Here is a 136,671-nt window from a genome sequence, read left to right as displayed (position 1 = left end):
CTTTTGTGCTTCCTACTTGTCATTATCATTTCCACCCAAAAAGTCCCCTTTAGGAGCACCTGGGTAACTCAGTCAGTTAAGTGTCTGACTTGATGTCAGCTCAGCTCAGCACTTTCTCTCAAAGTCATGAGTTCAGGCTCCACAATGGACTCCACACTGGGTGTGGAAGCTACTTAAAAAGTCCCCATAATATTTCTTGTAAGGCTGGTTTAGTGTTCATTAATACCTTTAAATTTTTTTTTAAATTTTTTATTTTTTATAAACATATATTTTTATCCCCAGGGGTACAGGTCTGTCAGTCGCCATGTTTACACACTTCACAGCACTCACCATAGCACATACCCACACCCCAATGTCCATAACCCCACCCCTTTCTCCCAACCCCCCTCCCCCAGCAGCCCTCAGTTTGTATTGTGAGATTAAGGGTCACTTATGGTTTGTCTCCCTCCCAATCCCATCTTCTTTCATTTATTCTTCTCCTACCCCCTTAACCGCCCTCCCCAATGTGGCGTCTCCACTTCCTCATATCAGGGGGATCATATGATAGTTGTCTTTCTCTGATTGACTTATTTCGCTAAGCATGATACCCTCTAGTTCCACCCACGTCGTCACAAATGGCAAGATTTCATTTCTTTTGATGGCTGCATAGCATTCCATTGTGTATATATACCACATCTTCTTTATCCATTCATCTGTTGATGGACATCTAGGTTCTTTCCATAGTTTGGCTATTGTAAACATTGCTGCTATAAACATTCGGGTGCATATACCCCTTCGGATCACCACGTTTGTATCTTTAGGGTAAATACCCAGTAGTGCAATTGCTGGGTCATAGGGTAGTTCTATTTTCAACATTTTGAGGAACCCCCATGCTGTTTTCCAGAGTGGAAATGCACTGGCGTCCATTCCCACCAACAGTGTAGGAGGGTTCCCCTTTCTCCGCATCCTCGCCAGCATCTGTCATTTCCTGACTTGTTGATTTTAGCCATTCTGACTGGTGTGAGGTGATATCTCATTGTGGTTTTGATTTGTATTTCCCTGATGCCGAGTGATGTGGAGCACTTTTTCATGTGTCTGTTGGCCACCTGGATGTCTTCTTTGCAGAAATATCTGTTCATGTCCTCTGCCCATTTCTTGATTGGATTATTTGTTCTTTGGGTGCTGAGTTTGCTAAGTTCTTTATAGATTTTGGACACTAGCCCTTTATCTGATATGTCGTTTGCAAATATCTTCTCCCATTCTGTCAGTTGTCTTTTGGTTTTGTTAACTGTTTCCTTTGCTGTGCAAAAGCTTTTGATCTTGATAAAATCCCAATAGTTCATTTTTGCCCTTGCTTCCCTTGCCTTTGGCGATGTTCCTAGGAAGATGTTGCTGCGGCTGAGGTCAAAGAGGTTGCTGCCTGTGTTCTCCTCAAGGATTTTGATGGATTCCTTTCTCACATTGAGGTCCTTCATCCATTTTGAGTCTATTTTTGTGTGTGGTGTAAGGAAATGGTCCAATTTCATTTTTCTGCATGTGGCTGTCCAATTTTCCCAACACCATTTATTGAAGAGGCTGTCTTTTTTCCATTGGACATTCTTTCCTGCTTTGTTAAAGATTAGTTGACCATAGAGTTGAGGGTCTATTTTTAGGCTCTCTATTCTGTTCCATTGATCTATGTGTCTGTTTTTGTGCCAGTACCATGCTGTCTTGATGATGACAGCTTTGTAATAGAGCTTGAGGTCCAGAATTGTGATGCCACCATCTTTGGCTTTCTTTTTCAATATTCCTTTGGCTATTCGAGGTCTTTTCTGGTTCCATATAAATTTTAGGATTATTTGTTCCATTTCTTTGAAAAAGATGGATGGTACTTTGATAGGAATTGCACTAAATGTGTAGATTGCTTTAGGTAGCACAGACATTTTCACAATATTTGTTCTTCCAATCCAGGAGGATGGAACGTTTTTCCATTTCTTTGTGTCTTCCTCAATTTCTTTCATGAGTACTTTATAGTTTTCTGAGTATAGATTCTTTGCCTCTTTGGTTAGGTTTATACCTAGGTATCTTATAGTTTAGGGTCCCATTGTAAATGGGATTGACTCTTTAATTTCTCTGTCTTCTGTCTTGTTGGTGGTGTTGAGAAATGCAACTGATTTTTGTGCATTGATTTTATATCCTGACACTTCACTGAATTCCTGTACAAGTTCTAGCAGTTTTGGAGTGGAGTCTTTTGGGTTTTCCACATATAGTATCATATTATCTGCGAAGAGTGATAGTTTGACTTCTTCTTTGCCAATTTGGATGCCTTTAATTTCCTTTTGTTGTCTGATTGCTGAGGCTAGGACTTCTAGTACTATGTTGAATAGCAGTGGTGATAATGGACATCCCTGCCGTGTTCCTGACCTTAGCGGAAAAGCTTTCAGTTCTTCTCCATTGAGAATGATATTTGCGGTGGGTTTTTCATAGATGGTTTTGATGATATTGAGGTATGTGCCCTCTATCCCTACACTTTGAAGAGTTTTGATCAGGAAGGGATGCTGTACTTTGTCAAATGCTTTTTCAGCATCTATGGAGAGTATCATATGGTTCTTGTTCTTTCTCTTATTAATGTGTTGTATCACATTGATTGATTTGCAGATGTTGAACCAAGCTTGCAGCCCAGGAATAAATCCCACTTGCTCGTGGTGAATAATCCTTCTAATGTACTGTTGAATCCTGTTGGCTAGTATTTTGGTGAGAATTTTCACATCTGTGTTCATCAAGGTTATTGGTCTGTAGTTCTCTTTTTTGAAGGGATCCTTGTCTGGTTTTGGATCAAAGTGATGCTGGCCTCATAAAAGGAGTTTGGAAGTTTTCCTTCCATTTCTATTTTTTGGAAAAGTTTCAGGAGAATTGGGATTAGTTCTTCTTTAAATGTTTGGTAGAATTCCCCTGGGAAGCTGTCTGTTTGTTTGGAGATTTTGTTTGTTTGGAGATTTTTGATGACTGTTTCAATCTCCTTAGTGGTTATAGGTCTATTCAGGTTTTCTATTTCTTCCTGGTTACGTTTTCCTTTCTTCTGGGGTGTCTCTAGGAATGCATCCATATTTTCCAGATTCTCAAATTTGTTGGCGTAGAGTTGCTCATAGTATGTTCTTATAATTGTCTGTATTTCTTTGGTGATAGTTGTGATCTTTCCTCTTTCATTCATGATTTTATTTATTTGGGTCCTTTCTCTTTTTTTTTTGATAAGTGTGGCCAGGGGTTTATCAGTCTTATTAATTCTTTCAAAGAACCAGCTCCTAGTTTTGTTGATTTGTTCTATTATTTTTTTGGTTTCTATTTCATTGATTTCTGCTCTGATCTTTATGATTTCTCTTCTTCTGCTGGGTTTAGGGTTTCTTTCTTGTCTTTTCTCCAGCTCCTTTAGGTGTAGGGTTAGGTTGTGTACTTGAGACCTTTCTTGTTTCTTGAGAAAGTCTTGTACCGCTATATATTTCCCTCTTAGGACTGCCTTTGTTGTGTCCCACAGATTTTGAACTGTTGTGTTTTCATTATCATTTGTTTCCATGATTTTTTTCAATTCTTCTTTAATTTCCTGGTTCACCCATTCATTCTTTAGAAGGATGCTGTTTAGTCTCCATGTATTTGGGTTCTATCCAAATTTCCTCTTGTGAATGAGTTCTAGCTTCAGAGCATTGTGGTCTGAAAATATGCAGGGAATGATCCCAATCTTTTGATACCAGTTGAGACCTGATTTAGGACCCAGGATATTATTTATTCTGGAGAATGTTCCATGTGCACCCGAGAAGAATGTGTATTCTGTTGCTTTGGGATGAAATGGTCTGAATATATCTATGATGTCCATCTGGTCCAGTTGTCATTTAAGGCCTTTATATCCTTGTTGATCTTTTGCTCGGATGATCTGTCCATTTCAGTGAGGGGAGTGTTAAAGTCCCCTACTATTATTGTTTTATTGTTGATGTGTTTGATTTTGTTATTAATTGCTTTATATAGTTGGCTGCTCCCACATTAGGGGCATAGATATTTAAAATTGTTAGATCTTTTTGTTGGACAGACCCTTTGAGTATGATATAGTGTCTTTCCTCATCTTTTATTAAAGTCTTTGGCTTAAAATCTAATTGATCTGATAAGGATTGCCGCCCCAGCTTTCTTCTGATGTCCATTAGCATGGTAAATTGTTTTCCACCCTTTCACTTTAAATCTGGAGGTTTCTTCGGGTCTAAAATGAGTTTCTTGTAGGCAACATATTGATGTGTTTTGGTTTTTTTATCCATTCTGATACCCTGTATCTTTTGATTGGGGCATTTAGCCCATTCACATTCTGGATAACTATTGAGAGATATGAATTTAGTGCCATTGTATTGCCTATAAGGTGACTGTTACTGTATATTGTCTCTGTTCCTTTCTGATCTACTGCTTTTAGGCTCTTCTTTGCTTAGAGGACCCCTTTCAATATTTCCTGTAGAGCTGGTTTGGTGTTTGCAAATTCTTTCAGTTTTTGTTTGTCCCAGAAGCTTTTTATCTCTCCTTCTATTTTCAATGATAGTCTAGCTGGATATAGTATTCCTGGCTGCATGTTTTTCTCTTTTAGTGCTCTGAATATATCATGCCAGCTCTTTCTGGCCTGCCAGGTCTCTGTGGATAAGTCTGCTGCCATTCTAATGTTTTTACCATTGTATGTTATAAATTTCTTTTCCCGGGCTGCTTTCAGGATTTTCTCTTTGTCACTGAGACCTGTAAATTTTATTATTAGATGACGGGGTGTGGACCTATTCTTGTTGATTTTGAGAGGGGTTCTCTGCACCTCCTGGATTTTGATGCTTGTTCCCTTTGCCATATTGGGGAAATTCTCTCCAATAATTCTCTGCAGTATACCTTCTGCTCCCCTCTCTCTTCTTCTTCTTCTGGAATCCCAATTATTCTAATGTTGTTTCATCTTATGGTGTCACTTATCTCTCGAATTCTCCCCTCATGGTCCAGTAGCTGTTTGTCCCTCTTTTGCTCAGCTTCTTTATTCTCTGTCATTCAGTCTTCTATATCACTAATTCTTTCTTCTGCCTCATTTATCCTAGCAGTGAGAGCCTCCATTTTTGACTGCACCTCATTAATAGCTTTTTTTAAAATTTTAACTTGGTTAGATTTTAGTTCTTTTATTTCTCCAGAGAGGGCTTTTATATCTCCCAAGAGGGTTTCTCTAATATCTTCCATGCCTTTTTTGAGCTTGGCTAGAACCTTGAGAATCGTCATTCTGAGCTATAGATCTGACATATTACCAGTGTCTGTACTGATTTGTCCCTAGCCTTGGGTACTGCCTCTTGTTCTTTTTTTTGTGGTGAATTTTTCTACCTTGTCATTTTGTCCAGATAAGAGTATATGAAGGAGCAAGTAAAATACTAATAGGAGGGTAAAGACCCCAGGAAAATACCCTTTAACCAAATCAGAAGAGACCCCAAATTTTGGGGTGGAGAAGGGATAAAAAGAGGTTCAGCAAAAAAAAGAAACAATTAAAAAAAGAAAACAAATAAAGAAAAAATATAAAAAAGAATATATATATATACATATATATATGTATATATATATATTAGATAATCTAGTTAAAAAACGTTAAAAAAGAAAAGGGTAGAAGTTAAAAAAATTTAGAAGAAAAAAAATTGAAAAAAATTAAATTAATTCCAAGACTAAAGAATCATGGGCAGAAAGACATGAGTTTCATGCTTTGCTTTCTCCTCCTCTGGAATTCCGCTGCTCTCCTTGGTATTGAAACTGCACTCCTTGGTAGGTCAACTTGGTCCTGGCTGGATTTGTTGTTGATCTTCTGGGGGAGGGGTCTGTGTAGTGATTTTCAAGTGTCTTTGCCCCAGGCAGAATTGCACCACCCTTACCAGAGGCCGGGCTGAGTAATCTGCTCAGGTTTGCTTTCAGGAGCTTTTGTTCCCTGAATGCTTTCCATTGAGTTCCGGAGGATGGGAATGAAAATGGCGGCTTCCCAGTCTCTGGCCCAGAGGAGCCAAGAGCTTGGGGCCCACTCCTCAGTGTGCCCTCAGAGAATAGCGCCCAATCACTCCCGTCTCCCTGGCCTCCGGCCACGCTCCGAGCTCACCGAGACTGCAACCAGTTCAAGGTAATCCCAAGCTGAAATCTCACTCCTAGGCTCTGTCTCTGTAGTCGGATTCCCCATTCTAATACCTGCAAGCTCTGCAACACTCAGTCACCCCCGATCCTTCTGTGACCCTGTGGGACCTGGGGCCACGCTGACCCTGGGTGGGCTTCACCCCAGTTTAGCCTCTGTAGCGATGTCCCTCAGTGGAACAGACTTTTAAAAGTCCTGATTTAGTGCTCTGTTGCTCTGCCGCTTGCCGGGAACCAGCCCCTCCCCCTGCGGTCTATCTTCCTGTCGCTTTGGATTCACTTCTCTGCCAGTCCTACCTTTCATAAAGTGGTTGATTTTCTGTTTCTAGAATTGCTGTTCTTCTCTTTGATCTCCCATTGGATTTGTAGGTGTTTGCAATCTTTAGATAAGCTATCTAGCTGATCTCCTGCTACCTGATGTAGTCTCAGCCTGCTACTTCTCCACCATCTTGACTCCTCCCTTTGCATATCTCTTTTAAAACTGTTCACCAGTAGCTCAAAATCTTATATACTGCTTTGTCTCCAAAAACATATCCTTTTGTGAACACAGTCTCTTTATTTCTATTAATTTCTCAAATGGAAACTACTTTTAAAAAGCATAATTTAATAAACAATTTGTGTGCTGGTACCTATTACTTTTAAAGTACTTTTCTTAAACAGAGGAATCTAATGTTTCAAAAGTCAGAAGATGTACACCAAAATATTGAAAATAAAATGGGATTTCTGTTTGTTCATCTAATTTTTTTTTTTTAACCTAGAGGCACATGCCAGTTCTTTTGTCAATTCTAAACCTTTCCTTATGAAGTATAGCTTAGTTCCATTATATTTATATTTGATGTAGCAAAAGTCTGTGAGGCTTAATAAGACTACTGAAATAATAGAATTTAAAATAAACATATAATTTCTAAGATCAGTGAAGGACAGAAAGAACAAACTGGAAGGATTTTTTAAAAGATTTTATTTATTTATTTGACAGAGAGAGACACAGAGAGAGAGGGAATACAAGCAAGGGGAGTGGGAGAAGGAAAAGCAGGCTTCCCACAGAGCAATTAGCCCAATGTGGGGCTCGATCCCAGGACTTGGGATCATGACCTGAGCCGAAGGCAGACACCTAATAATTGAGCCACCCAGGCGCCCTCAAATTGGAAGGATTTTAACTAAAAATGCCCTTATAGATAATTGTATTAATGAAAATCTCTTTTTACTTTCAGCTGATTAAATAAGATATAGTTCAAAAATGATTAGTTGAACTTAAAAGTAAATAAATACTTACAAATAAAAAATTTATTTATTTAGACTTTTAATTTTATACTGAAGTTATTTATATAAACTATAGACTTTGTGGCCTCTATTTTACCACATTTATTTAATTCAATATTTTTTTCCATCTAGAAAATGTTTATTCTATCATTAAAAAATTCTTAAATTTTTTTAAAAAGGAGTTTATTTATATATTTAAGAAAGAGAGAGAGACAGAGCACAAGCAGAAGGAGGACAGGGGGAGGGCAGAGGGAGAGGGAAAAGCAGATACTCCACTGAGCAAGAAGCCCCACACAGGGCTCAATCCCAGGACCCAGGAACATGACTCAAACCAAAGTCAGATGCTTAAACTACTGAGCTACACAGGTGCCCTGAAAAATTCTTAGATTTAAAACTGAAACTTAATATGTAAAAACACAAACATTTAAAGATCCTCAAGAGTGATCCAATATTGCCACTGATTTAAGTCTGGCTTTGAATAAATCATTTAACCATTTAGGAGATAAAATTTCTTATGAATATAATTACTATAATTAATGCAGTTGCCAAGAAACTAAAATATCATTCTGTCTTGTAAACATAGGAAATGCTGCATAGTTTTAAAAACATTCTGACAACAAATAATGCTTGTAATTATTTGGAGATTTAATCTCTAGGGGAAAAAAGCACTAAAAAGATTCAGTGAATAGAAGCAAACAAGTACAGTACCATGGGAGAAACACTGATTTATATTGGAAGAATTGAATTCCTAAAACAGATGCTACACTTAACTACCTTAAGGACTCTGAGTGCTGGTGCTTTTATCTTGAAAATCACAATTGGCCTAAAAAATGTCTATAGGAATTTTAAGTTCTAACATCTATGACTTAATTCATCAGAGGTATAGAATAATACAAAATGATGAAATACTACTATCATTGCTTTAGAGAGATGGGATGCTTTAAATAGTAGACAAAATCTAAATGGCAAGTCTCTCCAAACCTTACTAGAAAGATCAGTTGTTTAGTAGTATGTGTTTTCCTACAGTGTTAATAAAGTCTCATTTATCAGATTTCTCTACTCACCTAGTGGGGCCAAGGATCTAAAACTGAAGACAGGTTCACACCTATTAGATTGAGGCCTTCACAAATTTGGGATTTCTAGACTCACTTGGTCCTCAGTGCTCCCTATCAGTCATTTCAATTGACCTTGATGAACTCCTGCTTCCCTTGTCCTCAACGCATGTTACTCAAGCCCCCACTCCCACTTAATAAATGTATGCATACACAGCCTTAATACATACATACATGAGTTAGTTGACTCAATATGTGATCCTGTGATATCCTACTCATTTCCTACCCCAACTTTATAATCAGAATGAAAATCATCAACTGAAAACTCTCAATTCCCTGAATACATAATCATCATATATGTCCTTCTCCACAGCCTCGAAGAAGTCCATCTTACTCAAGGATAATTCCTCTCCATGCTTTTTTTCCTGATCTTTTAGAAACTTCTTTATGAAGTATCTTTTCTTCCCCATCTCTTAACTTTCCATTTGGATTTCAAACTCTTATGAAAAATACAAGATGAGGAATACTTCCAAGCTTATTTTATAAGGCCAGGATTACCTAATACTAAAACCTGACAGGACACTACAAGAAAAGAAAATTATAGGCCCTGATGAATATGTATGCAAAAATCTTCAACAAAATATATTAGCAAATTATATTCATTAAAGGAATCATACACTATGATCATGTGGGATTTATCCCAAGATGGAAGAATGATTCAACATTTGCAAACCAGCCAATATGACACACATTAACAAAATGAAGGATACAACTGATATCATTTCAATAGATGCAGGAAAAGCATTTGACAAAATTCAATATTCAACTATGATATATACTCTCAATAAATTTGGTATAGAGGGAATATACGGCAATATGGAAAGGCCAGATATGACAAACATACAGCTAATACTTGACAGTATTGACTATTACTCAATACTAATCTTCTAAGATTAGGAACTAGATAAGGATGCCACTCTCACCAATTTTATTCAACATCATATTGGAAGTCCTAGCCAAAGCAATTAGGCAAGAAAAAGAAACAGAAGTCATTCAAATTGGAAAGAAAGAAGTAAATGCTCTCTATTTGCAGATGGCATGATAGTATATAAATAGAAAACCCAAAGACTTCCTCTCCCAAAAATTGTTAGAAATAATATATATGTAATATATATATATACTATATATATATATATAATACATATATAATATATGTATAATAAAATATGTTTTATCAATGTATAAAAGTCAGTTATGTCTCTAAAGGATAACAATGAACTATGAGAAAGAGAAATTTAAATAGCACTTACAATTGCATCAAAAAGGATAAAGTACATGGGGTACCTGGCTGGTTCAGTTAGTAGAGCATAACTACAACTCTCGATCCTGGGGTGGTTAAGTTCAAGCCCCACATCAGGTGTAGAGATTACCTAAAAATAAAACCTTTAAAAAGAAAAAAATAATTTTAACCAATGAGGTAAGAAAATTGTACACTGAAAAGTATAAGACATCAATGAAAAAGTTGAAAATAACACAAATAAATGGAGAGCTATCATGCTCATGGATTGAAAGAATTAGTATTATTAAAATATTCATATTATCCAAAGCAGTCTATAGATCCAATGCAATCCCTAACAAAATTACTATGGCATTTTTTTATAGAAACAGAAAAAAAACAATTCTGAAATTTGTGTGGTACCACAAAGAACCCTGAATAACCAAAACAATCTTGAGAAAGAACAAAGTTGGAAGAATCACACATCCTAATTTCATACTATGTTACAAAGCTATAGTAATCAACACAGTGTGGTAGTGGCATAAAAACCAGAAACACAGATCAATGGATCAGAATAAAAAGCCTAGAAATAAACTCATATGAATATAGCTAATTGATTGATGACAGTGGAGCCAAAAATATACAGTGGGGAAAGATAATTTCTTCAATAAACGGTGCTGGGAAAACTTCACAGCCACAGGCCAAAGAATGAAACTACATCCCTGTCTTACATCATGTAAAAAATCAATTAAAGACTTAATTTTAAGATCTGAAAACGTAATTTGATGGATTTGATTCCAGCAAAGGCAATAAAAGCAAAAATCAACAAGTACAACTACATCAAAATTAAAAGTTTATGAACAGAAAGGAAACCATCAACAAAATGAAGAGGCAACCTACAAAATGGGAGGAAATATTTGCTAATTATATATCTGGTAAGAGTTTAATATCCAAAATGTATAAAGAACTGGTACAAGTCAACAACAAAAACCCAAACAATCCAATTAAAAGTTGGGCAGAACTGAATAGGCATTTTCCTAAAGAAGACATACAAATGTCCCACAGGTATGTGGAAATGTGCTAAACATCTCTACTCATCAGGGAAATACAAATCAAAACCATACTGAAATACCACCTCACTTTTCTGAGGTATTATAAAAAAGACAAGAGATAATAAATGTTGATGAGAATGTGGGGGAAAAGGGAAAACTAGTGCATTGTGGATGGAAATGTAAATTGGTACAACTATGGAAAACAGTATGGAGGTCCTCAAATTATTAAAAATAGAAATTCCACATGATCAGCAATTTCACTTCAGTGTGTATATCCAAAGAAAATAAAAATAAGATATTGAAGAGATAACTGCACTCTCATGTTCAACATTACTCACAATAGCCAAAGTGCAAAAACAACCTAAGTATCTGTCATTCTACTTATGCATACATACAAATGTGTGTATGGTAAAATGATATAAAATTTCAGCTGCAAGATGAATAAGGTCTGAGGATCCAATGTAAAACATGGTTGATTGATAATACTGTATTGTATAATGAAATTTGCAAAGAAAGTAGAACTTAAATGTTCTCACCAGAAGGAGTAAGAGAAAGAAGGATAGGGGAGGAGGAGGCACAGCAGGAAAGGAGAAGAGAAGGAAGAGAGGGGAAGGATGAGGAAAAAAAGAAAAAGAAAAATGTAAGGTGATGGTTGTATTAACTGGGTGAGAACAATTCTGTCACAATGTGTAAATATATCAAATGTCCACAATGTACATTTTAAATATCTTACAATTTTAAAATTATACTTTAATAAAGCTTAAATTAAAAATATTTTTAAATAAAAATGCTTATTGAATTAGAGGGAAAAATGATCCTCTGTACCCACCCCCTTCCCAATACAATTTTATAATCAAAATGCTAGTTGTCGGGGCGCCTGGGTGGCTCAGTGGGTTAAGCCGCTGCCTTTGACTCAGGTCATGATCTCAGGGTCCTGGGATCGAGTCCCGCGTCGGGCTCTCTGCTCAGCAGGGAGCCTGCTTCCTTCTCTCTCTCTCTCTGCCTGCCTCTCAGTGTACTTGTAATTTCTCTCTGTCAAATAAATAAATAAAATCTTTAAAAAAAAAATGCTAGTTGTCAAGTGAAAACACTCAACCTCCCCCCTGACAACATAACAATCACATATACCCTTCTCCTCAGTCTCAGAGCATGAGTCTATACTAATCAAGAATAATCCCTCTCAATGTCCTTCTTCCTGCCCTTTTAGAAATTCCTCTATGAATTACTCTTTTTTCTCTATCTTTATTATATTTTTAAAGATTTTATTTATTTATTTGACAGAGATCACAGTAGGCAGAGAGGTAGGCAGAGAGAGAGAGGAGGAATCAGGCTAATTGAGGTTATGTGCCTTCCTCTGAAATAATCACAGTAGATGGGAATTTGATGCTTTGATTGGCCAAGTTTTAATCAGTTCCTCAATCCCTGGAGTCCTCAGCATATAAACAAAGAATAGTGAAAAGGTGCTTTCCCAAAGGAAATTCTACGACCTTTATATGTTACGATCTATTTTTTAATGTTGTAGACTTTTTTCTACCAAACGTTATTTTATGCTCCTTTTTACAGTAGGAGATTTTCTGTAAAAATAATCCTCCTTAATTCTAAAAACTTTATGAAACTTGTGCTATGTCTTAGGCTTTACACTAAATCCTAGAGGTATAGCATAGAAACAAGAGATACATAGCCCTTACTATAAAAGATTTTATTGTATATAACTGTAGTTCATTATTTTTTGCTCATGTACTTCCAAAAACAATTTTGAAAAAACATGAATGCCTGAATATAATTTAAATTGACATCAACACTTTTTGTTGTAAGTTTGAATAATTACATGATTTAATTCCAGAATATTATCAGTGGTGTTTTAAGGAAAAAACCTGTATAACTTTTAAATAAAACTAATGGAGTTTATTTTATTTTATTTTATTTTTAAATTTTGGGCTTCTTTTTTTTATTTTTTAAGATTTTATTTATTTATTCATTTATTTGACAGATCACAAGTAGGCAGAGAGGCAGGCAGAGAGAAAGAGGAGGAAGCAGGCTCCCCACTGAGCAGAGAGCCCCATGTGTGGCTCGATCCCAGGACCCTAGGATCATGACCAGAGCTGAAGGCAGAGGCTTTCACCCCCTGAGCCACCCAGGCACCCCAAAAACTAATGAATTTAAATCACTAATTGTTTGATATATACCATCTTCATTCTAAAACAATTTGTAAAACTTTTTCTTAGACATTCAAAATTTTATGTATTTCCTTTTACTCCCTCACTTTGTATTTTCCTTTTTTCCCAAAAACATTTGTATTCTTTTTTATTGATTACACTTATATCATCTTATGTAACCAAAATCTTTATAAAAATTAAAATATAGACTGTATTCATTTTCTATTTTATACAAAATTTCCACATGCAAGGAGGAAAGAAAATGTCAGAGAAGAGGATACAGAGTTCACCCTCTCCCACAAACACAGTGAGATAACAGCTACATCTATACCACTAACTCTGAAAATAACCTGAAGACTGGCAGAACAGACCTTTCACAGTTAATCATAGAGAGAAGCCCACATTTAACCAAAAAACAAAACAACAATAAAAAAAAAAAAAAGTATGAAGGCAGCGATGTGGCTGAAAACTAAACTCCTGGCAGGAATAACCACAAAAGGGAGGAACACCACATGCATGAGGAATAAGAGGATCAGACCCCAATCAGGCATCCCAGCACTGAGGACTTACACAGAGATGAGAAGTTCTCATATCACTTTGAAACCAGTGGGGTTACATTTGAGAACCCTAAAAACCAACAGACCTAACACTAGGAGAGCCAGAGGGTGATATGAAACTAAATTCCCACCTTAAAGACCCAACATCATAATTCAGCCTAAGACACAGCACTGAAGCACCAGTTTGAAAAGCATCTGGAGTATAAATGAAGGAGATTTACTGGCTAACCGTAGACTACATGCTGGTGGGGCAAAGATCTTTAGGAGACTTCTCTGGGAACAAAAGTAATGGTGGATGCCATTTCTCTTCACTCCCTCAGCCTAGATAGCCAGATATTTATGGGAGCCAGCACTAACACTTTTACCTAGCTTACTATTACCATGTATCCCACCTCAGAGCTCCCCTAAGAACCCACCCCATACAACACCTGCTTCAGCAGGTGTTCCTCCAAAGCAACTCCTGCCCTGCTATACCCACCAGGCAGCTGCTGAAGGGACCAGCACCATTCCAAGGTGACTTCTGCTCTAGGGTGGGTGGAGACATACACCATTGCACCTGCAGTTCCAGCATCCCAGTATTTTAGCTAGCTGTGCAGGAACCTGCCTTTTGGTGTGCCTGAAGCTGTGGCAGAGAGGATAATTGCACACACCAAGGCTGATTTGATGTCCACCAATAAACCTACTATGGTCTTTGGCCTCTCAACAGCATGAAGACAAAACCGTGTCCACTGTACCCATAGCAGGTAAAGCAGGTCACTGCATCTAGCTGGACTGAAGACAACATGGCTCAACTACACAGTAGGAACTTCAGCTCATACAGGAGATGCTCCTGGAGATCCTGATCCTAAAGACCAGAGAGGATTGTGCTACAGAACACCACAGGACCTCTTCTACACAAAACCATTACTTTTAAGACCAGGAGACATGTGGACCTACCTGATATATAGAAAGAAATACAGACATCTAGACAAAATGAAGAGGCAGGAAAGTGTGTCCCAAATAAAATATCAAAATCACAGTAAAAGAGTTAAATGAAATGGAGATAAGCGAAGTACTTGATGAAGAATTCAAAGTAATACTCATAAAAATACTCACTGGACTAGAGAAGAGTAGATGATCTCAGTGAGATCTTTAACAAAGAGATAGAAAATATTAAAAAGAACTATTTACAGTTGAAGAATTCAATAACAAATGAAAAATATAGTAGAGGACTCAACAGCAGATTAGAGAATGCAAAAGAATGGTTTAGTGATATGGATAAGATTATGGATAATGGAAAGCAACCAAGCTGAAAGGAGAAAAAAGAGTACAAAATTAAAATCTGTGAAGGGATCTCTGATATTCTCAAGTGTAATATATTCACATTATAAGGGGCCCAGAAGAAGTGAGAGAGAAAAGGGGAGAACATTTATTTGAAGAAATAGTAGCTAAAATCTTCCCTAAATTGGGGAATGAAACTGACATCTCAATCCATGAAGCACAGAGCACCCCTAACAAAATGATTGAAAGGAGGTCCACAATATGACACATGATAATTAAATTAAAATAATAAGTAAAAATAATAATGAAAGAAATTTAAAAGCAGAAGGAGAAAAGAAAACAGTTATGTACAAGAGGAACTCCATAAGGCTATCAAGTAATTTTTCAGCAGAAACTTTGCAGGCCAAAAGGGAGTGACATGATACAGTCAAAGTGATGAAAGAAAAAAACCCAGCACCAATATTACTCTACCCAGAAAGATTGTCATTGAGAATAGATGTAATGATAAAATTTCTGAGACAAACAAAAATTAAAGGCGTTCATCCCCACTAAACCATTCTACAAGAAAGGTAAAGGGAAATTTTAAAGTTCAAAGGCCATAGCTAGAAGTAAGAAAATTATGAAAAAAATCTGTTAATAGAAGATCTATATTAAAAGCAGTAGATTAATTACTTGGAAAGCCAGAATGGAGGGCTAAAACCCCAAAGTAAAATCATTTATAATCATTTATAATGTATAAAAATTAGTCAAAGAACATACAAAATAGAAAACTATAAAATATATCATATGCATAAAATGTGGAAGAGTGAGTAAAAATTTACTGCTTTTAAAATGTCTTTGAATTAAGTGACCATCAATTTAATACAGACTTCTATACACATCAGATGTTGTATGTGAACCCAATGGTAACCCCAAACAAAAACTTCTGATACACAAAAAATAAAGAGAAAGGAATATAAGCATGACACTAAAACCAACCATCAAATGACAAGAACACAATAGAAGAAAGAATAGAGAAGAACTACAAAAACAAGCAGAAAACAATTAACAAAGTGGCAATAGGGACATGCCTATCAATATTTACTTTAAATATAAATGAACTAAATGCTCCAATCAAAAGAATATGGTGATTGAATGGATTGAAAAACAAGACCCATCTATATGCTGCTTACAAGAGACTCACTTTAGACCTAAAGATGCATATAGACTGAAAGTGAAGGAATGGAAAAACATACCATGCAAATGGAAGCAAAACAAACAAACAAACAAAAACCAAAAAATGAAACAAAAGAAGAAAGGAGAAAAAAAAGTCAGTGTAGCAATATTTATATTGGACAAAACAGACTTTAAAACAAAGATTATAACAATAGACAAAGAAGGGCATTACATAATGATAAAGGCTCAATCCAACAGGAGGATATAGCAATTATAAATATCTATACCCCCAAATTTGGACCATCTGAATATATAAAGTAAATATTAGCAGACATAAAGAAGGAAATGGACAGTAATATAATAATAATAGGACTTTAACACCCCACTTACATCAATGGATAGATCATCCAGACAGAAAATCAAGAAACAGTGGCTTTGAATGATATACTAGACCAGATCCACCTAACAGATATATACAGAACATTCCATCCAAAAAGAGCAGAATACAAATTCAAGTGCATATGGAATATTCTCCTGGCTAGACCATATATTAGCACACAAAACAAGTGTTAATAAATTTAAGAAGACTAAAATGATCTTAAGCATTTTTTTTCTTACCACAGTGGTAAAAGTGAGAAATCAGTTACAAGGAAAAATCTGGAAAGAACACAAGCACCATGCTACGAAACTACCAATGGGTCAATCATGAAATCATAAGGAAGTGGGACACCCTAATGGCTCATTTGGTTAAATGTCTGCCCTTGGCTCAGGTCATAATTCCAGCATCCTGGGACTGAGTCACACATTGGGTTCCTTGCTCAGTGGGGATCCTGCTCCTCCCTTGGCCTGCCACTCCCCTGCTTGTGCTCTCTCTTTCTCTCTGAAAATAAATAAAATCTTAAAAAAAAAAATCCAGAGGAAACAAACAAACAAACAAACAAAAAGCCCCCAAACCAAAAAACATGGAGACAATGAAAATAAAAAGACCATGGTCAAAATTTTTAGGATGCAACAAAAGCAGTTCTAAGAGAGAAGTTTCTAGAAATATAGTCCTATCTCAAAAAAACAAGAAAAATCTCAAATAACCTTACATATAAAGGTGTTGAAAACAAAACAAAAATCTCAAATAAAAAACCTTATATATAAAGGTGTTGAAACAAAAAAAAAAAAAAAGAAAAGAAAAAAGAAACAAACAATGCCCAAAGCTAGAAAAAATAAGTAATAAAAATTAGAGCACAAATAAATAAAATGGAGACTTAAACACAATAGGAAAGATCAATGAAAACATGAGATACTTGTTTGAAAAGAAAAACAAAATTGACAAAGCCTTTAGCCAGACTCATCAAGAAAACAAGAAGGACTCAAGCACAATAAGAAATGACAAAGGAGAATAATGACTGACACCTGAGAAATGTAAAAGATTATAAGAGAATATTATGAAAAAGTATATAGCAACAAACTGGACAACAGAGAAGTGGTAAATTCTTAGAAACATACAATTTCCCAAAACTGAATCAGAAATAAATAGAATATTGGAACAGACCTATTACTAGTAATGCGATTTAATCAGTTAAAAATAAATAAATAAAAATAAATTTAAAAAACCCTTACAGATTTGGCTCAGTCAGTTAAGAGTCTGACTCTCAGTTTCTGGTTGGGACATGATCTCAGGGTTGTGGGATTAAAATGTGTCAGTCTCTGTGCTCAGCACAGTCTGCTTGTCTCTCTCCCTCTTCTCCTCCCCTTGTTCTCTCTCTCTATTAAATTAATAAAATATTGGGGTGCCTGGGTGGCTTAGTGGGTTAAGCCTCTGCCTTCAGGTCAGGTCATGATCCCAGGGTGCTGGGAGCAAGCCCCACATTGAGCTCTCTGCTCAGCAGGTAGCCTGCTTCTTCCTCTCTCTCTCTCTCTCTCTCTGCCTGCCTCTCTGCCAACTTGTAATCTCTGTCAAATAAATAAAATCTTTAAAAATTAAATAAATTAATTAATTAAATCAATATTTAAAAAATTAAAGAAAACTTCCAACAAACAAAAGTCCAGGACTAGATGGCTTCACATGTGCACTCTAACAAATACTTAGAGAAGAATTAATACCTACTTTCTTGAAACCATTGAAAAAAATAGAATGGAAGGAAAACTTCCAAATACTTTCTATGAGCATTACTCTAATACTAAACCACAAAAATATACTACAAAAAAAAGAAAACTATAGGCCAATATTTCTAATGGACATGGATATAAAAATCCTCAATAAAATATTAACAAACAAAATTAATAATAAATTTAAAATATCATTTGCTGGGGACTTCCAGGGAAAATGGCAGAGTAGGAGGGTCTTATCTCTTCCTTTGAATACACCTAGATAACACCCATATCAGTGTAAATAACCCAGAAAATTACTCCTAACTGGCAGAACAGACTCACCACAGCTTAATGTAGGGAAGAAGCCATATCAAAGAGGGTGGGAAGAGTAGGTATGTGTTTGGTAGTTAAACAGCCCCATTGGGCTGTCCATGGGAGAGAGGAATATAGGCACAGAGAAGGAAGAGAAATAGACCCTCAAACTAAGCATCCCAGGAATGAGGAACTCCCACAAGGAAGACAAATACCCATAACATGTGAGTTTGAATACCAAAGGGGCCTAATTTGTAGAGTTCTTATAATTAGTAGGACCGAACACCTGGAACTTTAAAATTAGCAGGATCAGTGTTAGGAATGCTGGAGAGTGAGAGGAAACTGAGTCCCTACCCTTAAACAGACACCACAACAGACAGTCCCACATAGATACAGAATTGAAATATCAGTTTAAAAAATGCCTGGGGTTGTAGGGGAAGATTTATTTACTAATCTCAGAGCATATGATAGATAAGTAGAAATCCTTTGGAGATTTCACCAGGAACAATGGAGCTGGCAGGCGCCATTTCCCAACCTTGTTCCCCAGCCCCCCACACACTGACATTGCAAGAACCAGCACAGTGCCAACACTCTCCATCTAACTTGCTAACAGTGCACCCTTCCTTCACATTCTTTTGTGGACATGCCCCTTCCAACCAAGACTCAGCTCCAGGTGTCATCCCACAGCAGACTTCTGCAAACTTTGCTAACACGTGCCCTCACCCTCACATTCTTCTGTGGATCTGCCCTCTCCAGGCTTGCTGCAGTTTTCTAAAACAGCTCCAGTTCTCTTCCCAAAATAGACCTGCAAAACGTTGCTAACACACAGGCCTCATCCCAACATTCTCCTACAGACATCACTTTCCAATATACCCTCGCAGGAACCCAAGTAGAATTATAAGCCTGTCAGTGTGCAAGCAGCCATAACAAGGACCTACACCACTTCTGGGGAGAGGGGAAATAATAACACATACCAGCACAACTGGCCCCAGGAGGGGGCTGGAGCAGATACCTAATCTGACTGCAGGTCCTGAATGCCAATGAAAGCTTCTCAGGAGACAACATAAGGAAAGTGCCCAGAAGTTTAGTACTACTCTATCTCTGACAAATGCCTTGTCTGACTCAACTGAGGTCCAAGGTGGCCTCAGATTGGCCCACTAACAACACAGGAAAATCCTGCCCACAATAGGCAAAGAGAGCCATTACAGATGACTGGACTAAAGGTAAACACAGCTCTACAACAGTAGGGTGAACACAATACACAGAAAAGACATCCCTGACACACCATGAAACACACAAAAAAGACACAGAGAGTTAGACTAAATGAGGAGACCGAGAAACATGTCCCAAAGGAACAACTAGAATAAAATCATAGAAAGAGAGCTAAACAAAACAGGGATAAGTAATATAACTGGTAGAATATTTAAAGTAATGATGGTCAGGACCTCTGTGAGAACAAGGTTATCATGGACAATAGGAAAAATAAAGAGTTCCCAGACAAACAAAAGTTAAAGGAATTAAGGGCGAGGAGTCAAGATGGTGGAGAAATGGCAGGCTGAGACTACATAGGCAGCAGGAGATCAGCTAGATAGCTTATCTAAACATTGCAAACACCTACAAATCCAATGGGAGATTGAAGAGAAGAAGAACAGCAATTCTAGAAACAGAAAATCAACCACTTTCTGAAAGGTAGGACTGGTGGAGAAGTGAATCCAAAGTGACAGGAAGATAGACCGCAGGGGGAGGGGCCATCTCCCAGAAAGCGGCAGAGCAATGGAGCACTAAATCAGGACTTTTAAAAGTCTGTTCCACTGAGGGACATCACTTCAGAGGTTAAACCGGGATGAAGTTCACACAGGGTCAGCATGGCCCCAGGTCCCACAGGGTCACAGAAGGATTGGGGGTATCTGAGTGTCACAGAGCTTGCAGGTATTAGAACGGGGAAGCTGGCTACAGAGACAGAGCTGAGGAGTGAGCTCTGGCTCGGGGTTACCTTGAACCGTTGCAGGCTGGGGGAGCTCAGAGCATTGCCAGAGGCCAGGGAGACGGGAGTGATTGGGCACTATTCTCTGAGGGCGCACTGAGGAGTGGCAGCCCTGAGCCCTCGGCTCCTCCGTCCTGGAGACTGGGAGGCCGCCATTTTCATTCTCATCCTTCAGAACTCTATGGAAAGTGTTCAGGGGACAAAAGCTTCCAAAAGCAAATCTGAGTGGATTACTCAGCCCGGCCCCTGGTAAGGGTGGTGCAATTCCACCTGGGGCAAAGACACTTGAGAATCACTACAACAGGCCCCTCCCCCAGAAGATCAACAAGAAATCCAGCCAGGACCAAGTTCACCTACCAAGGAGTGCGGTTTCAAACCAAGGACAGCAGCAGAATGCCAGAGGAGGAGAAAGCAAAGCACAGAACTTGTGACTTACTCCCCATGATTCTTTAGTCTTGCAGTTAATTTAAATTTTTTTTCAATTTTTTTTCTTCTTCTGATAATTTTTTTTAACTTTTACCCTTTTCTTTTTTAATGTTTTTTAACTAGTTTATCTAAAATATATATTTTCTTTTTTTATTTTTTCTTTACTTGTTTTCATTTTTTAATTGTTTTTTTCTTTCCTTCTTTCTTTTTTTTCCTGGACCTTTTTGGAATTTTTCTGAACCTCTTGGAATTCTACCAAACATTTAAAGAAGAACTAATCCCAATTCTCCTGAAACATTTCCAAAAAATAGAAATGGAAGGAAAACTTCCAAACTCCTTTTATGAGGCCAGCATCACTTTGATCCAAAACCAGACAAGGATCCCTTCAAAAAAGAGAACTACAGACCAATAACCTTGATGAACACAGATGTGAAAATTCTCACCAAAATACTAGCCAACAGGATTCAACAGTACATTAGAAGGATTATTCACCACGAGCAAGTGGGATTTATTCCTGGGCTGCAAGCTTGGTTCAACATCCGCAAATCAATCAATGTGATACAACACATTAATAAGAGAAAGAACAAGAACCATATGATACTCTCCATAGATGCTGAAAAAGCATTTGACAAAGTACAGCATCCCTTCCTGATCAAAACTCTTCAAAGTGTAGGGATAGAGGGCACATACCTCAATATCATCAAAGCCATCTATGAAAAACCCACCGCAAATATCATTCTCAATGGAGAAGAACTGAAAGCTTTTCCGCTAAGGTCAGGAACACGGCAGGGATGTCCATTATCACCACTGCTATTCAACATAGTACTAGAAGTCCTAGCCTCAGCAATCAGACAACAAAAGGAAATTAAAGGCATCCAAATTGGCAAAGAAGAAGTCAAACTATCACTCTTCGCAGATAATATGATACTATATGTGGAAAACCCAAAAGACTCCACTCCAAAACTGCTAGAACTTGTACAGGAATTCAGTGAAGTGTCAGGATATAAAATCAATGCACAAAAATCAGTTGCATTTCTCAACACCACCAACAAGACAGAAGACAGAGAAATTAAAGAGTCAATCCCATTTACAATGGGACCCCAAACTATAAGATACCTAGGAATAAACCTAACCAAAGAGGCAAAGAATCTATACTCAGAAAACTATAAAGTACTCATGAAAGAAATTGAGGAAGACACAAAGAAATGGAAAAACGTTCCATCCTCCTGGATTGGAAGAACAAATATTGTGAAAATGTCTGTGCTACCTAAAGCAATCTACACATTTAGTGCAATTCCTATCAAAGTACCATCCATCTTTTTCAAAGAAATGGAACAAATAATCCTAAAATTTATATGGAACCAGAAAAGACCTCGAATAGCCAAAGGAATATTGAAAAAGAAAGCCAAAGATGGTGGCATCACAATTCTGGACCTCAAGCTCTATTACAAAGCTGTCATCATCAAGACAGCATGGTACTGGCACAAAAACAGACACATAGATCAATGGAACAGAATAGAGAGCCTAAAAATAGACCCTCAACTCTATGGTCAACTAATCTTTAACAAAGCAGGAAAGAATGTCCAATGGAAAAAAGACAGCCTCTTCAATAAATGGTGTTGGGAAAATTGGACAGCCACATGCAGAAAAATGAAATTGGACCATTTCCTTACACCACACACAAAAATAGACTCAAAATGGATGAAGGACCTCAATGTGAGAAAGGAATCCATCAAAATCCTTGAGGAGAACACAGGCAGCAACCTCTTTGACCTCAGCCGCAGCAACATCTTCCTAGGAACATCGCCAAAGGCAAGGGAAGCAAGGGCAAAAATGAACTATTGGGATTTTATCAAGATCAAAAGCTTTTGCACAGCAAAGGAAACAGTTAACAAAACCAAAAGACAACTGACAGAATGGGAGAAGATATTTGCAAACGACATATCAGATAAAGGGCTAGTGTCCAAAATCTATAAAGAACTTAGCAAACTCAGCACCCAAAGAACAAATAATCCAATCAAGAAATGGGCAGAGGACATGAACAGACATTTCTGCAAAGAAGACATCCAAGTGGCCAACAGACACATGAAAAAGTGCTCCACATCACTCGGCATCAGGGAAATACAAATCAAAACCACAATGAGATATCACCTCACACCAGTCAGAATGGCTAAAATCAACAAGTCAGGAAATGACAGATGCTGGCGAGGATGCGGAGAAAGGGGAACCCTCCTACACTGTTGGTGGGAATGGACGCCGGTGCAACCACTCTGGAAAACAGCATGGGGGTTCCTCAAAATGTTGAAAATAGAACTACCCTATGACCCAGCAATTGCACTACTGGGTATTTACCCTAAAGATACAAACGTGGTGATCCGAAGGGGTATATGCACCCAAATGTTTATAGCAGCAATGTCTACAATAGCCAAACTATGGAAAGAACCTAGATGTCCATCAACAGATGAATGGATAAAGAAGATGTGGTATATATACACAATGGAATGCTATGCAACCATCAAAAGAAATGAAATCTTGCCATTTGCGACGATGTGGGTGGAACTAGAGGGTATCATGCTTAGCGAAATAAGTCAATCAGAGAAAGACAACTATCATATGATCTCCCTGATATGAGGAAGTGGAGACGCCACATGGGGGAGGGCAGTTAAGGGGGTAGGAGAAGAATAAATGAAAGAAGATGAGATTGGGAGGGAGACAAACCATAAGTGACTCTTAATCTCACAATACAAACTGAGGGCTGCTGGGGGAGGGGGGTTGGGAGAAAGTGGTGGGGTTATGGACATTGGGGAGGGTTGTGCTATGGTGAGTGCTGTGAAGTGTGTAAACCTGGTGATTCACAGACCTGTACCCATGGGGATAAAAATACATTATATGTTTATTAAATAAATAAATAGATAGATAGATAAATAAAAATTTTTAAAAAGAGATATGCATTTGTTCTTACTTTAGTAAGTGATTTCTCCTAACATTATCATGGATATATCAAGTATTAGACTTGGCATCAGTAAATCATGGTTGTTATAATAATCACAACTGCCAAAATAACTTCACAGTCAAGTTAATTCCAAACTGGAAAACATTTTTTTTACTGAACCTAATATTATCTTTCCCAGTTGTTAAATAAATGGCTGAAAATCATCCATCATAGATTTTTGAGTTAATATGTATTGTGTTCAAATCTTTTTTATTATCACTACACAACTAAAATGTGTGATATGTAGGATATGGCAAACTTCCTGATGTATCTACAGTTAGGTAAAGGTATAGATACACATGTGATAAAAGTAGCAATACTCCAAGTACTTACCCTCCTAGAATGTTAAAATGAAATTTATATTAAGACATAAATATAATAGACAATAAAACTTCTGTGTTTGACTGGTAGGCATTCCCCAAGAGTTATATGAATAAATCTGAACCCCAGAGTTAAAGTAGGATTTTAGCACTGAATGATTTCCTATGATAAAATAGATTTCCTGAGATTTAACTTGAGAATAAATGAACTTTTCTAGCATCTTCATTATAGCAATAAGACAACTTTAAGACAGCACTTCTTGAAATTATAATCATGTTTGTGAATTTCAGATAAAGCTCAAGTTGAAAATGCCTCAAGGTCATGATTATATCTTTTCCTTTAAAGTAGTTTTAAAGATTGAATGAAAACCTAAGAGTCTGTAATCTGAATGCTGTTTTGGTGCCATAATATATATTTTAAGATATAATACCCTGGGAAAAAACAAAATGCTGAGTAGGACAACTCCAAAGTTTCCAAACACTTTATAAATCAGATCACTAATAATATCAACAAAGTACTGCAATTTGTCAATAACTGTAAGAAATATACAGTTACTAGTTCTTCTTACTGGTTTGAAAACTATGGAGTAACTAATGTTGTGAAATGCTTATTACAAACTTGACAGTTATACAGATATGTATTAAGAACTGGCACAAAAATTATAAACTGAACCATAGAAAAGACATTTTGAAGTAATTACTAATCAGGAAAAGATTCTAATAAATCAATCAGCATTAAGGTTGCTCTTCATCAGCTAGATTCATGGTATTGCAAATTATTTACATTTTTAACTGGCTCACCTGGCTTAGCAATGATATTCAAATGATTTCCATAATGTCTCCTGACAAGGACATCTTAGAAAATTGCTTATTTAACTCTGAGTTTTTAAGGGAACAAGGAGAGTATGAAGAAAAAATGAAAGAAGGCAAAAACCCTACTAAACCAAATGAAAGGAAAATACAAAGAAAAAAATGCCAAATATTAATGAATAGAATTTTAAGTATCAACAAATATAGATTCAGCCTATCTCCCTAGAATGTAGGTGTAGGTATAGAATTGTATAATTTCTCTATGAGAATATATCTGTAAGTAATTTATATCACTACAGAGTAAACACTGGTGGTCTAAGCCCTTTTTCATATACTTGGTACAAACCACGTAGTACATAGACCTGTTTGTAATTTGTGGCCTTTCTGATTAGGATTTATTTAAATTTCAAAGCCAAACAATAGAAGTAACAAAGCAGCATTAACATTACTCCCTTCCCCCCCCCCCCCAAAATAGTAACTTTTCTATGTTCTTGAAAAGCCTCTAAGGTGAAACTGTGTCTGACGTTATATAGTAAGTTCCACGGAGCATTCAAAGTTTTCCCTGTGGTGGAATTTCATTACATTATACACCTTGCCAGAAATTACTTTCCAAATTACTCTCTGTGCTAAATTGAAGAAAGATTGCATAAGCAAAGAAAGACAAATCCTTCAAGGAAAGAGAGCAAAGAAAGGGGTAAAGTTCTTGAGCGAATACTCCTATTATTTTCTTCTGTGGGGCTCTTAGAAGCATATGAAATTTGACTCAATTTCAGCTCTTAATGGGACACAATTTATTTGGACAGAGGACCAATAGAAGAGATAAAAATAAAAATCTCTTCCAACTCTCTATAGATGATCTTATCCACTCTTATTGCTTAAACTGTTACATAAAGTGTATGGCCAAAAGACTTCCGGGATATTATCTCAACTCCTACCTCTTTTCTGTGCTTCATATATGCTTTTACAACCTAAATGGGTATTTTGACAGTTCTTTTAACTAATGGTATAGAACCACACTACAAGAGCTAATTCTTTACCTACTTTGTTAATATAAATAATAGCATAACACTCTGATTATTAACTCTTCCTTTTCCTTTACATCCTTTCATTTAATTGGTTCCCCAACCCATCTCTGAAAATTGTTCCAAATTCTTTCCATTTCCACTGCCTAAGTTCACACACAGCATGATCTTTGGCCTATACTGTTCCAAGAGTTTTCCCAGTTGATCTCAATTACTCCAGGCTCTCTTCACGGCATCTGTCCCTATCCTTCCTACCAGTATCTAATGCAAATCTAACCACATAGAACCCCTTTGGAAATTATTTTTAATTTAAAAAATAATTTATTGAAATATAGTTGACACATAATGTTATATCGGTTTTAAATGTACAGCACAGTGATTCTACAGTTCTGTATGTTATGATAGTCTCACCACAAGTGCAGGTACTGTTTGCCACCATATGACCTATTATAATACTATTAACTATACTCCCTAGGCTGTATTTATAGCTCCATGACTTCCTCATTCCATGACTAGAACCCAGTATTTCCCACTTCTGTCACCTATTTTGGCCATCCCCTTCTCCTCTGGCACAATCAGTTCTCTGTATTTATCTGTTTCTGCATTTTTTATTTATTCCTTTTTTTGTTGTTAGATTCCATATAAAAGTAAAATCATATGGTATTTGTCTTTCTCTGTATGGCTAATTTCACTTAGCATAATACCCCCTAGGTCCAACCATGTTGACACAAATGTGTCTTTTTTTTATGTCTGAGAAATATTCCAGAGTGTATGTTTATCTTCTTTATTCATTCATCCCTCTGTGGATACTTGTGTTCCTTCAATATTATTATAATATAAATAATGCTGCATTAAACATAGGGGTACATATATCTTCTCATAAAAGTGTTTGTATGTCCTTTGATTAAATATCCAGTAGCGGAATTACTGGTTCATATTTTTCTATGTTTATTTTTCGGGGACACCTCCATACTGTTTTCCATAGTGCCCACACCAGTTTTCATTCCCACCAGCAAGGCATGAGGATTCTTTTCTCTCCAGATCTTCACCAACACTTGTTGATACTAGCCAGTGCAGGTACTGTTTGCCACCATATGACCTATTATAATACTATTAACTATACTCCCTAGGCTGTATTTATAGCTCCATGACCTCCTCATTCCATGACTAGAACCCAGTATTTCCCACTTCTGTCACCTATTTTGGCCATCCCCTTCTCCTCTGGCACAATCAGTTCTCTGTATTTATCTGTTTCTGCATTTTTTATTTATTCCTTTTTTTGTTGTTAGATTCCATATAAAAGTAAAATCATATGGTATTTGTCTTTCTCTGTATGGCTAATTTCACTTAGCATAATACCCCCTAGGTCCAACCATGTTGACACAAATGTGTCTTTTTTTTATGTCTGAGAAATATTCCAGAGTGTATGTTTATCTTCTTTATTCATTCATCCCTCTGTGGATACTTGTGTTCCTTCAATATTATTATAATATAAATAATGCTGCATTAAACATAGGGGTACATATATCTTCTCATAAAAGTGTTTGTATGTCCTTTGATTAAATATCCAGTAGCGGAATTACTGGTTCATATTTTTCTATGTTTATTTTTCGGGGACACCTCCATACTGTTTTCCATAGTGCCCACACCAGTTTTCATTCCCACCAGCAAGGCATGAGGATTCTTTTCTCTCCAGATCTTCACCAACACTTGTTGATACTAGCCAGTGCAGGTACTGTTTGCCACCATATGACCTATTATAATACTATTAACTATACTCCCTAGGCTGTATTTATAGCTCCATGACCTCCTCATTCCATGACTAGAACCCAGTATTTCCCACTTCTGTCACCTATTTTGGCCATCCCCTTCTCCTCTGGCACAATCAGTTCTCTGTCTTTTTGATACTAGCCATTCTGATAAGTATAAGATGATATCTCACTGTGGTTTTGATTTGCATTTCCCTGATGATTAGTGATGTCGACATCTTTTTATGTCTGTTGGCCAACTGTGTCTTCTGAAGAAAAGTGTCTTTTCATGTCTCTGCTTTTTCCTCAATTATTTGGTTTTTTTTTTTTTTTTTTTTTTTTTTGGTTTTTTAGTTTGAGTTGTAGGGGTTGTTTATACATTTTGGATATTAATCCCTTATCACATATGTCATTTACAGATATCTTCTTCATTCAGCAGGTGGTCTTTTCATTTTGTTAATGGTTTCCTTTAGTAATAAAAGCTTTTTATTTTGGCATAGTCTTAATAGTTTTAGTTTTTATTTCCATTGCCTAAGGAAGACATCTAGAAAAATGTTGCTAAGGCTGATGTCAGAGAGATTACTATCTGTATTTTCCCTTAGGAATTTTATGGTTTCAGTTTTCACATTTAGTCTTTAATCCACTTTGAGTTTATTTTTATGATGGTATAAGTGGTCCAGTTTCATTCTTTTCATGTTGCTGTCCAGTTTTTCCAGCACTATTTGTTCAAAAGACTGTCTTTTACCCATCATATATTGTTGCTTATTTGTTGTAACTGACAATATATGCATCAGTTTTTTGAGCTCTTCATTCTTTTCTATTGATCTATGAGTCTGTTTTTGTGTATCACACCGTTTTGATTCCTATAGCTTTGTAGCATATCTTGAATTCTGAAATTGTGATACCAGCTTTGTTCTTTTCAAGATTACTTTGGCTATTTGAAGACTTTTGTGGTTTTATACATATTTTGGGGTTAATTTTTCTGGTTTTGTGCAAAGATGCCATTGGGGTGGTGCCTGGATGGCTCAATCACTTGGGTAGCCAACTCGTGATTTTAGCTCAGGTCATGATCTCAGGACATTGGGCTCCACGAGGGCATGAAGCCTGCTTGGGTTTCTTTCTCCCTCCCTTTTCCCCTCCCCGCTATGCACATGCTCTCTCTCTCTTTAAAAAAAATGCTGTTGGCAGGGCACCTGGGTGGCTCAGTTGGTTAAGTAGCTGCCTTCAGCTCAGCTGATGATCCTGGAGTCCTGGGATCTGGCCGTATTGGGCTCCCTGCTCAGTGGGAGGCCTGCTTCTCCCTCTCCCACTCCCCTGCTTGAGTTCCTTTGCTCGCTGTCTCTCTCTTTCTTTGTCAAATAAATAAATAAATAATCTTTTTAAAAAAATGCTGTTGGTATTTTGAATGGGATTGCATTGAATCTGTAGATCGCTTTGGGTGATGTGTACATTTTAATAATATGAATACTTCCAAGAGCATGGTATATCCTTTGATTTGTTAGTGTTTTTAATTTCTTTCATCAGAGTTTTATAATTTTCAGAATACAGGTCTCTCACCTTCTTGGTTAAGTTTATTCCTAGATATTTTATTCTTCTCGGTGCAATTGTAAATGAGATTGTTTTCTGAGTTTTTCCATATGTTACTTTGTTGTTAGTGTATAGAAAAACATTTCTGAATATTAATTTTATATCTGGCAAATATACTGAATTTAATTATTCTATCAAGTTTTTTGATGCAGTCTTTGGGGCTTTCTATGTATATTAACATGTCATCTACTTATAGTGACAGTTTTACTTTTTCCTTGTCAAGTTTAATGATATTTATTTTTCTTTTCTGACTGTTGTGGCTAGGACTTCAAGTACTATGTAGGATAAAAGTGGTGGGAGTGGACATCCTTGTCTTGTTCCTGATCTTTGAAATGCTTTTTCTGCATCTATTGAGATGATCATCTCATTTTTAATACTTAATTTTATTTAATGTGTTCTGTTGATTGATGTACAATTATTGAACTGTCCTTGCATCTTCAGAATAAATCCCACTTGGTTGTGCTGAATGATCTTTTTAATGTATTGTTGAATTTGGTTTGTTTATATTTTGTTGCCAATCTCAGAATCTGTTTATCAGGGATCATGGCCTGTAATTTTCTTTTTTTGTAGTATCTTCCTCTGGGCTTGGTATTAGGGTAATTCTGTCCTTGTAGAATATATATATATGGAAATTTTCCTTCCTCTTCAGTTTTTTGACTTTTTGTTTTGTTTTGTTTTGATTGTTTGAATACTTTAGTGAGAGTAAGTCTTAACTCTTCTTTAAATATTTGTTAGAATTCACTTGTGAAGCTACCTGGTCCTGGAATTTTGTTTTTTGTGGATTATTTTATTACTTATTCAATTCTGTTACTAGTAATCATTCTGCTCGATTTTCTATTTCTTCTTGATTCAGTTTTGGAGACTTGTATGTTCCTAGAAATTTATCCATTTCTTTTAGGTTGTCCAATTAGTTAGCATACAATTTTTCATAGTAATGTCTTATATTCCTTTGTATTTCTGGTGTCGATTTTTACTTCTCCTCTTCCCTTTTTGATTTTATTTATGTTCTTTTTTTTTTCTGGCTATGATATGTCTGGCTAAAGTTTTATCAACCTTCCCCCCGCATTCCTCCCAAGAGAACCAGATCTCGGCTTCATTAATCTTTTCTATCTTTCTATTCTCTACATCATTTATTTCTGCCTTAATATTCACTATTTCCTTCTTTATATTAACTTTGGGATGTCTTTGTTTTCTTTTTCTAGTGTCTTTTATCAAGATTTTTCTTGTTTCTTGAGATAGGACTGTATTGCTATAAATTTCCCTCTTAGAACTAATTTTGCTGGGTCCCAAGATTTTGGACCTTTGTGCTTCATTTTCATTTGTCTCCCATGGAATTTTTCTATTTTTTCTTTGATTTATTGCTTGATCCACTGGTTGTTTAGCAACATATTGTTTAGCATGTTGTGTGTTTTTTCCATTTTTTTCCCTTATAATTGATTTCTAGGTTTGTATCATTGTGGTCAAAAAGATATTTGAAATGGTTTCTATCTTAAATTTGTTGAGATTGTGTTTGCAGTGTGGCTTAACATGTGATTTATCCTGGAGAATGTCCCATTTACACTTGATAATAACATGTATTCTGTTGTTTTTGGATGGAATGTTCTGTATATTTCTCTTAGATCCACTTGTCCAGTGCATCATTCAAAGATACTATTTCCTTATTGATTTTTTGCCTGGATGATTTATCCATTGATATATAAGTGGGGTGTTAATACTATTAATACTATTCTCCATTTCTCCACTTATCTGTTAAATTTGCTTTATGTATTTAGGTGCTTCAGAGTTGGGTGCATACATATAAATAGTTCTTTTATCTTGTTGCAGTGATCCCTTTATCATTTTGTAGTGCCATTCTTTGTGTCTTTTTACAGTCTTTGTTTTAAAGTCTATTTTGTCTGACACAAGTAACTCTGGCTCTTTTTGTTTGTTTCTATTTACATAGACTATCTTTTTCTGTCTCTTCAGTTTTAGTCTGTACGTGTCTTTTTTTTTCAAATTCAATTAATTAACATATAATGTATTATTGTTTTCAGAGGTGGAGGTCAGTGATTCATCAGTCTTATATAATGCACAGTGTTCATTATATCTTGTACCCATTACCCAGTTATCCCAATCCCCTACCTCCCTCCAGCAACCTTCAGGTTTTTTTCCTATGATTAAGAGTCTTTTCTGGTTTGTAACCCTCTCTGATTTTATGTTTCTCTCTCGTACCCTATGGCCCTCTGTTTTGTTTCTTAAATTCCACATATGAGTGAAATACTATAACTGTCTTTCTGACTAACTTATTTCACTTAGCATTACAAATGATGAGATTTTTTTTTTTGATGGCTAGTAATATCCTATTGTATATAAATATCACATCTTCTTTGTCTATTCATCTGTTGATGGACATCTGGGCTCTATCCATAGTGTGGCTATTGTGGACATTGCTGCTATAAACACTGGGGTGTAGATGCCCCTTCATATTACTACATTTATATCTTTGGTGTAAATACCCCATAGTGAAAATGCTGGATCACAGGGTAGCTCTATTTCTAACTTTTTGAGGAACTTCTATGCCATTTCCAGAGTGGCTGCACCAGCTTGCATTTCCACCAACAGTGAGAGGGTTCCCTTCTCTCTGTATCCTCACCAGCATCTGTCATTTCCTGACTTGTTAATTTTAGCCCTTCTGACTGGTGTGAGATGGTATCTGATTGTATGTTTCCCTGAGGCCAAGGGATGCAGAGCATTTTTTCATGGGTCTGTTGGCCATTTGTATGTCTTCTTTGGAGAAATGTCTGTTTATGTTTTCTTCCTATTTCTTGATTAGATTAGTTGTTCTTTGGGTGTTGAGTTTGTTAAGTTCTTTATATATTTTGGATACTAGCCCATTATCTGACCTGGTGGCCTCACAGTTCCAGACTTCAAGCTCTATTACAAACCTGTAATCATCAAGACAGTATAGTACTGGCATAAAAACAGACACATAGTTCAATGAAACAGAATAGAGAACCCAGAAATGGACCCTCAACTCTATGGTCAACTAATCTTCAACAAGGCAGGAAAGAATGTCCGATGGAAAAAAGATAGTCTTCAATAACTGGTGCTGGGAAAATTGGATAGTCACATAAAGAAGAATGAAACTGGACCATTTCCTTACATCATACACAAAGACAGACGCAAAATGGATGAAAGACCTAAATATTGAGACAGGAATCCATCAAAATCTTAGAGGAGAACACAGGCAGCAACCTCTTGCTAGACATGTCTCCAAAGGCAAGGGAAACAAAAGTGAAAATGCACTCTTGGGACTACATCAAGATAAAAAGCTTTTGCACAGCAAAGGAAATAGTCTACAAAGCCAAAGAACCGACAGAATGAGAGAAGATATTGGCGAATGACATATCAGTCTGCATGTATCTTTAGGTCTGAAGTAATTTTCTTACAGGGAGCATATAAATGGGTCTTGTTTTTGTTTTGTTTTGTTTTTATCCAGTCTATCACCCTACATATTTTGATTGGAACATTTAGACCATATACATTTAAAGTAATTATTGAAAGTTATATACTTACTTCCATTTTTGTCATTATTTTCTGCTTTTGTTGTTATTGTTTTGTATTTCTATTCCTTTCTTTCTGGTGCTCTTCTCATTAAATGTCATTTCTTTCTTTCTTTTTTAGTGTTATACTTGGATTCCTTTCTCTCTATTGTTTGTGTACCTATTATAGGTTTTTGGATTGTGGTCACCATTAGGTTCATATATGACATCCTAAATATATAGCTGTCTGTATTACGTTGATGGTCTCTGAATTTCAAACACATTCTAGAAGGATTTCTTTTTTACCTTCCCCTCCATATTTGATGTACGTATTGTCATATTTTACATCTTTTTATTTTTTGAGTCCCCTTAACTAATTTTTTAGATAAAATTAATTTTACTACTTTTTTTTAACCTGCATAATAGCTTTATAAGTGATTGCTATGCTATCTTTCCTGTGTGTTTGCTTTTACTCATGACATTTTTTCCTTTCTTAATTTTCGTGCTTGTAATTATAGCATTTCTTTTCCACTTTAAGAAGTCCCTTAAGCTGGGCACCTTGGTAGCTCAGTCAGTTGAGAGGCTGCCTTTGGCTCAGGTCATGATTCCAGACTTCCAGGATCGAGTCCCACATTGGGCTCCCGGCTTCTTGGGGAGTCTGCTTCTCCCTCTGACCTTCTCCTCTCTCATGCTCTCTCTCATTCATTCTCTCTCAAATAAATAATAAAATCTTGACGAAGAAAAAGAAGAAGGAGAAGAAGAAGGAGAATTAGTCCCTTAAGCATTTCTCACAATGTTGGTTTAGTGATGATAAAATCTTTTTTTTTTTTTTTTTTTTAATCTGGGAAACTCTTTAACTCATCTTTAATTCTGAATAACTTTACCAGGTAGACTATTTTTGCTTTTCTTTCTTTCTTTCTTTTTTTCTTGCAGCACTTTAGGGATGCTGGGCTGCAGTTTCTGTTGAAAGATCAGCTGATCACCTACTGGGATTTCCCTTGTATGTAACTAGTTGCTTCTCTCTTATTGCTTTAAAAACACTCTCTTTAATCTTTGACATTTTAAATATTACATGGTGTGTGGACCTTATTAGGTTCATGTTTGAAGCTCTCTGTGATTCCTGAACCTAGATATCGGTTTCTTTCCACAGATTAGGGAAGTTTTTAGTTATTTCTTCCAGTTAAGTTTTCTGCCCCTTTCTCTTTTCTCCTTCTCGGATCTCTATAATGTGAATATTTGCTTGATGTTGTCTAAGAGATTCCTTATTTTATACTCATTTTAAAAACTCTTTTCTTTTTGCTGTTCAGATTGGATGCTTTCCATTATCTTGTTTTCCAGAACATTGATCCATTTTTTCCACATTCCTTCATCTACTGTAAAATTCCCTCTAGCATATTTTTCATTCTGGTTATTGTAGTCTTCAATTCTGAGAGTTTTTGGTTTTATTTTTTATTTTCTATCTTTTTGTTGAAGTTCTCATTGAGTTCACCCACTTTTCTTTCCAGTCTGGTGAGCTGCTTCATGACCATTACTTTGAACTCATTATCATGTAGATTGCTTGTCTTAGTTTCATTTTTTTTTTCTGAGTTCTTTTCTTTCTTTCATTTGGAGCATATTTCTTTTTCCCCATTTTGCTTGCATTTGTGTTTGTTTTGGTAAATTAGATGGAAGAGTTACCTCTCTTAAACTTGAAGGAATGATCTTGTGTGTTGTCATCCCTTGAGTAGACTGTGTGTGCCTGGTGACTTTGGCTGCTAGCTGGAGATGTAGCTGCATAGGCTGGGAGTCCTAGAGTACTCTGTGTTGGGGTCTCCCTGGTGGAATGGCTGGAGCTGAAGTGGGCACAGGCTGGGATAGTCCCTGTGCTCTCCATGCAGGGGGCATACTGACAGGACAGCTGAAGCTGAATTGAGTATGAGCTGGCAGGTCCTGTTGCTCTCCATACAGAGGGGGTTTTACCAGTACAGCTGAAGTTTAGGGAAGGCAAGGGCTGGAGGTCTCCTAGGGTTTTCTGTGAAGAAAGTAACCTCGAGGACAGCTGATGGTGGAGGTTCCTGAGACCACAGAGCCCCAGTTTAAATACTTGCAATTTTTATCTATAAAGAAGACTAAAATCCTCGGTATAAAAGAGGAAACTAACCAACTTTTCTAGACTTACCTCTTACCACTCCCCATCTCCCATACTACATTTCATCAATACTGTGCTATCTTGTGAGCTAAAAATAGTATGTCTTTCCATTCCTCTGTTCCTCTGCCTAAATCTTTCACCAGTAAATAGAACAAAGGATTTAGATTTTGATATCAATCTAACTTGAGATTTGCTGGGCAGGTATGGCATAAATAGACAAGTATAAGAGAAATGAAGATTGCAGCGAGGTAGTTCAGATGAGGTATCAAAACTGGAAGAATCAAGAGACACAGGCTATTTCCAAAAGTCTCATATATTGGGATCAAGAAATTAAAGTTGTAATTTGCTGGGGCATCTGGGTGGCTCAGTTGGTTAAGCATCTGACTCTTGATTTTGGCTCATGTCATGATCTCAGGGTCATGGGATTGAGTCCCGCATTGACCTCTGTGCTCAGCACAGAGTCTGCTTGAGATTGTGGATCCAATAGGTAATTATTAAACACTTACTGTGTGCCAAATACTGTTTTAAGCACAGGGAAACAGCAGTTTTCTTTTTTAAGATTTTATTTATTTGACAGAGATCACAAGTAGGCAGAGAGGCAGGCAGAGAGAGAGGGGGAAGCAGCCTCCCTGCTGAGAGCAGAGAGCCCAATTCGGGGCTCAATCCCAGGACCCTGAGATCATGACCTGAGCCAAAGGCAGAGGCTTAACCCATTGAGCCACCCAGGTGCCCCGAAACAGATTTTTAAAAAGACAAGAGTTCCCAAGGTATTTGCCAAAGTGCATATTTTCAGAGATAAAGCAGTTCTGGAAGATTCAAAGATCAGAGAGTGTGCCTTTGAAGAGTTGGCTGAAGTGTTGTGGTCTGGGTCACTAGAGTTTAGAAAAGCAAGAAACTCTAAGGAGAATAGATTCCCTAAGCTATAAACATGGACAGGAAATCAATCGGGACATTGTTGACACTTGGGTGATAAGACAAAAGCCAGATGCAAAAGTCTTCAATGAATGTAAGGGAGTGAACAGGAGGTTGCTATGTTGTAGAGATGGAAATGGGCGGAAAGTATAGTGAGATGCAAAAGTTTCAATGGAACGGTAATGTTTACTTGAAAGTAGTAGAAGCAGTAGTTGAAAAAAAAAGAGCATGCTCTACCTTCTGGCCCTGTGGGATACATGTAAAATGAGAAGAACCAGGTTTTAATTAAGGAAGTGGAAAAGACATTATATGAACTCTCTAAGGGATTTGTTGACCATGGAGTGAGGAATAAGGTTTCTACAGCCCAGTGAAAAGAGAAAGCACAGAAAAGTATGAGGATGAATATACAGCAGAACTTACAGTTTGGGCAGTGTTAGAGGAATGGACTTAGCTGACTCAAATATTTCAAAAATGTCTCAAATAAGTATAACAGATTGAGTCCAGGTTCTAGAGACAGACTTTCTAAGGTAGATTTCAGCTTTACCACTTTATATAGATTCTGTGACTGGAAATTATATAAAATGCTTTGTATGGAACGCACACAGAGCAAATCTTAATTAGGTATTATCACGATTCTGAAGTTCAAAGAAGTTGTGGGAAGCAAAATGAAGCAGTCACAGGCCTGTTTTATAAACTGGTATAGGCTGAGGCCCTAGAAAACAAAGGTCTGATCAATAGACTTTGAAGCCAGTCCCAGATAAGGTCGCTGGTAGAAATGGAGGCCAATATTTTGAGAAACTCACAGGACTTGAGGCCTCATGATAGTGATGTGAATAAAAACAAATAGTCAGCTTAAAGACTCAATAGCAAAGCATACCATCACCTGGAACCTGATTAAAACACTCCCACTGAAAAGTGTGCCTAGTTTTGTGTTTATTTGCCCTATTACATAGCTATGAACCTTAGAGCCCAAGGTAGGCAGGGCAATAAGACAGGCTTAAAAGTAAATGTGTTAAAACATTCATATTTATGAAGGCATATGATAAAGTACAATTGCTAATGGTTTCTGGGCTAAGATGATAGTGGATTAGTTTTTAAAACATGAGCTCAGGCTTTGCCATTTACTATGTGACTTTGATAGTAACATTGACTAATCCTCATCTTCTCTAATATGGAAATAATTGTTTCACACTGTTAGAGGAATTTCACACTGTTCACAGGAATTAGTTGTACAAATGCATATAAGGTACAGCATATATGTGTTACTAGAAAATATTTTATAAATTCTAGCTAGTATTTACTACAGGACCAGAACTAAATCAGACCTACTGGACATCAGATTTGTGTTTTCTGTCACCACTGCTCCAACATGTTTGTTATTTCCTAAAATTCCCCATTATATGAAAAGCAAAAACAGATGTTGCCATGTTCATCCTTGGGGAGAGAAGATGGAGAGTAGCTGAGAGGAAGTTCTGACTCCCTAGTGCAAAAATCCATTTAGATCTTATGATAAAAATGTACAAGATTTACATCCAAAGGACAGAAAAAATGTTAAGTAATGTAAAATTGTGTCAGTGATATAGACAAATTAAAGGAATTTGTTTTCTTTTGGCACTGTGTATCTAACAAAGTTAAATAAGGTCCATGGTTGACTCTGATCATGTCTTTATCCAGCAAATTAGGTTCTTAAAGAATACATACTTTCTCCCTTCACTTGAAGAAAGAAATAGCAAGAAAAGAGTTCACCCTGATTTCAGATCTCCATGCATGAAGTATTAAGTACAGATATAAAGGAGGGAAAGGACACACCTAACCATTTGTGTTCTTTTAGAAATCATTACATGATACATGACTTTGCTTCATCTGTGTCTTTATAAGCTAAATGATTTCCTAGCATTTGCTTCAATGAATCTATAAGGAAGGAACCATGTACTTCAGCTCTCCAACACCCTCAGAAGACAATATTCTAAATACTATTGAAAAAAATTCTTGTATACTAGTATATAATCCTCACATATATCAGGCTCAGATTTAGAATTTAATAAAAATATATAGTAAATGAAAACAAAATTTGGATGGATTTTGCCAGTTATTTTATACTTATTAGGCCAAGATGGTCTGAAACTTATGCAGTAAATATATTAAAGAACAAATGAGAATTTTTTGATCTCCTTAGATGAAGCAGTATTAAACTTATTTACACCTAAATTACATCTGTTCAAGAGCAATTTATTTAAAGTAGGTGTCAAAAATGTGAGTCTTTTGGAGTTCCTAAACTAGAATTTGGCCTGGATATCAACTCTATACATCATCCCAGTTAAGAATGGTTAATAAAAACCAAGACACCGGGGCACCTGGGTGGCTCAGTGGGTTAAAGCCTCTGCCTTCGGCTCAGGTCATGATCTCAGGGTCCTAAGATGGAGCCCCACATCTGGCTCTCTGCTCAGCAGGGAGTCTGCTTCCCCCCTCCTCTCTCTCTGCCTGCCTCTCTGCCTACTTGTGATCTCTATCTGTCAAATAAATAAATAAAATCTTTAAAAAAAACCAAAACAAAACAAAACAAAAAAACCAAGACACCAAAGAGAAGATACTTGAGAGAGAATATATTGCTTAAGGAAATTCTATATGGAGTCTAAGTTAAGTATGATAACTTAGTAATCAGAAAGACAGCAAACGCTAGCACAAGTATTTTTGGACATTCTGTTTATCTATTATGAAGTTAAATATCCCCAAAGATAACTTGTTTTCCTGACTTCAAATAATTTTCACTAAACTCAATTACATATGGCTTTTGTATACAAAATGAAAAGCCAAGATAGGTAGCAAATTTAGAGACACAGGTGTAAAGATGTTGAATTTTCTATCATTAAACTGGATTTGAGTGTGGTTTTAAACTCAGTATGTTGCAAATACAGTTGTACTTGAACTAAAAGATAAATTATGGTTAACATAGTCTATCTTTTCTATCCTATTAGCAAATAACATTTAAGAGACTTCCTTTTTAATGGTTAAAATGTTTTTTAAAGGGATTATTTGCTTATATACACCAACTCTTTTGAGTCAACTAAATTGACATTTCAGATTTTTTTAAAAAAACTTCTGTATTACTTAGGTTAAGGATTCTCAGAATTCTAAAGCCAAACAGCAGCCTGAATAGCATAGAAATGTGAACCAGTATTCCTGGGTTTTCACAGTCTAAAATGGTCCTTAAAGCATGGTGGCTAAAATGACTTTGAAATTTCATTTTAAGTCTTATGTTGTAACTCACAGGCTTTATGTTTTGCATTCTTCCACTGATATATCCGTGTTGGTTTTAATAGGAAAATAGTTTTAATTACCATTAAGAAAATTCAAAAACACATGGCATTCCATGGCTTTGTCTAATCCTTATATAATTAGAAAAGCATGATCATGGGGTTTAGATTGTCAGGATAATGCATTAGAGTAAGTGTCTTCCTTTTAAAGGCATTTGACAAAAAAATTCTGGAAGTCTTAACTTTGTATTCTTTAAAATAATTTAATATCAAATTTTGAGTCTTAGATGAGTAAGTTTAAATAAATTTTATGGTTTTTTTTTTTTTTTTAGAATTAGAAAAACTTCGTATTTAGAAGGGATATTTTTTAATAAGCCGAGTAAATTTACCAGTGTTGTCATATCATCCATGTTACCTCTCTTAAATCCATGTTACCAGTAATTGTTTAAAAACCACTGATCTGGGGCGCCTGGGTGGCTCCGTGGGTTAAAGCCTCTGCTTTCGGCTCAGGTCATGATCCCAGGGTCCTGTTTCCTGATGTCTCATGTCCAGTATTTTGCCATATATTGTCTTGTCATGTGAATTAGACTAGAAGCTCCTTGAAAGTAGACAGTTCTACTAAAACATAGCATAAACATTTCCAGGAACTTCCCCATTATGTAAAATCACAAAATAAAAAATGGGGTTGGGGCACAATTCAAAAACTTTATCAGGAACATAAAAGTAAACAGTAAAAAATGGCAGCACAGTTTTACATATGTTAAGTGGTTAAAAAAAATAAATACTGCTATAAATAGGACTTCATCTTGAAAAAGGTCTTAAGGGGGCACCTGGGTGGCTCAGTGGTTTAAGCTGCTGCCTTTGCTCAGGTCATGATCTCAGGGTCCTGGGATCGAGTCCCGTATCAGGCTCTCTGCTCAGCAGGGAGTCAGCTTCCTCCTCTCTCTCTCTGCCTGCCTCTCCGTCTACTTGTGATTTCTCTCTGTCAAATAAATAAAATCTTTAAAAAAAAAAAAAAGGTCTTAAGTTGCTTTTGTGGAAGACGGTATGGGAAGTGGTGTTAGAGCTTATTAGTTATTACTGTAAAGTGTTGGTTACCTGAAACTAGACCAAAAGTTAACATCAAATCTGGTGTTAACTGTGGCACCTAATATATTTGGAGAACTGAGGTAAACAACAGATGTCTAAGGATTATACATGAGCACATTTTAAATTTCTAGATAGTTCTATACAGCTGCTTTAGCTGGCTGCAGTTTTTTGCTTTTATCAATGTTTCCCATGATGAGTTAAATTCATGTAATGTTTAAATTATTCCCTTTTATCAAATATGTTGGAACAAGTTTGCCTTTTCCAAGTGTTATAAAGCTATATTGTGGTTCTATTTAATTCCCTACAATGCATGTAGCAAGTGTCCAATGCCTTTTGAATAAAAGAGGTCTAATACTTACAAAGAAAGAAAAATAAATCGTCCATAAATGGAATGCAAAAATCTTCCCCAAGCAAGGGAAAAGAAAAACTATGAATGGGATTTCACATTGTAGTTCACACAAATCTGCATAGGGCATATTTGAGGCACATGTTATCTCCATTTTACAGATGGGAAAGTTAAGGCTTGTAAAGGTCTCAGATACTAGGTGGCAGAATGAGGCTTGAATACAGTTTGTATCCATGCCTATGCTTTATCCAAAAAAAACACCACCCAGTATCTCACATTGTAGGGAAGAGAGAGCTATTTTAATGTTATTATTTCCCTCTGGAGCTCTTTCACTTACATCTTTAGAAAATATTGTTACTTCTATGATCATGTATGCTTTACTTTCTTGGAATCATGACTAATTGAATTAGAATTATCTTTTAGAAGTTTATGAGTCTCCTTCAAGGAGCTCTTTTAACCACAATTCTTTGACAGATTCCCCTCCACTAGAATTGAACATAGTGTAAATATATGAATGCTACAGGTTTCTGAAAGACTTCTAGTTATTTGAACCATCTGGAATTATAACAATCCCAAAATTTAAAAAGAAAAATAAAGGCAAAAGGATTTTAAGCTGAACCAGACGAAAACAGGAAAACATCTGAATATTATATAGGACACAGTATCACTTGTCAGTTCATTAACCAGAAGTAAAAAGGGATAATGTAATCAGTTATGGTTATAAAAACAAAAAGTCACATGAGCAAGAAACTTAACCACAAAGAAGAAAAGAGAATGGATGAAAAATGAAGAAAGAAACAGTGTAAATGACAGCTAAAGCAGCAAGGTTTAGGGACAGCAATAATGATGGAAAGCAGGAAAAAAGTCAAGCAGGACAGGATACTGGAGAAAACTGCTAGCCACAAAATCATTAAGAACTATGCTAAGAGTATATTAAGAGTCCCTAAAGGCATACTATGGCAAAGCTAAATCTATACTCCGCTCTAACTATGAGTATCAGCAATATCACTCAGCGAAGCTTATGTATTTCACCTACAAAACTGCTATCCAGTTGGAGTCAGGAAATGGATTGAAGAGGCATTTGGTGAATAGAAAAGCTGCCTATTTACTAAAATGACCCATGGGGATAACTTTATTATACCATACTTTGAGTCAGCACTTAAGAAAAGATTGTTAATTTCTAATTGTTTAAAATCAGTTCACATGGAATTTCTTTCCTTGTCAAGCTAAATTTGAGGTTTAGGACTAAAAAAAAAAAAAATCATACTGACTTCTACTATTAGCTGTTTACCTTTTGACTTGTAAAACTAAATTAGTTTTGAGAAATAGCAGGACTGTATTTCCTTTAACTGGTAAAACACACTGGAGGATGGGCCTGGGAAGCCAAGGATCTGTATTCTAATTACAGGTCAGTCAAGAGAAATAGGTTGTGAAACAATTCTTTTGACTTTTCTAGAAGTCTGTATTTAAAATGAGATTTGAAACAATAACACATGTATTATAGAGTACTTTTCAGTTCCAGTTATTCCTTAATGTTATTAACAGTATTTATTGGAGTAACTTAAAATTACTAACAAATTTTCACTCAGAAAAAAATTTCATGAAACTGGAAAAAAGGATATTCTACTAGAGTCCTTCTCAAACTTTAATGTCCAAATGGATCTGACCTGCCAATCTTGTCAAAATGTATTCAGCAGGTCAGAGACAGGGCCAGAGATTGAGTTTCTAATAAGCTCCCAGGTGATACTAATTGCTGCTGATCTGGGGACTGCATTTTTAGTAGCAAGCTTCTAGGATCTGAAGAAATTGTAATGCTGACAAGTGAGGCTATCCCAGACATTACTATTCAACAGTGACTATGACCAGAAATGCAAGGAAAATATACCAGAAAGTCTGATGATTAAATATATTTGGAATTTGTGTTAATATGGGAGATGCAAAGTGGGTAGAGGAACAAGAAAAGTTGGTAAATGAAGCTGAATAACGGGGGTTATAGTCTTCTGTTGTTTAAATGTTTGAAATGTTTCATAATAAAAAGTAACATGTCTTCACTAAAAAATCCTATACAACACTAACACCGATTAAAGGAATGAAAACAAAGATGCAAAGCACCTTTCCATTGAAATGGGGAGGGTGGAAAGAAGTTGGAAGAAGGGTGGCTTTAATGGCTACCAAGAAAGGATGTATTTTTAAGAATCTTACACATAATTTCAGCTTTTAAGATACTATCAGCAATTCCTTGCTTTTCACATCTTTACATTAGGAGAAACTTGATACTCCAACAACTTATTCAATATTTGTTAAAAAATGATTTAAAAGCCTTAAAGTTGGTTAAATGTCATGAGATTTGGTGAGAGGAGTATAGATGTCCAAATATCTCAATCCTAAAAAATTTAGGCTACAGAATACAGAACAAATATAAGACAAGAGCAACTGCTGAATTTTTTTTAAAAAAATCAAAAAACAAAAACAAACACTCAATTCAAGGTAATGATTACCTCTGTGAAGGTATGGCGTAGGGACTATATCAGAAAGTACACAGGGATGTCAGTTCAATCTGTAATGTTTTATTTAAGTTATGTATTAAAATTATAAAGTATGGAAAGTGTTACGTGTGAAACAATCAAGTGCTAAGTGCATAGCGTTCATTTTATTTTCTCTGTATTCTTCTGCGTATCTGAACACTTCTTGTCCTTAATGTGAATAATCTGATATTTCAACATGTATACTTTCATTTGCAAAACCTAAAGTGAAAAAAAAAAACTTAAAACGCTGTGTATTTCGGGGCACCTGGGTGGCTCAGTGGGTTAAAGCCTCTGCCTTAGGCTCAGGTCATGATCCCAGGATCCTGGGATCGAGCCCCATATCGGGCTCTCTGCTCAGCGGGGAGCCTGCTTCCTCCTCTCTCTCTGCCTGCCTCTCTGCCTACTTGTGATCTCTGTCTGTCAAATAAAATAAAATCTTAAAAAAAAAAAAAAACACAAAACGCTGTGTATTTAGAATAGAAAATAACTATAAAATAAGATTTTTGATAAGTACACAAATTCTAAGACTATAGCTTAAAATATTTTTCTAGAAACATATAGCTACAAAGTTCACTAAACAATATTGTACCCTTTTTTCCTGAATGAACAATTCAGATTCGTTTTAAAATGTGTCAGTGAGGAAACCTAGTTCTAACTAGTCATAAGAATATCTTTTCTTTTCATAGCCTTCAAAGTCTTTAAGTGTTAGAATTACGTCCAAGTTTCACAGCAACCTTTTAAGGTTTTTTTGTGTATATATATATATATCCCATTTATAAGTAGAGCCTATAATTAAATACATATCTATGTTTAATTATCGGGCTATCAAATAGTTCAAACAGAAAACTTAAGAATAATAACTCTAGTCTCCTTTCATTTGGTTTTGGGATGCATTATATATTTGCATTCTCCATCTTTTTGCTTTACTGGACTGACACTTAAAAAATAATTTTAAGCCATTAAAAAATAATTCCTTGTAGCAAAAAAGGCAGTAGGATATGATTTATTGTTGGTAAGTTTTCTACAGGCTAATCTAGCAGTCCTAGAACTTTGGCATTGTTAAATTTTCTCTTACACAGCGTTTCTGCATTTATCTTGTTTGAGCTTCACAATAATTCTGTGACATGGGCAGAGCAGAATTTATTGCCTCCATTTTATAGATGAAGGTTACTGAGGCTTAGAAAAGTGACTTGTCCTTTGCCTAGAAACTATATGGTGATCCAAACAGAACTACAAGAACAAATTAAGTTTACTGTAATTTGGTTAGACTAATTTTAAATCTTAAACTGCCTCAAAACATATTCCTAATATAACAAAAAAGAATGATTTGTTACCCTTCCTGTTAAGCCAAGGTATTCTTAGTGGCTTTCAAATGCTACATTACATTTCTAATGTTAAATATAAATACATATGAATCCATTCCTTAAGTAGATGCTTTGAAACCCATTTCCAAATAAATCTTAATGTCAAAAAACCAGGTTTCCTACCACAGTCATAAAAAAAACTAACTATTCAAGGTAAGGCCTATTAACAAGTAGCTAAGTCATAAGAACACTTCACTGTTCACTAGTTCACTATAAAAGACTGAGGCATATAAAGGTAATGATAACAATGCTGACAGTATTTTCACCTAGCACTTCAACAACTTAGATATGACAAGGACTGGGTTAATTTAATATACCAAATATACCAAATTTTAAATATTCTACAATGTCAAAATTACCACTTCACTGACTTGGTGCTTTGGAAGGAAGGCTGTGTTATCAATCACAGTGTACTCTAAGAGACTGAAGAACCTGCCATTCTCTGGGGAGGAAGAAATTTGGTGTCTGGTTATCCTCTGTCAGAAGTATTGTGAACTCTCCCCAGATCAGCAACTGAAGCAATCCAGCTCCTGTGCACATTTCAGGACCTTCCTTTCTTCATTCAACCCAAAGCCAGCCACAAAAAGTACTTGAAAAGTGGCTAAGTACCTACTTTCAGTGTTTCAACCACCACCCTAAGACGTTCTCTTAGAAGAAATTTTGTTCAGTTACTATTCATTAGCCATGGTATTTATTGGTTTTTTATTTTAGGCACATCTGCTGTTGCTTTGAGTGCTTCTACTGTATAATCCCATTTTAAGAAGAAAAAATACGAGATCACCTAGCTTCCAAAGAACCCCAAGTTGTTGACTCAAATGTAAGCAACTGTCTTATTTACTAGATTCTTCTTTCTTGGAGATAACTGAATTGTTGTATTAATATAGCACATTTACAGTTATCGCCTACTCCTTCATTTGTTTCTTTTTTCTCCTACTATATGAGTTTTGCATAATTCTTAGTTATATCATAGCAAAACAAACCTATGGAACATGTATTAAATCCAAAGTTACCAATATATTTTTAAAAAGTGACCAAAAATATTATGAGTTACACATAATAGCACCCTAGCCGAACTCCTTAAAAATAAAAGTAGAAGTTGTAACATCTCAATTACCCTTAAGTTTTAAAATACCTGAATGTATTATCTTCCCACCGATGGCAAAAAAACAGACCAAATGTTACTATTTCTTCCCAATAACATCTAGTACCCTTTGTTAAAACTCACAAGGTACTCTAAGATTAGCAGGAAATCTTTAGCAGACACAAAAGATGAAAGATGAAACTGCAGCAAGAGAGCATGGCAAATCCAAAAGATCTATTAGTGCATAAATCTACTGGAAAAAAAAAAACAACAACAAAAGAGATAGAAAGAATTAACAAGATACAGTAAAAGTTATGTCTTTAAAGCAGTAGATTATAACAGGGTGGGAAATGTTTAATATGTGTCCTCCTGAAAAGCAGTTACCATCTTTTAAATTAAAAAGAAAACCAGCTGGTATATTTTCACAGCATCTAGATTTATTTATGGTATAAAGCCATATAATTGTAATAGTATTACTCCTTTCCCACCCTGGCAGAGAATAAACATGAATTCAGAAGCACAGTGGAGTGAAAAACAAAGAGGAGGAGAGAGAAAAGGCAGCAGAGAAAGACAGAAAAGGTGAATACAGAGCTACAGAAGTGTTTATTGAGCATGCTACAGAGGTAAGCAGAGTACACACAAAAGGAAATTAAACAACCATCAAACCTCCCAACTTTGTTAGAAAATTAATTTTTAATTGTGCCACTTTCAAACTATACTGAATTTTACATTTCTAAAGATGTAAAAACTCAACTAATAGAAAATATACATGACCATTCTGTCTACATAGATAACAGAATCTATGAATCTTGAAACTAAGTACATCAATTTCAAAAAGTATTGGTCATTTAAACAGAATCAACAATTCAGATTGACAAGAACTGTTCAAATTAATTTGACCTGTAGATTCTGAGCCATGTTTTTATTAAAGTCAGATCTATTCCTAAATACAAAATATTTTGAAGATTTATTAAAACTGAATATTACAATGCAAGGTAAATTAAGACTAAAGGCACATAAACTTTGGTCCCACCTGGTTGTCAGTTTTAGAAAACTGCCACAAAATTAATCTTCCTGCAAATTTTCGCAGTACACTTTCTTTATCTTTGAAAAATACATGCACCAGTTCCTGAACTAGCTAGACCAGTCTGCACATGCTCAGAAATCCACAACCATATTCCAAATCTTAATTACAAACTAAGGATGGCAATATATATTTAAATGCACGTAAGTCATGTCAACTTCAAAAACATCTACGAAAAATATTCAGCCACAAACAAGACATTACTTAGTGCTGACATTTATATGATACGTCCCACAAGAGTGTGTACAAAAAGGTTAAGATTCCACAATGCTTTCCACATAGGGCTCAAACTTACAGAAATCACTTTGTTGTCTTAAGAAATTAATACTCTGCATCTTGTTAATTTTAACTAATGCCTACATTCATAACTGAATCTAGACCAGAATTGTGAGATACAAAAGGCCAATGTTTTTTTAAAGCAATAAAGCCTAAGGTAGTAAAAACTAAAAAAAATGCTGCTTTAATTCTTTCAGTATCATGTATCTTATTTGATTAAATAGAAAGAAATGTGACAAGTCAATAATTCAAAATAAGTTCCAAGCAGGAGAAACAAAAACTTAACCTTTTTACACACCCCTGCCTAAACATATTGTAATTCCCATATAACAATGTGCCCTAGACAACCAATTCCTTTTTCCTAGTAAATGCACAATAGCAACACTAGTTTTCCTTTTTAAGGCACGTATGTCAACTAAGTTGAAAAAGGAAAGTATAATTAAACTATAAACTAAAATCATAAACAGACAATAAAAATGGCCTCCCTATAGAACAGATGAAATACAGCAGTTAACAACTCTGCCTTTACGTATGCCATTTCATTTTTATAACCAAGGAATGATAACAGCATGGGGAAAAAAAAAGGAAACAACAACAAAAAAATCAAACTCTGGTCCCCACTTTTCTGAACAGTCAATAGGTGATGACACCAAACAATGTGATATACCCTCGAGCTTCACCTCCCCCTTTTTAAATTGTTGACTTAGAGAAAGACACTCTCAGATGATGGTTTTCACCAAGGTTGTAATTATGAAGATCAATCAAGGCCTGGATAGCTTCTTCCACTGTTGCCATCTGAAGAAGAGCCATTTTGTGATCTCTTCTGAAACAAAATTATGAAATTAGATACTTCATAAAAATTAGGAAGGGCTTACATACTTGAATTTTTACCCATTCTAGAATCAATTTCCATAAACATAAAGGGTAAAAATTACTATGAAGACAGTTTTTAACTTATATGAAGTCACTAATTTAAAGACAAGAAAGCTTGCTTACTGAAAAAACTTAAATGCTTTCACAGTGCCCCCAGTGTTAGCAAACAGTGTTCGCAGATCCTCTTCTGCTACTGAAGGACTAGGAAAACAGGATGGAAAAAAAGGGTAAAGATTAATAATACATTTTATGTTTTACTCTTAAAATGTACTCCCTTAAAAAACTAGAAGTTTCATACTTACGGGATATTGGATAGGTGAAGGGTTGCAGAAGGAGGAAAAATGTTCTGAAAATTTTTGGATCCAGGTTTCTTAAAACGATGCAATGGGGAATTACCAAAATCCTTTGTTAGCCCTTGATCATCAAGTCCCTCTCGAGGTAGTTGTACAGTCTGATGTTTAGACAGAGTAACACGAATAATTTTGCCATACATTTTCTGTCCATTAAGATGGTTCATGGCTGTAAAAAGAAAAAATGCTTATTAAAAAACAAAGTCCAAAAGCAAAAAGAATTCTTTAGAATAGCAGAAATAACTGAATTCTATGATTTTTAAAATAAATCTTAAGTTTACAACAGCCCTTGGTGACAAGATGATTTAAATTTATTTGCACTAGACAAGCATTCAGGCAAAAAAGCCAGTTTTCTGTCATAGGATGAAAATCCTGATTATGAATCTCTCTCTTCCTTGCCAATCCTGCTGATAAGTCATATACTTAGTTGCTGCAGAAGGAAACTTCGTACTCATCTATAACTTTTTCTCCCTTCTGCCCCACAACCTAATTGCCAAGTCCTAGAATACCCTTCTTCCTAATTATCCCTCAATTCATCTCTCTATTCTCCACTTTTCACTGTAAAAATGTTTTGATCTGTATAACTCAGTCTCCTAATTTATCTTCCTGTTGGATTTTTTCTACTTTTCTCCAACCCATTCTATTATACAGCAGCTAGATGAACTCTATAAATTACAAATCTGATGTCATTACCTGCTTAAAATCCTTAAGGTCACACTAGGAAAGGTATAAGCCATATTAAAGAATGAAATCTCCTCAGCCTCTTTGAACATATTTCCTGATGATGTAAAACAATACCCACTACTTTGTTAGTACTGATAATCAAGTGTAAGACAAAACCATCCTAACCCCTCATGGAACTTGTGGTTTTTTAGTACTATACTTCTTTGCACTTTAAGCTTCAGCTATATAAAACCTATCTCCTTGACATGCTCGTTTTTCCCACCTTTAACCCTGTGTGTATGCTGTTCTATGTATAACAATTTCCCAATCATCTAAAATCATCTGAGTCCCGAATTTTCTCACTAGTTCCACTGCATTTCACATACTTTTAATTTTCACTTATAAAATCATTATTCATAGAGATGGTACATAAAACTATTAAAATTAACTTGAATTGCAAAACACTTTTAAAGTTCTATCATTCTGTTGCTTATGATAAAGAGCTATTAGCATACACAAATGTGTTTTAAGGAATGAATCTAGGGTATAAAGTGGTTTAAAGAAGTAGATTAAGGCTGTTATAAAGAAAGCTGTCTTAGTTCAGCTTTGAAAAGTTATGAAAAGACTGCACAAACAGCTGAGTTTTGATATAATGAAGGGCAGAAATAAGAAAACAATAAACTCCTAGGCGCAGTACTTCTACTATGTACCTGTACGAAGAGGAGATGGATGATAAGAGAACTGGGATTTAAATAAAGCAAAATAACCAAAGAGCTAACTCTGGAAGTAGTCAGGTAATGAGAGGTATTCTAGTCAGTAATCTCAAGTGGATGAGGGCTGAAGATGAGGAGTCAAGCATCATGGTTTTTAAGTATTTTTAAAAAAGAAGCTTGTCAAAAACTGAGGCACAATAATAATTATTACACAAAAAGCAGATTACTTGAATTACTAATTTAAGCTGAATCCAGTTTAAATAACAGGATTCTACCTTGAAATCGGTTATAAGAAATATGGGGTAAATGGGCAAAGCAATCAATGATAAAGGAGGAAATGGCCAATGTTGCACAGTGGAAATGGCACTTTCAGTGGAAAATAATCTTTTACTTTTCCCTTAATCTCTGAAGAAGATATTAAAAACAAATTCAAGAGATGGTTAAAAAAAATTTATAGATTTTTATACAGGAGTTTATAAAATGTGGAACTGAAGTTTATCAGTAAGTATCTCCTTTATAATTCAAAGTATTGTTTGTGTTGTCTCTCATTTTTAAAAAAATGAATCTCAACATCTACTTCTCTATTTTATTAACTACTCAAAAACCCAGCTTTTTTTTTTTCTCTCAACTGTCTTTTATACCAATGATTTCTAGTCTTGTCTATTATTATCATCATCTCCTTTCCTTGGGTTTATACCAACATATAAAGTTAACTTCCTGTTAAAACACCACTTTCTTGATCCATTCATCTGTTGATGGACATCTAGGTTCTTTCCATAGTTTGGCTACCGTGGAGATCAAGAAGATGTGGTATATATACACAATGAAATACTATGCAGCCATCAAAAGAAATAAAATCTTGCCATTTGCGACAACATGGATGAACTAGAGCGTATCATGCTTAGCGAAATAAGTCAAGCAGAGAAAGACAACTATCATATGATCTCCCTATTATGAGGAAGTGGTGATGCAACATGGGGGCTTAAGTGGGTAGAAGAAGAATCAATGAAACAAGATGGAATTGGGAGGGAGACAAACCATAAGTGACTCTTAATCTCACAAAACAAACTGAGGGTTGCTGGGGGGAGGGGGGTTGGGAGAAGGGGGTGGGATTATGGACACTGGGGAGGGTATGTGCTTTGGTGAGTGCTATGAAGTGTGTAAACCTGGTGATTCACAGACCTGTACCCCTGGGGATAAAAACAGATGTTTATAAAAAAAAAAAAAAAAACCCACCACTTTCACTGTACTATACATATCTACTTTGTATAGTACTTTAATTGAGAAATTCTAAATATATCTTTTTGTTATCAACTCTAAATTGAGCAACAGAGAATAGGGTCTACAGGATACTTACTCTTTGCTTTACTGAAGCCTGCTTTTGTAAATATTCCCATATGCACTTAAAAGACAAATGCATAAATCTATATATGTATAATTCTGTTAAGGTAATTGTGTCATACCACTTGGAAATATTGTTTCATGATATAAGTAGATTTTTTTTATGCTTAGGAAGTAGTATGAGAGAAATACAGAGAATTAAAAGATAGTAGTGTTTAAATGTGAATGAGATTGTTGCAAACCTTAGAGGCCATGTTAAATCACTTGAGACCACAGTTTAAAGATTTGCAAACATTAAGAATTTTTTAAATAAACATTCTACCATGCCTATTTTAGTGTTTTCTTAAATTCGATGTTTTAAGAATAATTTGTATATGTTATCCTTAAATGGTATTCTGTTAAAATTCTTCTACTAAAGTTCAAAGAGTAGTAGCTCCTTCATGTTGTACTCCCAAATAGAGTCCTATGAAAACCAAAAGGAGAACAGTGCCCAGAAATAAAGCATATTAAATTTTTAAAATTCTCACTAATTTTTTTCAATATAAAGGTATTAATGGTGTGAGTAACATATATTTATGGTCATCTACTTTGGAAAAGCAAAATCTAGCAATGAGAAATATATTTACTATTACATATAGTTCAAAAAATACAATTTGTCAAAGCTTTGTTAAAAAGGCCTTAAAAGAAGCAGGCATAAAAGATTTACAAATGCTAAGTACTGTTATGCACTGAATTGTATTCTCCCAAAAGTCATATACTGAAACTCTAATCCTAGAAGACAGGGACTTTGAAAGTTAAATGAGGTCATAAGGATGAGGTCCTCATTCAGTTAGATCAGTGTCCTTATAAGAGGGAGAGAAACCCAGTGAGCTCAAAAGTCCATGTGAGGACACACGAAGAAGTAAGTCAACTGCAAGCCAGGAAGAAAGCCCTTAGAAACAATCTGCTGGCACAAGTTTCTGTTGTTTAAGTCACTCAATCTGTGATATTTTGTTTTAGCAGCCCAAACAAACTAATACAATTATAGTAAAAATTAAAATGCAACTTATATAAAATAGTCCTTATATAAAAAATATCCAGAAGAGTTTGGTTAAATTCTACATCAGGTACTTCTCAACCATGATGCCTATATATCCTTTATATGAAGGGTAATGCCACCCACAGCTCACACAGTGATGGAAAAAATGAAACATCTGAGAAAGCTTTAATGCTTTGTAAAATGTTACTTACAAATGGCCATGACTACCCCTACCAGAGCACAGACATACACACAGCAGAAGAAACATTTATTAGGCATCTAGGACATGATTAGCACTTTTATAAATCTTTCACTGAAGATGGATATCTCCATTTTAAAAAGTAGAGAGCCAGATGTATAGTTTTACATGTTGTCTGAGCTACCATGATAGCTGGTAGGAAATAATGAAATTCAAACTTACTTTTCTATCTGCTACCAAAGGCCAAATATATCACACTGTTCAAGTTTATGAGTTTAACTGGGTGCTAAGAGGAAAAATACATAGCCCTCACATGAAAAATGACAAATTTCAGAATTAACAATGTGAAAACAAGCAACATGAGGCATCATCATCCCTGAATCTCAATGAAAAGAATTATAAGAACATGATATTTACAGTCTTAGCTCACTGTGAATATGCAGTTGTATTCCAGATTCATGTGATCTGACTTTGTATATAAAGACAAATGAAACATGAATTATTTACTTAAGTAGAGAATATATGTGTAATTTGACTCAAGTACATTTTAAAATTCCAAAAGGGATTACCAATGGTATATGTGGCACAAGTTTTTCATTTTGTAAAAACCCAGTATCTCTAAAATACATTTTACATGTGACTCTCTCCGTTACTAAGTTTAGACAAATACTTAGAATAATTAAAATCAGGATTCCATAGATTATATGAACACTTAACTTCTATTATAGAGAGTAACCAGGAAAGAAAAATACTAAAGATCTTTAATGTAAGTAGTATCATTATTACTGTTACTGCAATTTTGGACTCCAAACCTTTTTCCATTAGATTGTACTTAAGGATTGGTAAGAGGACAGCAGAATATGCAAACATGTTCATCATGTATAAATACATTAAAATAAGAAAATTAACATGACATTTTGAGCTCAGCTATAAAAAAGAATGATTTTCTACTTCCATAAAGGGGTTTGTTTTTATTAACAGATTCAGATTTAAAGATGTATAGCTAACACACAGTTTAATCTTACCAAGTTGTGATTGGTTTCCATCAGCCATCTGTATCAGAGCACTGTCTTTCTTATTGTATAAAATCTTCACACGCTGCACATCTCCATAAACACCTTTTTTGGAGCCACAGAGAGGTAATCCAAAAATGGAATTAATTTTACATGCAAGTCAGCTGAAGATTATCTTTCTGACATATTAATGAAACATTCAGACATCAACATGATCACTCATTCAAACTCATCATTCTCACAAATGAATAAAGAAGATCAAGATTTTGAACAGTGAATTTTGAAAAGAATAATTTTTGATAAACCCTCAAAGCTATGTGAATGATATTAAATTAAAGACCATGCAAAATAAATCAGCATGCATTAAAACAAATTTTGTGTCTATGGAGAGTTTTAAATAGCAAAGAAAAATAGCAAAAGATTTACTATTCAACTTTAAGCCAAAGTGCTAGCTACAAATAAGAATTAAGGTGAAACAAAAATCAAATCAATAATAAAAGTATAGTGCTAACAATAACATACCGAAGAGGGTAAACAGACTTTGGGGCGTAACCATCTTTAGAAGGAGAGAAGAGCAAGCAGCGTAAGACAAGAAGAGAGAAGAGTCGAGGAAGAGCGGAGATGAACAGATCATCCATAACGAAGGGTGGTTCCCGCAGAATGGTGAGGTGGTCATGGATCATGGTTCAAGGCGGTTAATTGGGGCAAGTTGGTCCGAGGAACATTTGTTCAAGCACAGAAGCATGAACATAGGGAATGGAGACAGGGAATGAAGACAAGGACAAGGAAAATAAAGGATAAGACAGGGAAGGGAATGGGCATTTGGGAAAAGACAAGGAAAGGGAAGGTGAACACACAGGGGAAAGGATGAAATGGGGAAGGGAAACAGCAATGCAGAAGAAAAAAATAAGGAATTGGGGAACAAAAAAAAAATAAAATATAGGTCAGTACATAGGAAATGCAGGAATTTGGTCAGAAAATGGTTGGTTTATGTACTGTACAAGAAAAACTGAGTAAAATGTAGTCATCCAAGACAAATATGGGTAAAGTACATCTATATCAAAGAGTAAATTACAGCATTTCATCTCAACATAGGGAAGGAAAGCATGCACAGGAATTTTAAACTTTGAACTTTAACTGCATAAGCATGGCTGGTTATGAAATGCAGGCAAAATTCTTAAAAGAAAAACAAAGGCACTCTGATTCAAACATTTTAGCATGCAGAACTGTGAATGACAACAGTATTAAATGATAAAATAAGCTTAATGTTCGTATTAACAGAGGCCAATTAAAAATGAAACAAATATTAAAATTGGACATTGTAAACTGATACATTGAGCTTCCCACATTTCATACCAGCTTTCATAGCAATCAAAATAAAATATACCAGACATAAAATGTACAACTAAAGAAAATAACTCAGCAATAAATTTTATTTAACGGGGGAGGGGGGGATAAAGTTGAAAATTATTTTTAGAAGACAATGACTAATAACTGCAAAGAAAAAATTACTAAGAAAGACTGGAAGATTGCCTCGTCAAGATCTTTGGAAGAACCTTCAAAGAAAAATGTATTAGAGTAGTTCACATAAAATAAGATTTAAAAAAATGCAATGACACATAAGCATGAAATGAACAAGCAAATAATTAGAAAAGGCAAAGAACAAAATTGTTTTACAGTTAAATCTGCAAATTAGATCACATTTGCCTTTGAGAACAACAAAAAGAAAAAGCAATACTATAGTACTTCACCATATTTTTCTTAGGAAAAATAGGTAGTTAGGTTAAAAATAATAATAATAATAATAATAATAGTAAATATATATATATATATAGATAGATAGATAGATATGACTGTCTAAGGAAATATTACCTAAACAAATACATAGATTTTATTCAGAAGTAGAAACATACAGAAAATACTTTGACTAATGAATGTACATAAAAAGAAAGGCAAGTGCAAAATGAAATAAACATGAGAAACTTACACAAATGAAATGGAGTTAAAAAAATGAACATTAGAAAATTATTTTACTAACCTCTTCATTTAAATTGCTAACCAACAGGACTGTATTGCCACCAGCTGAGACTCCAGGCATACCCACTCGGCCAGCAGCAGCTGCAGCAGCTGCTGCAGCAGCATTTGGAATAGCCAAAGGACTCAGAGCTCCTGGAACAGCTGCAACAGGAAGCCCTAATTTTAAAATAAAGCATATTTTACGAAACACACACAAGTCGTTTACAAAAACCAATTTAAGCACGATGGCTGCGTGGCTTAGGGCTGACCATTCCAAATGGTTCCTGAAAGTTAATTTTTATAACATTTAGAAAAATGGTTTGCTAATAATGTAGCAGAGAAAATTAACTGGTTTCAATGAAATCATTAAATATTAGGGCTAAGGTACATACCTGTAGTATGCTAAAAAATTAAATACACAATATTCCATTTCCTATGGAAAAGCAAACAAAGCATAAAGAATATGATATTTCTAAGTCAGAAACCTGAAAAATTCACTTCCATGGTTTATACCGAGTAGGCACATCTAAAATAAATATCTTCAACAATAACTCAACATACTATACAAATGCTATCTTCTTCATAAATTCACATGTGATTACAGCTTATGAAACAAATATAATAAGTTCTTCAGTTCTTGGGGACATATCACCCGGAACATCATTATTTAATTCATTCAAATGACCTAAAGAAAAACTTCCGAAAGTTTATTTGCCTTAATTTCACACTCAAGTAGTTATAATGAACACAACAAATTTCTCAAACACATTTCCCCAGTCTGTTAATACACAAGCTTTCTCTTTCTTCCTATCTTTAGCCTACCAGTTTTAACATTTCATTATTTCTGTTGCTCTACTTTCCAGTCTTACTGTTGTTCTAGCATCTTTAAGATACTTCATTTATTCTAGAGAGAATTTTGTCTCAACCTTTTTTATCCACATTGTAATTAATAAACCACAAATCCTTCCCTCCCTTCAATTCTTAGATGCCAGTTTATATCTCAATAAATACTAGTTCACTAATCAATTATTTTTCTCCTTCCCATGAAAAAGGAAACATCCAACCTACGTGAAGTTAATGCATGACATACCTGGATAGACATGGCCCTGAGTACTGCTGTCCCGTTAAGTTCATGTTTTATTTCTTCTTTTCTCTTTCCACCAGCCTTCTTGTATATGTCATAAGGATGTGCTGTCGCCTTTGGTTTCAGATCTCTTTAATATTTTAGCCAAGTTTTTTTAAAATCTTTTTACTTTATAGAAACTATGATTTCACTGACAGTCTGAAGGGTTGAGATTCACAATTCCTAATCTCTTCAGTTCCTACAAATTTTTCCCTCCAATTTCTTTTTATTTTTTCTCTCTAAGCAGTTCAACAGTGGAATAATACTTTTTTTTTTCCAATCTTTTTGTGGATGAGTTTTAATGCCTTTTGCCCACTTTTCCAGATTCCCCTTTTTTCTTATTTCTCCATTTTCTTTTTTAGATTTTACTCTGTTATGGAAATTATCCAACATTAAAGAGAGAGACCGAGAGAGACACACACTAGAATAACAAACCCCACATACCCATCACACTGGTTTATCAAGTATTAACTCATGGCACTCATGGCCAATCTTGTTCCATCCACTCATCCATTTTATGTATTTATTATTTATTCTTTCATCCTTTTTATTTTAAAAGTAAATCCCAGAAAATATTTAAAATAAAAACTTATGTCGTTAGTAGTCTTTGATGCCTTTTTGGATTCACTAGTGTGAATCTTTGTAACCAACTATTCTACAGCATGTCGAACTTCCCCATTTTAAATACTGTAGTTCTCATTATACCTTACAGGTTGCTTCCATTTAACATTCAATGTATATCTTAATTTGCTGCCAATGACAAGTATACAGATATATTACCAATTCTTACACATACACTCACTGTAATTTTGTTTTTGAACACTCTTAGAAAATGACCCCTCCCCCTCCTCTTTTAATTATCATTTCTTGAAAGTATTTTTCAGATAGTTGTGGCTGAATGAATGTACATAGCATTCAACTTAAGTCGGTAACACAATTATTCAATAGTGGCAGAAACTCTAGAGGTAGGCATTGCATTGTCAAGTCATTCCCTTGTTTCCCTGTGTTTCATTGGCTACTCTTCAGTAGAAAAAATAACTTAAAATTCTGTTAAATTCCTTGGTCTTAATGGGATCCAGTCAGTGGCCTAAGATAAATACCAGCAACAATACATGGCGTGCAGAAGAAAAAAGTTCGGTATTAATTCTCAAATTTCGTTAAGAATAAAATATTTTTTAAAAATCCATCAAAGACACCTAAGCAGCTCTTCTCCACAACCAAAAATTAAATCAGTTTAATTTCTGGTTTCATTTCCAACTCTACCAAACACTTTTTAGGTCTTCCTAACCCAAAATAATTTACTGAACTAATTATAATTAGATACCAAAATTAATATTAAAAATTCCTAAATCCCTAACATTTTTCCCTGTAAATCTCTTGACTCTTACCACCGTCTTCTGTTTATTAAAACAATCCTATTTATCTAATAGAATTGTCTTCAACTTTGTATCCCCACACTGAAAAAGTTCTCAATCTTTTAGGTCTCAGGACCCCTTTACACTCTTAGAAATTACTGAGGAACACAAAGACCTTTTGTTTGAGTTATATCAATTGACACATCAGAAATAAAAACCAAGAACTGTTTTAAAAAGAACAAGAACACATACAAGAACACATGATCATATATTCTATTAGCCTTCAGAGAAATGTATGCTAGGTGAGAGTAAGAGTCAAAAGACAAATAATATTTTGGTATTATCATGAATATAGTTTTGATTTTGCTAAGAGTCTGAGAGATCTCCAGATATTCCGTGAACCACTGCCATGTATACTTCATATGATGTTTTATTCATATGTGGTTCTGAAGAAATACAAGAGAATTAAAAAGATACATTTATTCATTTCAAAGAAAATGCTGTAATAGAGTTAGGGTATATTAAAAAAAAAAAAGAAAGAAAGAAAGAAAAAGAAAAAAGAATGCGAGACACACAGACAGATTACAAACTACTGACACTTCCAGAATTAAGTTCCAAGTCATCTATTACTCGTCTTTCCCTGTGGACATTTCAAGGAAAATTATTAATTCATGAAATATAAAATACCAATCTACCTAAATTTGACATATCAATCTAAACAAGACAGTCTAAGCTTAATACTTCATTTTTGCAGAAAGCTTCTGAAATACATCTCTACAATGTCAATATACAATAATCTCATGAAAATTTCACCAAAATATTCAAAGGTGACAGAAAATATTTTCAAAGAACCTTTAAATATTCAAGACAATTGTTTTTTGAAATACATTTTCTGTTGAAATTTGGGTTTCATAATGAAGATAGGTAACTTGGAGGCACAGTATTTTTTAGAACATTAAGATTTATGGAACAATGATCACTGAAGACTTAAGAAAGAACCGAAATTAATCTAAAATATTAACTAAAAATTAAAAGTCCAGGCTGGAATCCTTTTTAGTGTGACAGACTGCAAGACTTTTTTTTAAATGCCACCTTTAATTAAACAACACTGCACTTTAGTAACAGTAAGACTGCAAATTTTCTAGTGAGAAAAATGGGCTCAAAGGAGATACAATTTACCTCCTTCCTATAAAGAGATAATGTGAAGCTTAGCAAAAAGTGAAATGTTAATTGTGAGAGCCCCACTGTTGTTACTACAATCCAAATGCTACTTCAATGTCTCCCCACTTTTTCATTTATTATCATGGCCACTGTGCTAGTATGTCAGGTTATGATATATTCTTCTACCAAGTCTTTTTTTTTTTTTTATTTTAGGACGCCCAGAGTATGGTGTAAGAGTACTTTAAGAGATTAGGGCAGTCATTGTCCTTGATGCAATTAGCATGTACTTTTCTTCCACTATTTCCTCCCCCAGGCTGAAAACTTAGAAAAGCTATTTAAGCCATCTTTACACAGTTCTAAATCCCTGGAATTAGTCTTCAGTTTTTACTGGACTTTTAAACCTCTAATGAACGATTCCGCAATTTCTCTCAGTATGCTCTTTTTTTAAAAATTACTATCAGAAAATTTTTTTAAAACTTAGGTTTAACCTAAATGTTTCCTACAACAAAAACAACCTACAAAATATTTCATAATGCACTATTTATACCATAATGGTAAATTCTGAAAAGTTCTGTATTGTATTTTTCATATTAACTCCTAGCTATTAAGTCAATAAACTTACCATCTTCCCTTTGTAAAAACTGTTTAAAGCATATTACATACACTGGCTCCAATAAAATTATTTTTAGCTCTAATTTTAATGATTTACATTTTAGCTAAGACATCAGGTATGCTGGAAAAAAATAATTAATGCATTTTGATGATGAGAGATTAAAAACGCCTATTCTACTTCCAGGATTGTTAGAACAATAAAATAATGTTGAAGAGCTTCATAAACTGCTATACAAAGGTATCACAGGGTTAATTTTCCATGTGAAATGATCTTCATTAGGTGGGCCATCCAGCCATTTTGAGTAATTCAGCAAGTTTATAAATTTCTCATTTTAGTTCTGACACATTATTATTACTAACCCTTCCTTCACGGAAATGGATGAACACACAGCCATGTATATGATATGAAGTCCAGTGGGATGAAGTGATTTAACTTACTTATCCCTCATTCCTTAAGGTCACATAAACATTTTTCTCAGAAGAATTAAAGAATGAAACTCTTTGTTAACTTACTTTAAACCATTTACAAGTTTATCTATGACTTTAAATAAAGTTTATATTTTAGATTTACAGAAAAACTGAAGATTCTACAGAGTTCCTATATAACCTGGGTACTTCCTATTCCCTCTATTATTAACATCTTACATTAGCATAGTATAGTTGCTCCAATTAATCAGCCAAAACTGATATATTATTATTAACTAAAGCCCATACTTCATCAGATTTATTTGGTGTGCATCTAATATCCTTTTTTGTTCCAGGATCCCATATTACATTTAGTCATGTCTCCTTCAAAAATGACAAACACTATTCTTTCCTGAAACAATCCACTCCTCCTCTTCTACCACCTTCCTTTCAATTCCTTATTTTGTCTGCTGGAATCCATCCTCCTCTATCATTAACAACTGCATTTTTATTCAATGTGTTCCTTAGGGAAACTTTTTAATTAAAAGCTTGCTTTATCCCAATGAAACTTTTCTTATAACTCTCTTGAAAAGTCATTTTTATCTCCCTAAACCCTTCCCCAAAGGAAGGAAAAAGAATGCATTATTCATCATTCTACCCTAACACCCAATGTTGCTTTCATAACTGCAGTTCTACCACCATCAATTAAGACAGATTCTGCATCCAATCATTTCTCATCAAAACAACCATCAGGCCACTAGAACATTTTCTCTCATCACAGAAAGACTTCAGCACCTGGCTTTATTTCCTCCTTCTCTCCCAGCCCATCATCATCTTGTGATAGGTCACACACCCTTAGTCCATAATTTCTTTAAAACTTCTACTCTGACAATTTTTACTACATTAATCCATTTAGCAACTTCTCTTGCCACATCTTTGATTTTTCTTTCTCTTTTTTGTCACCATTCATTTCTAGTATTTAAAATCCCCTTTCCTGACTTTATTCTTCCATCTTAATTCTCCTACTACATACAATTACTGAACCCACTTTTGGCCTCTATGTTGACTAGTTCCCTTTCTATTTTTCCTTGGCTTGATTTTACAGTATAGCCCAAGTATTTTTTTTTTTTTTAAGTGTTCTTCAGTGCCAGACATGGATAAATCCAATCTTGTATTCTAGCTAAACTTTCATCGGGGTTAAGTACTAGAGTGAAAACATTTCAATTTTAGTGTATGTGCTGCCCAAGTGAGCACTAGAGTGAAAAAACACATACAACACCCCAAAATTTATTCCACAAACATTTTGGTATTTAACACTAGCTGATATCCAAGTCTATTTTCAGGTCCCCTATAAATCCACCAGACTCAACTGCCACATCCTACTCTCAATCTTGTTATGTTCAGAAAGTCTAAGAATGAGATCAGAATTTCAAGTTTTGGGGCATCTGGGTGGCTCAGTGGGTTAAAGCCTCTGCCTTTGGCTCAGGTCATGATCCCAGTTCCTAGGATTAAGCCCCACATAGGGCTCTCTGCTAAGCCTGCTTCCCTTCCTCTCTCTCTGGCCTGCCTTTCTGCCTCTCTGTCATCTCTGTCAAATAAATAAATATAAACAAAAAAAAAAAAAAAGAATTTCAAGTTTCTCAACCAACTTAAAAAGTACTCCCTTCTTTAATCTGTTTCCCCTTTCTCCCTTTCTTCATAAAACCAAAGAATGGTGATTAGAAAGAATATGGACTACACAGCTGATAACTTCAGATCTGGCCCCCACTCCACCCTTGCATTTCCCCCGACAATTCTATGTGAGCTTGATAATAATCCCTTCTAGTTCTCAGGATGATCCTAAGCAAGCAAGTACTTTTCTATTTTTTTAGGCTCCAGCATTTAAACTATACTCTAGAACCAATCCTCTACAATCAGTTCTAGGACTTGTGCTAGCCTTAAAAACAAATACTAGGGGTGCCTGGATGGCACAGTTGGTTAAGCATCCAACTCTTGGTTTTGGCTCAGGTCATGATCTCAGGGTCTTGAGATCAACCCGTGTCAGGCTCCGCACTTAACATGGAGTCTGCTTAAGATTCTCTCTTCCTCCTCTCTTCCCCCTCCCATTCATGTTCTCTAAAATAAATAAATCTTCAAAAAACAATCCACAAAAAAAACCAAATACTAGTTTATAAATTGAGCATTCATCGTATGCCCAGCACTATACAAACTGCACTTATTAATACACTTAATCTTCACAATGGCCTTGCAACACTGTTATTATATCCATTACAAATATGGAGGTCAAGACAGTGAAGCTGAGACAGATTTTGAACTCAGGACATCTGGATTTGGAGCCCCTATGATTATATATAGTTCCTCGGTGCAAACACATCCCCTCCCACCCTGCTTTACTCCTCAACTACCAGTCCATTTCTTTTTCCTTTTTTATAGCACACTTCTTCAAAGAATAATAAATGCTTTCTTATCACATTTCTATCCTTAATCCATTTTAATTTGATTTATACCCACCCCTCATGAATAACCTTATGGGAACTACTGAACAGGAACTTCAAATTTTAATCCTATTTATTTCATCCCTCAAGTTCTTGCTTATTTTTCCCCCACAATATAAATGGGCACTGCTCAAGTCTCAATTTTAATTTCAAGCCATTAATCCTCTTGCCCTCTTATACCTGAAGAATCTTAAGCCAAGCTTTTAAAATATCACACATCTGTTCTCCCAATTCACAAGTTCATGGAACTACTGTCCAAGTTGTAGGCAGAATTTCCTACTGTCTAGTGGACTTCTCCCCTAGTTTAATTTTTTGTTGACATATCAATATTGATATTGACATATCAATAAAATGTCAAGTACTATTCTTTTATGTTTACTTTTTTCCATATGTGGTTTTCATTCACATTTCATGTCCCTGGATTAGACTCACAACGGTATCTTACTTAGAGTCTCCAGTCTCCAATATGGCTTATTAATAACTGAATGCTTGTCACTCTCTAAACATGATATATATTTTATCACATCTGCTCATGCTCTTATTTTTTATTCATAACCAATCAAATGGCCTTTGGCCCATTAAACCCTCCCAACTTCTCCTTCAGATAATGAATCTCATCATGCATTTCATTATGCTCAAATACCACACCAACTCTATTACAGATTTCACTTTGCCTCACATTAGAGCTATTCATTTGTTTGCTGCCTCCACCAGATTGTAAACCAGATTACAGAACAGAAACCCTGTAATTCTTCTGAATTCTGGCAGTGCCTAAGATAGTGCTAAAATGAATGCTGAATAATTCAATAAATGAATTAACCAGGATGCCACTGAGGTGAGGCAGAATCCTATCAGGGATATGAAATACTCATGCAATTACTTAACAAGGGTATCAGAAATATCTAGGAAGTGGGGCATAGAGAAAAGGTAGAAGAATAGTATCTTTAATCTGAAATCAAGATCAACAGGGAAAATAAAGTATAGAAGATAAAAGGGAAGCTAAACATGAAGTTAGAAAGAACTCAGAGGGGAAAAGATCAAAAAAGGGAGAATCCAAATGAGATTTCCTATATGTTTTCTAGGTGTATCTTTAGAGGAAGTAGTGAAAATCTTCTGCCTAATTTTTACCTGCTTTAGATAGAGGCACATTTTATACTGTGGTCACGAACACAGTTATTCTTCTGTTAATTATAGAAACAACAGTAACATACTTCAGAAAGGTTTTTCTTTGGTTTAGCCATACAATGTAACTGTCAACTCTTAAAAACCAACACTTTTTCATTTGAAAATCTAGAGTCTGATTTAATTTAAACCTACCTTTTATATCCAAAGGCTAAAATTGATTACTAGCCTGAAAAATATGAACAATAACACTAGGATAAATTCAAATATCTGACAGACTATCTTGAAAATGAAGGTGAATAAAATTTCTTAAAACTATAGCCGAGAATAATACAATGGGTGAACCTAACAGATTAGTTCAAGCAAAAGCTATGTGATCGTCCATTAAGAACTTTATATGAAATTTTTACCTCGGATAGTTAAAAGGCAATCTATGAATAACATTTTAGTCCTACAAGAATAAGCTTATACTATTTGAGAATGCTAGCAAATAAGTAAATATGCACCAACATGAAAATGTTATTTCTTCTAATGTTCATATCACATCTGTGGCCTGTTATACCTCCAAAGCATGCAACTACTACCAACACCTTTCCCTTGCCAAGAAAACAAAAATAATTCCAGATTTAAGATACATTCATTCAAATATTATTTTAAAAGGGCACAAAGAGTTAAACTCTCTAAAGGTTATTGTTTCAAGTTAATTTTTGACTTAGAAGTTAAAATTTTATCCACTGACAGGTATTTAAAATAAACAATTCTATTTCAGCTCATTACTTATTTTCTAAAGTAAACATTTTAAAGACTGAGAAATATTTTTAAAATTTAGCCACAGCAAAATGGAGGATAGGTCAATAATCCAAAGAATTCAACATCATTTTCTAATAATACATAAGAGAAGTTTCAACTCAACTTCTACAGTTTCTTCTTATATGTTAAAATAGAAATAAATGAGAAAGCCGAAGTTATGGAACAGTGAGTTAGTACAAGTATTTTCATAGGACTTCTGACCAAAAGTATAATTTCTACTGAACATGATAAAATACTGCTTTTCTAATTATATGGCTTTAAAATTTTTTTTTAATGTTTTATGGCATTCAGTGATACACTCTAAAAATCTATGTAGTTTAATATTTCTAGGAAATATTTCTAAAATGTTTGTGTATTTGTAAATTTAGTTTTTGTTGGACAATGACTCACAAATGTGTAACAGATGAATTATTCAGTCTGATTTTATGACCATAATTTTCTTTGCTATAATGCAGTCTTATAATGGGATATTATAGATTAGGCTTTTGCAAAAATTAGGATTTTGGTTTTTAAGTTTTAATGTACATTTTGTGAAAACAAAGATACAAATTCAGTTTACTATATTTTGGTTTGCAACATATATATATATACATATATATATATATATTTTGTATTCAATTTTGAAGGGACATATGAACAATACCCTTGGTTTTGCAATCATAAAATAATCAGGTTAAACATGGAATGGGCTGGGCAACAAAAAACAATGTCTTAGCAACAGAAAATACCTTAGTATATGCGGGAAAAAGGAAATTAGTATATGGGGGGAAATTAGTATATGGGGGAAAATTAAAATTATAGCACTTACATATTGACTACATGTATAACACTGTTCTATTATTAGCTCCAGGGAGAAAAGGAGACAGGCTAAAAGGCCCAGCTAATCTGTAGTATATTTTATTCAATTGTTTGTTAGGAGCATGAACTTTGGAGCCAGACTGCCAGAATGCCTAACTATCTCAGCCACTCACTAATTATGGGACTATGAGCAAACTGCTTATCTTTTTGTGTCCCACTTCCCAAATCTATGAAGTGGGGGACAATAAGAATAACTTCTTTTAGGGATAATGTAAGGATTAACTCATAATGGCTAAGAATGATACAGGCACTTAATACATAGCCAAGAAATGGCTAGTGATTAGTATCCATATGTATCAGACAAACTTTTGGTTCCAGGCATTGAGACCATTTCATTCTAAGCCATGTATTTTGTTTTTTGCTACAAAATATATGAAATAAAGAACTGTAGCAATTAAGGTGGCACCTAAGTAACTCCTTTCAAACTAGTAATTTTCTAAGTATTTATTCCTATCACAGGAATGACCCCTAAAGACAGTGCAGTCAAATTTTTATAGGCAAAACAAATAGTGGTAGAAAAAACAGCTAATTCCTTCCACCAACACCAATCATCTAAAAGACCCCACTTTTTACAAACTGGTATAGTGTACCCTTAAAACTCATTTCTACCAGTGTTTCTTTTTAGGAAAGTCTACTTAATGGCCTACGTATCACAATAACTAACTGAAAATAGCCTTATAAAATACTGAGAAATACTTGAAAATACCAAGTGATAATTTTGTTCTTCCTAATCTCTGTGGACACTGAATTGTTCAGTAGAAAAACAAGTAAGAATTTCCAAATGATATTCAACTTGGAAGATACTGAAACAGCTTAAATTTACTAAATACCTAATAATGAATGTTTTATTTTCTAAAAATACACACATGGGAAAACATAGGTATCACTTAAATATAAGAAAATATATGAGTACTGCTCTATTAGCTCACTGCTACCTACTAATTAAGTTCGAATTAGTCTAGCTTTGCAGTTTCCTCACCAATCTACTGAAATAGCATACAGTAAGACAGCAATGTTTCACAAAAGATGTTTGTTTTTACTGCACATCCCACAGAATATTTAAAAAGTATAAATAGACTACAAATACACATGAATACAAGGAAAAACACCACCTGAGGTATTTTAATCCTTTGAGAAAACAACTCACACTGATCTGTAGATCATTTTTTCTCACACTTAGCTACAAGAGAGGAGAGATTTATTTCTATTGGTATTTAGTAAGGAAATACTACTGCTTTCTTTATTTTAGGAGGATGAATTCCTTCCTGAGAGAAACATACTAAATTTTAATTAACTTTGTTTAGTCCCTTATCTACCACCCATTCCCTTTTTTGGACCACTAAGTAAGACCAAAATAAAAAATAATTATTACATTAATAAACAAAACTACTCACCTCTGGACTAAAGTCACTATCTCAAATCACTCTGGGGCTACCAGAACCTGAAGGCAACCTGCAGTCTATAAAGTTTAAAGGAGTACTAGGAAGAATCTAGGCTGTACCAATTCACATACTGGTTTAAATAATTAATAAAAAACAAAAACAAAAACAAAAACAAAGCTGGGCATCAATTTCTTCCAGGAAAAACCAACAAATAAATCCAACAAATAAATGCAACAATTTAACTGTCCTGTACAAATTGTATTACAAAGTAAATAGACCTAGTTGATGAAGGAAAACTCTTTTAAAGATTTTCAACTAATGTAAAGATATATGTGAATTAGGGGGGAAAGGCAACATTCGCAACTCCCAAATGAAATAAATTAAGGCACAATTCATTGGTGGATACTTAAACCATAAGTAGAAAAATACAATGGAAGGATCAGAATGTCACCACCTGAACCACAATCCATCTTAAAGCATCACTAAACATGGGATAACCAGATGTTTTATGAAACACAAGAATACCTATGAAGTATTCTTGCTGAAAAATATGAATAAATAACAGAACCTAAATCTAATGAAGCTTTTGGAGCTAAATTCTGGTTTACATAAAAAATGCCAATGGATGGAGGAACAGGTTACGATGACACTACAAAGAACAGCCACACCAATCAAGACTAAAGGATTTTTTCTCAAAATAACTAGGTTTCTTCATTAAGTCAGTGGAACTGAGGGTGAAGATGGAGAGGACTACCACAGATTAACAGTCTTAGAAGAAATAACAACCAAATGCTATCTATGGCCCTTGAGAAGATCCTATTCTGAACAAATCAACTCTTAAAATACATTTTTTTGAGACAACTGGGGAAATTGAAGATGGATTGGGTATTCAATGACATTAAGAAATCACTGTCAAATTTGATGGGTATGATAATCATATTATGGTTTGATAAGAAAATGTCACTATTTTAAAGATATTATGATGATGTTTGAGATGACATGACATGATGTCAAGGATGTGCTTCAAAATACAATAGAAAAAATGAACAGATGAAACAAGTGTAGAAACTACTAAATCAAGATGATGAGAATGTGGGATTCACTATATTGCTATATAATGACTGAACTCTGACAGTAGAAACTTTTTTAAAAATTACCATGATAACCCACTCAAAAGTAACAAGTGTCAGAAATCATTTAAAAATAGCTTTCAAAGAAAATTTCAAAGCTTATTTGTTAATTTTATGTATCATGAACACATAGAAAAAAATAAATTCAAATTATCAGCTAAACAATTAATCAGAACAATTATACAAAGATATATTTATTTGGCATGAATAAAACGTAGAAGTATAAAATACTATTCAATAGCTATTAAGAAGTTTCTTTTGAGAACACTCTTAACTTTGCTAAAAAGCTAAAACTTAGGATCTAAAAATTACAAACTTCTCAATAGCAGTAATTATCAATTCACATTACATAGTAAAACCATCTTGAGATCTTAAAAAACTACAAACTCCTAGGAGACTCTATTCAAGATTCTCAAGTCTAGGGTAGGGCCTGGTGATTTCTGTGTGCAGAAAAACCTAAGACACTATTAAATGGAACTACAGATTTGCCTTTACGAACAAAGGTTTATTATACTTTCTCCATTATCAATTATTTTAAGGTCAACATATATCTCATAAAAAACTTGTTTAGCCTTTCTGTTAAGGCCATAAGATGGCTGACTGCTACTTTATTCAACTCAAAATGCACAGAAAGCTTTAATATAAGTATCCTTGTATATATTATCTTCCCTAATTTTTAAAAGGTAGACAACATGATCATGAAAAATTATTTCTAGAAATTTTTTCTAAAAGTGAGCCACCCCTTAATAAATTAACTACACTTCTTAAACATGATAAAATGATCATAGTAACAATGTCTCAATTTATAAATCTCAAGAATTTTTATCATCTTGTTCTATGAAGTAGAATATGTGAATAATTAATACTCTGCCAGGTTTTGATTATGTATTTAGATGTCAGATTTCCAATTAATTACAAAGCCCTCAGTCTTCCTTCCTGGAAAAAATTCTATTTTCTGAGACACTGTAATCCTTAGTTACCAAAAGAAAAAAGAGAAGCTAAGTATAAAAGCTAGTCTTAATAAAATTACTGTGTAAAATAAACCAATTAAAATGTATTATTGTATTGATTCCAAATTCAGTCAAGTTCTTAGATATAAAAATTATACAAGGAAAAGTGAATCCCCCTAAATATTTGCAGAAAAGAAGCATCACTTAAGTACTTGTGTTCTTATACAATCTTTGAAACAAAGGAAGATCTATTATTTCATTTTGAACAAGTACTGAGGAAGACTCAGCAGGAAATGGATCCCATCGATACTAGGGAGTTGTATGCTGAAGTCACCTGACTTATTAAATTTCACTGGAGACAAATAAGCATAGAGAAGATTTAGTTACCATTCCAGAAAACATGACTTCACTAAGGTAATACTGGATGTTACTATAAAGGGTGTTTGAAAACTACTTTAAAAGGCAAAACATAGATGGTTCCTTTTATAAAGATGACAATATCCAAAAATGTATGGGGAAAAAAGTTAACTTCATGTTCCATAAATGGATATTTTTGGATTGAGATAAATTATTAAAAAATAATTTTTCTATAAACTGGCTAGTCTTAAATATTGTAATATCAAGTTGGAGACTCAGCTTATACTAAGTATGAATACCCTTAATACACACTTTACATGTATTGTACATCCCAACAGAAAGAACCTAGACAACCAATTCAGAGACTTGGAAAATGTCTAATAAGCACTTAAAAATTCTAAGTTGGCTCATAAAATAATAAAGATTAAAACAATTTGACACATTCCTATTCCTATCTAATTAATATCCTAGCAAATCCAAAAAATAATAGTCAATGCTGGTAAACAAGAAAGTGGAATAGCCAGTCTCATATACCATTCATATTAGTTTAGTATCATCTTTCTAGAAATAAATTTGCAGTAAGAATCAGGAGTCTCTAACATTTTCTTTGATCCAATAAATCTAGCTCTAGAAATCTAGTCTCAGGAAATAATCTGAAAGATAAAAATGTTATTCACAGGGTGTTTGCCACAATGCCATGTTTATATTTTAAAAAGTATGGAAGTAAGTTAAATGTCCAATAAAGGTACTTTCAAAAGTACTACAAATCCACTAGCATGCTAGACAGCTATTAAATTTTTTAAAAATTCTTACTAAAATAGTAATTACAATAAAACATAATAAAGAACTGCACATAGTAATTTTAATTTTGTACAAAAATATGTTTTTACACAGAAAATGAAAAAAATTGTTACCTCTTGTAAATTATCAAAACTACCAAAGTCCATACTATCATTTGATTTTTGAAACTTTCAACTCATCTAACATTCAAAAACTATCTGAGGATACTTAATATAAAAACCAAATTATAATAAGATGCAAAACCATTAAAACATATAAACAATAAAGTCATTTAGAAAAAAAAAAAGGTGTTCACATATCTTCACTTTCAACTTTCTTATCAAGCAGAGTGAAGAAATAAAGATATACTGAAATATTTAAAATAGAAGATGAAGACAAATTTATAAGTAGTGGGCAACTTTACTCATATGCTTTTAATGCAAAAAATGCAGAACACTTGAAAAATTAATAATAAAAGTATAGAGGAAGATAAAATTATGCCAGGGACTCGTGATCTTTAATGAGAAAGACATTTCATTATTACTTAAAAGAAATTTCACTGGGGCCATGAGGTTACAAGGAAGAGTGATGAATTCCCTAGAAGAATCAGGTGACTTCTAACCAGGACTCCACCCAGAATCCACACACACACAGACATGACTATACCCAAATGGGCAAAATGCACAACTCCTCTGAGTCCAAGGAAGTGACTGTTAAGGTCTGTGCTTGATGGTAACTGGAATTTCTTGATATTCTATACTTAAGTTGTTTAATGAGCTGCAGGTGAATTTTTGAACTTCTCAGAAACTGTATGTAAAATCTTTATGTTACCTATTTTGTGTTAAGGATTAAATAATGTATCTGATCTAGTAGGACTGCTGTGCCTAGCAGAATGCCTAGGACCTGGGAATTATTCAATAAATGTAGATTTTTTTTTTCTATATAAAATAATTTCTATCAGTAAATAATTTAAGAATCTACAGTAATAACTATAACCTTGTATCACTCATTGTCTCACTCTTAACTTTCCCTTTAAAAATGGCACATTATGGGGCGCCTGGCTGGCTCAGTGGGTTAAGCCGCTGCCTTCGGCTCAGGTCATGATCTCAGGGTCCTGGGATCGAGTCCCGCATCGGGCTCTCTGCTCGGCAGGAAGCCTGCTTCCCTCTCTCTCTCTCTCTCTCTGCCTGCCTCTTCGTCTACTTGTGATCTCTCTGTCAAATAAATAAATAAAATCTTTAAAAAATAAATAAATAAATAAATAAATAAAAATGGCACATTATGAAACAGTCAACTTAACAAGCCAAGCTGAGGAAATAAAGGTTTAAATTAAGCCCACACAGTGATAAGAGAATTGTCAGAAAAGAATGTTATTAACCTAAAGAATCTTTAAAATCATGATAAACAATTATGGCTTGTGCTAGATGTATTAGAAAATTAGAATTAAAGGGTAAATTTTGTCTATAACCAGAATTAATTTCAAATATCAATTGCTTCTCTTGTTTATAGTATAAGGTGTCTCTGTTAATGGATTTATCACTTACATTACTACATATTTATAATGGATAGTTCAAGTGTTACATATCTACAAAAATATATATCTACTTGCAAGAATTACTTCATTATAATACACTTTTTCTTTTTCTGAGGGGCATAAACTAAACTCTAAGAGCTAGTTTATAACTCATTAATCTTGGGTTCCATATGGACAGGAATGCTGATTTAAAGATAATCTTACACATATATAAGAAATCAATTTCCCAAACACAGCAAATAGAACTGTAAAATTGCATCTTAAGTTATAGATCACTTCACTCATTTTTTTTTGCAAAATAACACTTTCCCTTATTTTTTCTTCATCTTGACTCCATCTACCAGTAGTTGCAAATTTTTGCATTGTTTTTCTTCTGTGAGGTAAGTCAAATCCATCGCAGAATGAGGTGAAAAATAAATGAATAAGAAAAAACATAAATGCCAAAATAAATTTAATAGAAAATTCTTCCTAGTTTACATTGTTTTTTAAGAGACACGCTATAATATATTGAAAAAAATCCATATGACCACTTCCGTTACGTGTTTTGCCTCTTCACTTTTCACTGTTTCTATGCAGTGCTAAATTATAACATTCAGATTAGCCCTGAAGAATATGCACAAGGACTCTAAACCTGGGCTTAGAACCTAGACAGTGTGACATCAAATTTAACATGAAATAACAACTCTACAGTATAGTATCTCTTCATTAGAGCTTTTCTTCTCTTATTTTGGGAAAGAACATGAGGACGGTGAAAGGAATACAGCTGACAGAATTTTCATAACACTTTAGGTTTTTCTCCCAACAGCATTGAAATGCTCCTTATCTTAAAAAAAAAAAAAAAAAAAAGTAAAACCTAACACAATTTCTTAAATTCCAAAATGGGGTATTCGTTATACTTACTGGGAGTTTAACAGGCACCTTTCCACGTGGCAAAATGGGAGAAAAGTGGTATAGACAATAAAAATCATACCTAAGAGGGATGTCTCCTTGGCAAATGCTGCAGCAATAGCTGGGTCCAATGCAGGCTGTCCATCCCCAGATGGAAGATCAGGTCGAGTATAATCCCTACTTTTATCATTGTTGTATTTTACATTCAAATTCACAAGTTTGGAAAAATCAATCCTTAGGGTACAGCAAGCATTATAAATATTCTGACCATCTAGGGCCTGTAAAAGTGAATAAAGTATATCAGCAGTCTTAAGGAATGAAAATTAATAAGAAACAGGACTTCGACAACAAAACCCAGCAATGAAGACCTGCATATAAAAGACACCAGGAAAGGGATCACATATTATACATTATTATTTGTTATCCCAGTTGTACATGTATTTGTTTCCACAAATACTATCTTTTTAAAATAGAAAATGCTACTTAAATCTAAAATACAACCAGTTAAATATATATGCTAATGCTTTTAATTCAAAAAAATCTGCAAATAATTCAATTTAAAAAAATAAACAAGGATTACAAATATAGTCAGTCCTGCCAAAAGTCATACCATAATAGCCTGAATAATACTTTAATTTTATTATACATACACATTTTTTGCTGGATGGTAGTACTTAGAAGAATTGGTGTAATTTTAGAACATAACTTTTGTTTGAGGTCACATTTTATGAAGTGCCTCAAGCCAAATAAGTATCACTATAATGTATAGTAGTAATGCAAACACTATTATTTCCTTAACTTGAGGTGTTGAACCTGGATCCAAATAGATTGTTGAATTAGAAAATGCAACATTATCCCAGGAAAGCCCAGGAATAGAGTGCAAGCTCTAAATCTAAAAGCCTACACTCAAATCAGGTCATCTACTTAACCTCTTTGAATCTCAGGATCTTTCTTAATCTGGAAAACAGAGAAGATAATGGCTGCCAGGATCCTCACAAGAGTACCTTGAGGATTAAATAAAAGATCACATATGTGAAAGTACAATGTGAGTTATAATTGCTGCTGCTATGATTATTATGAGTTTTTTTTTCCTGGTACTATATAATCACCATTTCTATTCCAGCTGGATAGAAGGCTAGAACAAACTAAGGAACAAGGGAATATATTGTTAATTTTTTATTAGAAGAAGAAACATTTACTGTATAAAATAATGGTTCAGAAATGAAAACTATGTTTACCTCTATAAATCACTGTAAAAGTGACAGTTCTTCTGATAATACATCAATAGACTTAAGCCTGATGTTTATACAGACCAAAATCCATTAGGTATGTAAAGCTAGAACTATATGATTTTAATAGTAGACCAACATGTTTTTGCATGACCTTTTTAGAAATGGGACTGAAATATACATGAACCTTAGGATAAATTCAAGAGATTGTTGAATTTTCCCTTCCAACCCTCACTACTAATACCTCCACTGTTAGTCTTTTTCTGAGCTGTTCTTCTCTTATAAAGCAAAATGCTAGGGGGCAAAATTTTCCAATTAACTGAAAATAACTGCCAAAAATTTTAACCAGTGTATAAAAAGAATTTCATTGACTCTATCACTCAAGCTGCCTTTACGTAGCAGTGGTACCCAGAGCTTTCAAAAACAGAGTACTGAGCTGCCATCCCCAAAGATTATGATTTCTTAGTTCAGGATACTGAAGAGTCCCAATGTTTTTTGTTTTTTTTAACAAGCAATCTACATGACAAGAACCTAGGTGGGCTCTAGACCACAGTCAGAAGAAAACTATAAATTCTCTTAAACCTAAAGGTACACTTTGCCAGCTAACTGAATTCCAAGTGCTTAAGATGTATTTTTCATCTCCCACTCATATGGAACTGTCACTAAAAGATGAGACGGTAGGCTTGAGATTCTCTTTCTAAACTTGTATTCTTTGCCCATAATTATATATAACTTCTATTGTTTTAACAAGCATAAAAATGTAGCAACTGAACTACAAAGTTTAGAACCAACTCATTCCATAACATACTGAGATATATAAGGATAACTGTAAAATGGGAAGAGATTTGTAACATAGCAGATGCTGGGAGAGTTGTGACATGAGAGGAAAGTTCTAATACCAACAATGTGCCATATATTGTGTTGTGTTCTAGGAATACAGCAGAGAAAAAAGACAAGGTACCCACTTTTATGTGACTTACAGTAAAACCTGGAAATACAGACATCTAACAAATACAAATTTGATTTGTGGTAGTGAGAACTAAGAAAGGAAGAGATATAATGTAGATGGAAGTTTATGGAAGACCTCTCTGAGACCTGCAAACCTGAAAGACAGGAAAAGTTGGGACATAAAAAGACAAAGAGAAAGCAGTAGAAGCAAATGGAACATCCAGCTGTTAAGCCTGAGAAATCAGAGAAAATGCTGCACATGAAAGCTATTTTTAAAAAGTCCAATATAGTAAAAGGCAAGAAAAGCTGTGGACTGATTAAATTTTGTAAGCCACGTTAAGGACAGCACTTTATACTAAGGACAAAAGTCAGTCACTGAAGGGCACTGAGAATGGAAGTTATAGGACTTTAAGTTGAGATCATTCTTAGTACTCTGGAAAAACAGGAGTGGGGGAAGAAGTCAAAGTTGTGAGCTGAGTGAGAAGGCCACTGAAGTAAGGATTTAAGAGATGATGGCTTGGATTGGTGCTTTACTCAAGCTGTGATTCATGGCCTAGCAGCCGAAACCTATCTGGCTAAAGATAAGGAGTCTATGTCAGAATCTGTATCAATATCACACTAAACACATTATAGCTAGAAGTATGTTGACTTGTATTTTGGCAAAAGCTCCTGGTAACATCAGAGACCAGCACTCTGAGTAACACGTGGCTTAGACCAGGGTGGTGGCGAGCCGGGAGACAAAAGGATAGGTATGACAGAAATTAAGGATGAGAATCAGTAAGATTTGTTGATAGACTGAAAATAAATAAATAAATAAACAAATGGAATAAAAGTGTTTTCTGGCTTGTTACTGATGTGAAATTTGGTACCCTGAGACTTACTACCACAGTGAACAACACAGAGGCAGGGTTTTTTTGGGGGGAAGGAGCGAGGTAAGGGGGTGGCCAGGGAAGTTAAGTTACAGGAGTTAAACTAAACACACTAATTTGGAAGGTTCCTGATGGTCCATTAATTTCCTAGTCTGGGTCTCTTAGAAAGGATCTGATGCTAGAGAGTCACGTGGACACTGTCAGAGTCACAAAGGTGTAATTCAGTGGTGAAAACAGATTAAGTCCCCCCTGCGGAAGGGAAAGGATATAATAAGATATAGTCAGAGAGGTAAAATATAATCTAAGCGAGAAGAGTTAGAGACCAGGAGAAGAGATGATTTTAAGAGAATGGCTCAGAGTCAAATGTTACCTAGAGAATGGGGACAATAAGGATTGAATAATACTGTTGAGATTTAGCACTGTGGCAATCACTGGTGACAGTAGGAAGAACAATTTGGGTAAAGGAGGGTCAAAACCAATATGCAAGAGGTAGAGGAAATAAAAAGGAGGTAAGTATAAACAGCAAACAAAGGGCCTATTTAGTAAATCTGGCTATAAATGACAAGAGAGAAGAATAGGGGAATAGCTGGAGAGTTATGTGGAGTTCAGGGTAAATTCACATACAATGAGAGATTTAAGGATGTTTGAAATACTGGTGAGAAATAGCCAACAGAGAGGAAAATATGAGAAAGAGTGGATGACAGTGCAAAGTCTCTTGGAGGGCAGAAAAGGACAGGATGGGGTGTTTACTGATCTTAGAAATAGCTATGCCTTTTAATAGAAGAGAAAGATAGGTGTGGTATGAGTAGATTTTGTGAGAAAAGCTGATGGGAGTGTCCACCTATTTTTCCTAAGAAGCAGGAGGCAAGGTCCTAAAGGGGAGTAAGGAGAGACTTGGTGGAATGAGAATTTTCTGATACAGTCACTGTGAAAAATGGGACAGCATGCTGACTGGAGAAACAGGGTAAGATTTTTTCAAGTAGAGAGCTTAGTCTAGTTGTAGTTGAAGATGATGAATTTCGACCGGTAACAATTGCTAGATTATAGGATATTCTCTAGTATACTCAATATACAGGCATGAAGAAAGATTACTACAGTCAGGTGTCAGGGTTATAAAATAATGGGGCAAGTTTGGGAAATAAACTTTTTTCCTTCTCTAATAATAGTGAAATGAAGTTAAGATACCAAAATAGTTCATTAATAATTAATACTAAATAATTACCTGCTCTCTTGGAATTGCAATTATACACCTTTGTGGAAAAGACCTGAGTAAGTGTATTCAATATTCACAAATACCTGATGCTTATTATCTGTACATAGAAGATTGGTTAAATAAAACTTCAAGTGTCTGATTTAAGATTATTAAAAGATAATCTTTTGTCATGATTATAGATTATTTCAGATGAAACACACACATAAACTACTTTCCCCTTGAATTATAGCCAAAATATAGTGTAATTTCAAATCAAATTCCATTTCATTGGTCTTTTACCAAATACTCTTCCCTCTGCACCAGAAGAGGTGATAAAAAAAATATTTCACATTAAGGAAATGCACTATATTTAAATATGTTGTCATGGTGGGGGAAAAAAAAATGCCATAAAGATCATGGCTTCTAGATTTTCTCTGCTACTGACCAAACCTCATACCACATGGATTTTGGCTACTCTCTAAATATAAAATATCTCCAAAGTAGGAGGGCTGGGACATGTAAAGAGAAATCATTATTTTTGGAAAAAAGAATTCCAAATGTTAATGTGTGCCTGAAAAGGAAAATATAGAAGATTAGGTAATGTAATTTAAGAACCAGTAAGTAGCAACATATTGGAGAAAAACAGGCTGAAAATATGTCTACCTCAAATAATTTACCTCTTTAAGTTCTAGTTTTTACCTCTTTAAATATTAGCCTCCCCTTGTAACACAGGAAAAATTCCTGTTCTATTTACAACATAAAATATCAGAAATATCAGAAAAAAATGAGAGAACAGCACTTGCTAAACCATTTCAATTATGCCAATATTAACAGTACAGACTTTGTGCTACTTGAAGCTATATCAGCTCCCCAAATGAGATTCTGAGGATGGAAACACAATGAAACAATCAAAAATGGTCTAAGTTCCATTTAATCAATCTATCTTAATCTAGAGGAAGCACTGAAGTATTACACAGCATAATTGGTTTAAAGTAAGAGTAAAAGGGAGAAAAAGAGTCAAGATGGAAGGTAAGTAAAGACAGTTGATGTAATGGTTTAATAATGAATATGTAATGGTTTAACAACAGAATAATAATTACAATGAAAAAATATGACCCAAGAACTTAAAGAACTAGATACAAGGCAGATTTAAATATGATACACAAACTTAAGATTAAGGCATTTAGAAGCAAAGATAGGATATGTAGTTTTCAAGGGTGGCCATAATATGAGAACATACTTTACTTCTTTTAATAGTTTCTTACCCTCCATATATAACAATAAAAATATAAAGGATGTAAATAAGAAGTAGCCTAGGAACCTATTTTAAAAAGCTGTCTTTTTAAAACAATCTTCAAAAAGAATATTAAATATACTGTAGTCTTACATAAACTGAGAGCCCATCATAACATCTGAGCCACATGTGTGATGATATATTTTAGCCAAACTCTCTTGACAGCTAAATTACTCTGAAACTCCCACTGGAAAACACTTAAAATCTTTACTGGTGTGCATGTACAATTTAATCCTGCTATATCCTCAAGAGCTTAAAACTTTGGACCTAAGTCAAACAAAAAATGCAAAATAACAAAAGTATGTATAGATAACTACACATACCATTATCCTTAAAAAGAAACACTTCTTTAAGCTTTCCTAATAGTATCTAAATGACACCAATTTGTGCCATCATAATGCTATAAGGTATTGCCAAGTTATGTCAGTATTATTAATGTTAGCTATGTGTGTGTGTGTGTGTGTGTCTATCTGCCACTGAAAAATATAGCTATATCCAAAAGAAAAAAGAAATGCTCCAGACTTACTAGTTTTGCTTGTTGAGCATTTACTGGATCACCATACTGAAGAAGAGCTTGAAACTGGTTATTTTTTGTAAATGTGATTATCTTCAATACAGCACCAAACTTAGAAAATATCTGTTAAAAACATTAAAATCAAAGTATTATTTATCTACTGTACATTATTGCTCCAGTTCATAGGTAAACATGAAAATTAAGTTAAACTTACTTGGTGAAGAACATCAAGTGTTACAGGGTAGTACATATTGTCAATAATTATTCTAAGCACTGGACTCTGGGCTGGAGTCACTGCACTCTCACTAACTGTGGTGCCACTAAGAGGAGTATTTGCTGTCTGGACAGCTGTCACAGCTTGAAGAACTGCTTGAGCACGCTGAAAATTGAAAGATAAACAAGTTAGAAACACACTCAGTATTTCCACTTAAACTCTGCTGTATGTTATACTACTAGCTCATTTCTTTTCTAGAACATATACAGAGTAAACGAAATTTAATAGTCACTCAATAAATAATTCTGAGCATCTAACATGAGCCAGGTACCACCTGTTTATAATTCAAGTATTCTACTAGTATTTACTTCAAAGCAATTATCTAGGGTTTGGGACCTATACTGAACAAGCAAAGACAGGCAATGTAATTTATTTTCAAAAGAGAATACAGTTGGGCCGATTCACATAATCAAAAAATCTTTTAAATAGGAAATTTTAGAGAATAAAACTTCAACCTAACATTATTCACTCCATAAAAAAGGCACATGGTAAACCTCAGCAAGATTACTAGATTACCAAAAAAAACTCCCATAAAGCTTATTATTTTTAATACAATCTTTAAGGAGGAATACATATTACCATAACTTCTAAGATACTATTAAATTAAACCAGGAGAGATGTACTACTGTTAAGACACCTCTTAATTTCTGATATTTTTTTAATTTATGAGATTTTAATATGTGAAAAAAAATACAGAACAGAGTATTACTACTGTGACAGATTCCATTAAAAAGAAAATAATTTTTCTATCTGGAGTCAAAAAACCTACATAAAGGCAAATAATTGTTAAGTAACAATGACAAATACTGTTATATCGCTGTAGAGTTTAAAAAAGCTTGAAAGAGATGAACAGAAATATCAACTGAACACCTTGATAAAAGAAAAGGAAGGAGAACACAAAAGAATTAGGCCAACACTTATAAGAATAAACAAAAATAGTCAGTGCTCCCTCTAGCAGCATATTTGCTATGGCGGTAAACATTCTGCAATATATGTGTATCAAATCAACACATTATATATCTTAAATTATACAAAATATTTATTATATCTCAATAAAGCTGGAAACAAAAAATAGTTCAATGAATTATCACATAACCAGGAGATCACAGAGTTTGGAATTCAAAGGACCACATGCCTATATGGTTAAATCTCACTATTTAAATGCTAATGAAATAATATGGCCTATAAACTTCTATACTGGCTAACGTGACTCAAAGTATCTTAAGTAATGTACTGCAATATTACTTCTTTCATTAGTAAACCATGTCCTTGGATATATTTATGTTACTATAAGCAAAGAAATATCACAACATAGGAAAATACTAACATCTCTTTCAAATAATGGAATGTCTTTTTAAAATAGAAATCACATGATCATGATATATTATCCAAATGGTACAAATGGTTAAGTTTCCTCTGCAACCCTATCACCCTAGCTGCTTTCCCAAACGCATTCCTCACCAATATTATCATGGGTATCCTTCCAGAGATACCATCTACACACACAAGCATATATGTATCTAGTCTGTATAAGTACATAGGTGTATGTCTACAACATACATTCTTCCCCAATACTATTCACTTTTCTCCATCTTCTTTTATAGCTTAATAATTAGGTTCTCCATTAACAAATAACTTTCTGTATTTTTTTAGTTGATGAAACAGTGCTTGCCAACCTAAGTTTTAATTAAACCTAGTGAACCATTACATACACACATAAAAGGACACAAATCAGAAGGGTATAAGCTCAATAAAACATCACAAGTTGGACAGATCTATGAAATGACTAGATAAAAAACAGAACATTATCAAAGTTCCAAAAGCTACATTCATGTTTTCTCTCAGTTATATAAATTGTATCATAGAATACATATGATGTGTTCTACTTAGTTTTGGCATTTTTGTTTTTTGCTTTTTGGGGGGGGTTGGCTTCTTTCAGTAAATATTACTTTCATGATGTGCATTCATGTTTTGCAGGTACTAGCAGCTTGGTCATTTTTTTGTATTCTAACAAATTCCAATGAATAAATATGCCACAGCATATTCCGCTGCTGAACATATGAATCATTTCTATCTTTGCATTAGTGTTCCATGAATTTTCTCATACAGATCTTTTGATGTACATACAATGTGTTTTCTCAGGTATGTAACTAGGAGTAGATTTACTGAGTCAAAGAATACATGTATATGCTCACCTTCACTACATATGTCAAGTATTTAAACATCATTCTATGAACTTACATTCCCACACGTATAAACAAAAGTTCTAGCTTCTCTACCTTGTTACCAACACTCGGCATCACTCATCTCATCAATCTGATGGTACATGGTAGTATCTCACTGTGATTTTAATTTGCGTTGAAGTTCCTTAATGCAAACCTAAACTACTCTTTATAGATCAAAAGATAGCCTTCTGGAGGAAACTAAAGTGAGACGTGAAGATGTGTAGCAACTGGTCATGTGAAGTGTGTGTTGGAAAACTAATACAAAAGCAGGCAGGCCATAATATTCCAGGCAAAGTAACATCACAGAAACACAGTGGCTGGAAATAAGATTGGAAATAAGAGAAAGCATGCAAGGTTTACAATTACTTTTGGGTAGAAGCATAGGCAAATATATAGCAAATAAAACAGAAATAGTAGCCACCTCTTCTGAGGCCCTTTATCATGAACATGAAAAGAATCTGCTGCAGGATAGTAACCTAAGTCAGATTTGTTAGGGAGAGAGATAATGAGAAAGGGAGGAAGGAAAGGAAGAGAAGGGAGGTACTAGGGAGAAAGAATTCAAGAGGGGAAAGTAAAAAAATAGATCAGTAAGAGAGCTATTAAAACAATATAGCCAAGAGGCGACTGTGTGTGTCTGAGCTATTCAAGTAACAAGAAAGATGATGAAAACTAGGCAGACATTTAAAAAGAGTATACTGAAAAGACTTAGTAATCTGATGAATGATCACAGAAGAATTCATTGTTGACTCATATTCATTTGCCTCTATTATGAATGCCCATGAAAATGCGTATAAATGAAGTGATGGGTATGAAAGAGTACACTGATCATGATGAACAATGAGTAATGTATAAAATTGTTGAACCACGATACTGTACACCTAAAACTAGTATAACCCCATATAGTAACTATACTGGAATTTTAAAAACTTAATAAAAAATGCCTGTAAATCAATACAAAATGGAATAAACCCAAATACTGAATAGAGAGAACGTCATCATTGGCTGAGCACACTTTCATCAAATTCCTGGAATACGCAAAATTAATAGAAAGGAATCACACAGAAGACATAGTGAACACATAGCAAACAGGGTTTGCCACATGAATCATACTAGTAGAATACCTGAATTATAAACAGGTGGTACCTGGCTCATGGCAGAGAAACTGGGAGAGTTACGGGGAGGGGGTGGGATAAAAGGGTTAAAGTAAAGTCAGCCTAATGAACAAATAATTAAACTCCTCTTCCTCCCCTCCCCCATCATCTCTTTTAACCATTAAAAAACAAAAATAACAAAATGCTCCCTTAAAGAAAGAGGAATTCTAAAGAGTTCTATTGGCCCAGGCCTTTCTGGGGAATCCCAGCTTGGTATCCAAACTCATTACTTAACCTGAAGGAAAGCATACCAGTATAACCAGTAAAACCTAATTCTGAAATATGAATAGACTACTGGGGGAGGAAGGGCAGACAGATGGATACACGATAAACTTAACAGCTAACAGTGAAGGAAATTCAGTAATTTACACATAGTGAAGTATTTTTTTTAATACTGTTAATTAGGGGCACCTGGGTGGCTCAGGTCATGATCTCAGTGGTCCTGGGATTGAGCTTGGAATCAGGCTCCTTGCTCAGCAGGGAGTCTGCATCTCCCTCTGCACACCCGCCCCCCACTCCGCCTTCTCCCTCTCAAATAAATAAATAAAATCTTTTTTTTTTAAAAGTATTTTTTTAAACTAATAAATAAATAATAAAACAAAGCACTGTTAATTCGAATCCTTAAAGAACTATGAAATCATAAAACATGATGAACTGCAACATAAAAAAAATGATCAGAAAAGATTAAAGGGCTTCTGAAAACTAAATATATGGCTGCAAAACCAAGTTTTTTTGTTTGTTTTTTTTTCCCCCCAACAGAAGCAACTTCGCATTGATCGTTCCCTATATCTACCTGGAATAACCTAGACCAGAATAAGTACATTTACTTCCTAACCACTTTTAAGTTTGTTACTCAAATGTCCCTTCTTCATGGGGCTTTCACTGTTTATCCTATTTAAGATCATAAATAAAGATGCCTTATCTTTATCCTTTTCATGTTCCTTGCATTGGAAGCTTTTAAAATGAGAATGCCTTCATGAATTACTTTACTAAAAATACTAATATATAAAATAAAATTGATATATAAATACCATTTTAAATTCTAAGTAAAATGAAAACAGAGTATTTTCTTTTAGAATATTTCCAATGTAAATTTTTGGAAGTACAATTTCTGGTTCAAAAGTAATAAAAATTAACAGCAAATTAAAACAAAGAAAAAAACAGCAGAAAATTTAGTCTTATCTTCAGATAGAAAGTTTTAAATGCTTATTTACATATAAACTATCAAAATGATCTTGAAAGATCACTTTTTATGATGGTTAAAAATCTATGAGGAATTATTAGTCCATGACATTTTCTGTAAGACAAAGAGTAAGACATACTTTAGATTTTACTGAAACAGAAAAGATATAATTAGCTAAAAACTATATTAAAAGAGCTAGTTTTTCCTTCCCTGTGATGCTCTGTATTTAGGTATAAACCCATTCCTATATTACTTTTTTAAAATATTGATTTTAAATAATTAGTATCTTCTACATCACATTTTTAAGAAATACATCAATATATTTATATACTCTCAATTCTTACATTCCCTCCCCAAGGAAAACCATTAACAGATCTTCAATAAAAATATTTCCATGAGAAACCTGAGTCCTATAAAAAGTTATAAAATAACTAAAGGCATTAAACATCATACTTTAAAGTCTAAGCAGCAGACTTCTACAGTTTATGTTAATAGTGGCCCAATCTCATAAACAGTTTCTATAGAGCAATCTGAACTTGCAACATGAAAATGAACATTCTGACCAGAACCTTAAGACTTTGAAAAAATATTTAACTAATTCATCAGGAACCAATTTAGAACATGAAAATAATAGACTGTACATACTTTTTGTAAATTAACATAATATTTAATATTTAGGGACATACTGCAAGAGAATATCTTAAAAATAATAAGAAAATACCCATAATTACATCTTTCTGTTATAAGTTTGAGATTCTTAATATGTCCGTTTTATTTATGTACCTACACATACTTACTTGGTTTAATGTATTATCTGTTTTTAGTTCTTTGTGATTGGAGTACTGGATATAAATTGGTTGGTTACGGAGATGAGGTGTCACAGCAGAATAGTAATTAACCATAGTAATAGCTGCTTCCTCTGTTGCTAGTTCCAAAAATGCCTGTAAAATAAAGAGGAAAAATTGGAATACTATGAATTATATTCAAGTAAACCTCAATACCTGTGTAATCTATTCAGCTAATGAGAAAAATCAGTATCTAGAGTATAACCTTCCCAGTTACATTTAGACACCCAAATAAGTTATCTTTATTTTCCATACACCACAAATGTGACAAACAAAAGCTAGCGAAAATAAAATCCAAACATTTTTCAGTATCAGAATTTTACCATTCCGATACTAGAGAACACAAAAAGGGATTTCAAAGTCATTTTTAAAGCAGTATAACTCAGAAAAGGGAAAAAATTGAAAATTAAATATAAGATTAGTGACATTAATTATATTTAAATGAATGTTGAATTTCATAATTTCTTTTAAATGGTATCACTAGAAATTTTAAAACCAACTCTCATTTTTAATATGTCTGCATCTTTCTGCCACAGGTACATTTATTCAATGAAGAATACCTAGGATTAGTGACTATTTTCTTCTAATGCTATCAGATAAATATTTCCATCTGATAAACTTAAAGGATAAGATGCTACTAGTGCCCCCACTAGTTTGTGTTATTACAAAGTAGAGCCACAATAAAAGAAATCCTTCATTTGTATTTTTCACAATCTCATTATAACAATCCAAAAGTGAATTCAAAAGGCAAAATGTGAAAACTACATTGGCTCATTTTGGCTCCCTAGCATTAGTTTCTCAAATAGCATTACCAGGAAAAATCAAAATAAGACTTCTGTTATGTTCTTTTAGAAAAGTTAAGACCTACTATATTCTATCCTTTTATTAGGAATTAGCTAATTCCCTCATACAGGGTAGTTTGGGGCTTAACATTTTACAGAACCTAAAAGAAGCATTACCTGATTTTTTCCTTTCAGCATAAGGATATTGGTCACCTTACCAAAAGGTAAGCCCAAAGCAATAACTTCAGTTTCTGTCACTTCACCAGGTAATTTTCGAATATGAAGTACACGAGAAGGAGCACCATCCATTTTATCTTCTCCTTTAAATTTTTTGCTATCATTACCATTGGCTGAAAGACATTTTAAAAAGTTTTTATTAATTTTCCTCATTTTGCATTAAAAACCCACACAAAACAAAGTTTAAAAAAGAACTTAAGAACATAGCTGAGTAAACCTGAATATTTCCTAAAAATTCAAAAGCCAGGCTTCCAAAGAAATAGAGAAAATCATATTCACCAATTACTATTAAATAAAATTACATTATCAATTAAGATAACTATTAGGTAAATGTTTCTGAACAGAACAGTTTCTGGTACTGTCACAGATAACAAATGATAAGTAAAAATATTAAAATGCAATTTCATAAAGAAATTGTCCAATGGCTAAAGAACACAATTATCTTATAATTTAATCATTTTATTACTGACTAACAGAAATGGAAAAAAAAAAGTTAAACTTCTGACCTGGCAAAAATTAAGGAGGTTGTAATTTTACCTGGGAAAATTATAAATGGTTCAATTTAGAAAATATACTCAAAACTGGGAACAAAGAAGGCAATGCTGTAAAAATAATTATGCAGTCAATCCACAGGCTTACTTACAATAAGCCTCTCCTAATTTATTCATAATACCACATAATCTACCTAAATATTTTGTCACTATCAACATCTATATTCTATGAAACACTCATGGACTTGATTAACTTTTTCTGTTACTCTGACCTTAAAGTAAACTGATACACTTTAATCAAAAAATTAGTTATCTGCCTTGATTCCAAAGCCTCACCAAAAATAAAAGTCCTACTAAAGACACAATAGAATAGGTGATGTTTTATGTAAAACCATTTGAAGACCTTGCAGTCTATCCACTATTCCTTATTAGTGGTTCCAAATGGTCTATGGACTAAAAGATGTTTCTGAAACTAAAACAAAGGATACTTAATAAGCTGAGAAATATACATGTACACTCCACTTGTGTATAACTTTACGTACTTCATGGTACTCCCCAAATCAAAACTACCCATAAACCTACGTGTGCTGTGTGTGTGCGCGCGTGTGTGTGTATGTATGTATATATACAACATCTATAAAATTCCAAGATCAATTTGATTTCTAAGTGTCTTTGAAGTTCATTCACACACTGATTCCTTACGAGTTACTGAGTATTGAGGTACCTGAGAGGCTCAGTCAGTTAAGTGTCTGACTCTTGATTTCAGCTCAGGTCATAAGATCCTGCCCCAGGTCAGGCTCTGCACTGGGTGTGGAGCCTACTCTAAGATCCTCTCTCTCCCTCTACCTCTGCCACTCCCCACCATTGGAGTGTGCATGCTCTAAAAATAAGTAAAACATAAACAGAAAAGTTAATTAGTATCAAGAACGTGTTTGGCACTGTTTGAGGCTCTGGGGGTACAGCAGTGAACAAGATAATTAGTAAGATCCCCAATGTTCTCTTACAGTCTATTGGTAGAGGTAGACTAACTAGTACACTACACTACAGGAGGATCTCCAAAACAAATATCACATTAGATACAACTGCCAACCAAGATTTATACTTTTCTCCCAAAGATCATGTAACATCAAAACCTACATTCTCTTCATACTGTTAGTCCCTCGGTTGTTGACTATTTTTAGAAGGGGTGGCTAATAAAAATTTATATTTTAGTGTAAATATTATGAAAATTTTCATTTCAGATCAGAATATAAGAACATGAAATGAGGGGAGGGCTAGCAAGAGGGTGGAAGAGTTAGAGACCTAGATTTCATCTGGTCCCGGGAATTTAGCTAGAGAGTTATCAAACCATTCTAAGCACCTACGAACTCAACAGGAGATCAAAGAAAAGCAGCAATTATGAACAGAAAAGCGGCCACTTTCTGGAAATCATATTCTATCCCTTTGCTGTATCTAACCTAACACTTAGAAATCAAATTGATCTTGGAATTTTATAGATGTTGTATATATACATACATACACACACACGCGCGCACACACACACACAGCACACGTAGGTTTATGGGTAGTTTTGATTTGGGGAGTACCATGAAGTACGTAAAGTTATACACAAGTGGAGTGTACATGTATATTTCTCAGCTTATTAAGTATCCTTTGTTTTAGTTTCAGAAACATCTTTTAGTCCATAGACCATTTGGAACCACTAATAAGGAATAGTGGATAGACTGCAAGGTCTTCAAATGGTTTTACATAAAACATCACCTATTCTATTGTGTCTTTAGTAGGACTTTTATGTAAGTTCTTCTTTCTTTAAAATTTTGGGATACAGTTTCTTCTAAGAGACCAAAATATACTCTAAGTCTAGTGTATGGCTTTGTTCTATTCACCTGTTGGCTTTGTTCTATTCACCTGTCTGATCACATTCTCTTTTTTATTATTAAATTTTTCCTTTCTTTTTTCAACTAACTTTTTATCTTACCAATTCTTTTTTTAAAATCTTTTCTAGTTTTCATTTTTATAGTCATATTCCATCCCTTCATTGTATTTACCCTTATTTTTGTTTATCTATGTGTGTGCATATATACACACACACACAAATATACATATATACACACAAATACATTTTTCTTTCTTTTAAATTTGGAAGGCAGTTTCTTCTAACAGACCAAAATACATCCCAAATCAAATCTAGTGTGTGACTCTGTTCTATTCACTAGCCTGATCATATTCTCTTTCCGTGCCCCCCCCCAAAATTTTGAGTCTCTTATTGGTTAAGTGTGTATTTTTCTGGGGTCACTGTTACGCTTTAAGCATTTTGTTCTCTCATTCATCTATTCTCTAGACAAAACGACAAAACGGAATAACCTTAAAAAAAAAAAAAAAAAGAATGAGGTGGTACCAACTGCTAGGGACCTAATCAACATGGACTTAGTAAGATGTTGGAACTAGAGTTCAGAATGATGATTATAAAGATACTATCTGGGCTTGAAAAAAGCATAGAAGAAACTAGAGAATCCCTTTCTGGAGAAATAAAATCTAACAGTTGAAATCAAAAAGGTTATTAATAAGGTATAATAACAAATGGAGGCTCTAACTTCTAGGATAAATGAGGCAGGAGAGAGAAATAGGATAAAGAAGACCAAATGATGGAAAATAAAGAAGTTAAGGAAAAGAGAAATGAACAAGTAATAGAACACAAAGGGAGAATTCAAGAGAAAAACTGAAACAATTTTAGAATTGGGATCCCAGAAGAAGAAAGAGAGGGGGACAGAAGGTATACTGGAGCAAATTACAGCAGAAACCTCCCTAATTTGGGGAAGGAAACAGGCATCAAAACCCAGAAGGCACAGAGATGTCCCTTCAAAATCAGTAAAAAATAGGTCAACACCCTGACATCTAAGAGTAAAACTTACAAATCTCAGAGACAAAGAGAAAATCCTGAAAGCAGCTTGGGACAAGAGGTCTGTAAGCTACAAGTATAGAAACATTAGATTGCCAGCAGACCTAACTAGAGACCTGGTGGACAAAACAGGGCTGGCATGATATATTCAGGGTACTGAACAAGAAAAATATGCAGCCAAGAATACTATACCCAGCTAGGCTGTCACTGAAAATAAAGAGAGATATAAAAAGCTTCCAGGACAAATAGAAACTAAAAGAATTTGTAATCACCAAACCAGCCCTACAAGAAATATTGAAAGTAGTCCTCTAAACAAAGAGAAAGCTTCAAAGTACCATAGACCAGAAAGGAACAGAGACAATATACAGTAATAGTCAACTTACAGGTAATACAATAGCACTAAATTCCTAACTTTCAATAGCTGCCCTGAATGTAAATGGGCTAAATGCCCCAATCAAAAGACACAGGGTATCAGATTGGATTAAAAAAAAAAAAAAGAAGAAGAATTATCAATATGCTGTCTGCAAGAGACTCATTTGGACCTCTAGATTTCAAGTGATGGGGTAGAAAATCATTTACCATACTAATGGACATCAAAAGAAAGCTGGGGTGGCAATCCTTATATCAGTTCAATTAGATTTTAGTTAAGCCAAAGACTATAATAATAAGAGATGAGGAAAGACACTATATCATACTTAAAAAGGTTTATCCAACACGAAGTTCTAACAGTTGTAAATATTAATGCCAATATGGGAGCAGCCAATTATATAAGCCAATTAATAACAAATCAAAGAAACACATAGACAATAACACAGTAATAGTAGGGGACTTTAACAGCCCCCTCACTGAAATGGACAGATCATCCAAGCAAAACATCAACAAGGAAATAAAGGCTTTAAATGACACACTGGACCAGATGGACTTCACAGATATATTCAGAACATTCCATCCCAAAGCAACAGAATACACATTCTTCTCGAGTGCACATGGAACATTCTCTAGAATAGATCACATCCTGGGTCACAAATCAGGTCTCAACCAGTACCAAAAGACTGGGATCATTCCCTGCATATTTTCAGACCACAATGCTTTGAAACTTGAACTTGATCACAAGAGGAAAATTGGAAAGAATTCAAACACATGTAGGCTAACGAGTATCCTACTGAAGAAGATTAAAGAATTTTAAATTCTTTTTAAAGAATTCATTTTAAAAATTCATGGAAACAAATGTAAATGAAAACAGAACTGTTCAAACTCTTTGGTATCCAGCCAAAGCGGTTCTAAGAGGAAAGTATATAGCAATACATGCCTTTCTCAAGAAACAAGAAAGGTCTCAAATATATAACCCTAAACCTAAAGGAGCTGGAGAAAGAAGAGCAAAAAAACCTAAACTCAGCAGAAGAGAAATAATAAAGATCAGAGTAGAAATCAACGAGACAGAAACCAAAAGAACAGCAGAATGACCAATAAAACTAAGAGCTGATTCTTTGAAATAATTAATAAGATGGATAAACCCCTAGACAGACCTATCAAAAATAAAGGACCCCCCAAAAAGAATCCTGAATGAAAGAGGAGAAATCACAAAGAAATCACAAACAACACCAAAGAAATACAAACAATAACAAGAACTTATTATGAGCAACTATTGCCAACAAATTAGACAATCTGGAAGAAATGAATGCATTCCTAGGAACATATAAACTACCAAAACTGAACTAGGCAGAAACAGAAAACCTAAACAGACCCATAATCAGCAAGGAAATTGAAGCTGTAATAAAAAAAATCTCCCACAAACAAGAGCCCAGGGCCAGATGGCTTCCCAAGGGAATTATACCAAACTTTTAAAGAAGAATTAATACCTATTTTCTGGAAACTGTTCCCAAAAAACAGCAATGTAAGGAAAACTTCCAAACTCGTTTTTTGAGGCCAACATTACCCTTGATCCCAAAACCGACAAAGACCCTATCAAAAAGAAGCACAGACCGATATCCCGGATGAACATGCATGTAAAAATTCTCAGCAAAATACTAGCCAATAGGATCCAACAGTACATTAAAAGGTTTGTTCAATACAACCAAGTGGGATTTATTCCTGGACTGCTAGGTTGGTTCAACATGCACATATCAACCAACATGATACAATATATTAATAAAAGAACAAGAAACATGAGATACTCTCAATTGATACAGAAAAAGTATTTGACAAAGTATAGCATCCTTTCTTGATTAAAACTCCACAGTGTAGGGTTAGAGGGAACATACCTCAATATCATAAAAGCCATCTAAGAAAAACCCATATAATGAGAATATCATTATAAATGGAGAAAAACCGGGCGCCTGGGTGGCTCAGTGGGTTAAGCCGCTGCCTTCGGCTCAGGTCATGATCTCAGGGTCCTGGGATCGAGTCCCGCATCGGGCTCTCTGCTCGGCAGGGAGCCTGCTTCCTCCTCTTTCTCGCTTCCTGCCTCTCTGCCTACTTGTGATCTCTCTCTGTCAAATAAATAAATAATAAAAATCTTTAAAAAAAAAATTAAAAAAAAAAATGGAGAAAAACCAAGAGCTTTTCCCCTAAGGTCAGGAAGATGGCAGGGATGTCCTCTATCACCATTGCTATTCAACATAGTACTAGAAGTCCTAGCCTCAGTAATCAAGACAACAAAAAGAAATAAAAAGCATCCAAATCAGCAAAGAAGTCATGAAATTCACATTCTTTGCAGATGATATATGACATTTTATGTGGAAAACCCAAAATTCTCCACTTCAAACCTGCTAGGACTCATACAAGAATTCAATAAAATGGCAGGATATAAATTCAATGCACAGAAAGCAGTTGCATTTCTATAAACCAACAAGACAGAAGAAAGAAAGCAGGGAGTTGAACCCATATACAATTGCACCCAAAATCACAAGATACCTAGGGATAAATCTAACCAAAGGGGAAAAGAATCTGTGCTCACAAACTATAGAAAGAAATTGAGGAAGATACAGAGAAATGGAAAAACGTTCCATATTCACAGATTGGAAGAACAAATATTGTGAAAATGTCCATGCTACCAAGAACAATCTACACATTTAATGCAATCCCTACCAAAGTACTGTGATGAACATTTTTTTTTACAAAATGGAACAAATAATCCTAAAATTTGTATGGAAACAGAAAAACCCCTGCGTGGCCACAGAAAGGCTGAAAAAGAAAACCAAAGCTGCAGGCATCACAATGCCTGACTTCAAGCTCTATTACAAAGCTGTAATCATCAGACAGCATGGTACTGGCATAAAAACAGAGACACAGATCAATGGAACAGAACAGAGAGCCCAGAAATGGACACTCAACTCTATGGTCAACTAATCTTTGACAAAGCAGGAAAGAATGTCCAGTGGAAAAAAGACAATCTTTTCAACAAATGGTGTTGGGAAAATTGGAAAACCACATGCAGAAGAATGAAAATGGACCACTTCCATACACCACACACAAAAATAGATTTAAAAATGGATGAAAGACCTAAATGTGACACAGGAATCCATCAAAATTCTTCAGAAGAACACAGGCAGCAACCTCTTCAACCTCAGCCATAGCAATTTCTTCCTAGACACATAGTCAAAGGCAAGGAAAGCAAGACAAAATGAACTATTGGGACTTCATCAAGCTAAAAAGCTTTTGCATAGCAAAGGAAACAGTCAACAAAACCAAAGACAACCAACAGAATGGGAGAAGATATTTGCAAATGACATATCAGATAAAGGGCTAGTATCCAAAATCTACAAAGACCTTATAGAACTCAATACCCAAAGAACAAATAATCCAAGGAAGAAATGGGCAAAAGAATGAACAGACATTTCTCCAAAGAAGACATCAGATGGCTAACACATGAAAAAGTGCTCGACATCACTCGGCATCATGGAAATACAAATCAAAACCACAATGAGATCCACCTCACACCAGTCAAAATGGCTACAATTAGCAAGTCAGGAAATGACAGATGTTGACGAGGATGCAGAGAAAGGAGAACCCTCCTATACTGTTGTGGGAATGCAAGCTGATGCAGCCACTCTGAAAAACAGCATGGAGATTCCTCAAGTTGAAAACAGAGCTATCTCTCATCCAGCACTACTGGGTATTTACTCCAAAGATACGATGTAGTGATCAGAAGGGGCAAGTGCACCCCAAAGTTTACAGCAGCAATGTCCACAATAGCCAAACTATGGAAAGAGCCTAGATATCCATCAACAGATGAATGGATGAAGAAGATGTGAGATAGATAGATAGATGAAAAAGAATGTTATGCAACCATCAAAAAAATGAAATCTTGCCATTTGCAACAACATGGGTGGAACTACAGGGTATTATGATAAATGAAATAAGTCAATCAAAGAAAGACAATTAACATTAGATCTCACAGACATCAATGTGGAATTTGAGAAACAAGGCAGAGGAGCATAGAGGAAGAAAGGAAAAATGAAACAAGACAAAACCAGAGGGGGAGACAAACCGTAAGAGACTCAATCTCAGGGGTGGAGGGTGGTGGGAGGGATGGGGAGCTTAGGGGATGGACACTGGGAAGGGTATGTGCTATGGTGAGCGCTGTGAATTGTGTAAGACTGATGAATCACAGACCTGTACTCCTGAAACAAATAATACATATGCTAATAAAAAAATAGATAAATAAAAACCAAAAAAGAAAACATAAAATGAGGGAATGTGGACTTTTTAATCATATGACTAAGCATATTTTCATATATAAAAACACTCCATGCTGTGAAGTGTGTAAACCTGCTGGCAATTCAAAGACTGTACCCCTGGGGATAAAAATACATTATGTTTATAAAAAAATTAAAAAAAAATTTAAAAATTAAAAAAAGAAAAACACTCCATACCTGGAAAAGAAAAAGGACACAAGAAAATATATAGCCTGTATTAGTTCATGAAACACATAGGCCATTTATTAGCCTATCAGAGAAGTAAGGAAGTCAGGGTGTCTCTGGGTTATAGATCTGTGATCTCTCAGAAGACAAAGTACAATAACTTGGACTTCTTTCCAAGATCTTTTCCCTTCCACTCCCCAGGTAAATCCACAAACTTTTGGTATGTGAATGTAAAACCAGTAATAATTGAAATGATTTCGAAGAACCAAAGCAACAACAATGTAGTAATGCTTTTATTCGTGCATATAGGTTGTATAAAAATTACAGAAACCTCTAATCACAACATTTCCCATGTTATTCAGCCTTCTTAAAGCCTTATGCTTAAGATGTTCTTCCTAAATTCAAAATAATATGTTAAAAAAAAAAGTAAAAACTATTTCTATTTGAATACTTCCCAAGTGGTTTTCTACCTCAATTCTATAGTGAACATCTTCACCTCTGATCAGTCTATTCTTTCCTTGAATGACCTTTGCTCTTCAGTGGTATTTACCTACAGTTTTGACATAAAAAATGGTCTCACTCACTAATTTATCATTTGTTAAATCCATCCAGGATCAAAATATTGTGAGCCCTCTCACACTTACCAATCTCTCTGTTCTCACATCCTTAACAATTCATTTCTTGTTTTCTTACTTCCCTGATTCATTTTACAGCTGCTTCAAACCCTCTGCTTATGTACTCATTCCCAGTAATAGTTGGGAGTTCCTCAAGCCGTTTTGGCCCCCAAGTCCTAGCTTTACTTGCTCATGTGAACACTCCAGCTCTTCTGTCTCAAAACCCACCTTCTCATTTAATTTGTAAATCTATTATTTTAGTCACTCATTCACCAATATTCTAATTCTACACTTCCAACTATTTATCAACCTGAAGTACATTTCAAAACTTTATACTTCTACTTATTTATATAGTGGAAACTAACAAAATGTAAGTACATTCTCAATCTCTTAAGTCTTTCACACACTCAAGCATTAATAAAGAACTCTGGTAGTATCCATTATCAAACGCGAAACTGAGAGGAAAAACAGTTTCAATTCCAAGCAATTTTAAGTTAGACTTCAGGGAAAAGCATAACGTTATAGAAGCTGTTGGCTTTAGAAAAAATAAAAAAACAAAAGAATATGAGTTATGAAAAATGAATGTCTGTACACTATACTTTCCTATTTGGGAAAGGAGAAATTAAAAAAAAAAAAAAGGTTAACTAGAAATGCAGGTATATTCAGAGAGAGATTTCTGTTATTCTGCTAGCTGTTAAGACTAACAGCCACCACACAAAAAAATCTTAGGTTTACTGTAAAAACTGGCTGTAACTGCATTTTTAAGAAGCTGCACAGCCCACTTTCCAAAAGCACCTTACGCGTGAGCTAGAAAAAATAGACACCTAGACTAAACTAGAAGTCTCATGTGCTGAAATACTCTCAAACCATTATAACAAAATGAAATGACATTACATAAAAATGTCTTCACATAGAAGTTAAAATGAAAACCCCAGAGTTTTGAGTACCATATATCAGAATCTGAGGAATGATTTCAGTTCTTTCACATAAAGCAAAATGTCACACTTTCAGCAATAATAAATCCTGCTATTATAGAATAATAATTAGCAGCACTGGCAGAAATATATATTACTTAACTTAAAGGAATATTCCATATCCACAGCTATAAAGAAATGACTCAAAAATTTTACAGTTGTCAAGGCTCCTTCCCACTAACAAATTGTTACAAACTCCTTTCAATGAAGTCCAATCTCAGTACTAGCTGGAGCTAGTTGTTTTCTTTTTTAATGTTTCACTTTTATTTCTGAAGGAAGGAACGCTTTACAATTTAATCTTAATACACTAACTTAATAGATATTTACCGGAGACTAAGGTTCTAATGACATTAACTTTGGTTACTTCTAAAATTATTTTTATGACACAAAAACCAGGTAGGAGTATATTTAGAAAGAAAGTCTAGACACATAACGGAAAGGCCACTGAGATTTTTTTAGAAACAAAATTCTATAGTAAGGTAAATTTGAGGAAACATTTTGGATAAATCTGGAATATAACAATGAAATGCTGTTCTGTATCTGATAACCATAGAAGTTTCTTTATAATATGGTCTATAAAAGTACCTTTTTTGAGACACTTAGATGACAATAGCATATTTTTCGAAGCAAGTGTAATCACTAGTTCTTAAAGGTCTTTTTTGCCATTTGCTTATATGAAAGAAAATTCAAATCAGACTCTGAGAACATAAACAGATTCTCATCTTTTTATGATAAGGGGAAAAACAAGGCTTTAAGGAATATTATTCCATCATTCCAAGAATTAATTCATTTTTTGGTCATAAAATACATTAAGTATCATTCCTAAACATGCTTTTAACAGACAATTCTTTCCACCAAAAACAAATCCCCTTTTCCACTATCTTCCCTTTGAAAGTGGAACTATCATCCATCAACCCATCAAGTCTAAGCCCAAACTAATACTTCTCCCAAACTAGTCTATTTCCAAATAACTCAAAAGTTCTAATTTCTTGATACATCATTTCCTCCATATTCTAAGAACATAAAACTGAGGACACCTTAATATCTCTGGAGCAGATTATTGTAAAAGTGCTTAACTACTCTATGTAGAGCAGTGACCCCCACATACACATACACGAAATACAAATGGAAGAAAAATCCTTTTTAAAATGTAAATTGGGGGCGCCTGGGTGGCTCAGTGGTTAGGCCGCTGCCTTCGGCTCAGGTCATGGTCTCAGGGTCCTGGGATCGAGTCCCGCATCGGGCTCTCTGCTCAGCAGGGAGCCTGCTTCCTCCTCTCTCTCTCTCTCTGCCTGCCTCTCTGCCTACTTGTGATTTCTCTCTGTCAAATAAATAAATAAAATCTTTAAAAAAAAAAAAAATAAATAAAATGTAAATTGGTAAAGTTTAAAGTCCTCAACAAATCAAATCCTATATCCAAACCCCTATCTGGACTCAACTTCAGTCATTCCCCCCTCTCATATTTCACATTCCAGCCCAAAAAACAAAAAACTAAGGGTAGTTCCTGATTCCCAGAGATAGCCTACTGTTTCAAACAGAAATCCAACTTATTTTGGATTGCACAACTTAGTTAACTGATATGGAACATGTCCAATACTGCAGAGAATTCCCTTGTGCTTCTTGTTAAACCTCAAACCCATAGGCAACATTTATACTTAAAATAGATTATCTGTTCTTTATTAAACTTTATAAAAATGGGATCACAGATTCATTTCAGTGATTTCTGTTTTCTGTCTGGCTTCTTGTGCTTCATATACTGTCTTAATATTCACTCATGTTTTTGTATTTGTTAATAGTCATTCTTTTGTTACTAATTAGTACTCTACTATATGATTATACCACAAATCATTGTCCCATTTTCCTATTCTGTGTCACAGACATTTGGTAATTTCAAGTTTGGGACCATCATGAATAAATTTTTTTATATACATTTTGTACAAGTCTCCTTCATTGGGTAAAAACCTAGATGTAGAAGTACTGGGTGATAGGCCATGTTTATGTTTAACTTTATAAGATAATGACAAGCTGTTTTCCAAACTATTTTACACTTTTACCAGCCATGGTGAATTGTTCCACTTGCTCTATATCTGCATCATTTATGTTGCCAATCTGTTTAACTTTAGCCAAAATTCTAGTTGGCATGACAAGATACCTCATAGCAATTATAACTTGCTTTTTCTTGATGACTAGTATATATTTTCATGTGCTCATTAGCCAGTCATATACCTTCTTTTATCTATTTCAAAAATTAGGCTATTTGTATTTATAGATGTGAAAGAATTATTTCAAAGAAAGAAAATTCTTTATATATTCTGCAGAGAAGTCCTTTGTCAAAAATATGTATTAATATGTGAATATTAGTATCTTTTCCCAATCTGTGACTTGTCTTTTCATTATCTTAAACAACATCTCCTGATGAGAAGGTTTTCATTTAGGTAAGATGTGGAGTTTATAAACTATTGCTTTATGGGTAGTGGTTTTCGTGTCTTTCCTAATAAATCTTTACCTCAAGTTGTGAATATATTCTATAATTATTTTTAAAAAGCTTTTACATTCTGTTTTTTAGGTTTAGGTATATATTCATCTATTATTTCTGTACTGTATTAAGTAATTTGAGTTTCTTTTTTTCATATGTGTTTCCACCATTTCTCCAACTGAATGACCAAGACACCTTTGTAAGTAATCAGTGGACCTTAAATGTAGGTGTTTACTTCTGCACTCTATTCTGTAAATACTCACCTTGCTAATACTAAACTGTCTGATTACTACAAGTCTACTGTGAATCTTGAAATTAGATCGTGTTGACTTTTTTCTTTTGGAAATGGTTTTATTTAGTTCATCTAGATTCTTTTTTATTTCCACATAAAATTTAGAATCCACTTGTCAATTTCAATTTAAAAGCCTGTTGAGCTTGACTGACTTGAAGATTCAATTCCATTCAATTTAGGAGAAAATGGCATTTTAACATATTGAGCTTTCTGATTCATGAACATGGTTTCTTTCTCATTTAGGTCTCTAATATCTCTCTGCCATGTCTTGTATAGTTACTGGTATTAATGTCTCCCACACTATTTGTTAAATTTATTCCTTAATATTTTGTCTTTCTCATATTTTTGTAAAAGCATTTTTAAATTTTCATTTTCTAATAATTAGCTAATAATATCAGGAAACTATTTTTGTTTTGTATTATGTAACCCTTCTAAATTCAGTGATCAGTTCTATGAAATATTTTGGAGAGTCCTTTGGGTTTTTTATTTTAAAAATCATGCTGGCACAACACGAATGGACTAGAGTGTATTATGCTAAGAAAAGTAAGTCAGAGAAAGACAAATATGTGATATCACTCATATGTGGAATTTAAGAAATGAAACAGATGAACAAGGGGAAGGGAAGGAAAAGTAAAATAAGATAAAACAGGAAGGCAAACCATGAGAGAGTGTATGTTAAGAGAACAAACTGAGGGTTGCTAGAAGGGAAAAGAGTAGAGGGATGGGATAAATGGGTGATGAATATTAAAGAGGACACTTATTGGGATGAGCACTGGGTGTTATAGGTAAGTGATGAATCATTAAATTCTGAAACCAATACTATACTTTATGTTAACTTAAATTAGTTGAATTTAAATTTTTAAAAAATTACATAGCAAATAGTTGAATGGCAAGTTAATACGAAGTCAGATATTTAAAAATAGTAACCAAATATCATATGCAGTACTGTGAATTGCCAGAAACACACTTCTCTGTAATTAATAAACAAATGTAATAAATATAATAAAATTAAACTCAATTTCAAAATAAAAACAAAATGCTGACTGTGAATAAGATAGTTTGACTTCTACCTTTTTAATATTTATGGGTTTTATTCTACATGCACTTATGTAAGCAAAAAGTTGGAAAAATTGTGAACACAGAAATTCTTACTTCATTCCTGTTTAATTCAAGAAAAAACATTCAGTATTTCACTATTAAAGAATGGAATTTGTTTTAGGCTCTTATTAGACCTTTATTCGCCTTGTGGAAGTTCCCTTATCTTGCTAGTTTTCTGAGATTTTTATCATGAATGAAAATTGTATTTATCAAATGCTTTTTCTCTTTCTATTGACATGAAATTTTTTTCTTCTTCATTCTATTATTGTGATAAATTATACTGAGTTCACTTGCAAATGTTAAAACTTACAATCCTCCAGTATGCCTCAATTAATAATTATCGAATTATTATTTACATATTGCTGGATGTAATCTGCTAACATTTTGTTAAGAATGTCTGCATTTATGGCCACGGTGGCCAAACTGTGGAGGGAACCAAGATGCCCTTCAACGGATGAATGTATAAGGAAGATGTGGTCCATATACACTATACACTATGGAGTATTATGCCTCCATCAGAAAGGATGAATACCCAACTTTTGTATCAACATGGAAGGGACTGGAAGAGATTATGCTGAGTGAAATAAGTCAAGCAGAGAAAGCCAATTATCATATGGTTTCACTTATTTGTGGAGCATAAGAAATAACATGGAGGACATGGGGAGATGGAGAGGAGAAGGGAGTTGAGAGAAATTGGAGGGGGAGATGAACCCATGAGAGACTATGGACTGTGAAAAACAATCTGACGGTTTTGAAGGGGCAGGGAGTGGGAGGTTGGGGGAGCCTGGTGGTGGGTATTATGGAGGGCACATATTGCATAGAGCACTGGGTATGGTGCATAAACAATGAATTCTGTTACACTGAAAAGAAATTAAATTAAAAAAAAAAAAAAAGAACGTCTGCACTTGAGGGTGGTGGGGTTATGGACATTGGGAAGGGTATGTGCTATGGTGAGTGCTGTGAAGTGTGTAAACCTGGAGATTCACAGACCTATACCCCCACAGCTAATAACATTATACATTAAAAAATTTTTAAAATTAAAAAAAAAAAAATGCCTGCATTTGTGTTAATAAAATATATTAGTTTGAAACCTTGACTCCTTACATCTTCTTTGTTAGATTTTGGCATCAGTTATAGCAGCATCATAAAGTAAAATTTGCAGTATTCCCTGCTTCTCTATTTTCTGAAAAAGTATACTGAAGAAAAAGTATACTTTGAAGCTTCATAACCTGAATGAAATCACCTATGCCTTGAGTAATCTTCATGGAGAAATTTTTTTTTTTTTTTTTTAAAGATTTTATTTATTTATTTGTCAGAGAGAGAGAGAGTGAAAGCGAGCACAGGCAGACAGTGGAAGGCAGAGGCAGAGGGAGAAGCAGGCTCCCTGCGGAGCAAGGAGCCCGATGTGGGACTCGATCCCAGGACGCTGGGATCATGACCTGAGCCGAAGGCAGCTGCTTAACCAACTGAGCCACCCAGGCGTCCCTTCATGGAGAAATTTTAAGTTCAATTTTTATAAAAGACACAGAGCTAATCTGTATTTATTATGGAGTTTATATCACTTTTGATAAATTAGGTTTCTAAAGGATTTTGTCTATTTCACCTAAGTTGCTGAATTTATTGGCATTGTTGCCGCTTGTAATATTGCCTTATTTTCCTATTAATATTCTGTAGGATCTGTACTGGTACCTCTACTTTCATTCCTGATATCAGTATTATAGTTTTGACAGAGGATTATTAAACTTTTTGCCTAATATAAGCCTTTTCTAATATAAGTATATAGGTGTAGACATATTTTCCCCCCATGTACTTTCTTGCATTACAGCCAACAAATTTTGATATATTTTCACTTTTATTCAATCAGAAAGATACCTTATACTTTCTTAAGTCATGTATTGTTCAGAATTACATAGTTCAATTTCTAAATTATTTGGTAATTTCTCAGATCCCTTACTGTTTTTGATTCCTACTTAAATTTCACTATAATCAGATACTACATGAGCTCTCAGCCATTTGAAATCTATTGAGTTTATTTTATGTCCTAAAATATAGACAGTCTATCACAGTGCTATGTACACTTGAAAAGTTATTCTGAAGTCAGGGTACAGTTTCCTGAATATGAGTTAAGTCCAGCTAAAGGACAACACTGTTCAAACTCTCTATGTACCTATTTTAAAGATCTAATTGTCCTATCAATTACTGTTAAATCAACTAATTTTAAAATATCCAACAATGATTATAGATTTTTCTCTTTGGCTTTATATATTTAATGAATGCTAAAGTTCTGTTATTACAGTATACAAACGTTTTCCAATATATTAACCCTTTAAACACACAAAAGATGCTTTTTTAGCATCTGGTAATACTCCTGGTCTTGAATTCTACTGACTGAAGTTAAAATAATCTCAACTTTCTTGTGCTTGTTGTTTGCACAGATATTACTTTTCACCCTTTTTACTTTCATTCTCTGTCTTTCTACCTCAGTCTGACTCTAGTAATAGGTACTACAGTTAGCACCAGTCTGACAATCCAGTCTGACAATCTCTGCCTTTAACTGGACTTCTTAGATCAGTAATGTCTGAAAGAAATGTTCTGCAAATCACATAATCTTAAATATTCTATTAACCACATCAAAGAGTAAAAAGGAATAAAATTAATTTTAATAATATATTTCAGTTCAATATATCTGAAATACTACCATATCAACATACAATCAATATTTTTAAAAATTAAGTATTTTGCATTCTTACTACTTCTGATTACTACATCTTTGAAACACACATGCACCAGACATACATCTCAACTGGGAATATCACATTTCAAGTGTTCATGGCTTCATACAGCTAGCTAGTGATTACTACACTAGAATAAGGTTTTGGTTTCTTTTTTTTTTTTTTTTGCCAGTTTACTTTTACACATTAGTTTTGTGTTGAGAAGTTAGTTTAACATCTATTTTTTGCACTGCACTAATATTTGATAGTATTCCATTTTTTTTTAAGATTTTATTTATTTCTCAGAAAGAGAGAGGGGGAGAGAGCGAGCACAGGCAGACAGAATGGTGGGCAGAGGGAGAAGCAGGCTCCCTGCCGAGCAAGGAGCCCGATGTGGGACTCGATCCCAGGACGCTGGGATCATGACCTGAGCCGAAGGCAGCTGCTTAACCAACTGAGCCACCCAGGCATCCCGACAGTATTCCATTTTAAACTGTCTATGGGCTTTTTTTTTTTTGAGGTTTATTCACATACAATAAGCTGCATATATTTAAGGCATACAATTTTTGATATATGCACACATCCATGAAATCTTCTCTAAGAAATACTAAAAGTATACATATCCCTCACCCCCAAATTTCCTTTTACTCTTCACAACCATGTCCCCCTTGCACTTCCCCACACCCAAATCCAAACTGCTTTAGTTTGCGTCTCCTTGCATTTTATATAAATGGAATCATACTCCTTTTTCCCACTTCTTTCACACAGCATAATTATTTGGACATTTATCCCTGCTACTACATATATCAGTAGCTTACTCTAGGCGAGTCTGGCTGGCTCAGCTGGTAGAGCATGAGACTCTTCTTGATCCTGAGGTCATGAGTTTAAGCCCCACGCTGGGCGGAAAATAGATTATTCTCTAGGACTGAGTGGTATTTCATGATATTAAATGGAATACAATGCCAAAACTACAATCTATTTATCTATTCAGCTACTAGTAGACATCTAGATTGTTTTGGGCTTTGAGTATTACAAAAAAAGCTACTATGAACATTCATCTTAGTTTTTTAGTTTTTTTTTTAAGTGAACATATGCCTTCATTTCTCATGCATAAATGCCTAAGAGACAAACAGCTGCATCATTTCATAGATGTTTGAATTTTAAGAAATGGCCTGATTACTTGCCCAAGTAGTTCTACAAGTTTACATTTCCAACAGTATATGAGCTATGGTTCATCCACATCCTTTCCAATACTTTTAAATCTTTACAATCTTTTAAATTTTAGCATTGTAATAAGGGGTAATGTTACCTCACTTAAGTTTTAACCTACATTTCTCTAATGATTAATACTTGAGCATCTTTTGCATGTGCTTATTTGCCATATGTTTTTGCTGAACTATCAAGTACTTTTGCCAATTTATTACATTGGGTTGTTTAGAGTTTTAGAGCTTATATAGTCCAAATTTATATATACCTTGGATTAAAGTTCTTTATCAGCTATATGCTTCAGAAAGATGTTCAGATATTTTACGGCTTATTTTTTCATTCCACTATCAATGTCTTTTGAAATACTTTAAATTTTAAAATCTCACAAAGTCCCATTTGTTCTTTTATAGATTATGCTTTTAGGGTCCTAACCCAAAGTCATAAAGATTTTCTACTATGTCTTCTAGAAGCTTTATAATTTTAGATTTTATTTACATCATGTATGGCCCACTTAGAGATAATTCTTAACTATGGTTTGAGATATAGATCCAACTTTGTTTTTTTGTTTTGTTTTGTTTAAACATATGGCTACCTTAGTCAAAAACTAGCTGTCCATAATTACACAGGTTTATTTCTGGATTCTATTCTGTTCTATTAATCTATTTCTTTCTTTATGCTAATGTGACATTGTTTTGACTACTCAGCTTTATAATAATGTTTGAAAATAGGAAATCAGTCCTCCAACTTTTTCTCTATTCACATTTAACAATACTTCCTTGTATCTTTTTTTTTTTTTTGGCAATTATCTCAATATATAGCCTTAGAATCTACATAAGAGTTAATATTCTATCATTTCATATAAATAATAAAAACCCTGTAACTGTAAAATTCTATTTTCATTTAGTGCTAACTGTTGTTCTAAGAACATCTACATATATAAATAAACCACATAATACAAAGTTTTTTTTTTTTTAATGTACAGTCTTTCAAAGAGATTTAAAGGAATAAAAGAAAATCTTTCTAATTTACACACATATTTGCCATTCCTGGTACTCCTGGTTACTTCCTGCAAATCCAAGTTTTTACATAGTGTCATTCTATTCAATCCAAAGTTAGCATCCCCCCCTTTAGTAAAGGTGTTGGTCACCTGTGAAATGGCTTTTTCCTGACTGTAAGATTTGCTCTTTATCATTAGTTTTCAATATTTTGACTATTATGTGCCTAAGTATGGTTCTTTTTATTTATCCAACTTGATATTTTTCTTAAAATTTTAGAAGTTTTCCACCATTACTACTTGAACTAACATACTTGGCTGTATTCTCTTTACTTCCTCACTGGAACTCCAATTATACATTTATAGACAGCTTATACATATATTAGACTGATTCATTTTCTTCTCTCTGGGAAACTTAATTTCTATCCATGTGTATTCAAGTTCAATAACTTTTCTCCAGTTGTCCCCAGTCTGTTAGCCCCAGTGAGTTTTTCATCTCAAATATATTTCAGAGATTTCTATATGCTCCCTCTCTTTTCTCTCTTAACACATACCTCTATGTATTCACTCACTACATAGTATTTTCCTTTATAGCTTTAAAAATATTTATAGTCCTTGTCTGTTAATTTCATGATCTATCATTTTGGTGTCTGCTCCTATTTAATGCTTCTCTACTTTATGGAATGTTCATGCTTTCCATAATTTGTGATTTCTAATGGTGGATATTGGTAGATATTGTGAATGACAATGGTGGATAGTGTCAATGACAGTTCACAAAATGAAGACTGAATCATGTCTTCCTTAGTGGGTACTGTTTGGTTTAGGCAAGCAATTAAAATTACTGGTGATCCTTAATGTGTTGTCAGGCTAAACTATCTCAGTTTCTTAACTTAGTCTTAAGGTTGGCACTTAATATAGTGTGTGATCCATTTTCTACAAGACTGGGCTTTCTGTAGTCTAAATTAAATGCCTGAGTTTCTCGCCAAGATGTCTGCATTCTGACTTTCCAGAACTCTAAGGTCTCAGAGCACTAAACAACCTTTTGAAACCACCATTCTAGCTCTCAGTCCCAAAGCAGGCTCAGTTCTGACAGACCATGGAGAGTTCTCAACCTGCACACAGGGAGCCCAGCTATTATTCAAAAATGCTCAATCAAATGAATTCCCACATTGAATTCTGATCCCTGCTCTATGCTTAAACCTCTGGACAGCTACCTTTTCCAGGGCCCTTCTCCACAAATCCCAGATGTCTGAACAGCTTTGAATTCCAAAGCAGGAATTCAAGCTCAGTAAGACTTCCATACTCTGCTTAGATTCCCCTTTCCTGTAACCCAAGGCAGGAAGCCAAAGTGATTATGGGATTCACCTCATGTGATAATGATCTTATTCCCTTCTTTCAGAGATCATTATCTACTACTGTCTGTTCATTAATTCCAGACAACAGTTTTCCAATATACTTTATACAATTTCAGTTTTTCATTTTGGAGGGCATCTCAGGGGGAGAAGGGAAGTCTATTATCAGTTATTCTGTCATAGCCCTACATATTAATTTTTAAAAATGTTTCAACTATTCATCACTACATATATTGTTTTAAAAAATGAAACTAGCAAAGCACCATTACAGACATTTGAACCTGTTTAATTATTTGTATACCATACTTTGACTATCAAAAAACTATGGCCTAGTGACTTTGTTTTATAATCATGGAAAAGTCAATAATAATGATGTGTGGGCAAATACATTTCCACACTATTATGACCATATTTGGTAAGTACTTCATTACCGTTTTTATTTAACTGAACTGCCAGGCATGTGCATGTGCGTGCTTAAGTGCACATAACATAAGCAATAGCTACCTAAAGTAAATCAAAATGCTTCTAGTCTTTTACAACCCTTTTACTATCCAATACAATTAATTCCTCAAGAACGTAATTCACGAAAGGAACTCTGATTTTAGGTAAACAATGTAAAATGCAGGGTTATAAGGTAAACTAATTCAGTTGTTGTTGTCGTCATCATCATTATCATCAGATTCAAATTTTGGTCCATAAAACTAAACTAGAGTTTATATTTGTTTAGACAGACATTACAAACAACTAACAATGTTACTTCACACATATACAAGAAAAATATCCTAAGTATGAAGATCATAGGGAGAGAACATTAAGGAACTCAATTCAAACAATTAAAATATTATTAGAGCAAAGAAAAAAGGGTGAAAACACAAAAAAAGACAACTATGTAGCTGAATCTTTTTTTATTTTTATTTAGTTGGGCTTTAGAGCTTGTGGGATGCAAAATACTTAAAACACAGTAATTCCCTTTATCTGCAGTTTTGCTTTCCATGGTTTCAGTTACCAGTTGTCAATCACAGCCCAGGAGCAGACCTTCTGAGATACTGTACCTTAACATTGTATCACAACGCCTACATCACTCACCTAGCTTCATCTTATCACACAACCATCTCTTCATCTCACATCTTAGGAAGACAAAGGGTGAGTACACCCTTCATAATACTATACTGTTATCATTCTTCCATTTTTAGTTGTTGTTAATCTCTTAATATGCCCAATTTATAAACTAAGCTTTATCATAGGTATGTATGTATGTATAGGAAAAAGCATAGTATATTTAGGGTTTTATACCACCTGCAGTTTCAGGCATCCACTGTGAGTCTTGGAACATATGTCTCAGAAGAGTGGGGTGGGCGGGGGGTTGATGAGGACTATGTAAAAAATATTCTAAGACACGCAAACACAAAAACTAAAAACAAAAATACAAAAGGGCAAGAATGGGAAGATTTAGAACATGAAAGAAAAAGGTTTATATTTTTGGGATTTAAAAAAGGCAATAAGGGGGACGCCTGGGTGGCTCAGTTGGTTAAGCAGCTGCCTTCGGCTCAGGTCATGATCCCAGCGTCCTGGGATCGAGTCCTGCATCGGGCTCCTTGCTCAGCGGGAAGCCTGCTTCTCCCTCTGCCTGCCATTCTGTCTGCCTGTGCTCGCTCTCTCCCCCTCTCTCCCTCTGATAAATAAATAAAATATTAAAAAAAAAAGGCAATAAGGGGCGCCTGGGTGGCTCAGTGGGTTAAAGCCTCTGCCTTCGGCTCAAGTCATGATCCCAGGACCCTGGGATTGAGCCCCACATCGGGCTCTCTGCTCAGCAGGGAGCCTGCTTCCTCTTCTCTCTCTGCCTGCCTCTCTGCCTACTTGTGATCTGTCTGTCAAATAAATAAATTAAAATCTTTTAAAAAAAGGCAATAAGACTTAGTTAGGTACTTGTCCACAGAAGTCACCAAGTTTAGGTTTTTTACTTTAATACATTCTTTACACACTTTACACAATTTTTTACACATATATACTCTATTAAAATTTTACTCTGCAGCATTTCAACAGAAACATTTAAAACACTTAACATAAATTAGAAAAGGCTATTCTCACAAAAGACTATAAATTTTAGTTTTAATATTCTGCCCCATAAAATGGCAAATAATTAAGCAACACTGTTAAGAAAGAAACACTTACCTGTAACCACCATGCTGCTCATATTAGAGTTTGGACTACTGAGAACACTGCCTGAGAGTAGTTCGTCAGATCCTCTCTATAAAAACAAAACAAAACAAAACAAAAAAAACACATTAGCATAAGACATCTTTGACTTTAAAAATACGAACCTGTCACTTATCTATATTTTTCAAATATTCACTGAAAAACAATGTCAGGTGTTATACTATTGGGAATAGCTTAAAATTTCAACCCCTACAAAAGAAAAATTAACTCTACTTTCTTGTCAATCTTTCTCCTTTTTCCACAAAGCCTAAGTTTTTCCTTCTTTCCTTTCACCTAAGTATTGGTTCACTATCAACAATAAAAATGTTTTCTTTTTGTGCTTTTATTTTTTAAGAGCAGTTTTAGGTTTACAATAAAAATGAGAAGGCAGCAACAGAGATTTCTATATACTCCCTGTCCCCAAACATACATTGTATCCCTCATTATCAAAACCTCCCAGCACAGTGGTACAGTTATTACCAAGGATCAACTTGCAGTGACACATCATAATCACTGAAAATCCAGTTTACCTGAGGGTTCACTCTTGATCTGTACATTCAATGGGTTTGAACAAATATATAACGACATATTTCTATCATTACTATGTTGTATACAGTATTTTCACTGCCCTAAAAAAATTATCTATGCTCTGCTCTATTCATCCTTCCCCTAACCCTATCCCTGGTGAGGAGGAGTTACTTTAGAAAATAGTTTGGAAGTTTTATAAAACAAATACACTCTTACCACACAATCCAACAATTGTGCACCTTGGTATTTACCCAAAGGGACTGAAAATTCAATGTACACACAAAACCCTGCACAGATACTTATAGCAACCTTATTAATAGTTGTCAAGACTTGGTCAAGTCTTTCAGGAGATTGAATGAATAACTAAACGGTGGTATGTCCAGACAATGGGATATTTTTCTGAAGTAAAACAAAACAGGCTATCAAACCATGAAAAGATAAGGAGAAACCTTAAATCCATGGAATTAGTTTTTCTTTAGAGCATTAACTGTGTCTCAATTCATTCTTTTCCAAGTGGATGTCCAATTGTTTCCAGCAGCATTTATTAATGAGACTGTATTTGCTCCATGGTATTGCACTTGAGCCTTTGTCAAAGATTAGTCAACTGTACTTACAGGGGGCTCTACACTGGGCTCTCTATTCTGTTCCACTGACCTATTTGTCTATTTTTTCACCAGAAAAAAATTCTCTTGATTATTGTAGCTTCACAGTAAGTGCTGAAGTTAGGTAGTGTCAAGCCTACAGTCTTGTTTTTCCTCAATATTGTGTTGGCTATTCTGTATCTTCTGTGTCCCCCATAACCTGCCTAGAAACTTCAGAAACCGCTTGCTGATATCCAGAAAATAATTTGCTCTGAGTCTGAATGGGACTACATTAAATCTATAGATCAATTTGGAAAGAACTGACATCTTGACACTACTGAGGCTTCTTATCCACAAACATGGACTATCTCTCCACTTATTTTGGGTTTTATTTCATTCATCAGAATTTTGTAGTTTTCCTCACAAAGATCTTCTATATTTTGTGTTAGATTAATGCCTAGCTATTTCATTTTCTGGGATGCAGTCAAGAGTATGGTGTTTTAGGCAACGCTGTTGGGACCCCTCTCACTCTTGAGAGCTTTTTCTGTATCTTCACTTAATATACTTCTATCACTTAAAAAAAAAAAAGAGTATTTTTTTTTTTTATTTCAAACTACATTTGTTCACCACTGATACATAGAAAAGCAAGTGACTTGTATATTAACTTTGTATCTTGCAATAGTGCATTAGTTCCAGACTTTTTGTCATTTCTTTCAGATTTTCTACACAGGCTATCAAGTCATCTGCGAACAATAATTTTATGTTTTGCTTCTTGATCTGTATACCTTTTGTCTCCTTTCCTTGCCCTACCACATCAGCAAAAACTTCCAATAGAATGTTTAAAGGAACTGATGAGAGGGAATGTCCTTGCCTCCTACAAAGTGCTGAGTTTCTGCACATTAAGTATGATGTTAGCTGTAGTTTCTTTGTAGAGTTTTTTAAAGATTTTATTTATTTATTTGTCAGAGAGAAATGGCTCATGCACAAGCACAGGGAGTGGCAGGCAGAGCAGGCAGAGAGCCTGATGCAGGGCTCCCTCCCAGGACCCTGGGACCATGACCTGAAAGAGCAGACGCTTAATCGACTGAGCCACCCAGGTGCCCGTAGATGTTTTTTCATCAAGCTGAGAAAGTTCTCCTAAAACTAGAAACTACTTCTAGTTTTTGTAAGTGGATGCTGGATTCCATCAAATGCTTTTTCTGCATCTATTGCTATTATCATGTGATTTTTTTCTTTTTCTGGACTGTTGATGTGAGAGATTATCCTAATTTTCATTGTTTTTACAGCAAAGAATGCAATATAGCATTAAGAAAAGGTGCTCATAGTTTAGCTTCCACCTACCAGCTATGTAACTAGGAAATTACTTAACTATTCTAAGCTTCCTCATTCATAACATGGACAGAACATTTACATCAAAATCCTTGGGATTAAATGTTATGATACACAAACACTTATTACCAGACAGCATGCCTGGCCCACATGGGCAGTGTTCACTACAATATTCCCAAGTGACAACCAAGCACAGGGTGCACATGTAATTGCTAACTAAATAAGTGAATGAATGCTTATTAACAATTGCCCTAGTTCTTAAAAAACAAAGACTCCCATACTTTTCAAAAGTATACCTGAATTCTTTTCAATAGGTCTTATCAGTTTGCTTTTTAGATGTATGCGTCAAAATGCTTCCATCCCAGTGGATTCATAAGTAAATCTGGAGATGAGGAGTGAGGAATCTTAGATCTACTTAAGTATAAAAGAAAGCCTGTAATCCTGATGTGATGCATGCAGGACACCCTCTCCTTCCTACAATGTATGTAGGAAGTAGGAATGACAACGTCTTGTTGATTTCTTAAAAAAAAAAAATCCTTTATTTGTGGGCTTTTTTTCTCCTTCAAATGATTTCACACATGCTGCTACAAGAACAGGTTTAACAGCCTTCATATCTGAGTCAGCAGAATATCAAGTTATTTGAAATTCTAGATATTTTTACCAAAACTACTGAAAATGTTTATAAACATTTTTTTAAATTATGTTGGTCTTTCCACTGAGTATAAAGCTCACCATTCTATGCCCAAAATAAGTGATTCTATTGTACTGAAAATATTAATGTTTCCACATTAACTGATGGCACAGTTTTACTTGATCTATCTTGGCATAGACACTTAAGCTGGAAGAGAGATAAAAATCAAATGACTGAGGGCTCCTGGGTGGCTCAGTGGGTTAAAGCCTCTGCCTTCAGCTCAAGTCATGACCCCAGGGTCCTGGGATCAAGCTCTGCATTGGGTTCTCTGCTCTACAGGGCGCCTGTTTCCCTTCCTCTCTGTCTGCCTCTCTGCCTGCTTGTGATCTCTGTCTGTCAAATAAATAAATAAAATCTTAAAAAAAAAAAAAAAAAAACAACCAAATGACTCAACAAAATAGTGATTGATAGATGTTCCACAGTAGTGACTGCTGAAACAAAAACTGAATTAAAACTTAAATTTGGATTAACAATCCCTACTAAAAATAGGTATTCTCAAAATTCACCTAAGATGGATGTCAAGTAATGGTAGATTCAATTAAAAAGGAAATTAAGTATTAAGATAGACACTGATGTCCCTTTTAAAATCTGACCACAGAAACTTTTTCTCCTGTGTAATAAAAATAACCATTTCGTGAGAAGTGAACATCCCACAAATCAGGAAAATGTTAATATGCAAAGATACAATCTGCATGTAAAAGAAAAAAAATAGGTGTAGAAAATAGTATGAGCAGAAAAATTAAATGACGTTTTATATTCCAGTACTTGAAAGGTTTCTAAGTACCATCTACCACTCCCAGGTAGAAGGCCTGCTGAAGCTACCCAGAAGGCAAGCAAGAACTGAACACTGAGGTAGGTTGACTAGAGTCCCTGGGCTCTGTTAGGTTTCAGGACTGAGAACTGCCCAAAGACTTTCTTTTCTGGAGAGGAAGGAACCATGACCCAAAGTCATGGGGGCAAGGATGCCAACCAACATCAAGTACATGAGAAAAGCTAGATTCTCAGAAAAGCAGGTACTCAGTGAGTATTTCTTTAAACATAGAGGTGCTGCCAAGGAGACATGCTCTGGGTGCTAGCTACCTACCAGAAGCTTTGGGGAAGCACTAACTCATCCAACGCAATAAAAATACAGACTACGGGGCGCCTGGGTGGCTCATGGGGCGCCTGGGTGGCTCAGTGGGTTAAGCCGCTGCCTTCGGCTCAGGTCATGATCTCAGGGTCCTGGGATTGAGTCCCGCATGGGGCTCTCTGCTCAGCAGGGAGCCTGCTTCCTCCTCTCTCTCTCTCTGCCTGCCTCTGTGATCTCTCTCTGTCAAATAAATAAGTAAATAAATAAATAAATAAATAAATACAGACTACGGATGGCAAGGATACACTGAAAGGATCAATAAAAAACAAAATTGAGTTTTAAACAAAATAAAAGAACAGACAAACCTCAGTGTGAGAATAGCCAAAGGAAAAAATAAACAGCACAATTATATATGATCAGACCATGCAGACAAGAACAAAAGCTTAGAAAATAATGAAGCAACAAGGTGAAAGAAAGCTGGAGCAGTGAATAATAACCTCATCAAGGAGACTGATACCATTTTCTTAAACCAGCAGGACTTTAGCTTATGAGAAATAAACTTATTTATAACACTATGTTCTGCATTTAATACAGTAACTTAGCCTTCACCCTTTTATTTACCTAAAATGTGAAGAAATGGAACTGTAATTTTAACTGGCTATCTCTATAAAGGGGGAGGGGGGGAAGAAAAAAAGATAAAAAGAAATTGGATCCTTAACACAATACACAAACAAAAAATAAATTTCTGATGAATTAGAGACCATTGTAAAAGGCATAACTTTAAAAATTTTTGTAATGTATGAAAATATCTTCATGATCTGAATATGTGCGACTTTTTAAGTTAAAACACAAGAAAATAAACCATGAAAACTACTAATGAATTCTCCTACAGAGCGGCCACAAAATCTCTATAAAAGAAACTGTATCCCAACAAGAGATGAAAACTTAAAAACCATTATTAGAGACTGCTTTAAAGATTTCCAACAATCAACAGCTAAGATTCCCAAAAGAACAAGGAAATATTTAAATGGGTAGAAAAAGAACACATAAATAATTTTAATTATGATGGCACAGAGAACTTGTAGCCATATTAAAACTCTATTCATTAAAATTAGCAGCTTTTGTTCATCAAAACACAGCATTAAGTAGTGCCAAGGAAAACTACCAACTAGGAGAGAATATTAGCAACACATATAACCAATAGAAAATCAGTAACAATAATACATAAAAAAAACTACAAAACTGGTTAGATTCAAATTTTTATTAGGCAAAGATACAAGTAGGTATTTGACAAAATTTCACAAAAGTAGAAACACTAATGGCCATAAACATATTGAGGGAAAAATAAAATGTAACACTTCACTAATAATAAGGAAAATATAAAGCAAGACCAAAGAAAATATTACACACTAAAATCTTAAAAATTAATGAATTTAATACTTGACCAAGGGCTGATGAGAATGTGAAACGGCAAGAACTCTTATATACTATTATCATAAATTGGAGCAATACTTTGAAAAATAATCTAGTATTACCTTGAAAAGCTCAACATACTCTACACATTGTAGAACTATTTATTCTTAGATATATACTCTAAAAAACTTGCCGACATGCACCAAGTGGTACAAAAGTGTTCAGAGCAGCACTATTCTTAAGTCAAAATGGTATATGAGCCAGTTGAATTCCAACAAGAAGAGAAATACATCAGGGTATTTTCACAGATTAATACTATACTGCAATGAATATTGTATAACTACAAAAGCATAGCTAATAATTAAAAACATCGTTAAATAAAAAATTAAGTCACATAAAACATAAAATGGGCATACCATTTTCATAAGACTCAAGAAAACACAGAATAATATATTTTTGCCATATATATGACAAATTCATATATAAAAGGATAATATAATTCCTGGCAGTCACTACTCATGGCAGGGTAGAAGGGAAATTAAAAAGAACACAAACCATATGCAATAGCATTGGTAATATTCAATTAATTAATTCCAAATATTTAGAAAATTCAAGTCCAAAAAATTAGAAAATGTGAAGTTCTCCCCAGCTCAAAAATCATTAAATTTATTATAATTCCTTTTCAAAAACTTATACTTATCTGTTTCTAATATTCATAGAAGAGAATCACACCACAAATGCTGCTTCACACCATCTTCCTTTCATTTAACAAAACAGTTTAGAGATTCTTTAAAAACTCAACACTACAAATATACTTCATTTTATCAACATTTTCATCGCATTCTAGTATACTGGTGTATCATAGTTTTTTAAGTTCTCAAGCTGTTATGTTTCAGTTATATGCAATTCATCCTTGTATTTAAATACTCATGAAAGTCACAAAAGCAGATCATAAGCTACATAACCAGTAACTCAATAAATTCCATAAAGAAATTGTACAAACCATATTTGCTCAAACACAGTAAGACATTTTGTTTGATGGGGAAAAAGAAAAATAAAAATTCAATTGTTTTAGATTGATTAAATGAAATTTTGAAATGGTTCCCAAATAACTTGGATCAAAATGAGCATATAAACTTAAAATACAGACTTGAGAAAATTTAGAAAGACATTACCCCCTTAAAAAAATAGGCAAAGGATTAAACTGAAAAGCCATTTCATCTTGCTTACAATAAAAACCAATTCAAATTAATACATTTAAGTGCCATCTCATGTGTTAGACTAGCAAAACCCCAATCACTGAACAATATACTCTAAAAATTGGACAGGCTACTGGGAACCGAGACATTCATGTACTTTCTATATAGTGGTACCAGGAAAAAAAAAATTCCATTTATAACCATGGAATGATTTCCAGGATACACTTACCATTAAAAAGGAAGTTATAGCTGTTATAGTCTGTATACACTGCCACTTTCTCTCTAGGGTGATGGGAGGGAGAATGTAGGAAGCAGTTCACGTTTGTTTATATCGCGTAAGAGTATAAAACCAAAAATTAATGAAAATGATATAATGGTATAGAAACAGAAAATTAGAGTAGACATGAATTTAAGGATCATTATAAATGTAGTTTGTTTTACTTTCACTTGGGAAAATTAAGCCAAAGATGGGGGAATCCTTAAAAATCAAAAGCAAAATGAAACCATTAAGCCTAACTATCAACTTGGTAGTACAACTACACATAGAATTCTCTCAATAAACTTCAGAATTCTGTAATTACACTATTAGGACAAAAATAACTGCAAAGAAACCTCAAACTATATTCAGTAATTACAATGTCAGTGTAGTACTGATGTTCCTTTAAAAAAAACTAGTATACATATGCAGTATTTTGTTACTATTAGCAAGCAAAAACATTCAATGTACAAGAGGTACAAATATTAAATCAGAAAAGTAAAAATTATAAAGTTAAATATAAGCTGAAAATAACAAATGAGCTCACAGTATTTGTCTTCAAAACACTACTAGCTCTGTCCACTAAAAAGCTTTGAAGTAGTAACAACCTAACAGCAATTAACACCTTTGCTCTCACATTACTGTGGTCTCTAAGGACCACTACCCACCCAGAGGAACCAGAATTTTCATAAAGAAATGGCTAATAGGGGTCTGGACCAAGAAATGGTACTTCAAGCAAGTAAGTATCAAAGCTATCCGTGTTACGAGTTCTTACTGGCTCAAGAAATAAGGTATGAGGAACATACCAAATGACATGGAGGTATAGTCACCAAAATCAACAAAGTAGAAAATCACATAGATGACCCAGTTTCTCTTTATAAAGAGACTTAAAAGGCATTCACTAGGGGAACCTGGGTGGCTCAGTGGGTTAAGCCTCTGCCTTACATTCAGGCCATGATCTCAGAGTCCTGGGATCAAGCCCCACATGGGGCTCTCTGCTCGGTGGGGAGCCTGCTTCCCCTTCTCTCTCTCTGCCTGCCTCTCTGCCTACTTGTGATCTCTGTCAAAAAAATAAATAAAATCTTTAAAAAAAGTTAAAAAAAATTTTTTTAAAAAGACATTAACTAAATCAACATATCAACTTCCCTTGATTCCTGATTTGAAAGGGGGGAAAGACATTTTCAAGGCAATTGGGAAATTTGGACTACTATTGGAAATTAGATTATATTAACAAACTATTTTATATTTTATTTAAGTATAACAATGGTATGAATATCATCCTGAGGAGATTACATCTGTTAGAGACACACAATAAAATACTTAGGGATGGTATAAAATTATCTAGATTTCCTTTAATGTTCTCCAAAAGGAAGGATTTGTGTATTACTGTACCAGTCATACCACTTTTATGTGATCTTGAATGTTTAAAAATGAAGCTTAAAAAATTAAAATGAAAAAATTGACAAATATATGGAAAGACATTTTGTGCCCACGGATTAGAAAAATCAATACTGTTAAATGTTCATACTACCCAAAGCAATCTAGTTTCAATGTAATCCCTATCAAAATTCCAGTGGCATTTTTCACAGACATAGACTACACAATCCTACTATTTGTATGGAACTGCAAAGGACCCATATAGCCGAAGTGATTTTGAGAAATAACAAGAAAGCCGGAGGCATCGCACTTCCTGATTTCAAACTAGTAATCAAAATTAGGATGGTACTGGCATAAAAACCAGATACACAGATTAGTGGAACAAAAATCCCACATATTTAGGGTCAATTAGTTTATGACAAAGAAGCCAAAAACATAAAATGGGGAAACAAAGTCTATTCAATAAATGATACTAGGAAAACTGAACAGCTACATGCAAAAGAATGAAACTAGAATACTACCTCATACCATACACAAAAATTAACTCAAAACAGGTTAAATACTTGAACATAAGACCTGAAACCATAAAACTCCTAGAAAAAAACACAGGTGATAAGCTCCTTAACACAGCCTAGGTAATGATTTTTTGGATTTGACACAAAAGCAAAGGCAACCTAAAGACCTCCAGAATGTGAGAAAATATTTCCAAGTCATAAACAGTTGCCCCTCTTATCTACATGTAATTTCACATGGTCAACTGCAGTCTGGAAGCAGATGATCCCTCTTCGGAAGTACTGTTCAGAAGGTCAATACTATCCTAATCCTACATCACAATGCCTGTGTCATTCACTCACTTCATCTCATCACGTAGCCATTTTATCCAATCACAAGAAGGGTGAGTAAGTACAGTACAATAAAACATTCTCAGAGAGAGAGAGAGATCAAATTCACCTAACTATAAATGGTACTATTTTATTAGTTATTGTTGCTAATCACTTACTGTACCTCATTTGTAAGTTAAAGTTTACAAGTATGCATGTACAGCAAAAAACTCAATATATATAGGATTAGGTACTATTTAGTTTTAGGCATCCACTGGATAGAATGTACCCCCTGGGAATAAGGGGATACTATGGTACTTGATAATATTCAAGAATTATAATATAAAGAATTTATATGACTCAGAAAAAAGTAAAACAATTAAAAATGGGCAGATGCTCTGAATAAACATCTTTCCAAAGAAGACAGGTATATGGCCAATAAGTATGTAAGAAAGTACTCAACATCACAGATCATCAGAGTAATGCAATTCAAAACCACAATGAAGTACCACCTCACACCTGTTAGAAAGGCTATTATCAAAAAGACAAGAAATAAAAAGTATTGGTGAGAATGTGGAAAAAAGAGATTCCTTGTATACTACTGGTAGGAATGTAAACTGGGCAGCCACTATGGAAAACAGTAAAGGTCCCCCCCACCCACGAATTTTGTTAAAGTATCATTATACAATCTAGCAATCCCACTCCTGGGAATATACCTGAAGGAGAGGAAATCACGATCTCAAAAAAGATGCCTATTGGCCACTGCAAAATTTACAACCAAGCCATGGAAACTAACCTAAATGTCCTTCGATGGATGAATGGATAAAGACAATGTGGTGTGGAATATTATTCAGGCATTTAAACAAAAAAAAGGAAATCCTACCATTTACAACAACATGGATGGACCTTGAGGATATTATGCTAAGTCAGAGAAAGACAAATACTGTTATGTATGATCTCACTTACATGTAAAATCTGATTTAAAAAAACAAAAACAAAAACTAAACACTGAACTCACATATACAAAAAACAAATGGGTGGTTGCCAGAGGTAAAGGATAGACAAAATGGATGGCCAAAACATACAAGTTATGTTTTGTTGGCAGTTACAAGATAAATGAATCCTGGAGACGCAATGAACAGCGCTGTTACTGTTTTTGCATTGTATGCGTTGAAGAGCTAATAGAGTAAAATCTTAAAAATTCTCATTATAAGGAAAAAATTTTTTTAACTATGTGTGGTGATACATTTATCACCACATATAGTTAACTAAACCTACTCAGGTAACTGTTTTATAACATACACATATATCAAATCATTATGCTGTACATGTGAAACAGCATTATATGTCGATTATTTCTCAACTTAAAAGAGACCTCTAAAAGCAAAAACTTATTGCCAAAAGTATCACCTAATCTTCCTTCATCTTGAATGTATTTTTTAAACAAGAAAGTCAATGAGTTCAGGATCTAAAGTGGACTAAAAAACAAGTCTGGCATGAAGCAAAAAAATAAAGATAAAAACAGAGACTAATGAATTATGGAAACAAAAAAAAAATAGAAAAGTTGGTTCTTTGTACAGACTAGTGAAATGTCTCTGACAAGAGAAATAAACAGAATATAAATATTTAATATCAGCAATACAAAATGCTATACAATTCTGAGAAATCTGAAGCCCAGTAAAACCTAATTTTCTAGGAAAACACTGAATAAACCACTAACTTTGAAAGAAATTCAACTATTTGTCAAAGTATCCCTCTTTCCTCACCCTTTACATATAAGCTGCTTAAAATCCTTGTAATACACAGGGGAAATGATGGAAGTACGTATAGTGCTAATTAACTTGGGTAAAATCACTGTTGCTTTAATTTATTTTCCTTTTTGCCTAAAGCATTAAGCATAACCTCTATAATTAGAGAAAATGTTATATGGAAGAAAGAGTAAAATTTTTCAAAGAGATGTTATAGGTCTCTCCCTTTGAGTTCAAGTATTGCCATCTTATTGTATTGGTAATGTAAATACTCCCCCCATTATCTTATAAACTTAGTGCAATACACTAGAAACCCAAAGTCTTCACGGAACTCAGCCAAATGATCTTAAAATACACATGATAAAGAAAATGTTCTTCAAAACAATTCTGAAGAACAAAGTTGTGAAATTCACCCCACAAGATTCCAAGATGCTTCAGTAAATTAAGACACAATGGTACAAATAAACAATGAAACAGAATAGATAGTCCAGAAACAGTTCCATGCATGTATGGAAACCTGAGAGCTGACACTGCAGATCACTGGGGAAAAAACATGAACTATTCAATTAAGTGGATACTAAATCTGTTACCCATAAGGGGGGAAGAAATCATTTAAACCTTGATAATACACTATACAAAAATTAAATTCCAGGTAGACTGAGGCCTTAAATGTGAAAACCAAAAATTTCAAAAAACTTTCAAAATAAAGTCACCGTATGTAAGAACCCGAGTTAAAGAAAAATTTCTTAAAACCAAAACATAAATGTGATGTTAAAATTTCCAAATTCTATTCATCAATTAAAAAAAACAAAAAACAAGCCATAGACATGAGTTAATTACAGTATATGTAAGCAACCTGGCTTTAGTATCTACAATATATAAAAACTCCCAGAAAAAAGACTAAAAATTACATTAAAAAGAAAATGGACTGACTGTATAAACAGGTATTTAACAGAGTAACAACATTAGTGGCCTATAAACTAAGAAAATGTATCATTCATACTCAGGGAATTCAAGCTTAAACAAGACACCATTAACATGTTCCTTAGACGGACAATTAAAAAGTCCAACAATGTCAATTATCAGAAAAGATGTGCAGAAACAATTTCTCATACACTGCTAGTAGAGTATCAATTAGTACAACCACTGAGAAATGCAACATGTAACTAAATTGAAAATAGACACACACTACAATCCAGTGATTCCACCTCCAGAGAAACTTGAATAGTAACAATTATTGATAATATGCACAAGAATACTCACAATTTGTAACAGGAAAAATTTAGAAACAACCTCAGTATTTATCAATAGGGTAATGGTACACTCATAATCACATACCAAATGGCAATGAAAGCGAATGAATTAGAGCCACATATAAGATTAGGTTAAAAAGTAAAACTAATACAAACGGAAAGGACAAGTTACAGAATACACACAGTATGTGGCCCAGACATAAGCTAAACATGCAAAACAAAACCATATATTGCTTAATATACAAAAAGATAAACAACACACACAGGGAAAGTATACACAGGAAAGGTAAACACCAAATTCAAGATAATGGTTACCTAAGGTAAAAATAGAGGGAAAGTATATGGAGGATGCAATGAACTGAACGTTAATGATGCCTAAAATTCACATGCTGAAGTTATAACTCCCAATGTCATGGTATCTGGAAAATGGAGACTTTGGGAGATAATCAGGGTTCAATGAGACCCAACTCTATGCCCTCCAAAATTCTACATTTTCAAAGGAATCCTCCACAGAACCTTTAAAACAATTAAAATGAATTCACTTTGCATACTATTATTTTCCCTTTATTCCCCCAACTTCTTTTGGATGACTTTAATTTTAGTCACCCCCATCCTCCAATTATCTTAGAAGTTATATGCCCTTATCCCTATTTTTACTATGCTGACCATTACAATTTTAAAATGTAAACTTAACTGATTCACTTTGGACTTGAAATTTCCATCCTCCTTGGGCGCCTGGGTGGCTTAGTGGGTTAAGCCACTGCCTTCTGCTCAGGTCATGATCTCAGGGTCCTGGGATCGAGGCCCGCATCAGGCTCTCTGCTCAGCAGGGAGCCCGCTTCCCTTCCTCTCTCTCTCTGCCTGCCTCTCTGCCTGTGATCTCTGTCTGTTGGATAAATAAATAAAATCTTAAAAAAAAAAAAAAAAAAGAAATTTCCATCCTCCAGACTGGTAATGTCCAAAAGAAATGTAAGATGAGCAACACTTAAGATCTTACAAATGTTGTAATAGTCATATTTTAGAAAGTAAAAAGGATACAAATAATATTTAATTCAAAATATTGTAAATATGTAATAGGTATAAAAATTACATTCTTTTTTTATCATACTGTTTTGGAAATTTATGTGCATTTTACAACTGGAGATTAGTTTAGACTAGTCACACATCAAGTGCTCAATAATCATATATGACTAGTTGCTACTATAATGGACAACACAGCTCAAAACAATACTACAATGTCAGAACTTAAACATCAGCTACTCGATACTCCCTTTTGTGTTATTATGATATAATATTTTTAGTCCTATTTTTTAAAATCCAAATCAATCACTGCCATTACTTTCTTATACTGCAATTAAATTTACCCACAGTCCTACCAATTTCTTGGTTAACCTTACTTCTCCCACCTCAAAACCTCCTTTCTGGAGTCATCGACCTACTTTCTAAAGTACAACCTCTAGAAATTCTTCAGTGGGTCTGCTGATCAATTTCCCCAATTGCTTTTCTTGACAGAGAGGAGGTGCTTGATGTGTTTCTGACAATGTCACTATTTTTTCTTTAAAGATTTTATTTATTTGTTTGACAGAGAGAGATCACAAGCAGGCAGAGAGGAAGGCAGAGAGAGAGGAGGAAGCCGACTTCCTGCTGAGCAGAGAGCCCGATGTGGGGCTCGATCCCAGGACCCTGGGATCATGACCTAAACCGAAGGCAGAGGCTTTAACTCACTGAGCCACCCAGGCACTCCTATTTTGTTTTTCTAAGTGATAATTAAGCTGATTATAGAATAGGTAGTTATTTTTATTCAACACCTTGAAGATACTATTTCACTATCTTCTGCACCCCTATGTTGAAGCAGCATTTTGTATCTTTCCAGTTTTTATTCTTTCTTAAGAAATCTGATTTTTCTATGGCTGCTTTAAAGAGCTCTGGGTCTGATGGTCTGCTCTTTAACTATGATGGGTCTTAAGTTTTCTTATGCTTCCTAAACCTAAAAATGCATAAAGCTCATCAATTCTGGAAAATTATGACTCTTCTATTTTAAACTTTCATATTCTGCTTCTCTTTGCAATCTTTACTTTCTCTTTCTGGTACTCTAATTAGATACTTGTTAGAATTCCTCTTTCTTTCCTCTGTATCTTTTAACCCCTCAACTATTTTCATCTTTTTGTTGCTCTTTGTTAAATCAAGTAACTTTTATCTTTCAGTTAACCAATTCTCTCTTTAGTGTTATCTGAGTGTTATCTCTTTAACACAGACTCCAGGTTCTCTTAAAAATTTAAAATGTACACTCGAGAGGGCACCTGGCTGGCTCAGTGAAAGGGGCATGTGACTCTTCATTATGGAATCATGTGTTTCAATCCCACACTAGGCACAGATATTATTAAAAAAAAATTAATAATTAAAATAAACTATTTTTAAATGATGTACACTTGAAATTAATACTATATGTTAACTACACTTCAATTTAAAAAATTTAAACTTTAGACAAAAAATTATGTCTAATAGCTATGTAAAAAATTTATATTATTTGGCATCCAGAGGTGGTGCACCTTCCAAATAAGGTATATAAAGAACTATAGTAACAATCATGATCATCATTTGAGCACTTATGTGCCCTTCTGTGCTAAATTTTATGTGTTATCTCATCTTCAAAATTAACTTTGAGGTAGGTCCTACTAAATTAAAACCACTTAAAAATTTGTTAAACTAAAGCTTAGAGATTACCTTCAACGTTATAGAGGCCAAAACCTAGCTTACTAGCAAATTCTAGATCACATGTTCTTAACTTGACAAAACCTCCATTGAAAAAACATTCTTGTCCACCATCAATAACTTCAATTTACATTAAATATTGTGCTTCTATTATACAAATTATAAGTGAACTTTAAGATACACTTCTTTTACATATTCTTTAAGAGAACTGATGAACAGATGTTTACCGCGCACAGACTACGCTGACCACAAACAAGGAGAAAGAAGTTATTACAAGAAATATTACTGGGAATAACACTATACATACACACACACGCACACACACATCATGCAACACATGTCTTCTAATGAAAAAAACATACCACAGCTTATAAAATATTACCAAAAAACAAGCAAAAAGAGAATATGATAGTCTCTAGATCCAATACCCGTGATACATGAGCATTTTAAATTACAACATCAGAACACAATCAGTAGTTGCAGACTGGGGCAACTCTGTGGGACCAACAAGTTTTCTTCGAAAATAAAATGCAATGTAAAACAAAAGAAAACCAAAAAACCCACAGGAGTGAAAGGAGAACTTGCAGATTAAAAGAAATAAAACAGGCATATCGATATACTGAATGTGTTCATCTTACTTGATCCTGATCTTCCCCTCCCACTAAAAAAAAAAAAAAAAAACCTGCAAAAACACTGACTTTCATGAGTCAAGTAAAATTTTAACATAGAATTGGCACTTGATAACATCAAGGAATTAACAGTATTGTGATTATATTTTTTTAAAAAAGGAAACAGGAGAGAAAGAGAGAGTCCTTTCCTTTTAGAGACACACCAAAACATTTACAAATAAAGTAATACAGGGGTGCCTGGGTGGCTCAGTCATTTAAGAATCTGACTCTTGATTTCAGTTCAGGTTATGATCTCAGGGTCATGAAATCAAGTCCCATGTCAGGCTCCATGCTTAAGATTCTTTCTCTCCCCTTCCTTATCCTATGCCCCTCCCCACCTGCTGAAGTACTCTCTCTCTTTAAAAAAAAAAATAACAGTAATAATGAAAATACAGTAATTGCAACTTGTCTCAAAATACTACGGGACGAGAAGAGTAGAGTGGATATCACAAATTTTACCAATGGTTTATTGATGATTATTGGGACTAAGTGACAGGTTAAATATTGGTTCATGATAACTATTGCCTTTTTCTATGTTCAAAATTCACAATATATGAAATGAATCATTCTTCAAAAACACTCATCTGTCGTAAGTTTCTGTGACACTTTATTACTTCTAAAGTAAAAATATTACTTAGCCAAGTTAACCCCTACTACAGTACATCTAAAACTAAGAAAGCTATTACAATTTAGCAATACAAATCGACCAAATAAGAGATCAAAATATTAACATTTACAAAGACTCATTATTCTAATTCATAGCATTCCATGTAATACCAAAACCAATCTTCAGAGTTCATTCTCCAAATTCCAAAAACAGCATAATAGTGAGCTACTTTTATGAATGGGAACTTAAAGGTATACAGAGTAGTGCTTACCAGATGAAGTACAAATTTCATAACCTGCACTTGAGGCTTTCTACAACATACTGCCATCTTCTTTTTCTCTCATATCCATACAACAAACCCTTATACGAACGAACCTATTGCTACAGAAGCTATTCTGTGTTTGTGAATTTGCGCCAGTCCATCAACACAACTTTGGCCATGTCATTCCCTCAACATATACAACTTACCTCCTATCCCAAATTATTTACACTGCATATATCACAATTCACTACTTTTGTGAACTCTACTCAGATCCTACCAAACCAAACCAATCTCTCCTATCATGGCCATATGGCACATGCTTAAATGTTAGGTACTCATCTCTTCAACTACACAAGGTCCTAAAAGACATAGCTCTTTCATATTTACAGCTAAAAGGAAGAAAGTTGTAAAATAAAATTGGTGTCTATCTTTTTATTGATAAGTGGCTTACAAGATTATAAGAGTACTGAAGCCAGAGACCTTTAGGAGTCATTAATTATTTACTGAGTATGTACTACTTAACAGGTACTATTGATGATAGAGGAGCAATAAAACAACTTATTGTTGAATACCTCTACCCTCAATTAGCACATATTCCCTCAGCCTTTGAGTTACAAATTAAATTAACAATGTTGTCATTTAGTAGACACACTAAAAAAGTCTGCAACTGGAAATTCTAATGTAAATACCTAAGCATGAATATCTATAAAGCATTTTAAGAAACATCAGAATCTAAAATCCTGAATAAAAGTTTTCAGTAACATACCTATTATAAACAATCACTTATGTTCAATTGTTAACAAGTAACAGTTGGCATTACTTCATTGCAACTATCTAAACAGCCAATGTTGATAAATTCAAGAGCTATACCAAAACTTATACAGTTAAGTTCAGCACTTTACAACAGTGCTTTCAAAATACTAGTGAAATCCAACTTGGAAAATGCTAACAACCTATTTTAACCACTAAATTCTTTATTAATTGTCCAGTCTTAAAGGCTTCCTTTAGTTCATTTAGTAAGAGAACTGTAACAAATTTCACTATTTAAAATTTCCACCCAAAAAGTTAACATTTTACCATACTGAGTATCATCTGGAATTACTATGCAATCACTTCAGGAATTTTTGTTTTCCAAGTAACAGTCCAATTACTTTGCAAAGATTTCACAGTGGCAAATGGTTAAGGGTATAGAAATGAAACCCTGAAATTACAAATTACAAGAAATGTAAAAAACCATTTTAAAGAAATGCAGATCTCTTATTAAAAATTTATAAACTTCCTTTTATACTCTCACTAGGCTAACCAAAAAAGGAGTCTCAAATCAACTGAGTAACTACAGCAAATTTATAAAGATAATGAAAAATGAAATTTCAACATATCCTAAAGCTAAAAAATTTGAATATTCTGTATGTAGTGTAAATCAGTTAACATTAACTGAAGACCTAGTTGTGAAAAATACTTTTTCTACATAATCAGATTTAATCTTCAAAGCTATTATAATCCTTTTTAAAAGATGGAAGAAGCTAAAAATGTTCAAGATTAAATAAACTACAAAAAAAAGAAGAAATTATACTACTTAATAATACAAATAAATCTATATGCCCAAAACTACCTGAGGAAACCCAAAGGAAAAAATATCCAATTAGCAATAATAGTGCCTTGGATAAACCTCATTGGATATGATACCGTCACTGCACAAAGCTAGGGAAAAAAATTCAAATAAAAGAAGAAAATGTACCTACAATGAATATGGTATCAGTCAATTTTTACACAGAAATCTAATAAAAATGAACATTAAGATAGGTCAGGTATATAGAGGCAGTTCACAGGACAAGACATATAAGGTCAAATCTCATCCATTTCAAAAACGTAAATTATAAAAAGCACTCTTTTAGCCTAAAATTAACTAACAGTCTAAATTTTTCTAAAACCCAGAACTGCAAAAGGGTGTGGAGAAACAGATACTCCCATACAGAAATCACGTCAACATTATCAATAAACTTAATCTAATTGATATTTATAGAACACTACCCAACAGCAGAATACACACCCCTATTAAATACATGTAAAATGTAAGTTACATATTTGGGTGATAAAACAAGTCTCAACAAACTTACAAACGATTCAAGTCTTACAATATGTCCTCTAGCTACAATGAAATTAGAGTAACAGAAACATCTATGGAAAACTCCAAATATCTGGCAATTAAATAAATAACATACTTCTGAATAATACATGGGTCAAAAGTATATCAGAATGTATTTGAGCTGAATAAAAAGTATGCATGTCAAAATTTGAGAGATGCCATGAAAGCTGTACTTAAAAGGGAAATACAAAGCAGTAAGCCTCTATATTAGAAGAGGTATCATATTAATGATACCAGCATCAACATAACTAAGTTGGAAAAGAACTAAATGGAAAGCAGAAGAAAACTAAAACAGCAGATCAATAAAATAGGAAACAGAAAACGCAGTGAAACCAAAAGATGATTTTTGGAGAATATTAACAAATTAATCTCTAGCTAAAATGACAAGGAAAAAAAAGACAAATTATCAGTATAAGGAATGAGAGAAGTGACATCACTACAGATTCTACAGACATCAAGAGTATAAAAGGGTAGTATCATAAATGACTATGCAAATAAATTCAGTAACTTGGATGAAATGGACTAATTCTACAGAAGGTACAAATTTATCAAAGCTCACTTAAGAAGAAAAAGATAACCCAAATAGTCCTATATCTAATTAAATAAAGGTATCATTTAAAACTTCCACAAAGAAAACAAACATCAGGCCCACACAATTTCACTGGTGAATTGCCCCCAAACATTTTTTTTTAAAGATTTTATTTATTTATTTGACAGACAGAGATCACAAGTAGGCAGAGAAGCAGGCAGAGAGAGAGCAGGCTCCCTGCTGAGCAGAGAGCCCGATGAGGGGCTCGATCCCAGAATCCTGGGATCATGACCTGAGCCGAAGGCAGAGGCTTTAACCCACTGAGCCACCCAGGTGCCCCCCCCAAACATTTAAGAAATAATATCATATAGGGGTTCGCCCTGACATAGGGAACATAGTAAAGATGCTTGCTCTCATCACTTCTACTCAGCACTGCACAAGATGCCACAGGCAGGAAAAAACGGCATCCAGACAGGAAATGAAAAAGGTAAGTATGTGTGAAAATCTGATATCTACAAAAAAAATGTCGGTATCTACAAGTGAGTTTAGCAAGAGTAAAGAATACAAGAACATGCAAAAATATTTGTATTTCTTTACACTAGTAACAACTGGAAACTGAAAATTTTAAATCATCACCATTTACAATAGCACCAAAAAACATGAAATAGGGATAAATCTGACAAAAATGTACAGAAACTATACACTAAAAACACTTCTGGAGGAAATTAAAAGAAGATCTAGGTAAAGAGAAAGAGGAGTTGTGTTCATGAGTTTGAAAACTCAAGACTGTTAGGATGTCAGTTTACCTCAAACTGCTTTACACATTCAAGTTAACTCCAATAAAATCCCAGCAAGCGTTTTTGTAGAAATTGACTCATATACAAAAGGACATGGGAAGAGCCAAAACAACTCTGAGAAAGAACAAAGAGGACCATGACTGCTAGATTTCAAGACAATTTAATATAAAATCATAGTAATTAAGACATCAGGTTTTAGGCATCTGGAAGGACAAAAATGGGTCAAAAGAAAAGGATACAGTACAGAAATAGAATGATGCATAAAAAGATAGTTGATTTTTGACAAAGGTGCAAAGCCAATTCAATGAACAAAGGACAGCCTTTTCAACAAATGGTGCTGGAAAAAGTTTAAGTCCATACCCCGAAACAAAAAATGCTGACTTATTTTTGCACATATTAAAAAAAATTAAATGGGGCACCTGGGTGGCTCAGTGGGTTAAGCCTCTGCCTTACACTTAGGTCATGATCTCAGGGTCCTGGGATCAAGACCCACATGGGGCTCTCTGCTCAGCTCCCCCCCCCAACCCCGCTGCCTATCACTTTGTCTACTTGTGATCTCTGTCAAATAAAGAAATAAAATCTACAAAAAAAAAAAAAATTAACTCAAAGAAACTTAAATGCAAAACCAAAAACTGTAAAACTTCAATCACAAATCAAAGGAGAACATCTTGTGACCTTGGGTTAGGCAAAGATGGCTTAGATATGACAACAAAAGCAGGAGACCTACAAGATAAAATTGGCAAACTTCAGTTCATTAGAATTGAAAACTGCTGTTCTTTAAAAGGCATTACTGAGAAAGCTAACACAAATAGTAGGAAATATTAACCATGTATCTGATTAAGGACTTATAACCAGAATGAAGACCTCTTAAAAGTCAACAGTAACCCAATTCAAAAAGTGGGCAAGTGATACAGAGACACATCATCCAAGATGATATACAGGTGGCAAAAAGTACATGAAAAGGGGGGCCTGGCTGGCTCAGTGGGTTAAAGCTTCTGCCTTCAGCTCAGGTCATATTCCCAGGGTTCTGGGATGGAGCCCCACATCAGCCTCTCTGCTCAGCAGGGAGCCTGCTTCTTCCTCTCTCTCTTTGCCTGCCTCTCCATCTACTTGTGATCTCTGTCAAATAAATAAATAATTTTTTTTTAAAGTACATGAAAAGATAATCAATATCATAGATATTAGAGAAATGCAAATTAAAACCACAAGGAGATTACCACTCCACACCTACCAGAATGTCTCCAATCAAAAACAATCACAGGTATTGGAGAGAATATGGAAGGACTGGATATCTCACATCCTACTGGTGGCAATGTAAAATAGTACAACCACTTTGGAAAATGGTCTGCCGTTTCTTAAAACTTTAAAAAGTTAAAAGCATATGCCTACCATATGATCCAGGCATTCCAATCAAAGGTATTTCCCCAAGAGATATGAAAGTTCCCACAGACTTTTGTAAGTATATCCACGCCAGCATTATTTACAATATTCAAAAACTGGAAACAACTCAAATGTTCAAGAGTTGAATGGATAAACAAACTGCTGTATATCCATAAAATGTAGTATTACTAAGCAAGAAAAAGTAATGGACTATTGACAAACATAAGTAAATCTCAAAATAATTACACTGAGGGAAAAAAGACCAAAAAAGAAGGGGGGGGAGGTACATTTTGATTCATTTAAAATTTTTAAAAATGCAAACTAACCTGTAGTGACAGAAAGTACATCAATGGTTGCTTGAGGAAAGGCAGGGCAAACAATACTAACACGGGTTCATTATCTTTGTTGTCTCCTAAGTGGTCTCCTAAGTGTATTCACATGTCAAAAAATTGTACACTTTAGATATGTGAAGTTTATTTTATATCAAATTTTATCTCAATAAAGCTATTTTTTTAAAAGCTCCGTTTTTTGTTGCTGTTGTTTTTAAATCTTTTTTTCTTAAAGATTTTATTTATTTATTTGACAGAGAGGGAGATCACAAGTAGGCAGAGAGGCAGACAGAGAGAGGAGGAAGCAGGCTCCCTGCTGAGCAGAGCCTGATGCGGGCCTCGATCCCAGGACCCTCAGACCATGACCCAAGCTGAAGGCAGAGGCTAACCCACTGAGCCACCCAGGTGCTCCAGTAAAGTTATTTTTTTAAAAAGGCAAGATGTGAGCTAGTACACATGGTATGAACTCATCTGTATAAACAAGCAAGGATACCACTGTTTGATAATATACAAACTATTAATACTTCAGGAAAAAAATGCACCAGAAAAAATTTAACATAATTAACTACACCTGAGAAATAGGACTAGAACTCAGGGAGAAATATTTACCACTATGAATTTTAACCATGTACATTAAAAAAATATATATATGAAAACTTAATTACTAATATACAGGCTTCACTCCCAAGCAAAAATTCTTAATCACTACCTCAGAAAAGTTCGTAAAACAAAACTCCAGTTATTCAAAGTTTTATGTTCAACAATGGATTAAAAAAAAGGTTGGCAATTATTTTCATATCATTTTCCAATTTTCTTCTCCTTGAACCACTAACAAAACTGGTAAAACCATACCTGGACATCCAATTCTTTTTCTCATTTTTCTTACCTCTTGTCTGAGTTCCTTCTCTCCTCATCCACACTAATAGTGGGCAACTCAGACTTGTATCATTCATTCTTTTACAAAATTCCAGAGGATACCAATTTGGATGTTAAGTCTACATTCTGTATTTTGCACTTTTGGCCTATTCCAGATTTCAAATCCTTCAACTACCTTAACTTAGAAAGTATCATTGCCAAATAAGAATACCTTCCCCCGAAAAAGCTCACTATTTCTCCCCCAATCTACGTAATATGAACTCAAAAAATAAGCCTAAATACTGAAGTATAGACAAATATCTAGTGCATTATAGGGCAGAGAACAGAAAATAAGAAAAAACAAAATATCTCTTAAAGTATTCTAAAGAATACCACATTGTTGTGGATGAAATTTTAAGAATTCCAAAAAATATTATAGTCACCATCCTCTCAAGACTACTCACACTTGAAAGGGGGAAATGTCATTGCTTCAACAAGTATTTGTGTATAAGGCCTGTAAGAACGTATCAGGTTTGAAAAAATTTTAAAAAAGGGAACACAAGGACCATGCCCCAACAAGGTAGACAGGTTTGCCAACAAAAATTTTAACATATTAATCTGTTAAAATATGCAAGGATTCAAGGAAATAAAAGACCTAAACATTAGAACTAAGGTCTAAAGGAGTAGTTTCCCTGGCCAGAAAGTGAGGAAAGATTCCAAATTATCTGTACCATAAGGCCTATTTTCCTTTAATGGAAAGCCAAACCAGCTTTTAACTTCTGACTCTAATTTGAAGCTAATTGCCTAAACAAGTTTAAGTATCAAGATAACTGATTTCTAATGTAGTTCATTGTTGACATACATATTTTAGTATTCATAATGAAAAGTTTAAAAAAATCTTAGATTAACAAAATTACATGATTTAGGTCAAATCATATATCTACCCATTTAAAACCATAATTTTCCCTCAGAAAACTGGGATATCATTTATATATTCATAAAAAGCCATGTCTGATAGGGTTTTCAACCCTAAACAGCATTCATAACTACTTTTTAAAATGTTCTCACAGACTGCTTTTCTAGAAAAACTAAGTTTCTGTCTATTTAGATTATAAACTATATAACCCAACTTTTTTAAAATTCAACAAAGCACTTTACACTTTTGTTAACTGTAACTTCAAAAGCTAACTGAAAATTTCCATCAATGGTAACAACAGATTCAGCAATTCAGTTTTCATTAGTTTCAATTTTTTCCTACCTTCACGCCAACTGCAACCTCAGTGACAATTCTGTGAAGAAAAAAAATAGTTTCAACCTCATTATTTTTCTAATGATCACTGTTGGACTCTAAAACTTTTTAGGGTGGTTCATCATTCATAAATCATCCACTCATCATGCAAATGGAAAACAAGTCAGTGACACCTCCCTGTACTATTTTCAACTGTTTTCTAGAAATTACTTTCAAACTTGAGATGAAATTCACTAAACTTCCTGTATTTTTTAAACAACCCTTTAAATATCAAAAAGAACAAAACCCCAAACACTAGAATGTCATTTACTCAAGGCTTGTACACCTAAATTATTAATTTAAAACTTAAACCAACTCTTTATCTTGATAGAATCAGGAAACAATTCCACTGCTAAGTTCTGTCATCAATTTCCATGTTTATCTGGTGAAATAGTGAACTTCTCTAGATTTACATTTCATGTGGAAAACAATCTCTAGATAACCTCTAGGATAATGTAAGTTTTGTTACTGTTAACTTTGATATGGTCTATCCATAATATCTTTTAAAAACACTAAACTCCAAACAATCAAAATAAATTTTATTTGGCTCTTCGTATGTTGTCACTGATTCTAATAAATACGCTCTTTAAATGATACGGTTTTTACAACCCCCAGAAGGGCTGAATAGAGCTATATTTTCGCCCTCAAGGGTGCCTCTTTTCTAACAATTAGCTAAATCACTTTGAGTCTTTTCAGATGTAGAGCATTAAGTACCAGGGAGACCCGGGTCAGTATCATTTCCCAAAGCTCTTGCCTCACGTCCCTCAGCATTCTGTCTCCACTCGGGATATCAAAGATGCAGCACGGGTCTTGCTTTTTGTAGTTGTTTTTGTTTTTCCGGAAACTGGTCAAAGTGACCAAAAAATGGCCCTGTGTTGACTTCTCTGCTCTTGTTTCTGCCGTGGCTGTTGGCCTTTGCCCATGTGACTGATGTCGACCACAAACACTTGATTTTTTAAGATAATTTAATTTCTGGGCCCTTTTGCCAAGCCTTGAATGTTCTTAGGCCCCCACAAAAAGGCATTTTTTCTGTCTCCCGCCCCCACTACCAGACTCAAGTGAAAACAAAGGAGTATGACATCCCCCTTCCTCGCGCCGCCGCACGCCCTCCCCGCCCCCCCCTTCCCCAGCGGCTCCCACTTAGCTTTCCCCCGAGCTCCCGCCACCGGCATCTCCCCCTGCCAGGGCGGGCCGGGCGAGGCCGGGGAGGCTGAGGACGGCTGGGGTGCATACAGATGCCTCTCTCCTCTCCCCTAGCCACCCCCACACAGGCCTCTGTGGCACTACACTCGCTTCCACAGGCGCGACTACCCAGGGTTCGGGTCCCAGGCTACGGATCGAAATGGCTCCTAAGAGGGGGCAGGGACGGGCCAGGCGTTCTGGGGTTCCCGCCCCATCCCCCGCCGTCAAGCCGGTGCCTGCTCCCCCTCCGAGGTCGTCGCCCCCGCCATCGCCCCAATGCCTCTCCAGTCTACAAGCCCGCTTTCTTCTCATTTTCTCGACCAGAGCCCGCCGGGGGAAACGAAGGGAGGGGTGTGTGCGATGGGGCGGGGGTTGGGTAACGGCAGCCAAGCCCAGGGAGGGGCCGCCGGAGGGTTTCTGGACGACCCCGGACCCGGCCGAAGAACCGTACGACTCCCCTCGTACACACCTCCTCGCTGGCCCCATTACATACCCGTCCATTGCCGAACCGGACAAAGCTTCGCTCACAAGAACCGAGCCACGCAGCCAGCGAGACACACAAGCGGCGAGAAAATGGCGGCCAGGGCCTGACGGAAATTGCCGAAGGTGCCGGAGCGCACAGGGCAGCGCGCGGCAGCGGCGCTGGCGGAAAGACCCGAGCGCGCCGGCGCCCGGCTGCGGGAGGAGAGCGGCGGGGCGCGGGGACGAGGGGGAGTGGGCGCCGCCGCCGTCGCTTCCTCCGCGCCGCCGCGCGCTGGGGGCCCTCCGCCCTTCGCCCTCCGCCCTCTGGGCCCGGGCCTGCTGATGTAGAGCGCGGCGGCTTCCTGCGTTTTGCACTGAGAAGTCCCTGATGTCTTTCCTGAGAGGCGTGGGTGGTGCACCTCTCAACCCTCCACACCCACTGCCCTGCACCTTGGGAGGGTGGTCCTTGAACCGCACCTTAGGACTACCACGGGCAGCCTCCACTTTTCTCTCCAAAGCAGGTCCCAGCTTGGCTACCCTCGACCTACCCGGGCCGAGGAAAAACTATTTGATAGTTTTTCCTTTTACGCCATCTTTTATTTGCAGACCCTCTCCATCCTCTAAAACAAAAACAGAGAAAAAACAAAACACCTTTACCCCATTGAATGAGACCACTGTTTATTAGGAATCAGACCCAAACCTAGGCTTTTGCTTCCAGACCCTTCCACGCCAGCTGGAGAAAAATGTGATTCTCACCTCAACTGATGATTAGTGGACACCTGTAGGAAATAGTCACAATGCCCTAGATGGAAAAGAAGACCGCTTGAGCTGTGTGATAAAGAGTAGGGACGAAAAATGCTATCGTAAGTTAGGATCTATCATTTGGGGGCTTCAAAGGGAAAGTAGGGATGGGAGTGGTACCTCAGTCTTCACCACTGGTTAGAGATGAAAGGAACGTTAAAATGGGCTACACAAATTAACTCCCTTTTCCATGTATCTCAGTCCCCATTTTAATTCTAATACCATATTGGACCTTTTCTTTAACATGTTTTTCAGAGGTTCAACAAAGTTTGAACAAGCATCCATTTGGGGGAAATTTGCTCAGTGGGTGACTACTTTGCCAGCAATTTGCCCTCTTCTCCACCCATCACCCCCAACCACAACACAAACAGAAATGTACTTAGAATACTGAGAAAAGAAAAATATTCCTTATATTTCTCCAGTTACTCTCAGTGTCCAGTCTGGTTTTCCTGTGCATCCTTCATGCAACACTCTTACCCCTTTATTAATTGGAATTTCGCTGTACTAAATGCTACTTTCTGTATAATTCACAAAATTATATTATTTTTAAGGTGGAAAAACCTTAAAGAGCATCTTGTCCAAATATTTTGCTATGGAACTATTCAAAGCACACAAATGTTAAAAATTCTTGACTTACCTCAGGGATGGGATGTGCTTTGGTGAGTGCTGTGAAGTGTGTAAACCTGGTGATTCACAGACCTGTACCACCTGGGGATAAAAATATATGTTTATAAAAAATAAAAAGTTTAAAAAAAATCTGAAAATAAAAAAAATGAAATTTTGCCATTTGCAACAATGAGGATGGAACAAAAGGGACAAAAGAGTGTTATGAAAAACAGAATATGTCAATCTGAGAAAGCCAAATATCATATGATCTCACTGACATGTGGAATTTAAGAAACAAAACAGAGGATCATAGGGGAAGAGAGGAAAAAATAAAACAAGAAATACTCTTAATCCCAGGAGACAAACTGAGGGTTGCTGGAGGGGAGGGAGGTGGGGGATGGGCTACCTGGGTGATGGATATTAAGGAGGGCTCATGATGTAATGAGCGCCGCATATCATATAAGACCGATGACTCACTGACCTCTACCTCTGAAACCAATAATACATTATGTTAATTAATTGAATTAAAAAAAAACCCGAAATCTGTAAAAACAAATAAAATAAATTGTGTTACTGAGATATAAAAAAAATATATATATATATTTCCCTTTGCCTTCCCTTTGCCTTCCCTTTGCCTTCACCATTGACTTAACAATACATAAGGGGCCCTTTATATGCCATTAATAATCACTTTTCACCTATTTGTGATTTTGTACATGTATTTTCCTTCAACAATTAATATGTGAGCTCCCAAAGGGCAAGAACTCTAGCATAATTTTCTGTATTCTCCACATTGACTCAATCAATATCGATCTATTGGCAAAGACAAACTATCTTATGAGGGGAGGCCTGTCCGTAGGCGCCAAAAGAAGTTACAATATTCACAAAAACACATTTTTCTTTGCTTTTTCTCCTAATAAAGTGCAAGACTATGAACAAACAATAGTCATATGCTTGCTTATTTAAACCCATCACCAAGTAGAAGAGATTTACGATTCTTTACAAGTCAAAGCAAGTAAAATACTAGATGAAATAACAAAGTCAAGTAAGAGGGAATAAGATAAAAGGACAAAAGTATAGTATAGAGTCAGGAATAAGGCTAATGCAACAATGTATATCACAAAAGCACGTTGATTAAAAACTGGATTCAAATTTGAGCTCTTTTATTTAGCAGCTGTGTGACATTAGGCATGTTCAATTAACCTCTCCAGGAAAAAGTTTCCATTACTGAAAATAATGGGATTTACTTTACTAAAAATGAAAATAGGGTTAAAAATAGGGCCTTTATTCTAGATGGTGGTGAAATTGAAATGCCTTAATGTATGTAAAGCACCTCTCTAGTTCAGTGATGGGTTATAGTAAATAGTCAATAAAGGGTGCTATAATCATATTTATTATTTTTGTTATTAACTATTATTATTCACTTGACAAGAAACTGGTAACAAATTTAGCTCTTGGATTCTTAACAGCCAACAATATTGGTTTAAATAAATCTATATAGAGATTTTCACAAAGGTTAAACATGTCACTGAAGTAATTAGATTGGCTGGTATCTAGTGAAATAAATCTGGGAAGATGTCATAGATAAATTTCGGAAACCTCATCCAAATCTAAATTTGTATGATTTTATGAGTTAACTATGGGGCAGATTATTAATCTCAACATTAGAAGATGCCCAACCTTTGTAATATATGACAGGATTATATTAGTGTTTATGGATTCCTAACAAAATAAGGCAATAAAAAGTGAAGTGCCTGTTCAGTATTATTTTCATACCCATATCTTTTTTCAGTGTAATGATTTGTTCTTTCCCTTCTGAGTGGTAAATGTTTTGACCTTTTACAGAGATTTACACTTATGTGAACAATGATTAAATCTAAATTTCAGTGTATGCTAAGGCAGAATGAGATCTAATAGGGGTGCAATAAAAGTGGGAAATAGGATCTTGTTTATAATGTTCTGATTTTATTCTTATCTCCATCTTTTGTCTGCTTATAGTACCAAAGACTTCCTTTAACTTTTTCATAAAGCAGTTTCTTCTTGTGAGAAGAAGGAGTAATAATAATATGATCATTTAGATCAGGGTTTTTGGTATTTGTTTTTGAATAGGTGATATAAATTCAAAATAGAGAAAGTTAATTCAAAAGATATAAAAGGATATATAAAATGCCCAGAAAGGGCAAATATAGAGAGGCAGAATTAGATTAGTGTTTGCCTAGGACTGGGAGTGAAAATAGGGACTAACTATAAATGAACATAGGTTTATTTTTAGGCTGATGGAAATTTTCTAGAACTAGATTGTAGTGGTAGTTGTACAATATACTAAATATACTAAAATTCATTGGCCTATACAGTTAATATTAATAAATTTCATCATAAATAAATTATATATCAATAAAGCAGTTACAAAAAGAAAAAACATACACCTTCTACTCATGCTCCTCAGCCACTGCATTCCAGAAGTGACCCATGTTACCAGTTTATTGCATAATGTTCTAATGCAAAGTTGATTACTTATATAGTTTTAGTTCTTATTTTCAAGTAATAATTACAGTACACACTGTACTGTAACTTGAGAAACATGTCGTAGAGATCTTCTTTCCTTATCAGTAGAGAAACATGTCGTAGAGATCTTCTTTCCTTATCAGTACATTTAGAACTGTCTTTTTCTTTATACATGGCTACATAATATTCTACCAAATGAGTAAATCATGATTTATTTCACTGGATCTCATTGATGAACATTTAGGGTGCCTCCAGTCTTATTTTTTACAAGCAATTCTCAATCAATATTCTTGTTGCTAAGTCATTTTCCATAAGTGTGAATATATCTGCCGGAAAAATACCACATACTAAATTCCTGGGTAGAATGCATTTTAATTTTTTTTAAAGACTTTATTTATTTGACAGAGAGAGACACAAGGAGAGAGGAAATGCAAGCAAGGAGGGAGAGAGAGGGAGAAGCAGGCTCCCTGCTGAGCAAG

The 136,671-nt window shown here is 34.7% G+C and overlaps 1 protein-coding gene across 4 annotated transcripts; it reads right to left on the bottom strand.

Moving 5' to 3' along the window:
- Positions 1 to 45,966: 45,966 nt before the first annotated feature.
- On the bottom strand, positions 45,967 to 132,530 carry PTBP2 (polypyrimidine tract binding protein 2). Of its 4 annotated transcripts, none has more exons than XM_004752541.3 (14): positions 132,312 to 132,530; positions 130,607 to 130,637; positions 106,775 to 106,850; positions 84,574 to 84,746; positions 83,567 to 83,710; positions 78,151 to 78,315; positions 77,949 to 78,059; positions 71,973 to 72,168; positions 54,951 to 55,105; positions 53,435 to 53,468; positions 52,925 to 53,017; positions 47,918 to 48,134; positions 47,739 to 47,816; positions 45,967 to 47,565 (listed from the first exon to the last, which is right to left on the bottom strand). In XM_004752541.3, exons 1-14 carry the CDS (start codon positions 132,317 to 132,319, stop codon positions 47,433 to 47,435), a joined length of 1,614 nt encoding a protein of 537 aa, XP_004752598.1. In that variant the 5' UTR covers positions 132,320 to 132,530; the 3' UTR covers positions 45,967 to 47,432. The 4 variants fall into 4 exon arrangements, with proteins under 4 accessions (XP_004752598.1, XP_004752599.1, XP_004752600.1 ...); XM_004752542.3 differs by having other exon boundaries at positions 45,967 to 47,562; positions 132,312 to 132,437; XM_004752543.3 differs by having other exon boundaries at positions 54,951 to 55,090; positions 132,312 to 132,437.
- Between the last annotated feature and the right edge of the window lie 4,141 nt (positions 132,531 to 136,671).

The sequence above is a fragment of the Mustela putorius genome, unplaced genomic scaffold (assembly GCF_011764305.1).
Source record: "Mustela putorius furo isolate JIRA1106 unplaced genomic scaffold, ASM1176430v1.1 tig00003853_pilon_pilon_pilon, whole genome shotgun sequence".
NCBI classification, from domain to species: Eukaryota; Metazoa; Chordata; class Mammalia; order Carnivora; family Mustelidae; genus Mustela; species Mustela putorius.
The sequence above is the reverse complement of the archived record's forward strand: the minus strand, read 5'-3'. Positions and strand labels throughout refer to the sequence as shown.

What these genes read in the sequence shown, in the direction of transcription:
- PTBP2 (XM_004752541.3), bottom strand. An exon ending in CACTTGATGTTCTTCACCAA is followed by an intron (nt 78,060 to 78,150) that starts GTAAGTTTAACT and finishes TGTTTTTAACAG; the next exon opens with ATATTTTCTAAGTTTGGTGC. An exon ending in AAGTCTGTTTACCCTCTTCG is followed by an intron (nt 53,018 to 53,434) that starts GTATGTTATTGT and finishes GCTCCAAAAAAG; the next exon opens with GTGTTTATGGAGATGTGCAG.